The 144,179-nt window shown below is 43.3% G+C and overlaps 2 protein-coding genes across 2 annotated transcripts; one reads left to right on the forward strand and one right to left on the reverse strand.

Moving 5' to 3' along the window:
• Positions 1–15,820: 15,820 nt before the first annotated feature.
• LOC138825677 (metal transporter CNNM1) lies at positions 15,821–64,676 on the forward strand. Its single transcript, XM_070020358.1, has 12 exons — positions 15,821–17,405; positions 38,122–38,265; positions 39,803–39,943; positions 41,595–41,764; positions 43,794–43,893; positions 44,298–44,345; positions 47,653–47,715; positions 55,349–55,512; positions 59,292–59,475; positions 59,625–59,774; positions 61,124–61,225; positions 62,177–64,676. The coding sequence occupies exons 1-12, from the start codon at positions 15,821–15,823 to the stop codon at positions 62,254–62,256; spliced, it is 2,931 nt and encodes a 976-aa protein (XP_069876459.1). The 3' UTR covers positions 62,257–64,676.
• Positions 64,677–67,387: 2,711 nt separating this feature from the next.
• On the reverse strand, positions 67,388–91,715 carry LOC138826205 (aspartate aminotransferase, cytoplasmic). The gene is made up of 9 exons (XM_070021378.1): positions 91,507–91,715; positions 82,324–82,505; positions 76,393–76,516; positions 75,957–76,069; positions 75,579–75,683; positions 73,424–73,574; positions 73,175–73,340; positions 72,131–72,273; positions 67,388–68,210 (listed from the first exon to the last, which is right to left on the reverse strand). Exons 1-9 carry the CDS (start codon positions 91,622–91,624, stop codon positions 68,071–68,073), a joined length of 1,242 nt encoding a protein of 413 aa, XP_069877479.1. The 5' UTR covers positions 91,625–91,715; the 3' UTR covers positions 67,388–68,070.
• Between the last annotated feature and the right edge of the window lie 52,464 nt (positions 91,716–144,179).

Below are 144,179 nucleotides of genomic sequence, written 5' to 3' on the forward strand. Positions count from 1 at the left end.
AAAGGCTAAAAGTAATTGTTGAACAACCAAAACCAACTAGAACTATATGAACCCTGAAGTCTCCCCTTGCTTATGAGCATTCTGCTCCTAGAAGGAATACTGACAGGGAGAGAATTAGAGTTTGCAAGATTGGTACTCAATTAATACACATCAGCACACTAGGTCATCGATCAAAATCAATAGTGTCCCCATCTGAGTTCACAAGTTTGAAAGTCATTTGTTTCTCATTTCTACCTTCTCCAGTTAATAGTTGGAGAACCACTGAGCATTTGTGACAGAAAGGACCACAGAATCATCTGGTGTTCTACTCCTTTGTTCCTCCAGAAGCCTCAAAAGAAGATAGAAATTCTCCCCGCACCAAATCACACACATGATAAGTGTCAGGATGGAGACCAGCCTTCAGATCTTCAGATCATCTGTAGACCTGTGTACTTTTTCCATCCTTGGCTCATATTCTCTCTCTTGTTCCCATCCTATTTAGTTATTTAGTTATAAGAGATAATGGCCTTTGGAGGGTTCCAATCTGTCAAGTAAATCACACTGTAGAGAGCCCCACTCAGCAAGCCCCATGCAGGTGTCCAAGCAGACAGAGAAAAGCTAGACTCTTCCACTGGGCTATTGGCAAGCTCCATTTCTCCAATGAAAATGTAACTGAGATTTGTAAGAATGAACAAAAACCCTAGCAGCCAGAAGGTGCTCATTTAATGGCATTTGAAGAAATAAATAAAAGATTGTCAGGGCCTACCTGCCATGTTGGTTTGAAGATGTCCCAAAAAAGTTTGGCAAAGGGGTGCAGGGGAGGAAAAGACAAGCCAAATGAGAGAGAAAGAGAAAGGACAGGGGCAAATAGCCAGACATATCACATTAGAAATGCCTAAAAACCAGCTGGGAACTGGCTAATAACAGAGGAAGTAAACAGTTGAGAAGTTGGCTGCGAATTTCCATGAGAAAGCACTTTTCTTTTATTCATTCATTTCATAAATATGTTCTGACTGCCTACTATGTGTTCATCATTAAATGCAGTCCAAGTCATCAGAAGCTTGTAATCTAGGGAAGGGAAACACATTGGACTAAACAAGCCTTCAGGAAGGGCTTACTACACAGCCATGGTACTGTATGATTAAAACATTCCCTGCACCCAGGAAACTGATGCCCTAGAGTAGTGTAGACCAACGGCAACTAGTCAGAGGAGCCGTGTATAGTGTGAAATTCTCCATTGTTAACAAGGTTAAAGAGGGAAATTAATTTTAGTAGTGTGGTGGGGGTGAATTCAGATACTTACATACTCTTTCTTGTTTTTTTCTTTTGCTCAAGGCTGGTGCTCTACCACTTGGACCTTCTAGCCTTTTCTGGTTAATTGAAGATAAAACTCTCTCAGATTTGTCTGTCCAGGATGACTTCAAACCAAGAACCTTAGATATCAGCCTCCAGAGTGGCTAGACTTACAGGTGTGAGTCACCAGTACCAGCTTGTAGTAATATGTTTTCCTGAACCCAATATATTCACATATTCTACCACCTGAGCCATGCTTCCAACCTTTGTATGTACATTTCAAGTTACTCTCAGTACATGTTAAGTGTTCAAAGGCCATGTGACTAGTGCCTACTTTATTGAAGCATACAGATCTACCATGTTCTAACCTTTTTTCAATAAGCCCAAATACTTACTACACAGCCCTTCCCTGCTCCTGTTACCTTTTGACCCTGGTTCAATAGGAATTCCCTGCTTGTTTTAGTTTCTCCTTTCTACGGCCCCTGAGGTAACTTCTCCAACATCCATGTGATTCCCTTTTCCTGTAGTCTGATATGCAGGTTTTGGATCCCATTGCTATCTCAATAAAATACCTATTTGAGAATCAACATTTAATCTAAGTAGGAGCATAGGAAGCAAATAATGTTCCTCTCTAGAAGGTGTTCACAAAGCAGTGATAGCTGTTAGGACTATGAAATTCTGAATAGGGTAGAACAGTCTGGTAAACCTTTATTGAGACAACAGGACTTCAACTGGGTCTCGTGTATGCACATGTGTGCGTGCCAGTAGTGGAGCTAAACTTGGGGAGAGCCTTAGCTTTTATACTCCAGGATGGTGCTCTACCACCTGAGTCACAGCCCCACTTCCAGCCTTATGGTGGTTAATTGGAGATAGGAGTTTCATTTACTGGGTGGGCTGGCTTCAGATCACCATCCTCAGATCTCAGCCTCCTGAGTAGCTAGGATTACAAACTAGAGATCCTCGCTCCCAGCTGCAGCTGCATCTTGAAGGATAAATAATTCACATCAAAAAGAAAAACTTAAAATACTTTGCCTCCCTCATATTTGAAAACTTAAGTCACAGCTTAAAACATATTTCAAAGTTTTTCTGAGGTTGTGTCTGGAAATATGACTCAGTTGATTCAATCCCCAGCACTGAAAAAAAAAAGAGAAGAAAAGAAAAATTGCTAAAAGCTTTTTGAGATTACATACCTAGTCCTAGAATAAATCTTTGGGAAAGGGATGGGAACACTTGGTGTATTTTATAAAAATGGAAAATCGTCAACTACGGGTCACACTCAAGCAAAAAACAACTTTGTTTTTTTTTATAGCTGCCAGTTTTAAAAAAGAAAACATGCACACTAAAAATGTGTGATATTTTTAAATCTTAAAACAATTTTAAATGGCATATAGCCACAAAAGAGTTACTGAAAAAGCAAAACAGCATACTCTAATCAATAATGTGACAGGTATGTCTACAAACTCCCACAGAAAACCTGTTTTCTGCTGTTTTTTTTTCTGAAAAGATATGATTTCTTCCTCCAACATATGTCACCTGCCCTCTACAAAGTATGACAAGGTGCTCACCATAGTCAAACGAATGCTGGTGTCATGCCTCTGAATATAAGCCAAGTAAATAATATAAGCTTCCAAACATAAGATAAATAGCCTTCTTTATAAAGTCAAAAATAAGGTAACCATTATGATCTTTCAAATCCTCAATTCCAGATGACAGCTAATTATGTAACATGGAAAGGGGCGGGGAATGGGTATACAGCCGGACCTGCAGGTACTGCTATAGATGTCTTACTCTCTCAATCCAATCCTGATAAATCTTCCAAGGCCACCAACCACAGTGTTTGTGCAAACACCTGGAAAATGCTGTTCTGGTTTAGGGCTAACAGACAAGACTAACACCTTGATTTCCAAACCAGGGTCAGGTTTGTCACTGGCACTGGATAAATGATAGGGGAACAAAGTGCCTGCAAAAGCCAGACTGAATGAAGGACACAATTCCAGAGAACCCTTCAGAGGTGTTCTGGGAGCATTTACCATTTCTGAACATGAGCAGATGGCTGAAGTCACATGCACAACAAGCTACTGAAGAAAGCAAACTAGACAATTACCTGGTTGGAGTGACAAAATCAGAGACCAGAGTAGCCTAAAACACAAGTTTCCTCCTCCATGAATTTTCTGAAGTCTGAATGTAAGCTGAAATTCTGTTAAAGCAGAGTAGAAATTTCTAGAATCTAAAGTTATATAAGAGACAAACTCTGACAGAGCCTTGAACACAGTGAGAGTAAAAACCCTGCAGATCAGTATTGGTATTTACTCCAGAATTTTCCTTTGTGACTTTTGCTGACATGGGCACCGGGCACGGTTAGAGGCTGAGACTCCAGAAGGCCACTCCCAGGGAAGAGAGATACCAGGAGAATTTGGGCAGCTGTACAGCAGAGAGTTGGGAGACCACTTTTGCTCCCTCTTAGGTCCCTCTTGCTCACCAGTGGAGCTTTCCACCGTTATAGATATGACTTCACTGTTGTGAATTGAAAGAAGAAAGCAGATCTTGTGCTATATCCTAATAATCTCAAGTTGTCATCCCTTTCTTCCAAAAAAATAATAATAATAAATACCTTGGAGTTTTGACCAAGTACTTGAAAATTCATTTTGCTTGTTTACAGATAAGATGCAAACCAATATGGTTCACCTTATCGGCTTCTTCAAATAAATCTCTCTGACTTAACAGAGGGTTGTCAATGGTTTCTTTAGATCCTTAGATCTTCCATGTATCCTTATATCCACAGGTATAAGGCTATCCTTATATCCATTGATTCATAGACACAGAGTCACTTGGATAATCAATTAAGAAAGACTTATTTAGGGGGCGTAGGTTATAGATGAGTGGTAGAGCACAGGCTTAAAAGCTTTGGGTTCAATCCCCAGAACAACAACAAATATTTTCATCTCTTTTGCCTAATTAAACAAATATTTCTCAAACCTTCCTCCAAAATACAGAGTTAAAGTCATGTTTCAACCCCTGATAATTAAGTTCATACCAAGGCACATACTCTTACCAATTTTTACATCATCCCGTTGTCTACCTACTAACAGACCAGAAAATAAATGTTTTATTTTCTTTGCTTGCATGAACTCTCTCTCCCAAGTCTGTATCCCAAGAAATGCCAATCTTGTTTCTGCATATGTGCTACTTCCTGCTTTTGTTTCTATCCCTCTACCAACACTGTCTCCTGTTCCTCATTATCCCCAGAAGAAAGAACCTGAGATCATACATTCTCAAATATGGAAGCAAACTCTTAATGCTAGAATTCCTCATTGAGGACAATATATCACATAGCTACTCCAGGAAGTGCTCCATTGCTGTTCTTGAGACCCTGGTCAATTCAAAGTATCTGTTGAGATTAAATTCTGGCTACTTTCTAATTGTATATCATTAAGCTAATTATACTAAGCCTCTTTATACTCCAACCTTCCCACACAGTTTCCTATACAGTGGAACTTGTAGCAGTTTTATCACATAGGATAATAATTTCCTGCATGTAAAATACCAGAGAGGGTCAAAATATAATAAGAACTCACTGTGTGTTAGCTATTACTATATGCTAAACCCTTGAAGCCCAGGAATTCCTGGTATCAGAAAGATCATTGTCAAAAGCTGGATGCATCTGTAATCCCAGTAATCAGGAGGCTGAGGCAGGAGGATCTTAAAATTTAAAGCCAGACTAAGCTACATAGCATGACCTTTTTGGTAAGGAAAGGAGGAAGGAAGGAAGGAAGGAAGGAAGAAAGGAAGGAAGGAAGGAAGGAAGGAAGGAAGGAAGGAAGGAAGGAAGGAAGGAAGGAAGGAAGGGAGGGAGGGAGGGAGGGAGGGAGGGAGGGAGGAAGGAAGAGATGGAGGGAGGGAGGGAGGGAGGGAGGGAGGGAGGGAGGGAGGGAGGGAGGGAGGGAGAGAAAGGGAATAGGGAAGAAAAAGGATTTTGCATTGTCACATTCTATAGCCTAATGGAAGAAAGGACAATAAAGGAAGACAATTACAGATTGTGATAATGCTACAGATAGGATGATAGCAAGAGGATGGAAACCTTTAGACAAATTGATCAGAAACAGGAGAATGACAAGAATCAGCAGAGCAAGGAGCTGGGGGGTGGGGGGATAAAGTGTATATGCAAAGACCAATGAGGCTAGAATTAAACAACAAACAGAAAAGTACTATTGAGGCCAATGTGGCCAAATCTGGCTTTTGCCAGATTTATTTTTGGCTTAAGCAGGACCCAACAGATTCCCGGATATGAGGCTGCATTTATTCTACATGGCATGAGAAACCAATGACGTTTTGTTGTTTTTTTGTTGTTTGTTGTTTGTCAGTCATGGGGCTTGAACTCTGGGCCTGGGCACTGTCCCTGAGCTCTTCAGCTCAAGGCGAGCACTCTACCACTTGAGCTACAGCACCACTTCCGACCGCTGAAGGTTTTAAACAGGTAAGGATCTTTAGTCAATGCCTTGCCAGAGTTACCTGCTCAACTAACGAAAATTTAACATTGCCTAGATACTTAAAAGTTCATGAAAAATCACCTCCAAAGACTCCCAAAGACTCCCCCCTGCTCCCCGCCACGTTAACAGTCAGTGATTCTATCCTAAACTGACATGAAGAAACTTCATTTTCAGAAACACAATCTAAGAACAGAGCTCCATTATTCCTTTATCCCTCTGCGCCACTGGTTTTGAATGGTGAGTCATGTCAAATAAATGCTCTTAATTGTTCGTGCTTCATGCCTCCAAATTCCCTATTGCTAATCAACAGTCTTCCCTTAATGAAGTGTCCACAACTAAAACCAGCATCCCAGGTGCTATCTGTCACTAAGGCCAAACAGCAAGGGCCATTATCTCCCAGGGTCATATTTTTCTTGCAGTATTATTCAGCAGACATGTGTTCTAATTTGCCATTTAGGATCACCCTTGGGCTCTTACCGACAGGACTATTTTCCAGGTGTTGCCTTCCCCATGAAAAAAATTCTTTCCAATTACTTTTCCCCAGGTAACTGTACTTGAAATGTTTCCAAGTTTGCCATATTGCTAAATGTTTTCTATCATTTCTTTGGTTTTCCTGGTGTTATAATATGTCTTCTTTTAGAGTCATCTGAAAATCTCATTAACATGTTTGTGGACAGGATATAACTAGAATTTGTTGGGGATACATTTTCTGTTTGTTTATTAGTTAGGGGCTGATTTGAGAAATGGAGAAAGAATCTCTTTATCAAATTAAAATTCAACACACACACACACACACACACACACACACACACACACACACACAACTGTTCTCAATTTCCTGAGCCACTCTAAAAACAAAACAAAAAAAAAATCCATGTCATAAATAGAACCTCTAGATCAAAAGTCCCTACCATGAGGGATGCAAATATACCTCTGTGTTCCCTGGAAACTCATGTCAGTGTATTCACAATACGTTCATATTATGATGTCCTTGAGTAGATTTCCTTTGTAGGCAAAAGGCCCACAGATTCCATTAGAATCTTTAGGGAGTGTACAGGCAACCACCTCCCCTGGAAAATAATTTTTTTTGCCTGTCCTGAGCCTTGAACTCAGGGCCTGGGCACCATCCCTGAGCTTCTTTTGCTTAAAGCTAGCACTCTACCACTTGAGCCACAGAGCCATTTCCAGCTTTTTTCTGTTTATGTGGTATTGAGAAATCAAACTCAGGGCTTCGTGCATGCAAGGCAAGCACTCTACCACTAGGCCTTATTCCCAGACCAACGGGGGGGGGGGGGGGGGGAATCAGTTTTATATCATATTTCTCCAGGAATGATCCAATAATCAGCTCTTTTGGAATCACATAAGATGCTTATTAAAAGGCAAATTCTTGGGGGCTATTACAGACACACAGAATACACAAATGGAGACAGGAATATACATTTTAAAATTAAATGACGTTTGCTTTTGATAGGAAATGCACTCAGATTGTGCAAAATTTAAATAGTCGAAAAGGTGAAGGGTCTCTCCTATCTCTGGTCCCCAGCCACCAGTTTTTCCTTCTGAGAAGAAACAAACCACTGATGCCCATTTTCTGTGTTTTTTTCTACAATGTGTAAAGAAAGAAATTGAGAATGGTTGTTCTACAGAGAAAGAAACTGAGCTATTTACCTGTATTAAAGGCTGCCTCAAGTAACTTTTTTCGCCTGTTCATCTGAGAAAGCGATGCGTCTAAAAAATTTCAACATCCAGGCAAATCTCCTTGGAACAACATTCAAGTTTCTGTTTTTTCTCAGGGAAGGAAAACCTCTTGCGTATTTATTTTTCTGTTTGGTTAGAGGTCATCAGCTCTGCTTCGTGCTCTCAGGGGCTCAGTCTGGACTCACACAGAGTTATCTGACTCAGGTGTGGAATAAACTGATTAGATGGCATCTGTAGTGGGAACTGACCTGACTACAAGATGCGAGGGATTCATCACTCCCCCCCTAAAATCACTTGACCTTTATGGTGAAAAACAAAGTCTCCTCTCCCTTGGGCAGCATTTCTTATGAACTGATAGAAATAGCTAGGTCTCTGAAACATAGTGCACACAACCAGCTTTTGTAGACATTATCAGGAGCAGAATGTTTTTGCCCGCTCTACTGGCAAATACAGAAGATCGCATTAAACCATGGGATCCCAGCTTTATCTCTCATCTTCTGATTTGAATCTAGAGATTCGAATGGAGTAAAGCAGGGATTTTTGTCTTTAAATACAAAACACTGTCAGATGCAGAAGGTCCCACAAAGAGACCAAATGCTGACCCCCAAACCTTAGCTTTCCATTTCATGTCTGAAAGGCTAACAAATCTGAAGAGAGATGATGCAAATTTCCTAGGAATCAGAAACATTCATCAGCTTAGCCAGATGTGGGGAGTGAATGATCACAAGTAGAGGCTGGGAGACAGGAAAGCTCTTGCCTTGAGACTCCTGATGATGGTGAATCTGGTGGCTCTGCGGGAAAGTTGTTCACTCAGACTCAGTCCCACGGTGAGTGGTTCCTAGAGGAATTCTTCCACAAAACCAGTAGGCTCACCATCAAGAATTTCACTATGATGAGGATGGAAGTGTGGCTCAAGTGAGGTGGTAGAGCACCATCCTATGAATGAACGCATCAGGTACTGAGTTCAAGTGCTGGTCTCAGAAGAAAAAAGGAATTTGCTATGGCTCTGCCTGAAGGAATGAGACACTGATGGTACTCTAATGTTCATTTCTGAGGGAATGGATAAAAATAATGGTTTACCATTCAACAGCTAGAAATATCACACTCAGTACATTGAGCAACAGAGATCTTACAAACATGGTGTTCAGTAAATGCATAAGAAACAGGACAGGCATCCAATGTTCATATGTGAAAATGGAACTAGGTAAAGTGAGGGAATGGGGGAGATTGGTGTGATCAAGATGCATTGTACTCACAAACTCACACGTTGAATTAAAACCCCTTTGCACATTTACTAAAGAATAGTTTGCAAATGCCAAAAAAAAAAAAAAAGAAGAAGTAGGGCAGGCTCTGCGGCATGTCGTATGCAAATATAAAACATATGCAACCAGAAAGTAGATTAGTTGTTGCTAGAAACTAGGGAAGATGATGGGAAATGACTATTCATGAGTACACGATTTCCTTTAGAGGTGTTGAAAATGTTCTAGAATTGGATAGTGAAGATGATTGCACGATTTTGTGAATAAATGACAACATTGAGAACTGTATACTTTCAAAGAGTTGATCTTATTGTTCATAAATTACATCTTACTAAACACATACACATTGCCTGACCTGATGACTTATGCCAGTAATCCTAAGTATCTGAAGAAGGGGGGTGAGGGTCAAAAAAGAGATCAGGAGGATCACAGTTCAAGACCAGCTTGAGAAAAAGCTCTCCAAATCCCATCTCAACCAATAAAAAGCTGAGTAGTATGTGCACCTGCCATCCCAACTATGTCAGATGCAGAATAGAAGATTCTTGAAAGCAAGGTTCTATTTGAAAAAAATTACTAAAGCAATGGTCAGCATGCTGAGTTCAAACCCTAAAATAAAAAATAAAATAAAACACAGAGACACCTCAATGGTATGTACTTTACAAGGATACATCCACACATATGGAAGAACATATCTTAATATTGAAGTCCCTGCCTAGAGGAGGAAAGGACGAACTGAGGATTATGGTTATTCTGGCCTCTCACAACCAAGTGACATCATACTTATTTTCAGTTCTCAATGGACAAAGGTGATAAACTCAGTCTTCTGTGTCAATGAACCCAAGGGGACTGAGGAAAAGATAAGGGCATTTTTATTCTTTTTTGTCTTTGGTTTCTTGGGGGTTTTGTATGTTTTTATAATTCAGGGCCTTCAATACAGTAGGTAAACACTCTACCACTGAGCTAAATCCCAAGACCTACAAATTGTTTTGAGGCAGAAATACTTATGCTACACACAATGAATAAAAAGAAGTAGGACTGAGGGTGTAGCTTAATGGTACAATATTTGCCCTCCCATGAGGTCTTTGACTAAATCCAGCATAGAGAGAGGCAGGGAGGGAGGGGTAGGAAAGCAGGGAAATAATACTATTGTAGGAACATTTTAAGTTCAATTATGCAAAACAATACATGTAAATGAACAAAAGCACAACAGATAGCTGCATCGTAGTGTAGGATAAAATAGATAGTGACAGCACCCTAGCTATTGGGTATATAAATCTTGGCCACCAAAGGTCTTTAATCTCTCTGTAGCTGAACTTCCTTGTGTAAATTGGAAATTATAATACACAACTCTAAAGTGTTTCCCTGAGAATTAAATGAGTTAACTTATGCCTCATCCATAGTAAGTCTTCTGTAGAAGTTACCTGGTATTATTATTCTGCTAACTTGAATTATTCCTTTGTTTTATTTCTTGGTCACAGTGTTTCAGAATTGAATCTGGAGCCTCATACTTTCACTTTAATACTTGAGCCAAACCCCTAGCCCATATTTTAATTTATAAAACATTATAGGCTCAGATATGCACCTATTGGGCTCACTACTAATATCACCCAATCACAGCCTTGGTTTTATTTACACTTGTGAGGATAACAAGGGACAATGTACTTGGCACAGAGTATGCACTCGGTGCATGAAAAACAGACAGGAATCCACTGTCATTGTTTTAAAAGTAGTACAAAAAAGGAATACAAGGCCCAAAAGATGATATATTAAATGTTTTTCCTAAAGAATAAACCCTTCTATTTTCAGTACATCTCAATGCGGTGAGGGGGAGATAGTCTTCCATCTCCTTTCTAAATAGATACCAAGATAGATAGATAGATAGATAGATAGATAGATAGATAGATAGATAGATAGATAGATAGATAGATAGATAGATAGATAGATGGATAGATAGATAGATAGATAGATAGATATCCTCATGCACTTGGAACATCTCCTTCATAGGAGGAATTAATTAGGTAGGTAATCAATTTCTGATTCACATCTGTCCTCCTCAATAGAAGGCAAGCTACAGGATGGCAAAAGACAGTGACAGGTGTGCTATCTAACACAAGGCCTGGCATTTGTCCATTAATGAATATTAGATGGATAAACAAGTAACAGCAAAAAAGAAAGCACTTTAACATCCAAATTATGAAGAGATATAGTTACTATATTAGAGGAAAATATTCTTTCCTCTGTCTCCCTCTGAGAAGTGAGGAATGGCCATCTTCTACAGTAGGACAATAGTGAGGCTTCAGATTGTGGAGAGCTATTTTTGGCAGCTCTTTCTTGGGAGAATCACACCAGCTGAACCTGTCCACAGGAATCCTTGCAGTTCCAGAACAGCTCTGGAAACCCAGTAGTTTTCCAGCACTTCCTGTTCTGTTAAAGGAAAAGTACTTGGTTTATCTCAGTTATCTTCAGCAGGGTACATTGGTCCTTACTCTCTGATTCGTAAAGGGATACAGTCACAAACAAGGAACTGGGTTTAGAAAAGTGAGCTGGTTTTCCTAAGCCTAACATTGGTTAATAAGAGTTGAGAAATTGAAAATAGAATCACTCTCCCTCTCCCTCTCTTTTTCTCTCTCTTTCTGGCCCTCATTTCTTTCCCTCTCTTGTTCTTCCAGTTTTCATTATCAAATTATATTTGGGGGCAAGATTCAGTGGCAGAGCTTGTGTTTTTCATGCTCAGAGCACTGAGTTCAATCTCTAGCCCTGGAGAGAAGGGGGAGGGAGAAGGGAGAGAGAGAGAAATAGAACTTTGCCTACCACATTAGGAGAAAAGTTCCTGACATGTTCCAGAATCAACTAGCATTACATATGTGTGTGTGTGTATTTATGTTCTATTTTAAATATATAAATATGTGGATTACATGTGTATGTATTTATTTTTTTCTATGTAAAACAATTGAAAGGAAAGGCAGGTACTATTGGCTCATGTTTGTAATCTAGCTACTCAGGAGGCTGAGACCTGAGGATTCTTGTTGGAAGCCAGCTCAGGTAGAAAAGTCCATGAGACTCTTATCTTCAATTAACAACCTAAAAATGGAACTGTGGTTCAAAGTGGTAGAGTGCTAGCCTTGAGCACAAAAATTCAGCCCTGAATTCAAGCCCCGTGACCAACAATAAATAAACACACAAATAACTAAGTGTGCCAAAATGTGCATTTATCTCTGATTAGTAGTGTCATAGTTTATTTATGCTTCTATTAAAAACTTATTTTTATTAATGAGCATGTAATGCTTTATAATCAGAAATTTAAGCTTAGACTGGATGGATAACTCAAGTGGTAGGGTCAGCCTTGAGCAAAAAAAAAAAAAAGGCCAAGCAAAAGCACCAGGCTCTGAGTTCAAGCCCTAGTAATAAATAAATAAATAAATAAATAAATAAATAAATAAATAAGAGAAAATAAATGTAGACTTCTAAATTCCTGACCTACCGTTTTTGAAAGGATTTATTTTGGTACTGCTCAGCTCTGTGGGATGAAAGAAGGAGATGAAAAATTGTATATATTACTTCTAAAACTATGATAATGCATGAGTAATATCCCTAGCATAACATGTTAACAGGTATTACATTATCACCTGTAATGGTCACAATAGCTGAAAACCTTGAGGTTCTGATTGGGTGACTGTAAGAGTCACCTGATTAATGGGTAATGGAGGCCAGTTAGAAGGGAGAATACTTAATCACGTGCTTGACCCTGCTGCTCTTTTCCTTTTCCTTCCCATAAATGCATCCACATCCTTTCTTCAAGTTAAACCTTCCTCTGCTGTAAACTGCTCAGGCAAGAGTCAGTTGGTGGTGGACAGAACCCTCTTTATTTTGAGGCCCTGGCAGCCTTGTTTCACATTACCTGCAGAACATGAAGGACAACCTACACAGGAATGTCACCAATAACTTGGTAAAGCCCATGTCATCCCAAGCCAGAAAGAAGTTGCTTCCACTCTACGTTACAAGAGATAATGGGAAAAGCTCACTTGCAGCTGGGATCAGAGATAGTGACTTTATTATTGCTAGACCTTTTGGGCCAACATCTTTGAGGTCTCACAAATGACACAGAAAGGAATCTCGTGGTTTGGTTTTGTTTTTTACATTACTCTGAGATGCCAAAGGTACTAGATGAAATTTATTGATATATTAGGATTTTTTAAGCAACACGTTAAAAAAAAACAGCCATTTTGACAAAAAAAATAGTATGGAGATTCCTTGAAGAACTAAGCATAGACTCATGATTGGATCCATCAATCCTCACCCCAGGGGAAATTCCCAGAGGACTTGAAACCAGAATTCCGAAGAGATGTCTGCACACCCATGTTTGCTGCAGCTCACCATGGTCAAGACAGGGAAACAACCAACGTCCATCAACAGACAAGGAGTTTCTTAAATGTGGTATATATACACAATGGAATACTATTCAGCCTTAAAACAACAGGAAATTCTGTCATCTGTGATAATGGTGATAAATGTAGAAGGCATTGTGTGGAATCTAAGAAAGCTGAACTCATGGAAGTTGAGTGTAGCATGTTGTTTATCAGAGTCTGGGACCAGGACAGATGGGGAAAGGTGAGAGGGTGGTCAGTGGCTACGAAGTTACAGCTGGATAAGAAGAATTGCTGCCTATGTCCCAATGTCCCAAATTCATCACAGCCAATAATAATGTGTATTTCAAAATATCTAAAACCGAGGATTTTAAATGTTTACCACCACAAAGGTATTTGGAGGTATATGTTAATTACACTGATCTGATCTTTCCATAATGTAGTATACAGCTATGAAAACATCATATTGTATCCTATAAACAATTGTTAATGTGTAAATTATGGGGTGTACCTCAATGGTCATGTGTGTGCTTACTATGTGAGAACCAGTTGAATCCCAAGCACCATTTTTTTAAATTAAAACTTTTAAAAAACTCTGTGATTTCAGTCTATACAAGTAATAAATTATTATACAGACCTGGGTAAAGTCACTCAAGGAAAATAAAAACATGTTCACACAAAAACCTACACCCAGTTGTATATAGCTCTTTATTCATAATTGTAAAAAAGCAGAAAATAACTTAACCTCCTTTAACTACATAAATTGTGACATATTCACACAATAATGGAATACTAGTCAGCCATACAACGGAATGAACTACTAAAGATGACAAAATGGGCAAATCCTAAATGTGTTTTGCTAGTTTAGTAAGGGACTGCCAGATCCAAAAACATGACACAGCTGTCACACTATTTATATAGCATTCTGTGAAGTGATGCAAGAGAGATGGAAAGTGGAGCTTCTTTTTTCCTTTTGGTGCTGGAGACTGACCCAAGAGCCCCTCTGTATGCTCAAAAGCTACACCCCAGGAATCCCTGGTGGAACTTTTTGTATTTTTTTGTTAGTGGTAGGGCTTGAACTCTGGGCCTGGGCACAGTCCCTGAGCTCTTCAGCTCAAGGTGAGCGCTCTACCACTTGAGCCACAGCACCACTTCCAGTTTTCTGGTGGTTAATTGGAGATAAAGAGTCTCACGGACATTCCTGCCTGGGCTGGCTTTGAACCTCGATCCTCAGATCTCAGCCTCCTGAGTAGCTAGGATTACAGGTGTGAGCCCCCTGCACCTGCTGAAACTGTTTGTTTTTTTATAGTTACACAATTACATATCCACCAAAACTCATAGAACAATATAACCAAAAAGTGAATCTTATTAGATAAAACTTTATTTTTTTCTCCCTCCCCCCTTCCTCGATAAAAATTTTAAATAAATGCATAAAATAATCAAGTAATCCTAACCCATGGTGAGAACAAACAATGAAACAAGAAATTCAGTTAAAAAGTCTCTCCAATCTTGGCTAGCTGAGGGGGCAATGGCTCAAAATTGCCATCCTAGGGATGTGGAGGCAGAGATGTATGAGTCGGCTGAGGCTTTAGAAAAGCTCATCAGATCCCATCTCAAAGGCTGAGCAGGGTTACTGTGCTGTTATCCCAGCTAGAGGGCAGCCTAAGCATAAAGCAAGACCTTACCTCGAAAATAACTAATGCAAAAAGGGGCTGGAAGTGTGGACCCAGCAGTAGGTAAAGGACCTGAGTTCAATCCCCAGTACTGGAAACAAAAAAACTCTCCCAGATCTTTGTGATAATAGACTTGTATTTTTATTGTGGTGAGGTTACCAGTGATGAAATGATACAGAACTATACCAATATCAGTCTCCAGCTTTGATATTGTACTATACTTAAGCTGTAACCAAAACGAGTAGAGGCAGAAAGATCTCTGTGCATTGTTTCTGCAGCTTCCTCCTAATCCATAGTTTTGAATGGCTCTCTCCACCATATTTCCAGTATCTCACCTGCCTCCCTAGAAGTATATACACTGCTACGTTTCTTGCATATATGTGCACGTGTCCATGATCAGTTGATTCATAAATGCTTCTAAATGATAACGTTGTTCTGCACCTTGTTATTTTTCAACTGTTACTTGAGAGACCCTTCCATTTCACAAACACAGGACACCGATCTCCTTTTTTTTCCTGCTGCATAGTATTCTATTGCATAATGATACCATAATTTTCTTCAAATTACTTACGGACATTTGGATCTCCACCACGAACTGAACTTCAGAATTTTTGGACTTTTTTCTTTAAAAAAAAAAATGCAAAGTCAGTAGGATTTGAGACCAAACGCTAATTTCCAGAGATTCAAGACTAAGCTCTAGAATATCTTTTAACTAGATGGGAGAATGCGAAGGCCAGAGGCAAAAGAGACGCTGGGAAATTTCCTGGGCCAATGGGGGACGGCGGGGATTTCCGTGCTGGAATCGGAGGCCCCTGCGTAAAGCTCAGCGTCCCCCAGGCTGCAGCTCCCATCCACTGAAGTGTGTCCAGGCGAGTGCGCGGCCGCTCCCAGCGCCCCGCAGGGTCCCCCCTCTCCCAGGCGGGATCTGAACCCCCCACGCGCGCAGGGGAGGGAGGGGGCACGCGTGGTGACCTGCCTGGGGCCGGATCCCGAGCTGCGGCTCCTCCTCCTCCCTCCGGCTCTCGCTCGGCTTCTGCAGTATCACGTGCAGCCGCGCCGGGTGCAGGATGGCGGCGGCGGCGGCGGCGGCGGCGGCGGCGGCGGCGGCGGCCGCGGTGGGCGTCAGGCCCCGCGCTTCCTGCAGCCGGGGCGCGGTGCTCCTGCTCTTCTTCTCTCTGTCTCCTCGGCCCCCGGCCGCCGCCGCTTGGCTGTTGGGTCTGCGGCCTGAAGACACGGCGGGAGGCCGCGTGTCCCTGGAGGGGGGCACCCTGCGCGCGGCCGAAGGCACCAGCTTCCTCCTGCGCGTCTATTTCCAGCCGGGCCCCGGCGCGTCCGCCGCGCCCGCGCCCACCGTGGCCCCGGCGGAGAACAGCACGGGAGACTGGGCCCCCCGGCTCGTGTTCATCGAGGAGCCCCCCGGAGGGAGCGGCGGGACGCCTAGCGCGCTCCCCACGCGCTCCCCGGGCCCGCAGCGCTGCCGCGAGCAGAGCGACTGGGCGTCCGACGTGGAGGTCCTGGGGCCCCTGCGTCCCGGGGGCGTGGCGGGCTCGGCCCTGGTCCAGGTGCGGGTGCGAGAGCTGCGCAAGGGCGAGGCGGAGCGCGGCGGCGCGGGCCGCGGCGGGAAGCTCTTCTCGCTGTGCGCCTGGGACGGGCGCGCTTGGCACCACCACGGCGCCGCCGGCGGCTTCCTGCTGCGCGTCCGCCCGCGGCTCTCCGGCCCCGGTGGGGACCTGCTGCCGCCCGCGTGGCTGCGGGCGCTCGGAGCGCTCCTGCTGCTGGCCCTGTCCGCCCTGTTCAGCGGCCTGCGCCTGAGCCTGCTCTCGCTGGACCCGGTGGAGTTACGGGTGCTGCGGAACAGTGGCTCGGCCGCCGAGCAGGAGCAGGCGCGCCGCGTGCAGGCCGTGCGCGGCAGGGGGACCCATCTGCTCTGCACTCTGCTCCTGGGCCAAGCCGGAGCCAACGCGGTCCTGGCCGGCTGGCTCTACGCCTCGCTGCCGCCGGGCGTTGGGGACACCGGGGAAGACGACGGCGATGCCGGGGTTCACTTCCCGTGGCTGCCCGCGCTCGTGTGCACCGGCGCCGTGTTCCTGGGAGCCGAGATCTGTCCGTACTCGGTGTGTTCCCGCCACGGGCTGGCCATCGCCTCGCACAGCGTGTGCCTGACCCGGCTGCTGATGGCGGCCGCCTTCCCCGTGTGCTACCCGCTGGGCCGCCTGCTGGACTGGGCGCTACGCCAGGAGATCAGCACCTTCTACACGCGGGAGAAACTGCTGGAGACGCTGCGGGCCGCGGACCCTTACAGCGACCTGGTAAAGGAGGAACTCAACATCATCCAGGGCGCCCTGGAGCTGCGCACCAAGGTGGTGGAGGAGGTGCTGACCCCGCTGGGAGACTGCTTCATGCTGCGCTCCGACGCCGTGCTGGACTTCGCCACCGTCTCCGAGATCCTGCGCAGCGGCTACACGCGCATCCCCGTGTACGAGGGCGACCAGAGGCACAACATCGTGGACATTCTGTTTGTCAAAGACTTGGCCTTCGTGGACCCCGATGACTGCACTCCGCTTCTCACCGTCACCCGCTTCTACAACCGGCCTTTGCACTGCGTCTTCAATGATACCCGGCTGGACACGGTGCTGGAGGAGTTTAAAAAGGGTGCGTAGTGGTCTTGGGCCTTCCTTTCTCCCCCCTTCCTTCCCCCCATGTCCCTCACAATTCCTACCCCCTTCAGACGTGTTGCGCTTTCTTGGTGGTGGTATGAGGTTTCAGATGCACGGAGCCATGTCTCCGATCTAGGCTTGCCCCTCTCCCCCCACCCCCGCCTAAAAAAGCTAGAGGAAAGTCCTATCTGTTGGTTCCCAATGTTTCTCTCACTTCTTACATCTGGCTGAGCCCCAAGCTTCTTCCACTAACAAGATGCACCATGCTCTCTTTTAATTTCCCTCTCACCAGTAACTTTCTGGGGCCTACCAAGTGCCAGGTATTGTGTAGACAGGGCTAGAGTTAGCCCTGAAAGGTCACTGTTCTAGCTCCCAAGCATTTCACACATTACAGGCCGCTTCTGCCTACAGCTTCCCACAACAACCAGTTTTTGCTTGAAACTCCTCCCAGTCCTGGAAGCTCACCATCTCCAGAGTGAACTAACGCTGTTGCTGGACAGCTCCCACAGCTGACAAGCTCTTCCTTACCCAGACAGAATGATAGCTTCAGAGGCTCTCATTTCTGCTCCTTGAGTCAGGGAGAATAAACCTCAGACTTATTGGACATTCTTCCCTAGGCTTAACTTTCATAGATAACAACAACAAAATACCCGTGTTGAAGGATTAAAAATTGGGTGAAGGCAGTGGAGTTCTTGTACTTCCTGGAACTCTGGCCCCATGAATTAGTGTATATGTGGAACTGAAGAACTATTTCTGCAGAGCAGAGACCCTTGAAAGCTTGGATATCCAGAACAAGTGGAGTTTCCTTCTGTGAAGTTACCATGCCCTATCCCCCAACCTCAACCTTGATTTCATATCAGGCTATATGACATGGTGACTTTATGACTGGGGTTTGTCTTTGGAAACTGCCTTCTGGGGCTGAGTACAAACACACTCAAGAAAAATCAGCTTGGGTACTTTAGAGTCAGCCTTCTTGGCCTTAAGTTTGACTCTTCCTTTAATTCACCAGGTCTGGCTCAGAACAGTAGCTGGTTGTTTTTGAAAATCATACTTACTTCTAAGCGCCACCATTGAGAGCATTCAAAAGACAGTCCCTGAAAGCAACTCCAGACATAGTTTGAGTACAGAAATGTGGTTAGAGTGTAGAACGTTCCAGAATGGAACGTTCTATATGTATAGAGGCACCCCTCTATACATATGAGTTGACATATTTATGGGGGAGAAAAAAATCCAGTCCTCGGACTTTAGAACCAGGCTTTAAATGTGATTCTGTGGTACAGAACTATTAGTTGACTGAATCTTTTATACAGTTTTTGCTAAAAACTCAATTTTACTGCCTTATCAGCATAGATACTCTTTAGGATATGAAATACAGGGAGAAATAGTGTGTGTGTGTGTGTGTGTGTGTGTGTGTGTGTGTGTGTGTGTGTGTGTGTGTGTGTGTGTGTGTGTGTGTGTGTGTGTGTGTGTGTGTGTGTGTGTGTGTGTTGGCTTTGAGGATTGAACTCAGGGCCTTGGCACTTGAACCACAGTACCACTAGGGGCTTTTTTGGTGGTTAATTGGAGATAGGAGTGTTATAGACCTACCAACTTGTGCAGCTTTTGGACCATGATCCTCAGATCTCAGCCTCTTGAGTAGCTAAGATTACAGGATTTTCCTCTTGAAGCAATATTTCAAAGACTTCTTCTTTTCTTTCTTTTTTTGTTTTTGGTCGATCATGAGGCTTGAACTCTGGGCCTGGGCACTGTCCCTCAGCTCTTCAGCTCAAGGCTAGCTCTCTACCACTTGAGCTACAGCACCACTTCCGGATTTCTGGTGGTTTATTGAAGATAAGTTTCACGGACTTTCCTGCCCGGGCTGGGTTTGAACCATGATCCTCTGATCTCAGCCTCCTGAGTAGCTAGGATTATAGGTGTGAGCCACCAGCACCTGGCATTCAAAGACTTCTTATTTATCAAAGCATAGCTCAGAAAGGGAAAAAAGTTTGAAAATTACCTTGTTTCAGATTCGGGGAGAGAAAAGCCTTAAAAATTGTGTTGCTATTAGGAGAAGGGGAGAGAAATGTTAATATGGCAACTCTTTTAACCCGATCTGGGGCTCTGCCTTTCCCTCTTCTGAATCCTTGCATTACTAATTCCCATTGCTCTCAGGGGTTCATCCCTGTAGCTTGGCTTGTAGACAGGCACATTCTTACCATGGCTTGGCATGGTTTTTTCCTGTGCACTGCATCTTTATTGTCTTTAGGGGTCCAAACTTCCTCTTCTTACTAGGACACTAGTCAGATCGAAATAGGGACGAATCTAAAGGCCTAGTTTTAATGTATTCATCTCTCACCTGTGATAGTTAACATAGAGAGTTGTTAAGAAAGTATCTTATTGTCATATGTGGTCAGAATACATTTTAGTGAAACACCTGTGAACATATTCACTTAGTATTTATGAGCATCTCTATGGTTTTAGGCAACCATGGAGACAGGACCGTCCTCAGGAAGTTAACTATTCCAGGTAGGATAGAGGTATATAAGAGTAATCTTTAGAAGCAGGAATTGATGCCGGGCAGCTTGTACAGTGCCCTGCACAGAGTATAGGTTGTTCCACAAAAGTGATGTTGATCTGCAGTGAGTCCCTGTGTAGAATTTCTAAGTCCGGTCTGAAACAAGCTTGTTTGAATTCTTTCCATAGTCTGTCATTAGGTAGATCACTAAAGGGAAGTAGGTCCATTCTGTGGACTCCAAGCCAAGGAAGGAATTTCCACAGCCACTCATGGACCCCACTTCCTCCAACTGTGCTCCATGAACCAGAAGCACAAGTCTTACCTGAGAGCTTGCTGCAGATGCAGTTTCCTGTCCCACCCTAAGTCCACTGAACAAAAACCTTTCTGTCTGGTGGGATTTTGCCTCTTTTTGTTTTTGAGACTATGTCCCATGTTGTAGTCCATGCTGGCCTGGAACTCTCAATCTTCCTGCCTCAGCCTCTAGGGTAGTGGGATTCATAGTCACTCACCACTTTGCTGATGGAAATTTGCATTTCAACAAGCCTTTATTAACAGAACTTTGGAAATCTACCTGGGATAGAAAGTAAGGAAGAGGGGCTGGGAAGTTGGCTCAGTGGTAGAGCGCTTGCCTTGCATGCCTGAGGCCCTGGGTTCGATTCCTCAGCACCACATAAGCAAAAAGAAAAAAGCCGGAAGTGGCACTGTGGCTCAAGTGGTAGGGCACTAGTCTTGAGCTGAAGAGCTGAGGGACAGTGCTCAGGCCCAGAGTTCAGGCCCCACAACCGGACCAAAAAAAAAAAAAAAAGAAAGTAAGGAAGAGGGCTGGGAATGTGCCTTGGTGGTAGAGTGCTAACCTAGCATGGATAAAGCCCTGGGTTCAATTCCTTAGTACCACATACACAGAAAAAGCTGGAAGTGGTGCCATGGCTCAAGTGGTAAAGTGCTATCTTTGAGCAAAAGAATCTCAGGGACAGTGCCTAGGCCCTGAGTTCAAGCCCCAGGACTGGCAAAAAAAGAAAAAAGAAAAGAAAAGAAGGAAGAATTAATAAGGAAATTATATCAGACTCCAAAGCCATATGATACAGAGGTTAGTTTCTACAAATTTGTTTCTGTAACTCTTGAAAAATAAAGCAATCTTTATCTTTTTAAGATAACTTTGGAAGTGAGTCTTTAATAGCTTTTCCATTATCCTCACATCCTTACATCTCAAATAACCAAATGATTGTATTAATAAGAGCAAAAGTTACCATTAATTGAACGACAGGCCTGCTGGCAGCACACCAAACCATTGCATACTGAGATCCACCCTCCTGCATAGGTATTATTAGCTATTTGACAGATGAAGAAACTAAAACTCAGACCCATAACACAGCCTGCTCAACTCTCCTCAGCTAATAACTGACTCAGATATAAATGAATCCCCAAACCCTGTAACCCTCACCCCTGCTACCTCATCCTGTTTCCTCCAACCTGGAATTCCTGCCACCTACAGATGTCAAGGCTGGATTTGCACCTCTAACTTGCTGCCCATGGCTCACTTCCAGTTTTTGCAGGTTACAAACATACCTATAATAATTGCAAATGTGAACATTGTACTTTGCAAAATGTTTCATTTATCACTTTTTTTTTTTGGCCTGACCCATAAAACAACTTTGCAGTTACAGGAGATGAGCTTAAGGCCCAGAAAGGTGGTTTGCCTGCGGAAGATCATCATTCACACAGATGATCTGGGTTCAAATCCAGTTCACGGGACTCCAGAGCTCTTTATCTACAAGGGATTTTTGTATTGATATATGTTGATTTTATGTAGTAAGGGGTCTCATTATAACAGACTTTGATTGTATTCACTCCTCAGTTACATGTTTCCATTTCCCTTCTACCTCCCTAGCAGACCCCCTGGATTTTTATAACATTGTGATTTTTCTCCCCTTCTCCCTCCAACTTCCACAACTGAGAGAAAACATGTGATACTGTCTTCAGGGGACTGATATTTCACTTAACATGATGATCTGCAGTTCCATTCGTTTTCCAGCTCCACATGGGAATTTATCTCTATAGTCCTTATAAACGACAAGTCTTCAGGAGTGTGGAAAAGGAAACCCAGCTTTCCAGTTTGTATTCTAGCTTCACAAATGGGAGCAGTGTTCCTCCCACTGGATTTTGAGTTCCTTAATGGCAGACAATTCATCTTACTTACTTTGTATTCTCAGGATAAGCACCAGGACTGCCATGACTAGGGGATGTAATTAAAAGTAGACATTCATTGAGTAAGTGGTTTTTAACTAGTTAACTTCCACATTTCTGTTTGAATGAGGTGAACTCTAAATATAGAATAATTTGTGTTTCATTGGCCAAAACAAATACTTGTCCTTTTTCCTAGGTGTCTACCACCAACCAGTGACACCAATATTCCTCATCACCCATCCTTATCCTACAATCGTTCTCTTTTAGTCTACTCAAGCTACCATAACAAAACAGAGTAGACAAAGTAGCTTCGGCAACAGAAATTTATTTGCTCACAGCTCTAGATCAAGGTTTTGGCCAACACAGTTTCTAGTGCCAGTTCTCTTCCTGGCTCGCAGATTGCTGCATATTTCTCAGGCATATTCAGAGAAAGCAAGAGAGCGCAGGTTTCTCCTCTTCTTAGAAGGACAACAATCCTCTTGAATGAGGCCTGCCGTTATTGCCTCATGAAACCCTAACTACTTCCTGAAAGACTCCTTGGGGAAATAGAGCTTCAACATAGGAATGCAAAACTTCACTCTGTAATAGTGGTAGGCCCTGAGTTCAATTCCTAGTACCAGGAAATAAAAGTGGGAAGGTGAGCTGGGTGCCAGTGGCTCAATCCTGTAATCCTGGCTACTCAGGAGGCTGAGATCTGAGGATAAAGGTTCAGAGCCAACCTGGGCAGGAATCTCTGTGAGACTCTTATCTCCAAGTACCAGAAAACCAGAAGTGGCACTGTGGCTCAAGTGGTAGAGCGTTATTCCTGAGCTAAAGAGCTGAGGGACAGTACTCAGGCCTAGAGTTCAAGCCCCACGACCAATAACAACAACAACAAAAAATAAAAACAAAAAAAGTGGGAAGGTGATTAAGAGCTCAGGCCCAGGTTCTATATTACCTAGGTTGATACTGGTCTCCAGTTAATTACTTAACTGGGTATATTTAATCTCATTAGCTGCAAAATAAAGTTATTATTTACTCATAAGATTGTTTCAAAATATTAAGACTATTACCTGACAATGCTTATTTAGTGCCTATCATATTGTAAGTGCTGTTAGCCATGATTATTCAATGTAAGCATAAATCTATTCCTCATTTGTGAAAGTGTTTCCTCTCTACTGCCACAAAAATAATCTCCAGTAATGTTATCCCACCTTAAAACCCTTCTGCAGCTCCCACTTATAAAGTCGAGGCTGGGAATGGAGCTGGAGGCATCCTCATGACCTCCAGCCCCAGTACTCCCCAGTCCCTACCACAGCTCTGGACACCTGCAGCCCTGAGCTCCACAGCTGCCCTGTGCTGCCTCCTGTCGCTGTCCCTTTACTCATGCTGTACCCTCGTCAGGAATATGTGTGGTCTCATTCATCCAGCTTCGGCTCCTCCTTCATCATTCAGCTGAAGGCTAGTATTGAACTAACAGGCTACACTATCAGGCTCTGCTTAGAAGTCCCATCGCACACCTTTTAATGAGTATTTACAGGGTCAGACTATGTTATCTTTGCAGATTTAGCACCTACAATAATAGAAGCACTTAAAATTTTTCTTTATTTCCTTTTGGCTTTTTGAAACAGAGTCTTCCTATGTAGCTCCTGCTGGCCTTGAACTTACAATCTTCTAGCCTCACCTTCCTGAGTGCTGGGATTATTTGTACATGTACCATGCCATCTTGGTAAATTTTCAATCAATGTTTTTTGTAAAACTGAATGGATGACTGGAGGAGCTAAACTCTAATATCATGGTTGGAATCTGCAGAGGTCTAGTAAGTGAATTATTAATTATTCCAGGCCAGTCATTTTCAGTGGTGCATCAAGTATTATCAAACTTTAAATGACTTAAGAAAAGTGTGGTACATATTATTTCTGCTTTTTTTTTTCTTTTTGGTCAGTTGTGGGGCTTGAACTCAGAGCCTGGGCACTGTCCCTGAACATTTTCACTCAAGACTAGTACTGTACAGTACTTTGAGCCACAGCACCACTTCTGGCTTTCTGCTGGTTAATTGGAGATAAAAGTCTCACGGACTTTCCTACCCAGGCTGGCTTCGAACTACGATCCTCAGATCTAAGCCTCCTGAGTAGCTAGGATTACAGGCGTGAGCCACGGTGGCGGGAGAGGGCAGGGTCAGCTTGTTTTTCTGCTTCTTCAGGTTTATCTATTTGTTACAATTCTTTTTCATGTTCATCCACTTTAAGCATGAAAAGGGGTAGATAAAGTACATGAGATACAAAATCTGCTCCAAAAAAAGCCTAGAGCCTAGCACAGGAATAATATTCCTCTTTGCAAAGGCAGGCTAGATTTACCTTCCTCCCATGACTCCCAGTGCCACTGCAATTTATAAATCTCTTGTCTCAAAATGCAAATTGATGGCCCTGTCCATAAACCATTAAAGCAAAAACGCTGTTATAGAATTATAAAGATGCAATTGCAACTTGGAGGACAGATAACTATGATTGGGTAATATATTTTGCTTTTATAATTTTTATGTGTGTGTACCATTCTGGTGCTTGAGCTCAGGTCCACTGTGCTGTCCCTACGCTTGTTTTTGCTCAAGGCTAGAGCTCTACCACCTGAGCCACAGCTCCACGTCTGACTTTTTGGAGGTTTATTGGAGATAATGTCTCACAAACTTTCCTGCCTGGGCTGGCTTTGAACCACAATCCTCAAATCTCAGCCTCTTAGATAGCTAAGATTACAGGTGTGAACCACTGGCACCTGGTTTATAAAATTTTTTTGAGGAAGTTTATAAATTCCCATCCTTACATATAAATATTTTAATGTATAACAATAGAAAATATGGAAGATAGTTATCTCACTATCATGAAATAATAACTTTTAATATATATAGGTGGCCCATGTCACCTAGCTATTCAGGAAGATGAAATCTGAGAATCACTAACCTAGGCAGAAAAGACTTGTGAGACTCTTACTTCCAAGTAACCAGCAGAAAGCCAGAAGTGGAGCTGTGATTCAAGTGGTACAATGCCATCCTTGAACAGGAAAAGCCAAGGGAGAACACAAGAGTCCTGAGTTCAAGCCCTAGTACCAGCACAAAAGAAAAATAGATAGACAGACAGACAGACAGACAGATAGAGAAAAAGCTTTCTGTAGACAAGGGAAAAGAAGAAAGACCTCTTCTGAATTCAGAGGCTCTCAGCAGTACAATGCTGATAGGTAAGAGCTAAACAACAGAGCTCTGTGGAGTTAGAAACACCATCTTCCAAAATAATAATAATAATAATAACAACAACAAAAATAAAACCAGCACAGGAGCTGTTTATTCTTCCTGGAAACTAGCCTGCCTATCAAGTGGCTTGTTGTAGTTGACTTACTCAGTCTTTGTTCATTTATTTTTTGAGCTTCACCTTGGGCTGGGCACTGCCCAAGGGCCTTGGAATCCTGTGGAGAGAATAAACACTGACCAGCTGCTAAAAGGTATTCCACGTGGGGCTTCCTGCAAGAAGTCTTTTTCTTAAAGTACCTTCAACCAACTGGTCAAGTATCAGTACTCTATTCTTGGTTTCTGGAGGGGGTAGGGAGAGAGTTATTCTCCATTTCACTGGGAAAAATAGATGTAATAATATGCTTTAAATGTAGTAAGCATTGCCAAATAACCAAAGAATTTGAATGAGAAAATAAAACAAGGGATACATAAAGATAATTATGCAAGATGGAACAATTCGGGGGTTTTTTCTTGAAATTTCTTCACTATTGATATTATAATGCTCTGCAATATCCCTTTTTTTTCATCCTGGCAAAAAGAAATGCCAGGTCATCACAGAATTTGAGCTGGAAGGGGCATTTAAAAATCTGAGGGAGAATCTAATTCATAGTTCTTTTTTTTTAGATTTAGCTTTCCTTTCCAGGCCAGTCTTTGTTGTCAGATTATCTTTAAATCCCACAGGCTGCAGTTAAATTTGATTTCTTCTTTCTGTCTTATTTCCTGAATTCTCTTTTATCTGAAGATTACTATAGCTTACCTCAATTCTGTGTTTTAGGCTCCAGAACACTTCTATGAAATATTTCTGTTTCTCAGATGAGGGTCTATAGGATTTCCTATTCCTTTCCTAAGCTGATCTACCTCTAGGCCTATGTTTGGGGACCCCTGAACCTTCTATAAAACCTCTCAATCTTGTCTAGTCCTTTCTAAATTGAGATTCTTTTTTGTTCTTTCCTCTCTCCATACCTCCCTTCCTTCTATGTATCAATGGGGCATTAATCTGTATCAAGCTTATGCTGAGGCACTGGGGACACGGAGATCAGATGGACATTATACCTGGCCTCCTGGAGCTTGCAGTCAAATAGAGACACCAACAAATAAGTGCATATGATGTTAAGTGACTTGTTAAGGGAGTTGTGAGAGCAGACGGTGACAGTCCCCTCGGTCCTGTGGGTAAGGGTAGAAGGTGCCCCCTGCAGGTGGAATTTGAGCTGAATTCTGAAGGGCTTAAGGAGTGCATCTGAGCCAAAGCTGTCCAGGAGAAGGGAGCATACATGCAAAGGATATGTGGACAGAGGGCAACGTGGGTACCATGCAAGATTCCTGGGCTGTTATATCCATCTTCCAGCCAGCCTTCCCTCTGTCCCCTGTGACTATGGACGTGTAGGCAGCTTAGTTCAGAAACATTCAGGGAGCACTGGGGCTCTGGCAGGCCCACACTGATGTAAAGGTGGGGATGTGAAGGGAGGAAGTACCCTGGAGGGAAAGCCAATCCATAGCAGCCCGGGGTACTGGCAAAGGGCATGCAGAAAACATCTGTGGGCCAAAAGGGCAAGGAGAACTACTTCCCCGGGTGATCTGGGAAAACTTCTCTGAGGAAGTACAACCTCAGCTCAGCCTTGGAAGAAGGAGTAGCCCCATGCCCAGCGGTGACGGATGGAAAGCGCACTGCCACCAAGGCAGGAAGCTGAGTAGACAAAGGCAGAGAGGAGCGGACACTCTTCAGCAAAATGAGGAACTAGGAAGAAGAAAGGATTTGTCAGACATAATTGTCATTCCTTTCAAATGCCCAAATAGCGTGTTTCCGCCATTTTTTGATGGTGATATTCCTAAAATGTTTTATAACGCATCCTGCCTTCCTTAACAAAGGATCCTAAATATAACATCATCTTTTCTGGATGACGCAGGATCACGGACACAAGAATGTAGTTATTTTATGCTTCAGTATAAATCAGTTCTCTCCTCCCTTTGCATTTTTGTCTGTCCTCTGGCTCTGCACTGTTGGTCCTCTTCAGGTCTGTCCCAGTGTAGTTTACGAAACCATTCCATCTCTTACCTGTCTTACAGCTTCTGTTTAACTAGAAACCAAGTATGACTATGCATGTTGAGAACTGTGAGCCTAGTCTATAGCACACTTCTACCAACATTGGTTGAATAAGTAATTAATCAGGCTTTGAGTAGGAGCATAAGGAATGGGGTCAATGGTAGAACCTAGGACAGTTCCTTCTGGAACCAAAGTCAAAGCTGCATAGTCAGACCTCCAGATAATGGCTTGTTAACATAGCTATTTTTGCAGTGTTGCTTAGCAAGTCAAACTGCCAACTGGCTTAGATGCTAGTGACTAATGACTTTTTTTTTCCTGCCCTAGAGATGTTGGTTACCATGGCATTCTGGATGACAGGGTTGGCTTTTTTTATAATTGCCTTTTAGTGGCTTGAGAAATTTTTGGTGATAAAGATGTTGGTTTTCTTTTTATTTCTGATCAAATAGAGCCTGATAATGGCGACAAAGTATAGGGGTTTTTTTTCTTCTATTTTTAACCAGAAAAAGAGAGAGCTTTGTTTTTGATAGAGGATTGGAAGGGTGATATTTTTATGTTTCTCTTCCTGATTTGGTAGATAATGGTTGATTGTATAGATTCAAAAACCACCTGGCAAGTGGCTGAGTATCTTTCATCTCATTCTAATGGAGTTCTTCAATATTGAAGAACTTGTCTTAATATTGGACAAAAACAGGAGCTCACAGCTTTTGTAAACATAAGAGGTTGTAATTGTTGGCAACATCAAAATTTCAGTGTGTCATATATCATCACAAAAAAAAAAATAGCTAGGTGCTGGTGGCTCATACCTGTAATCCTAGCTACTCAGGAGGCTAAGATCTGGGGATCATGGTTCAAAGCCAACCTGGGCAGGAAAGTCCATAAGACTCGTATCTCCATTTAACTACTGGAAAACCAGAAGTGGAACTATGGTTCAAAGTAGAATGCTAGCCTTGAGCAAAAGAGCCCAGGCCCCAAGTTCAAGCCCCACTACTGACAAAAAAAAAAAAAAAAAAAAAGCACTCTGTAGGCCCACCACTAGTACCTGACTCCTTACTCTTGTAATCCCAGCTATTTAGGTCACAGTTTGAAGCCAGCCTGGGCATGAAAGTCTGTAACACTCTTATAGTCATGATGAGTAATACCAAGTAATGACCAAAAAGCCAAAAGTGGAGCTGTGGCTCAAGTGGTGGAGCTCCATCCTTGAGTAGAAAAAACTAAAACACAGGGCCCAGGCCCTAACTTCAGTTCTAATGCTAGCTCCAAAAAAAAAAGCACCTTGTAAAGTCAAAGTTTTTTGTTATTTTGAGACAAATATCTTGTTATGTAGCACAAGCTAGCCATAAATTCCCAATTGTCCCACCTCAGCCTCCCACATGCAGGGATTATAGCTGTGTGCTACGACATCTCAAAAGTCAAACTATTGTTGCCTAGGACTGTTTCCCATAGTCTTAGAATCAGAACATTATATTTCTTTTATCCTATTACAAGTTAGAATTAGATTTCCTATCTTACCTTGCTATCCTTCCTCAGATCTCTTCAGGCAAAAAAAAAAATAATGTCCATATAAGCAAATATCTAAAATATCATACAATATCATAAAACAAAACTTCTCCAAGCAATCCACTAGAATAAATGATCAGTTCACTCTAAACATGGGAAGGTTTGGTATAAAAGGTGGAACTTTTATGAGGAGGGGGGATTGTGACTCCCAGCTCAAAGTCCTTCACCCCACTAAAACTCACAATCTATAGGGTGATTTGACTCTGGGTAAGTAGAAGATGGATGGTGCCATTTACTGTGGTGAAGAGAAAGAAAAATAGGGGTAGTGGGTCTCGAAGACCAGGAAGTCTTAGCTGGGTTTGTGCTTTAGATAAAGCAAGCGGACAGCTCAGCAAAATGTCTAAAACAGGATGTGAGTTTCAAATAGGCAGTGATGTTGAGACAGAAAGCATGTTCTCAGGAAAGAAGCAATAATTATTTTTCATGATGAGCTGTTCTGGGAGCTTTCATGAGAGTTGGAGAAAAGAGCCAATGGGGCAGCAGTTCCTTCTGTAACAGTCTATTAGAATCACCTGAAGGTTTACATGTCCCATCCCAATGCCCTGACCACACCCAGCTCCATGAAACCAGCATTTCTGTACCTGGGACATAGTTCTAAATAATAAAAGTGGGACATAGTTTTAAAATCCTTGGGTGAGCCAGGCACCGGTGGCTCATGCCTGTAATCCTAGCTACTTAGGAGGCTGAGATCTGAGGATCGTGGTTCAAAGCCAGCCAGGGCAGGAAAGTCCGTGAGACTTATCTCCAATGCCACTAGAAAATCGGAAGTGGCGCTGTGGCTCAAGCGGTAGAGCACTCGCCTTGAACTGAAGAGTGCAAGGACAGAGCCCAAGCTCAGAGTTCAAGCCCCACGACGGACAAAATAAAAAAATCCTTGGGTGAATCCACATGCAGCTAGTATTAAGAATTACTAAGCTAGCCTTTAAGATATGCTTTAAGATATGGTTATCTATAGGTGAGTGTAAAGTATAAAAGAATCTACAGTGGAAACAGAAAATAGCAGTCCCAAGGATGGGAGGAAAACCAAGAAGTTTTGGCCAGTTTGTCTCATCCTCGGATATGCATAAGAATCACCTGTCAATGCTGAGCTCAGATTCCAACTCAGCTGAGATGAGGCTTAACTGCTTTCACAAGTTCCCAAATAGCACCCATTGTCTGACCCAAGAACCACACTTAGAATAGCAAGTGTCAAGGGCTGTGCCTCTCAAAGTTGACTGTGCAGAAGAATCCCCTGGAGAACTCACTATTGTAGGTTGCCTGGTCTCCATCCCATCCCAAGATCCTAATTACAAAGGTCAGAAGTAGGGTCTCAGAGCATGTGCCCTGATAACGCTCATGCTGCTGCTCCAAGGAACACACAGAGTGGTAGCAAGTCACAAAATCAAAGGTAAGAAAGAAGTAAGAAGAGACCGTCTTTACTGTCCACCAAATGAATATGAAGATGCTACAGGAGCACCAGAAAGACCAGAGCAAAAGCCACTGCATTTAACAAGGTGAAGGTCATACCTGAGATAGAAACCATAAAATGATTTCCGCTTTCCTTAGGTCTCCATTTCCAAGCAATAGTCCTTCCACTTAGCTTCTATATTTTTAACCTTACAATTACCTTACTAAAGTGTCATAGCTATTTTTAGAAGAGAGAAGAATCAATGATTTGCTTTCTTTTTCTCCCCCAAAGCATAGGAAATACACTAACAAGGTTTTTGAGAGTGCACTCTCTGTAGGATAAGCCTAAACCATATAGAGCAGGTGAAGCTATTATTAAAGACCTTCTTGAGTGATGCTAATGTATAGCCAGCATTGAACTAGGTACAATGCATTACAACAACAACCGTGAAGGCTCTTACTGTTGGAACTGTACCATTGAGGAAAGATGGATCGCCATCAGTATCAATCCTAGAGAGACTCAAACTCCCGAAGCATCACTGAGAAGTCCTGCTCCAGATTCAACGAAACTACCCTAATAGTGTCTTCCAAACAAGGTTCAAACCACAGAGGCATAGTCTCTACTTTGTGTCTCATTGGGGTGTGGGTATTATTGAAGCTAGAGATGGGAGCTCTGAGAATGGGAGGATACTTAAGGGAAGCAAACATCAAGGAAAGTTAAGGAGCCCCAGCTTCAAGAAGTTAAGAAAAGCCAAGTGCAGCCACCAAGCCACCAGGACAGGACAGGGCTGCTACAGAGGCTAGACACAGGAATATGTCAGAGATTCAAACCATGGACCAGTTTAGTCCAGAATAAAACATGCTTTCTACAGCTCAGAGGCAAATGTAGCCTTCACTTTCAGGAAGTATATGGCCATGAAGCTGGCTGTTTCTTTACCTTTTATATCAACCCTGAGTTTTTTCCATCTGTTGGTGCTCAATGCCACAGAAGTAGGTCAAGAGATACTTGAGAATGCCTCATGAAGTAGGAATGCTTGAGACTTTTCCTATCTAAAGACTTATCTCTTGGGGCTGGGAATGTGGCTTAGTTGGTAGAGTGCTTGACTAGCATGCATGAAGCCCTGGGTTCGATTCCTCAGTACCACATACACAGAAAAAAGCTAGAAGTGGCATTGTGGCTCAAGTGGTAGAGTGCTAGCTTTGAGCAAAAAGAAGCTCGGGGATGGTGCCCAGGCCCTGAGTTCAAGCCCCAGGACTGGCAAAAAAAAAAAAAAAAAGAATTATCTCTTGCTTCTGCTATGTCTTCATGCTATGCAGTTTGTTCTTAGTCTTGCCAGCCCTAAAATTTGTCCCTTTGACTGTTTTTAGAAACTGGGAGGCTGATTCTGCCAGGACCCCATTGCTTTGGATGTGACTAAGGGTGCACATTGCAAGTCACTTAGCTTAGTCAACCCCTCCACATCTGCAGCACAGCATGGTTTTGCTGGTCTGCACGTGTCATCTTGGTTGCATTGATGATCCAAAAAGAATACTACCCCCACTCGCAAGGAATATGGCCGCCACATGAGTGAGGATTATTCAATGAATGTCAAAAAGAAGTTGGCTTGTTTAGGACTATGCTTAAGACACGTGTGCCTCTGTAGCAAGCTGGGGCCCAACTGAATCACTTGGGATTCAAACAGTAAAGGAGTTGGGAAGTTCTTCAAATATCTCACCAAAGGCCAGGCCCTTCTGTACTCTATATTAGGCCTCTTGACGCACTGGGAAATTATCTGTAAATAAGATAATCATCATTATTAGCCTACGTTATTTTTATAGGCATTTCACTTTTCTAGAAAGTTGGAAGAAAACTGAAATTAATAGACTTTGTGAAGGCATTTGAAAATGTCAGCTAGTCTGTGGAGGGATGATGCAACAGAAGAGGCCACAGTTCTCATTTACTAAGAGGTAGAAGAAGGAAATAACCAAACTCTAAAGTCACTCCTTCCAGGAGGCCATTAGGAAGCAAACACAGCACTTGGCCATGGGAAGAGATATAGTAAAGGTCATGAGCCGACACTTTCCCAGAAACATTTATAGTGACTTGGGAAGTTAGAGCTCCCACTGCTCCACGTTCGCCCTTGTTGTGAGTTTTAACTATTCCTAAGCCATCCCTCCAATTGGATGAAACCACTTTGCCCAGCTCTCAGTGGTGTTTGCTCCCAAATTCTTCCCTTCCCGTCTGTGACCCAGACCTCCTCACCCCTTCTGCCATTTACCATTTCCACCACAAATGGTTCCCTGTCTCTTGGTCCCCCAATGGCCTCACTTGTGTCTACTTTTGGACTCCCCATCCTAGAGCACAAAATGACAATATATGATCTCATCTAACAGTTATTAGCACCATCACCCATGTCCATTTTGATTTCAACCTATTATACAGATAAGGTACCCTTTACATCTGTGGCTTGTAGCTTGTGGCTTGTGACATTGAACCTTACCAATTTCCTATACAGGCATTCATTATTTTTTTTTTCTTGGTTGGCTTTTTTTTCCCCTTGAACTCTGGGTCTGGGCGCTGTCCCTGAGCTCCTTTGTTTTAGCTCAAGGCTAATTCTCTACCACTTTGAACAACAGAGCCACTTCTGGTTTTCTGGTGGTTAATTGGAGATAAAGAATCTCACAGTCTTTCCTGCCTGGGCTTGATTTAGAACTGCAGTCCTCAGGTCTCAGCCTCCTGAGTAGCTAAAGATTAGACATGAGCCACCAGCATTCAGCTCAGGTGGCTTTCTTTAAAAAAATAAATTAATTACTTTGCCAGGCATTGGTGGGATACCTGTACTCCTAGCTGCTTGGGAGGCTGAGATTTGAGGATCGTAATTCAAAGCCAGCCCAAGCAGAGAAGTCCATGAGACTCTGATCTCCGATTAAGTAGAGGTATGGCTCCAGTGGTAAAGCACCCGCCTTGGATGAAAAAGCCAAGTGAAAATGCAACACACCTAAGTCCAAATCCAATACCAGTACTAACTTCATAAAAGTATAATTCACAAATCAAAAATGCTTAAAATGCATTTACTATATTCATAGAGGTATGCAACTATCACTCCCATTCTCTTCTTTCTCAGTTCTCTGCAAGCACCAGTCTTCTTTATTCCTCTGTAGATTTGTCTGTTCTGGAAATCTCACATAAATGGAATCATACAACATGTGGCCTTTTGTGTCTGGCTTATTTCACTTCATAATAATGGTTTCAACATTTATCTAATTTTATGACCATATAATATTCCATTGTACAAATACACCACATTTTATTTGTTTGGAAATGTGGGTTATTTCTACATTTTTGCTATCATGAATAATGCTGGCCATGTGTTTTAATTTCTCTAGGAGTGGAATTGTTGGATCATATGATCATTTTATGTTTAACATTTTAAAAGATATCCAGAAATTACCAACAGTGACTGAGGATCCTAATTTTTTCCACACAATCCCCAACTTTTATTGTTTTCATTTTTATTATAGCCACCCCCAATGAATATGAAGTGGTTTCTCAGTCACATTTTATATGAATTTCTCTCATGATGAGGATGCTTGAGATTAAAAGGTGTTTCATGTATTTGTTGACTAATTATGTGTTTCTCTTGGAGAAATATCTCCTTAAATCCTTTGTCTACCTTTGAGTGTTTTTTTTCATGGGTTGTAATATTTCTTTATATATTCTGGATATAAGTCCTTTATCTGGTGATTTTCAACAATTTTCTTTCTTTCTGTGAGTTGTCTTCACTTTGTTGATAACATCCTTTGATGTATAGATATTTCTAATTTTCATGACATTCAATTTATCTGGTTTTTTTCCCTTTGATTGGTTGTATCTGTGCTGTCCTAGCTAAAAAACCATTGCCTATTCTAAGGTCAAAATTTTTATTTCTGTGTTTTCTTCTGCAAGTTTTTTTTTTTAATCACTCTATGCTTGCATTTAGATTTGTAGGTCCATTTTTAGATCCTTTTTTATATGATGTAATCCAACTTCATCCTTCTGCATCTAGCTGTCTCACTAGCACCCAGGAGTTATTAAGTTCATAAAGTTAAGAATTTTATATGTACATTGAATGAATTGTATACTACGTGTGTGTGTGTATGTGTGTGTGTGTGTGTGTGTGTGTGTATGTGTGTGTGTGTGTGTGTGTACACATGTGCGCGCACGCGCTAATACTGGGGATTGAATTCAAGGCCTAGGAGCTGTCCCTTAGCTTTTTCACTAAAGATGTGCACTCTACCACTTTAGCTACAGCTCTCCTTTCAGATTTTTCCTGGTCAGAGATAAGAAGAGTCTCTTGAATTTGTCTGCCCAGACTGGCTTTGAACCACAGTCCTCAGATCTCAGCCTCCTAAGTAGCTAGGGTATTATAGGTGTGAGCCACCAGTGCCTCAGTTTTACCATTCTGTGATTGAGATTGGAAGCTATCACAGTTAGACAAATCTGAAGATTCTTGTCTCCAATTAACCAGCAAAAAGCCACAAGTGTAGGTGTGGGTCAAGTAGCCTGCTAACTTCAATTGTAAAAGTCAAGTAAGAGTGCAAAGCTCTGAGTTCAAGCCCTAGTACTGGCGCGCGCGCGCACACACACACACACACACACACAAGTGCACTGATTATGAAATATTTCTAGATAAATTACATAGAACATTGTCTTATATTGAATATTATATAAACACCTTAAAGCTGTTGCTTTATATAGCCTCAGACTGACTATATAAAGTATTAAATAGTTGTGCTTTTTCATGTGGAAGTTACAGTACTCTGCATAACAGCAAAACCTGTTACTTTAGTCTTATCATATGTACTAATCATTAATGGAGGGAGAATGTGACTATGGTATGTGTTTTCTGGACTCCATATTACAAAAAGAAACATCCAACTATTGAATACAAAACATTGAAGAACTCCTTTTCCCAAGTTCTTATTGAAGAACTCCCTTTCCCAAGTTCTTCTGTTGTATTAGTCATTTGTTTTATCATCTGCTAGCACATGTTACCAGAAAACTGAGAACAGGTGGCATAAGCTTAAGAAAAATGTGTTGGAAATTTAAAACAAACCAAAAAAACCCATTAAATTGTACACATTGCAACAATTAACATAATCTAATTTAAGCTAGGACTTCAGTCCAATTGGGGAGGATGTGATCATTTTTTTAAGGATAATTTTAGAACCACTGGTGCAGGGCTTAAATTTTAATTTCAAACAATAGTATTCAATCAAAATACAAGGTTTGGGGGAGGAAGGAATTGAAGTCAGGACCTCATGCTTGCTATGATGTCATTTGAGTCGTGCCCCTAGTCCTTTTAGATTTTAATAAGGTTTTTTTTTCAGATTTTTATGTTTTTGCCTGGGTGTGCCTCAGACCACAATCCTCCTACCTTTATCTTCTATGTAGCTGGACTTACAGGTGTGTGCCTCCATACACCTATAATTTTAAAAAAACACTTCTAATACCCCTTTTAATATCAATCATACCAACTATGAGTTTTTATTTTCTGCTAAGTTTAGTTTATCAGGTCCTTATTAGCTGTCTGCTATATGAAGGAGCCCATTTTAGTATGTAATCCTTGGGATCTCATGATCTAAGGAAGAAACCAACCTGTCCAGTATAGAGTACCTACAAGGAGTAGGTGGTAAATTGTGATAAATGCTCTTAGGGAGTTATCAAAAGCTGAGGACCACCAGGTAAAGGGGGTGGGAGTTGATTCCAGTTCTGAATGGGGCCAATCTAGGAGAGTTTTTTGGAGGAACTGATACCTGAACTGAAACTGAAGGTTGGCCACAGTGCAAGCTAAGACTCAGAATGGCATTTGGGGAAAACTGAGGCAGTGGCAGGAACGTAGAATACAGACCTCTGAGGGGATGTAGCAGGGCATGCAGTTATACAGACAAGGAAGAGAGATGTTGTGCAACCTTGAGTCTAACAAATGACTGAGTTGGGACTCAGTTCTGCAGGCATTAGGGAGCTGGGGTAGAGGGTTTGGGGACAGGGCCTTGACATGACCGGATGAGTATAGAAACAGGACAAAGACACAGCTGAAAGTGTGAAGAAATGCTATGTGATTTTTTTAAGTCATCTTTCCAAGTTCAGTTCAAACTCCCAAAGGGTAGCTACATGGTGAAATTTTAATAGTTAATTATGCATCTGGCAGATTGACTGTCCCTTGTGTGGGCTACTTTTAACAATGGCCAAGAAAAGCTGATGAAGCATGGACTTCCTTTGTTTTCTTCTTTTGGCAAGAAAAGCATCTGAGTCAGTACTCCAGATTTCTCCTGAAATGTCTCATAACCAAGAAAAAGATTTGCATTTCAGAGATAGGGCTGGGAAATTTTCTATACTGCAGAGAAAACACACTGACATGAAGCAAGGCAATTATATTAGACTTCAGGTCATAGGTTAGGACTAACAACAGTCACCAGGTTTCACCCACCATCCAGCTATGTCTGTTGTAGGCTGTGCAACTTTGGGTGTGTATCTTCACCAAGCCATTCCTCTGTTCTTTCATCTGTAAATAGAGGTAAAAATAGTACTTGCCTCTGGAGTTGCTGCATAAGAAGTAAATAAATCAACACATGTAAAGTGCTCCAGATAGTGCCTGGTACATAGAGCTCAGTCAATGTGAACAGTTATTATTAGGTTGTTAGGCAGTACAATGTCCTCTCTTCCCAGTGCTACAAGAAAGACCACTCAAGAAAAGTCTTCATTTGGACCTAGTGTTGGAACACTAGGAGGCAGCACAGGAAAGGGTCTTCTGGCTGCTCACAAAGTAAGCCACACCAGAAAGTAGGTATCATAAGCTGTCTGCATCAAGTAAGTCCAGCCCCTCATGCAAATGAAGGATTGTGTTGGCACCAATCACAGCAGAGTCCTTAAAACCACTCATGGCAGTCCCTTATGCAAATGAAGGCTTGTGTTTGACCAGTTTCAGGCCTACTACTAGGCCACCAAGGGAAGGAAGTGCTCCCCTACTGGCTTGGGCAGAAGGGGCTGCGGTCTTTTAGAGTTCATCCAGGCTCATGGTGGCAAAAGCCCTGTGTTTGTCAGGGCAGTGCCTTCTGGAGCCAGAGTCATGCTTTGGGTTCAGAGTGTTTTTAGATGCTGGCAGTCCAGCTGAGGACTGTCCATCTGCCTCACTGGGACTGTCAGTCCTTCACTCAAAGTGGGCAGGGCCTGGGAAAGAGCCAAGCAGTTGGCATTTAGAGAATGAACTCTCCACAGCCCCCAACATGTCAGCATGAAGGAAAAATAAACTTCCAACAGGTGCTTCCAATAAAAGCTTATCATTAACCTGAGCAATGCCCCCGTGGCCCAGGTATAGGTAGATTTCCTGCCACCTGTTTCAAATGGACTGAAATCTCACACTGTACTCTGTAAATAGCACACTTTAGGTGTCCATTAATGTTATGAAATACAAGCATCACATCATGATGCTGCAGTCAACAATAGACTGCCTATATCATGATTATACCATATGATTATTCTGCCTAGGGTTGTGGCAGCCATCTTAGTTTACATAGTTACAGTCTAGGGTGTTCAAATAGCCATGTGAACAACAGTGTATCTGAGAACCTGCTGTATCATTAAGCAATACACAATCATATAAAGTGTAAGGTTTGCATTTATTCAGGCTTGCATGTGAATTTCAGAGTTTTAGGTGGTCCTAGAATGAGTTTAGTCGTTGTACCAGCCAAACAGAAGCTTTTATCATCTTGTCACAAGGGAAAACCTTTTAATGATCCCAGATGGATCACAATGGTTTCATTTGCTTTTCCAGGAAAATCTCACCTGGCCATTGTGCAGCGTGTGAATAATGAAGGAGAAGGGGACCCCTTCTATGAGGTGATGGGCATTGTCACACTGGAAGACATCATAGAGGAGATCATCAAGTCGGAGATCCTGGATGAAACTGACCTCTACAGTAAGTGCGAAGCCTTGGCTGTTCCACAGTCATCTGACTTCCCCCTTAGAGTCTCAACGTGACTTTGTTTGGTACACAGTGTGAAAGGCTGCCAGAGAAAGCCCCACATGCTGATGTGTACCAGCCACCTCTGCCCTGTGATGCCACAGCATGATATCCTACATCAAATCACCCTGAGTCACTGGGAACATACTAGCCAAGTGTTCTCAGAAGGAATCTTCCAGAAACAGAGCCAAGACCAGGAAAAGGAGATCTACTGGCTTTTGGATGGAAAGGGGACTAAATAAAACACTGGGTTCCCCAAGTTGGGGGGCGGGCAGGGAGCAGAGGCTTTTCTACCCTTGTTTCTGCCCCATGTTTCTCCTGTGTATCTCTGCTGGATGCAGACTTCAGCTCCCCTTAAAACTACTCACACTGAAGGGTCCTTGAACAAGGGAGATGGCCGGACATTGCCCTCACCCCACCCAAGCCAAAACCATCAATGTGCCATCTTGCATATAGCTCTTTTCCCTCCCACCTTTCAGCAAACCCTCCGAGTTTCTCAAATTTTCAAATTTCAAGTTTCAACCCAAACCCCTGGACCAAGCCCTTGCCTGGCTCCTATTACTGTTTCCTGCTCTCTTTCCCCTCATCTCCATTGCCTCTCAGGAGCAACCTGAACTTCTCTCTGCAGACAGTGGTGCTTGGGCCACTGAGCCTTTTCAAAGCATTGTTTTCCAAATTCACAAATGCATGTTCTCTGCCTGGAAGGAGATTCCCAGAAGTATTTCATCTGAATTTCATCTTCTGGGACAGCCATTCCTTTCAGTTAAAAGTCCTTAGTTTACTAGTTTACTAGAAGCAACCTTTCAGAAATTGGTTCCTGGTAGCCAAAAGCTTTGATACCCTAAGACAGAAAAAACAAAAACAAACAGAAAAAACTCCGCCATCCCTTTGCACCAAGAAGGAACCAAACTTAAAGGTAGGCGAGGCCTTGACAAAAACTAGCAGGCCTTTGAACAACCTTAATGTTCCAAACATCCACTGTTAAAATCAAAGGAATGCCAGGCAATTGTGGCTCATGCATGTAATCCTAGCTACTCAGAAGGCTGAAAAAATCTCAGTTCATAGGAAAGGAAAGTCTGTGAGACTCTTATCTCCAATTAAGCACCATCAAGCCAGAAGTGGCTCAAGTGGTAGAGCACTAGCTTTGAGCAAAAATGCTCAGGGACAGCACTCATGCTTTGAGCTCCAGGACTGGCGCGCACGTGCGCACACATACACAGACACAGACACACAGACACACAGACACACACACACACATCAGTGGAATGATAAAGATGTTAAGTGACAGTCTTATGGGGGAAAGGAAGGGGACATGTAGGCAAACATGTCATACAAGTCAAAAGATTACTCACTGGTGAGAATAGAAGACATGGTTCCTAGCCCTCTCTTTGTTACACATGTACTGAAGTGAGCCATTTTCCATGGGAAAACATCCAAGCCCAGCAAAAATGATTCTGAGATGGCTTGCAATCTGTCTCCTGTGACACTGCAGCTGACAATCGGAAGAAACAGAGGGTCCCACACCGGGAGAGGAAGCGGCATGACTTCTCCCTGTTCAAGCTTTCCGACTCGGAGATGAGAGTAAAGATCTCCCCGCAGCTTCTGTTGGCCACACACCGCTTCATGGCCACAGGTAAGGCCTCCCTCACCCCCCTCCAGTCTCCACTGGCACCAGGCCCCATTCATATTATATCTTCCAACCCCATTCTAACATCTGGCTGGCACTGAGAATCACTGTTCCAAGCAGAACCTTCTGTTGGGTAACAGGATGAGAGCACACCACATACTACCATAATGAGCCTCAGGTTTATTGTCTTCACTAGAAGTGAGTACAACTCCACTCTTTCTACTGCTTGAGGAAAGAGCTAAAGAAACCACTGCTGTAATTTACCCCTACCTGCTTCCCTGCTGGAGTCCAAGATCATCCTCTCTCCTACAGTTCAAGTTCAGGTCCCAAAGCATCGTCCTATGCACTGACAAGACCCTGAGGTAGAGGCCTGTAAACCACATGTTCTTTAAATAAAAAAGTGGACTATGAAAGTGGGGCACCAGTGGCTCATGCCTATAATCATAGATACTCAGGAGGCTGAGATCTGAGGATCATGATTGAAAGCTTTGCCCTGGCAGGAGAGTTCATGAGATTCCTGTCTCTAATAAATTACCAAAAAAAAGACAGAGATGAAGCTTTGGCTTAAGTGGTAGAGCCTTAGCCTTAAGCAAAAAAGTTCAGGGACAGCACCCAGACCCTGAGTTCAAGCCCTGGAACTGGCAAAAAAAAAAAAAAAGGTAGATTATGAGTCTTAAGGACTTAGAAAAGAAGATGAGAGACCTTACATTCTTTAAGAAAAAAGTAGAGTTTGTATTTCAACTCTCTGACCCACTTGTCCATGCCCAATTAATGTGTTGACCCAGAGTGATCTTATTTATCACGTTCAATAGTTAATAAAATGCAACATATTTATTGAGTGTGTAATGGGTACTAATTAGTTCTTTTCCAGGAGCTAATAAAAATGTAAGCCATTTGAAGGTAGGACCTCCTTAGAGTTGTCAACATGTGATTTAATTATGAATGTAGATTTCTTTTTTATTTTCAATTGATGTTTTCGTTTTGTGGGGCTAGGATCTCATTTAGTAGCCCAGGCTAGTCTGCCTCAGCCTCCCATATACTGGAATTAAAGCCACCATGCCAGACTCAGGTTTCTGCGAACCAATGGCTAATTTCCAGCGCAAAGCACCTGTATCTGTTTAATATAATTATGTAAGCATTATTATATGAATACCTATTAATTCATAAATGTTGATACAGTGAGACTTCACATTATTGAAACTTACCATTTCGCTAATTAACTGCCTCCACTAACCTTGGATTTTAGACATATCCCGTGCAAATAAGCTGGATCCAATTCTCTGTATTTCAGTCTGTTGTACTGTTAAAATCTTTGCTGTCTACATGACTTAGTTATCTATGCCCAACTTTAAATATAATCAGAGAGAAAATTAGTACAAAAAGGGAGAGTTCCAAAATGGTGGCCAGTTCTCCTGAGATGTGAATGAACATGGACACATCCTCAGAGGGCAGGGAAAGGCCCTGAGATGCCTATTTGGGTTTAAAATTTCCTCATCCCAGGGGGAGGCAGAAGCCCCTCCCAGCCTGGTGCCAAGGAGCATGCAAAGGTACATTCTAGATGTCCTCAGCTGCTCCCCCTCTCCCCCTTCCCAGCTGCTGCTGTGGGATGAACAGGTCTGAGAGGTGCTGATTCCTGCTGCCTCCCTCTGTCCTCTAGAAGTGGAGCCCTTTAAGTCACTGTACCTTTCGGAGAAGATCCTGCTTCGGCTTCTGAAACATCCCAATGTGATCCAGGAGCTGAAGTTTGATGAGAGGAACAAAAAGGCCCCGGAACACTACCTCTACCAGCGCAACCGCCCTGTGGACTACTTTGTGCTGCTTCTGCAGGTGAGTGGTGGAGTCAGAGAACCTGGGCACCAAGAGGGCATCTCCCACATAAACCGGAAGTGGTTGCTTCCCTCGGTGCCTGGTGCCAAGATTCTGGCTTCCTTGGCAGTTGGGGGAGAGGGGAACAAGGCCAGTTGTGTGGCTCACAGGAAGAGCCTGGGCATGGAAGGCTGGTGTCCTGAGAGCCTCTTTGATGGCTGAGAGTCTGACCATTCAGCCATTTGGGTTAGGGTGAGAGACTAACTCCCTAGTAAAGCAATTCTTTTTCTGAACTCCCAAAAGCACTGTCCTGTGGATACCTGATAGCTCAGCTGTTTATTCCCTGAAGTAGGCCTGTCCACCACCACCTAAACTTTAGATCCTTCTTGCTCAAGGCCTCCTCTGTGAAGCTGAACTCTCACCTTCTCAGTCATCTTCACTGGTCCTTGGAGACAGGTGAAATATATTCATTATCTGTTTCACTATATCTCCCTGCTTCCACAGACTAGGAAGAGAGACAGTGGTTGCAAGAAAGAGTTCCCTGTAAGGACTTCCTCAAGTCCTCAAGACCTTAAGTGTCAGATGCACACTGGCATACCATCATGAATAAGATCCATCCCTGACTCCTTGTCTCTTCCCAGCAGAATCTTCCTGCCCCTAAATGCACTGATGTTTCTGAGAACTTGATGAGGCTCATATTAACTTAGAAATGGCCTCTTTGTTCCATTCCACCCCAGCCTCTCCTGTCCAACACCACATACCTCCTTCCAAATAGCCTCAGTGAAATGCTCAGCCTCTCCAAAATCAAAGTCACCTTCCTCACTGCTAGAAATTGAGATGGGTTCTGTGCTACCCTCGATATAATGTAATGAACCCATGCAGTCCTTCATCTTATGCTTAATAAAATTTGGGGGGGAAACACCTTAGTTTTCAAATAAAATCTGAAAGGAATAAAGTATAGTTGAAATGCATAGTCTCAGAAATTGTAAAGATTTGTCTTTAAAAATCCCAATGTTGCCGGGCGCTGGTGGCTCACGCCTGTAATCCTAGCTACTCAGGAGGCTGAGATCTGAGGATCACGGTTCAAAGCCAGCCCGGGCAAGAGAGACTGTGAGACTCCTATCTCCAATAAACCACCAGAAAACCGGAAGTGGCGCTGTAGCTCAAGTGGTAGAGCGCTTGCCTTGAGCTGAAGAGCTGAGGGACAGCGCCCAAGCCCAGAGTTCAAGCCCCACGACCGACCAAAAAAAAAAAAAAAATCCCAATGTTGCTATTTCCCAACTCAGTTTGACCAAATGATTCTTCTGAGCCTCAAAGTTGATACATCTGTAAACTGGTGGTAAACATTACAGATCCCATGGGCTCCTAGGGCTGACCGAATGCAAGTCAACACAGTGCATCTGATAGTGTCAGAACCATCTACTCACACTGGACATTACATGCAGCTAATGTGCTCACATTAGCTGTCACTATAGGAATCCAGCAAGCTCCATCAGAGATTGGATTCTATCTCAACAACATTTGGAAATGGACTGATCTCCGACTGTGATGGTGGAGTAGTGTATGAGGCTCTGTATGTTCTAGAAGAATCATTACTGTGTTCAAGGAACACTTGGTTGTTTATAACTAAATGGTGCTTTAGGAAAATGAAAAAATGAATTTGCTACAGGGCTGGGGATTTAGTTGAAATGATAGAGCACTCTACTAATATCTGTTAGGCTCTGAATTCAATCTCAGTACAAAACAAAAACAAAAAACTCTTACTTCTTAGCCAAGTGTAGTAGTGCATGCATTATGACCCCAGCACTCAGGAAGCCGAGGTAAGAGGATGAAAAGTTCTAGCCCAGCTTGGGCTACATAACAAGATCCTGTCTCAAAAAATAAAGTTGAAAATACTCCTTGTGAATACATATCTAAAACAGGACTCACATTGTTTGCTCTGTGATCAAAATGTGAATCTATGTGTTACACAAGTAAAAGTGCTTAGGTACTAGTTAATAATAGACCTGGAAGTGCTCACGTAGCCTTGGTATGCTGCTTCTGTCTGCAGGGTAAAGTGGAGGTAGAGGTCGGTAAGGAAGGCCTTCGCTTCGAGAATGGAGCCTTTACCTACTATGGAGTACCAGCCATCATGACCACTGCTTGCTCAGGTATTCCTGTTCCCAAGCCATCGCTTATCGGGAAAGCAGAGGATCTCAGGAAAAGCATCTGGGCTCAAATCGTAACTCTTCTTTTAACCTCTGTTACGGACCCTGGACAAGCCATTAAACTTCCTTGGCTTTAGTTTCTGCCTCTGTTAAATGGCTATAACTATCACTTTAGATGAGGAAAAGTGTAAGTTGGGAAAAGCAAATCACATTGTCTATTGTTAGGGGTAATGAATGTATTTTCCAGTCTGAAGGGACAAGTTACTTAGCTTTCCCCTTTGACTTCCTGCATTTTATAGGGATCACTGGTACTAGTGGGAGGGGGGGCGGGGAGGGAGTGTAGAGTGGAAGTAGAGAGATTTTTGAATTGTCTCTGAAACCAACCCACTGCATCCCTCTGTCTTTAGATAATGATGTACGGAAGGTCGGAAGTCTGGCTGGATCCTCCGTCTTTCGTATGTATCTTTCAAACCCCTTCCTTGTCCTCCCCACCATGGTCCTGCCTCAGCCCTGTCTGGGGGTCTGAACCCACACACTTTGAACCTGGGCTGGGCTAACTCAAATGCTGGCAGCCTCTCTGTAATGCCCTGCCAGGAACACTGCCTCCTCCCAGGTACCCACAGACCTTGGGGGCTTAGGTTCTGTGCGTCTGGAATGTTTGCTGTGTCTGCTTTGCTTCTGCACAGGTGATGAATGTGGAGGGAGGGAGGGCATCGAGGTATGAGTGCAGGCGCCATTAATTGCCACCTTCCAGGGAATGCAGGCAAGTGATGTGTGTGCTCTTTCCTTCTCAGCAGTAGTAACTCATCATTGGCCTTTACCTAAAAACGCTGCTGTGCCATTATTGTACCTGTGGTGGTGTCCTCAGGTAGCCGTGATGATGAGGAGGTTGGGGATGGAAGTGGGAGGTTGCTACAGTCTGTAGCACGGCCCTTGCTTGCTACCTCTCAGCTGGGGATGGGATGTGTGTCAGCTGCCCATGCATGCTGCTGGTGCGGACTGGCACAGGGCTAATGGCTGGCTTGATCTGGCCCTCTGTGCTATTCCTTCTTGCTGTTCTCTGTGTAGAGTTATTGTGCTTGTTTTTTAGAGGGCATGACATTCATGGTGATCTAAGTGTGATACACAGAGAATTATTTCTCTACATCTTCTTTTTGATTCACTGGTCTGAATTTTGCATTGCTTGCAGCAGTTAGTGTTGACAAGTAACCACTTTAATACCACGCAGGCTAGGTATTTCCTCTCCTCATAAAGTGCTCTTACACAGGGCTTTAGATTGGGATTTGTCAGTGGATTCCAGAACAGGATGTCAGAGTTCCTAGGATATAACAACCTAGATGCCATTTTAGAATGATAACAAGTACATTATTTGCACCAAGCCATCCAGGAAGCCGAGGACTTACCTAGGGACATCCCTGTGTGCACACAGCGTAGGGAATATATATTTTAGATGGAATGCAATTGCTATTTGGAAATAGTGAAACAGTTACTGCATGAATTCCCTTCCTAACCCAGTAGGTGACTGAGATGAAGGCTAAGTACCTGCCACATCCACAGGATTATAGAACTTAAGTTGAAGGAGATCTTGTAAAATTAAACAAACAAACAAACAACCATGGTATCCAGGGACACATATATAAGCCAACAACGCTTAGCAAGGTTGCTGCACAAAGCACAGATTTTCTATATGAGAACACTGGATGAGTGAGGGCCAGGCTCCAGGGCAGAGTAAACCTTATTCCCAAAAAGAGATTTCGGTACCACCCATCATGTTAGGATCTGCTCTTGGATGTGCTGGCCCCAACTTAGCTCTTGGAGAAGGAAAAAAGAGGTGGAACTCTGAGAAATAAAGGGCTTTTCAGGCTCCCTAGCCCACCCATGTTAGAGGTCCTTCTTTCTTTAAAATAATAATAATAATAATAACGAGGAAGAGGAGGAACAGGAGGAGGAGGAAAATGTTTTCTAGATTCCTCTTTTCCTTTCTTGCTACTTCTAGTTCTTTCTGACAAACTCCTTCACTTAAAGCTGAAGCCAGTAGTTCACACCTATAAGCCTAGTTCCTTGGGAGGAGGCCAGCATAGGCAAAAATGATTGTAAATCCCTTCCTAACTGAAAGCTGGATAAAGTAGTACAAGCCTATTATCCTAGCTTCATGGGATCCATAAATAGGTAGTCCATGACAGACAAAACTCTATCTCAAAAATAACCAGGGCAAAAAAGGGCTAGAGGCTCAGCTCAGTGGTACAGCTCTAGCCCAGCAAGTGAAGCCATAACTTCAAAGTCTGTTTTGACCACACACACACACACACACACACACACACACACACACACACACACACACACACACACGCCTTCAGTTTTATCAAAAAGACAGGAGTGAACTTTCAGTACTCATCTCTCCTTTAAAACTGGTTAACTAAAGGTAAACATTCAACTGTCTTTCCTTCTCCACAGTTCTGAGCATTAACAAATGTCCAGGAGGAGCAGGTGCCTAAGAGTTGTGCAGTGAGGAGAGAACAAATCTCCCCTATTTGATGATATACACATTTAGTTGAAGAACAACTAGATTCTTCTCAACACTGTGGGGTGTCTAATAAGATAAGCCTACTCAAATATTCATTAACTTCTCATGTCAGAATCAATGCTTACAAAGCTCCCCTCTTGCACTTCCTAGCATAGATAGGTAATTTCAGAGACAAGTCTTGTAGTACAGAAGAGAAACGAACAGGAGCTCCTAATTTAGCATGCCTTTACCTCCGTTCAGTTCCTTGGGAGAGCTGGGAATAACCAGATAGGGTGGATACAGATTCCCATGAGAAACACCACTGGGTCAAGATCAGGACAGGAAGAGGCCTGTGTAGTTGCTAGACACTCCTACACACACACACACACACACACACACACATTCCCAAGTGATCACACACACACACACACACACATACACACCATTCCCAAGTGATAACCAGCACCATATTCAACTCTGTGGGGAAAGGAAAAGAGAGCAAAGGGAATAAGGAGAGATGCCTCAAAGTATTTCTACTTCCTACGAAGTGACTGTGATTTAACTCATCCAATTAATTCACATTAAAGCTATGGGCTTGCTGCTGTAGCTTTGTTCGCATCCTCTGGCAACGCACTTTCTCACCAGCACTGGGGACCACAGGAAGAGCACTTAGGAGTCCTGAGCAGGATCCAGCTTCCTTGAGGATAGGCCTGGCAGGAGCATGCACTTGGCTTTTGAGCCTCTGAGGACCTGCCATTAAGTAGGAGTCACAGGCAGCTGGGAGAGCCCGGTGTGAACACGGTGCCGTGCTAGAACAGGTGGAGCATGTCAGAGAAGGCTGCTTCCCTGCTCTCCACTGGGGTGCTGCCTCTGCTACTCATTGATTATTCTAGAATACCTTCAGCTAGAATACCTTCAGCAAGATCCATTTGCTTGTTTTATTTTGTCTTTCCGGAGAGTGACATTATAAGCAGATATGACTCTCACATTTTCAAAGGCAAGGTTCTTTTTTTTTTTTTTTTTTGCAGAAAAATGTGAAGCTGTGAAGATCCAGGAACAGACTGTCTCACTACTTCGCTTCTCTCTCTCTCTCTCTCTCTCTGTCTCTGTCTCTGTCTCTCTCTCTCTCTCTCTCTGTCTCTCTCTCTCTCTCTCTGTCTCTCTCTCTCTCTCTCTGTCTCTCTCTCTCTCTCTCTCTCCCCCCCTTTGGTGTGTATCTTCCTTCACTACTCATATACCTTTGGTCCTTGACTCTCTAGTGCCCATCTCTGTGTCTCGTACCTTCGCCTTCAGCAGAGGGGACTCTCTGGCAGGCTCCCCAGGTAAACATGCATGGCCGTCTCAGGTCTCTATAGATCCACTGGGGTTTTCTAGAAGTCTCTGGCCTTTCACGGTCCTGTATAAGAACTAGTCTCTCCCAACAGCCACTTACATCATCACTTAGACAGAGTGCATTGCACAAATGACACTCATTTGCATACACTGCAGTTGCCAGCTGGTTGCAATTGGCATTGCTGGCTGCTTCAGCCCCATTATGACTTTGTTGTTGGGATGGATCTGGGTTGTGAATGGACACATGGTGGTGGCGGGGGGCGGGGGGTCAGAGATTGTATGTCTTTTCTCACTATTTGATTGAAGAGTAGAGGAATAAGGACTAGGAAGAATAATGGAACACTGTATTTTATTCCTACCTTTCTCTTCTCCCTTTCCCTCTCTGATCTCTGCCTTTAACTAAGTACTGTCTTTTCTCGGTAATATACTATGTGATGGTCATATTCCCTTGTCACTAGTCATACAAAGGACACTAGGTAAAAATATCAGAGCAACTTTTCATTAGGTTTAACCTCTCATGTTAATTAAAGAAAAATTGCTAATTTTCTTTTTAATCAAGTAACATCACAGAGCTACACAGCAACTGCACCCATGCATTGCAACTGAGTAATTAAATAGCCGTTTATATTATTTTCATCTCTAGAGGTAGGTCTCTTAGGCCTGTCGAGCAAGTAATGACCAACGCAGGAATGTGTTTGTGCAATTGCCCTACAGTTAGAACATACTTCAATTTTCTATAACACCTGCACAGTGTCCCTTATTCCTGAGAGTCCCACTATACCCTCAGACACCAAGAATCAAATTTGGTCTCACTGTCTGGAGAGCAGACCCTCAGTATTAGAAAGGCTCTGTCTAGAGACCCGGAAGCACTCAGATCTGCAGCTTCACAAGTATTTATGTTGACTTGTCTCCTCCCAATCACATTTTTTTTCACTAAAAAAACAGTCTCACTCCCATGTTTATTTGCATAAGACAAATTAGCCACCTTCTCAAATTTCACCAGTTTTCTCTCTCAACTTGATGGTCATTTCCCACCAACAAACAAAGCTTCCCTTGCCTTGTAAGAGCTCCTGCTGGCTACAGAACTGGCAAGGCATGTAGAGTGCCAGGTGGGTGCCCTCACCAGCTCAATGGTCTGTTCCTGCGTGCCAGCAAAAATGTAGAAATAACATCATGGACCTTTCAGTAAATCCTGAAGAAGTCTTGGAGAAGGCCCAAAGTGTGCTGTGAATGTTCCATAGAAAGGAAACATACCTTTTTTAATTTTTTTTCAACCAAAAGGATCAAAGTTGAATGAACCAGATAACCCAGTTAATTGTCACTTTCCCACTTAAAGAAGGTTAATTTTAGTTCACCAGTAATTATGGGAAACTTCATGGCAGCTCAGTGTCAGACAGAGATTGAAGTGACTCATTCTTGCTGTGTAATCCCTCAACCCAAGAGAGGCTGAGATTTCTATTCCATCTCTGGCTGATACCAGAGCCCCTGAGAGCTCTTTCAGCCTTCCCCCCATTTTCCATGACTGTGGGTGTTCAGCCCAATAGCAAGCCCAACAATAAAGAAGCAAGAACAAAGCCAGCCTTTTCCTGCCCTGCAGGGTATAGCAGAGATGGATACAGCAGGGGAAATGGGAGGTAGAGAGCCTTTCTTCTCCTTTGCCTCTTTCCTCCTCTTCTATTTGGCTGGCCTCTATTTACAGACAAACACCCACTAGGATGCTGATCCTAGGGGGTAGGTGACATCCATAGGACCTACATTATGGTACTGTTCCTGCCTCTCTGTCCCATTTTACCATAGAAAAAGTATTAGACGACTGGAATTCTGTAGCAGAAAACTATAGGCACCTCTGGACCCCTGTTTAATTTCTGATCCATAAACTTATGAACATATAAAATCTTGACCTCATCTTAACAAAGGGGAAAAAGAAAAGCCATAGAAATTAATAAGAGTTTTAAGTTTAAAAAAAATTCAATGTTAATTTTATTTGATCCTTACAGCCACTTTCGGAAATGGGCAGAAATCCTGTTGGTAAATAACAAGTAAGGGGTCAGTGTTGGGTATGTAATAAGTAGGTAGAAGAATGAGGACTGGAATCCAAGTCTGTTAGGTCCTGACTTCCTTCTATTGCCGGGGACCTCGCTGTTCCTCTACGTGTATGCATTTTGCACCCCCTAGAGGGGGTGCTAAAGTTGCTAATATGTTGCTAATGAATACTAATGAATATGTTGCTCATACTGGATTAAGACTGCAAAAACCAGAGGTCCATGCATCAAATATTGCAAAAATATTGAGCATCTGATTACAAATCATTACCTATAGGCATTTCTTTCCATTGGAGCATTTGCGTGAAGTCAGAGTTGCTAAGTGGCTTGTGGATTACCTCCAAAGGGTGGTAAAATTAGCCAGCTTTGGAGCTGCTTTAATTTACAAATGAAACTTTTGTTAGCTCACACCTGTATAATCTTGGCTACTCCAAAGGCTGAGATCTGAGAGTTGCAGTTCAAAGCCAGACCAAGCAAGAAAGTCCAGGAGATTCTTTTTTTTTTTTTTGGGGTCCAGTCGTGGGGCCAGAACTCTGGGCCTGGGTGCTGTCCCTCAGCTCTTCAGCTCAAGGCTAGCACTCTACCACTTGAGCCACAGTGCCACTTCCGGCTTTTTTCTCATGTAGTGCTGAGGAATCGAACCCAGGGCCTCGAGCATGCAAGGCAAGTGCTCTACCACTGAGCCACCTTCCCAGCCCCGAGACCAGGAGATTCTTATCTCCAAAAAACCAATCAACAAAAGCTGGAAGTGTATCTGTGGCTCAAGTAATAGAGTACCAGCCTTGAGCAAAAAAGCTAAAGGAAAGTGTCCAGGCCTTGAGTTCCTAGTATCAGTACAGAAAAAAAGGGAGGGACGGAGGGAGGGAGGAAGGAAGGGAGAAAACTTAGCCCCACTGATTAGCCCCCCTGCCATTAGCATTCTCTCTTCTGCATGCATTCCTGTTTTCTTCTCCAAATACCAGAGATAATGTTGGGTTCCCCAGGATGATCCGTCCATATCCACAAGAACACGGAGGCAGGAGAACCCAAGGGCTCTTTCAGTGCTCAATTGTCCAACCAAAATGTGCATTGAGATTTTTTAAAAAAGAAAAGAAAGATGGTATTTTCTCAAAGAACATACTAGGAGTCCCTAAAAATAACCTTTCTACTTCTAATGTCTATGAAATGTGGAAAATAGAAATATTCCTTTGGGTTGTCTCTTGTGTGATAAAAATTTGGGACCCATTAAAACTTGGAGCGAGTTCATCTGGGATCCTAATGGATGGCTAGCTTGCAGAGTTCACATTGAATTTTGACACAGGGCTGCCCTTTGGTATTTGGTTATCTGAGGATGAATACTATCAAAGACGGATGAATTTTAATAATTCTACTTTGTACTCCTACAGGCCTGTGTAATTGAACTCTCCATCTAATTTGGAAAAATGTAGCCATGTCCCTCATCTTAACTGATGCTCAAAAAGATGTAGACAGACAAGCCATTGGGCCTTCCTTTTCCACACATCCCCAGCTCCCAAAGAGTAGTATGGCATTATTCATCTTGGATATCTTGGGTAATGGTTCCTGGATGGGGTGTAAAGGCTCCCTAGATAAAAGTGTCACAAGTAAAGCAAGAGTCCATATCTGTATGAAAATGTGGGGGATGCTGCCTATTAGTACAGAGAAAAGAATTCCTTTCAGTCACCATTGCAGTGTGAAGTCCTTTCCCACACACTCTTTCTCCTCCAAATTTCACCCCAGTGTCTTCTTCATCTAAGCTTAATAACCAAGCTGCCAGGACACATCTCTCAGAGACTGACCACACCATGGCCATAGGAATGCTTTTCCATATTACTTGGCTCCAGAGAAGGAAATCCTCCTTCCTAACACTCAGTCACAACCAGAGCCAACTTAAAGGTAGAAGGCAAGAGCAGGAGTGGGCCAAGGATGTGTGGACCCTTGGCTTACCTCCCGTTAACAGTCCTGTGGCCAGTCTTTAATCTGTCTTTTCCTTGCATTGTACTTAGGACATTCCTTGGTGCTTCACTCCCCCGCAAGTGGTGCCTCTGTACGCTTAGGAAATGGCAGAGGGATTTATACAACTTGAACTACTTTGCCTGCTGTTAGGACACTCGTCTGTTACTGATTTCTTCTTCTTCTTTATTTTTTTATTAAGAGCATTTCCATTTCCAGTCCCCTTGCTCGGAAACTCTGAATGCATGTGCACAATTACCAAAATGCCAATTCATCAGCATTCCCACCTATTGAGAAATGTCAGGCTCTGGGGCACGAGATTCATCTTAACCAACACTCAGATGAGCCCGTCACAAAATAAGGTTTCCTTTTTCTTTGAAAAATTGCTTTTCTAGTCCTGACCTTCATAAGACAAATGGATCTTTTGGTGCTGAAAATCCTTTGGGATTTTGAAAAAAACCTCAACAGTGTATCAAAACAAAAAAAAAAAACAAAAAACCTGTTTCTCCTCCCAACCCAACTGTAATGTAGCTTGTGGTTGACCTGTGAATCTCTGAGTAACAGCAGGGTGACTGTTTCTGGTGCCTGTGGAGACTGAGAGCTGTATGAGCAACTGGGGTGTAGTTATTGCCTCTGTTTCCAACAAGTCATGGAGGTGATTTGCTATGTGCATGGGAGGAATTTAGTAGATGTGATCTAGCTCTGTTTCCTTGTCCTCTTCCCACATATCTCTTGGATTGGGACCTCAGAGATGAATGTGGAATCGTGGGTGTGGAGTAGATGAAGCCTGTGTCCAGCCAGGCAGACTGGAGGACGGTCAAGATATGGCAGTGCTTTCTCCAGGCAACTGAAGCCACAGGCCTTGCTCACATCCTGTCCCTGGGTAATGTGCAAACCGAATGGAGGCCAGCACCCACTGGGACAAGGTGTGATTTTCCAGGCCTGTTTGTATACCAGAGGAGCTGCTTTCCTGCAAGACTGCCTGCTTATTTCCCCAACAATTAGCCTGGAAGAGAGAGTGCTGACCTTCCCAGCTGCCTACCACCTTGCCTAGCCACAAATGAGTCTAGCCAAGCCAGAACTCATCAATTATTCAAGGGAGCAAGACCAGCATTGAAATGTAACGTTTTCTTTTTAATACTGTTATCTTGGGTTTACTCCAGTACTATAGAAAACTAATTTGCGTTTTTAAGTTTTTGATTCTGGCAGCTGGATGAAAATAGACTGCAGTGGTCCTCTTTATGCACATTTTCCCCTTCCAGGGTCGAGTTACCCATTATCAACTGAGGTCTATAAATTAGTGATGAAGAATACCAGAACTAAGCAATTCACAAGTTTTAAATAACTTTTTTATAATGGAGGCCATCAGTACTTTTATTTTTATTTTTTATTCTTTGGGTCCAGTCGTGGGGCCTGAACTCTGGGCCTGGGCGCTGTCCCTGAGCTCTTCAGCTCAAGGTTAGCACTCTACCACTTGAGCCACAGCTCCACTTCCGGCTTTTTTCTTTTTGCTTATGTGGTGCTGAGGAATCGAACCCAGGGCCTCAGGCATGCAAGGCAAGTGCTCTACCACTGAGCTACCTTCCCAGCCCCTTAAATAATTTGTATTATAATATATTGCTGTAGTTATTCTATGGAATTGGTTAGTAAATAGGAATAAATGCTAATCACTTAGTGTATGCAATTTAGAAGTTAAATTATCATAGGGGAAAAATGTAACATGAATAGGGTTTGGTACTGTTGGTAATTTCAGGCCTCTAGTCTAAGTCTGGAAATGTGTATACAGAGAGAGAGACAGAGAGACAGAGGGAGGAGAGGGAGAGGTAGGAGAATTGCTGCATAAGATTATTGTGGGGAGACCAGATGTGGCCCAGGTAATGTGATGGTTACTGATCTTTGTTAGAAGGACATAAGATAGAGGAGCTCATTGTGCTGAAGGCGGAGACAAAGGACTGATGTGGTGTGGAGAGTGTGGCAGGAGTCTCTCGGTGGAGGTCTCTCTGATTTCTGAAGTAATGTAGCAACATGTAAATAATGACACTTACTGAGAACAGGAAGATGGAGTTAGAATCCTTAATTCTATAATCATACCAAAGCCCTGATTATTACTGTTCTAATGAGAAAATATCACAGTCTTTCTGCTCACTGGTGTGGAAGACAGTAAGATCTTGGCATGGAAACAACAGATCAGCAACTGGCATGACTCACTCCAAAGAGGGGCTGATATAATATTTTGATTGACAGTACCACTATCTCAAGAGACAGAATTAAATCATCCTATCCTCAGAGAGCAAGGACCAGAATCTATGAAGAGTTTTATTCTTCATTTGAGCCCCCTCAACTAAATCTGTGTTCTGAGAAGCTGGCATCCTTCTGGCCCCCTTTTCTGGAAGAACTGCTTAGTGGTGACAGTTGGGAAATAAAAGCACTGGGGACGGGACGGGGCGGGGGGGGGGATGGGACTTTGCGTTTGCATTGTCATTAGTGTGGTTTCATGTTGAAATAACAGTAGGATCACCTTTAGTGCCCTCTCTTCTATTGATCCTGGGGAAGATAGTTCACAGAGTCCATTTTGAAATCAAATAACAGGCCTTCCAGAATTTTCTCTCCCCTCGCTCCCAAATTAAAATGTAAAAAGAATGAGACTGGATATTTGGGTCTTGGACAGAAAACGTGTCCATTGCTCCGGTCCTTCCATAGGCCTATGTAAGAGCAAACTCCATCTTTCCCCACATTTGAAAGACCCAATGGGGCCCTGAGTCCTTCCCCTAGCGGTGAGACAGGCAGTTTACAGGACCAGAGGGCTGTGTATACCCAGAGCCCTTGTTCTTCCTTCTGGACCACATTTCAGATCCCCCAAATCTTGGGATTTCCCACCCAAACAGCTCTGAAGATAATGGTGCAGAGTCCTGGTCCTAGGTCCAGGTCCATAGCCTATTGTCTGGCACAAAACTCCAAGTAATTGAACCTGAACTTCCACGTTGCTACAACCAGTCACGTTGTTAACAATTTATTCCTGTGATTTATAATGTGATTATGACTGGTGGGTCTCAGACCCTTTCTGTGTGACTGGGACAAGTGGGTGGTCTTGAGGGCAAACCTGAGGCCTTGGCCTCTCTAAAATAAGGTTTGATGTGAGATTGTGTTCAATAGCCCACTGCAGTGGAGTCTCACTGTCTGGGTGGTTTGCCATGCAAAGGGCACTGGCCTTATGTATTCGGGAGCCCCCTGCCTGTAACGGGAAGATGAGGACCAAGAAATGCATCCCACTACCTCTGCCCACTGTCTGGGGGGGGTCTGGGAACAAGCACCCCACCTCCTCCCTTGGAGAAGTCACAGGGTTTAGTATTTGCTCCTTGCAGGACTTAACACCAGCACTCAGCTTATTCCTAGCCTCTGGTGGGAAAGGGCAGGCTCCCCTCCATCCCCCAGTGCTGGTGTTGCTGCTGTTGCTGCTCCTGGAGCACCTCAGTCAAAGTATCTCTCTCTCTCTCTCTCTCTCTCTCTCTCTCTCTCTCTCTCTCTCTCTCTCTCTCTCTCTCTCTCTCTCTCATCCTTCCATCCCTTCTCTTTCCTCCCCACCCATCACTCCTTGTCTTTCGATCCTCTCCCCCTTCCTCACCATCTGCAGTAAACCGGTCCCCTTCTCGCTGCAGCGGGTTGAACCGCTCTGAGTCTCCAAACCGAGAGCGCAGTGACTTTGGTGGGAGCAACACCCAGCTGTACAGTAGCAGCAACAACCTCTACACACCCGACTACTCAGTCCACATCCTCAGCGATGTGCAGTTCGTGAAGGTAACTCTCCAGGAGGGCGACCTCCTCCCCACCCCACCCCCATCTCCCAGATAAGGAGTCTACACTCCCTGCACACCACAAGCATCCCATTCAGGTGCTCCAATGCCAGGCAGCAATTGCTGCCGGCTTTATAAAGGCCTGGTTTCAGAAAGCTTGTCAGCGGCATAGAGTCTAAGTTGTAGGGGTGCATTTTGTGAGGTGTTATAAACCATAGGAAAATTGAGAGTATCCAAGCAGAATGACAAAAGACATCCTAACTTAAAGGTTATCTTCCAGGTACCTGGTCTGCTAAGTCGTAATGGCAATCTGCTAAGTCGTGTTAAGTTTCAACATAAACAGGACAACCTTTGCTGGGTGCCGGTGGCTTGTGCCTGTAATCCTAGCTACGAGGGAGACTGAGATCTGAGAATCGAGGTTCAAAGCCAGCTTTAGGGTGAAAAGGCAGTGCTGGGTATTAATCTAAGTTTGGTCCTCTTCCCTGGAGCTACATCCCCAAGCCTCCGTTTTGTTTTGAGATAAAGGTCTCTGTAGGTAGCCCAAGCTGACCTTGAAACTCAAAACTAGGCAGAGTAGTTTAGCACAAGACCTGTTGGACCTTGGTTGTCCTAATACAGTAACCCAGTGGCCACATATGGATTCCAAAGACTTCATACAAAAATTAATGTCATATTCCAACTTCATATTGTTTTCATGTTAGAGTTTTCATAAGTATGTTGAATGTATTTATTGTATAAAAGAAAAAATATCATTAAAATTATTTTACCTGTTTCTTTTTTCTAGCTATTATGAAAATTTTTTTTTGATTGCCAGTATAACTCATATTTCTTGGTGCTATTTCACTGTAGTATCAGATAAAAAGAAGTTGTGAGGGGGCGGGGGATGTAACTTGTTGGTACAGTCCTTGCCCAGCATTCACAAGGTCCTTGAATCAACCTCCAGCACCACCACCACTCCCTAAAAATGTCACAGTTGCTAGACAAGAGAAGGGAACTAAAGACAAGTGGTGTGGTGCTTGAATCTAGAAAAACAACTGGAGAATCAGGACAGAGATTGCTTTTCTGAACACATTTTCCAGAATGGTGCCCTGTCAACAGTAGTGTTTAAAGCAGTGTGTGAAAACAAAGCTGTAAGACATAGAGACGATAACAAAACTAGGGAGTGCCTTTGCTTTTCTAAAACCATCTTCCAGTTCAGACCCTCTCCCAACCTCTGTCCTACCTGTCCTTGGCCAGCCACCTGCCGCTCAACCTCCCCAGCCCACCTGTGCTCTTTTCCCTGATGTTATATCCTGACTGCAGCTGTCTGGTTTAACAACTATGCTAACTCCCCCAATGCCAGGGAACTCGGTACCTCCTTAGAAATCCTGTCCTATTGGTTCAGTAGTGTTACCACAATTCTTCATTCCCAGCTCATTCTTCCCTCCATAACAAGGCATAAATGGAGGGTTTGAGTTCCTCTGGTCCCAGGCACCTAGAGGAGACATAGCACTTTTTCTGAGTGGCATAGGTTACTGCAGGTCCAGCCTGGATAGAACCTTTCCAATCACTTCGTTCATTAACGTGGAACTTTTGCTGTGGCTGCCACAACCAAGAGCCATCTATCTTGGGGGACACAGCCAATCTAGCAACTAATGGGAGCTTTAAGCCAGCAGATCCGTTTCAAAGTCAGACCGACACATACCCCTTTCCTTCTCTCTTCCTCACTCTGGCTGCTTTTCTCTCCCTCTAGGCCCACTGTCCCTGTTGGACTCTATTTCTTTCCCCTGTGTTCTCTTTTCCTGTTTTCTTGGTTAAAGATTGACCTTTCCAAGATCTAGTCTTGCCTTCACAGCACCACCTGTCACATTGTCTCTGGGGATGGAGGGACACTGCTCCTTCCCACCCCCAACCCACAGAAAGCCAGGAACAACTTACACACCTCATGAGTGCAAAGTTTGGCCTCTGTCTTGAAAATGGATGTCTGCTGTAAAGTAAGATTCTAAGTCTACTGTGTGGACACACAATTAGTAATCATTCCTAATAGAGGGTAACATGTGCATTCACTTTATCTCATTATCACTGGGCCCCTCTGACAAGATTAAAGAGGTTAGTGATTTGGCCCAGGTCACCAGCCAGAAAGGGGAAAACCCAGTACTGACTAGGACCTGGGTGCTGTTCAAGCAGGCAATGTGTTTCCTGTTGTATTTTCTAGGTAGAGTGTCCCATTGCCTTCTTTGACTAAGCTAGAAGAGAAATCTAAACTAATGCTTTAACGAACACAACTACAATAAAACCAGCTGCTTTGTTGAGCTTACCAGGTGTTGTGTAGGAAATTTTTCTGTCCCTTAGTATTAGGGCCACACTTTTCCTATCTTTGGGGGAAATGCTCGATACTGACTTCTCACTCAGTAACAGACAAGAGCTGGGAAATTCAGGTGCTCTCAACACAAACATTCAACCTATTGAAGACTGGACAAAAGATGGTTGAGACGCATGGTTCTATGTGTTGAAGCACAGAACATATGGTTTTGACCTAGAAAATATCAAAGCCAGTTGCCCACATGCTGCTGTTTTATTAAATTTTTTAAATCTTTTATAAGGAAAGAACAAGAATCTGAGTGGGACCTGTGTCTGATTTTAACTAGGTCTCAGGTCAGTGGTTCTCAAAGTGCAACATCCAGACCAGCAGCATTAGCATCACCTGGACCTTGCTAGAAATGCAAGTTAGATAGTGAATTAGAAACTTTAAACCAGGCTCAAGTGATTTTTGTCTGTAATCCTAACTACTTGGGAAGCAGAGATTGGGAAGATCTCAGTTTAAGGCCAGCCCAAGAAAAAAAAAAAGTTCATGAGACCCTCTCAACCAATAAAAAGCTGGACATGGTAGTTCCATACCGGTCATACCAACTATTAAGGAAACATCAGTAGGAAGATTTCTGTCCAGTTCATGCACAAAATGCTATTGGAAAAATAACTAAAGCCAAAAAGGGCTGGGGACAAGGTTCAGGTGATAGAGTGCAAGGCTCTGAGTTCAAACTCCAGTGCCATAAAAAAAAAGAAGAAAAAGTATAACTTTGAGAGCTGAACCCAGACATCTTACTTCAAATAAGCCCTTAAGTAAGCCCTTTGGGTAATTCTAGTGCTGGGGTTTGAGAATTGCTGAGCTAGGACAGTTTATAACCCCTGTCCTGTGATTTAGCTATGGTATTAGTGTGCTCCCCACAGATTTCCATGCTACAGCCAACATCTTCAATATAATGATATTGAGGAGTGGTTAGGTTCTGAGATCACCACCCTTGATAGAAAGCAAAGCTGCCTGCCCCAAGTTCTCAGCCCCTTCTACACCCAGCCATTTCCCTTTCTGCTTCTCTACCATGTTGTGATATAGCCTGGGGAGAGGGGAAGGCAGAGGCTGTCCACTTGGTACTGGTGCCATGGTTGTTGGGCTTTTCAACCACCAGATGTGAACCAAATAAACCTTTCTTTTTCAGGTCCCCAGTCTTAGGTACATTTGTCATAGCGACACAAAATGGATTCAGATAGGCTCCTCCTGTGTACTGTGATGTCAAACAGCAATAAAAAGGAATAGAAGAAACTGGTGGCTGATGAATAAGGCCCCCTCCTGGCCCCTTAGTTCCTGGGCTGGTCCAGCTTAGATAGGTTAAGGTTTACAGATCTCAGGCCTCTGTGCCCAGGGGGTCCCACAGCAACATGGTAGGGCCGCTTGTGAACTTAGAAAAAGTGTCTCCATCTTGAGAGGATTCCACACAGCTCTCTTGAGCTTTTCCCACTTCTTTCTAGATCACCCGACAGCAATACCAGAACGCACTCACCGCCTGTCACATGGACAGCTCACCCCAGTCTCCAGACATGGAGGCCTTCACTGATGGAGACTCTACCAAAGCCCCCACAACCCGGGGCACACCCCAGACCCCCAAGGATGACCCTGCCCTCACGCTCCTGAGCAACAGGACCAGCCTGCCGGGTGAGTCAGTTGGGCAGATGGGTGGGGCTGTGGTGAGGTGAGAACAGCTCAGCCTTCTCCCAGCCCTGTCTGGGGCTACCATCTTGTGCTTCATGGAACCCCAGGTCTTTTCCAAGGCAGAAGGGTGACGCATTCACTGTCCTCCCCAGGCAGCCGCTCCGATGGGCTGAGAAGCCCAGGCGAGGTGGTGTACCTGAGAATGGAGGAGCTGGCCTTCACCCAGGAAGAGATGACAGACTTCCAGGAGCACAAGGCTCAGCCACTCTCGCTGTCCCCTGCAGCTGTTCCCACAACAGCAGGTTAGGGAGGGGCCCAGAGGTGCGAGGCACCACCCTCAGGTGATGGGATGGCCCAAACAAGCTGGGTGTGGGGAGGCCTGGGTTCTGAGTCTTACTTGCTTACACAACTAGGCAAGGACCTCCAGCCTTTACTGAGCACCTACCATGCATCAGGCCCAGTCTACTTCATTCCCCCAGACGTCTGTGTAATGCAGGATTGGCTACGTTTCTGCCTGGAGTTGACTCTGGCCCCTTCATTTAGCAGCGCTGCCATTTTAAGCAAGTTATTTAACCTAAAACTCCATTTTCTTATCTTAATAGACAAGTTTCCTTACATTTGCTGGTAAAAAATGATGTGTCTCATAAAGTTGGCTTTTAAGTATGAACAAGGTAATTTATATAAAGGGCACAGCACAGAGTTGGACACTGTGCTGTGCAGACATTAAACCTACCCTGCAGATAAGGAAGGTTTAATGGTGTCAGCCATTACCCTTCTGGCTGGGCTCTTCCATTCCTGTGGGTGCTGGCGAAACAAGGCAGTCTGAGTACTTCTGCATTGACAATGGGGCTGCTCCAAGTTCCCGGTGTCCCCTCAGTGCTGAGGCCTTCCAGAGCCTTGCCTCATTGAGGTGTGCTTCCCTGGTAAAGAACTAGAAAGACTTGTAGGTTTGTAAAGTCAAGGAGAGATGTTTGGATGTGTTAGCTAGCCCAGAAAATCTGGGACATACATAGTCACCAGTCTAGGGCTTACACTTAGAACTGATATGCTCTTTTTCTCCCTCAAAAAGCCCATGTAGTAACTAAAGTATGTGGCTAGGAAAATGCAGTAAAGGACGAAGGTAGCTTACAGAGCGTCTAGTCCACCCGCCTCACATAACACCCCTAGCCAAACACTGTTATGAACACTCAGTCTCCCCATGTAAAATTCTTAAGGCATTGGTATATTGAGGCTTGGTATATTCCTCCTCGAATCTGAGGGAGAAGACAGGTGCATGTGCCCAATTGTTATGAGCCCTGTGGTTTTCCATGCAGAGCAAGGAGACATCCCCACCAGTTCCAGGCAGAGATATGAATGGAGAACATAGTTCTTTCATCCTAAAAAAAAATCTAAAAGGAAATTGTTTCCACCTTTGCATGGATTGTTGGATTCCTACTCCTGTTCTTTGGAACACACACAAAAAAATGTTTCTTACTAACTCATAGACATGACCCCTTCCTGGGGATTTCTCCTTTATCTTTCCTGTCCTGACTCAGTTCTCTACTTGACTTTCACTAGCTGAGAGACCTCATGCAGAATCCGGCTCCCTGCCTGGATCCCTGGGTGTGTGGGTTGAAAAGCCTGTGTTTGCTCTCCTTCCCCTTTCTCTCAGCATCAGACCCTGAGTGTTGTCCTATCAGCCTGGATCCAGAGACCAGCCCTTGTAGTAGTGACTTTGAGGAAACCATGGGCAAGAAGCTGCTGAGAACCTTGAGTGAGTAGCTCCTCCCCCAGTCCTGAGTCCCTCCCCCAGTTACTGGGATCTTTCTCCAGGGCAAGAGCTGCTGGCTCATTTGGGGAAACCCTAATGAGGTTCAGTTGCACAGTAGGGATTCAGCCGGTACTGCATCCTTGGATTTGTGTCACTCAGTGGGTGATCCTCTAGGAAAGGAGTCTGCAAATTTGTCCTGGCCCTGGGGTCAGATTTTGACCTCCCTCCTCCACCTATTACTGTAAGTAAAGGTTTAACAGGCTGTAGATCCATTTGTGATTTGTGACCTCAAAGATATTGATGAGCAGTTTGACAGAGAGACCTTGTAGCCTACAAAACCTTTTATAATCTTTACTATTTGACCTTTTGAAAAAAATATTCAAGGGACTCCATAAAAGGGAAAACAAAATCCTCCTTAGGTGTAGTATGGCAGAAAGCAAAGGTGAAAATATTCCTTCCTGGAAACAGGAGAGAGGGAAACAGATGGCTCCATTTCCTTAGAAAAATGATGTAACTACTGTCATCTGTCCCAGTGGAGAAGGGAGGTTATTTCAGAATCCCCAGGAATGACACCCAGCTCTGCCCACCTACCCAGGCATGCTAATGACCACAAGTCTGGTCATTACTTGGGGTATCAGGCAGCCGGTGGGCCTGGGGCCCTCCGGAGACAGCCTATTCCTAAGGCATTCCACAGGTTTTACTCAGTTCCCTCAAAGAAGTTTCTATGTAGGCATTAGCCTGAGTTTGTGGCTTCTCAAGGTGTCATCTTCTGTGGAAGATTCTACCTCATGCTTCAGGATGTAAATCTACTACCTGAACAGCAGACTGTCGCTGAGCCCAGCAGCTCAGGTCTTTGCCTCCATTTCTGCTGCTGTTTTGAAGAGAAATCAGCTTGCTGAGAGGGCGTCCATGTCCTCTCAGTCCTACGGGCTGATACAAACTCATGTTTTGCAGGTGGTCGAAAACGGAAAAGGTCAGCAGATGGAGAGAGAACTTCCGAGGAAAACTCCAATTTAAGGCCTCTGATCACATGACCAGGCGAACTGGCTGGGTGTGTGAGAGTCCAGGGCTTTGGGGGAGGTCCCACCCTCTCATCATCTGCTTTCCTCCCCAAGGCCTCCCACAGGTGACAGAGCACTCTGCCTTCCTTCCCACCTCTTCACCCCTAGCTGTCAGTTTGGCAGATTGTTTTCCCCCTCGTCGCCTCCAGTTCAACTCAGAGTCTTGCCGTGGCCATCTCCTGGTCATGTCCACAGCACAATCTGGGGCTGGAAAAGAGAGAAGCCCAAGCTGGCATTGCCACTCTGGGACACATGAGACTCATTTTTGTTCTTTAGGGGCCCCAGCGCCCTAGAGACTCATGTCCTGGAACTCACCATTCTGCCCTCGAGAACAATGTGATAACCTTTCCGTCATAGTTCATGCTTAGCCTGGCTCCGAAGGTAGCATGGTAGACAGGCACAGGAGAGGCTGGTATAGTAGATATGAAGATGGGTTCCGAGAGACGGACCAAGAACTCGTCCAGAACTTTACAGTGTCGGGTGCAGTTGAGCTGGCCCGTGATTGGCATCACAGCACAGAAGCCATTGGTGACTGGTTCCCTGTTACTAAGGGCTTTGGCAGCCTGGGGAAGTGAGATTCAGCACTGGAAAGAATGTGGGATGGAGCCTCAAGTCACTGGTGTTCTTTTTCCCCAGGGATGTATTGGTTTTGGCTCCCTGCTAGCAGTCATGAAGTAATCGATAAATCTGTTCTGCAAGAAGAGGAGTAGGAGTCAGAGAACCTAGTCAGGAGCCAGAAGTGGAACTTCAAGTTTTAAGTGAAAAGCAAAGCAAAGCAAAAGAGAAAAGACAAAAAAAATTATAAGGAAAAGTCTTAAGCTGTTAAAGTGGATTTAGCCATGACAAACCAAAGAGTGCCCAGCTCAGTCAGGAAAGACATGTATTCTCAAGGAACGTCATTGTGTGTTCTACAGGAACATTGAAGAATCACTCTTTTCATTGACCACGCCCCTTCCCCACCCCCACCACTTACTATCACCACCGCCCCCCAGGTGGTCAGCTAAGTACTTTATTCTAAGAATCTACTAGCCCTCTCCTGGAGGTTAGGACAGGTGCAATCCCAGGCACAGCCACAAGATGGCAAAATGACTGCACATGCTGACTTCCAAGAATGAAACGTTCAGATTGCAGCCAGTCTAAAGGAAAATGTAGAATTAAGTTGGTCTTTGGGTTTTGTTTTTTTTTTCTTACCCCTTAGATATTCCTCCCCCTATCCCATACCCAGTGATCCAGTGGTGCCTGCTGAATCTCCAAACTTCCAAATTTCTCCCTATGGCAAATATCATGTAGGCTTCCCTCCATTTCTTCCAAAACTATCACTGTCCTCCTACACCCACTCAGCCACAAGGTAGGTAGGTGATTGATCTTTCCTCTGGGTTATTTGCACTACAAAGAAAAATGCTTGCCCACTGGAACTTTTAACTCAGGGGTTATGAACCTGGGGTCCAATACCCCAGGAGGTCATAGTCAGACTTCAGCGGGTCTATGAGTCTGTGAAACCCTTAAAAGTGTCACAATTTAGTATATGTGTTCTTGTATATTTTCCAGAGTTAAACTTTCCTACGATTCTCAAAGTCCTCAGACCCACAAAGGGTTTAAAAAAAAAAAAAAGAAGCAAAACACTATTTAAAATAGTGGAACTTTTAGCCCAGTGTTTCTGCAATGCAGAGTGAATTCTGAGCATTATGAAGTAAGTTAGTCTTAAGTGGCCAAATGCCCCTCTTGAATGGGGAAGGCTGGCACCAAGAAGTGAGTCCTCAAATTCTTGGCACACCTAGAGTATTCTACAACCTATACCCCATACAATGTTGGCCTCATCCCCACCAACCCAGAGCAGGTGCTGTGGTCAGGAGAACCTGGCACACGGTGGGAGGAAGGACTGGAGCTAGAGAGACCTCTGCCAGCAATGTGTCACTGGCTCCCACAACCCCCTGGCCTGGCCAATCTGAGGCTCAGCTGTCATGCATGTGTTCTCCTAGCTACCTCCTCAGCCACTATCCTCCCCCTCCACACACACACAGACAAACACCTGCTCTTGCCTGGTAGAAATAGTTACCACCTCAGTGCTAGGTGCCTCAGACTCAGACCAGTAGGTGGTGAGTTTTGAGCAAGAACTGCCATCCTGCAGGCTTCTTGCCCAGCTAGTCACTGGCCCAAGACAGCTTGCCTGGCTAGGCTCCTTGTCATTTCCCCCTTAGGCTGCCAGGTTCAGGCCACTGCTGTCCCATTCCATCCATCCCCCTGCAAAACCCCAATGAGCCTGTCACCACCCCTTCCTTCCCCTGTCCCTGACTCTGATTTTCTTCAGGTTAAAAAAAAAAGTTTAAAACTAATTTTAAAATAAAACATTTATGAAAGGCTCAATAAATTATAAATACTTTTGAAATAAAATGAAAAATTCCTTTCCTGGAATGTGGCTGTTTTCCTTGGAAATGTTGGGGTTCCAAAGTGTTAGCATTTGAGAAGCAAGTTGGACTACACACCTTTGTAAATACTTTACCTGGAGTGCACCTGCCTAGAGGGCCCGCCTCTCCAGGTGTCAGACTGAAGTCAGGTGACAGGTGACTTTGGGGCCCAGAAGGTTCTGCTTTTGTAAGAGTGAATGCCAGCAGAGGAAGGAAGAACCCAAGGGCAAATAAGAGACAAGGAGAGGGTACTGAGGATAGTGAGAAACTTGGCATTCGCGGAGGCCATGTGACAGGTGCAGCACTATGTTGGGAGCCTTCCAAGTTCAAGATCTTGAGGACCAGACCCAGACAAACCCAGAGTCTATGTGCTGGTCACATGGCTGGAGACCTTTTGGAAGGAAATCCGGGTAGCAGGACTCTAGCAGTTTAAACCAGAGTCTTGGGGAAAACCGGGAGGAAAGGGGGCCAGGCCTAAGGATGAGCTGTGAAGCAATGCAGGAGGTGGCGAGGTGTGTGGGGCACTGAATGTCTTTGTGGAAGGAAAGTTGGAATCTGATACTATTCACTTTTAAAACCAGCAAACAGGATGATGAGTGGCCAGAACAACTTCACATTCTTCCCAGGAGGCTCAGTGGAAGTATTTCTTTTCATTACAGGTAATTGCAGCAACTATTATGCTAAAACTCTTATTAGGTCATTTCTTTCTCAAAACCACCATGAAGGTGTTACGTGAGAGGTTGGCCAACTTGCTCAAAGTTTCCCAACCAGGAACTTCCAGAACCTGGAGCTTTGAGTGTCCTGCCTCAGAAATCCACGTGCAATGGCACATGACAAGCCCTAAAAGTCCAGCCCTCCTCAGACTTCCAGAGCCACAGACAGAAGGAGAGACACACTGACCAAAATTAGGTAAGGACACAAGAAAGCAAAAAACCTAGTCCATTGCTTTAATGCTAAAATCATTTATTTCAACCCAATGCAGTAGCTCAAGTCTAATCCTAGCTACCTGGGAAGTAAAGATCAGGGAATCACAGTTCAAGGCCAGTCCAGACAGGAAAGTTCTCAAGTCTTCATCTCAACCAATAGCTGGACATAGTGTTAGACTCCTGTCATCCCAATCACAGAGCAGCACAAGGAGAAGGACCGCAGTCTAGGCTAACCTAGGCGTAAAATGAGCCTCTTATCTTGAAATTAGCCAATGTAGAAAGGTGCTGATGTCCTAGATCAAGTGGTACAGTACCTGCCTAAAAAGCACCAAGGCCCAGAGTTCAATCCCCAGTACTGGAAAACAAAAAACCAAACCCATTCTTTCCTAATGTTTAATGGGTTTTTTCTCCTAGAGAAAAATAAAATTCTAACAAGAGAATTTAAAAACTAAGATTTTGTCAGATAAGATTATACCTTGCCAGGCTACAGGTGATTTACTTACTCTATCAAGATTGGTTTTGCCCCTAAGAACCAAGCTTTGCCCCAGCAGAGGTACCCTTGTCCCTGTGGAGAGCAATGGTTTAAAGATATATTTGGGGAATGACAAAAGCGGGACTCACATGGCTTCTCTGTTGACTGCCATCTTTACTGACAAGCAATTTTAAGTCGGAAGGAGAGTAACAATATGGAGGAAATGAGATGGCAGGACTCCACCCCCACCCACCAGCCTAGTCACACACCTGCACAGGGAAGGCCTGAGAGGATAAAGGATATGTGGTAACTGAAGACAGTGGAGCAGGGTTCACATGAGCAAGCATAAACAAAGATTGCCACACATACTTTCATATAGTACACAGGTCATCTGCATTTAGTCCCTGTATTTCCTGTCTGGTTAGAAGTGAAATGGGAAGAGTAAGGGGAACCAGACACATGTAGATCGCATTGTAGCTCAAGGTAAATCATTTTTTAATGAAGGAACCCTACCAATAGAATGGGATACCTCACCAAGGATAGAAAGCATCTGTCATAACCACCCCAGTTGAGAAGGAGTTGGAGACAATCTGGAGAAACTATCTCAGTAGGGGAGCGGCTGGCCTTGGTGATGTCTAAGATTCATTCATCTTATAAGACTAGAGGATTTAATAACTCAGAGTCCTTCAGAAGGGAAGATGCTGTTTTAAAATATTGTGCAACTCCCAAGTAATCACCCTTTTATTTTAAGCAACCCCACCAAAACCTACCACTTGGAGAATCTCTGGGGGTGTTTGGAAATTGTGATCTATGTTTAAATGGCTATGATTGCTCCAACAGACTGGGAGGCCCTCCAACTCATATCTTCATGAGTTCATGAAGTCATTTTTTTAAGAAATGTAAGACAAGCCCAGTGGCTCATACCTGTAATCCTAGCTACTCAGGAGGCTGAGATCTGAGGATCACAGTTCAAAGCCAGCCCAGGCAGGAAAGTCCATGAGACTCTTATCTCCAAGTATCCACTTAAATGGAAGTAGAGCTGTGGCTCAAGAGGTAGAGTGCTTGTCTTGAGCTGAAGAGCTCAGGGACAGCACCCAGGCCCAGAGTTCAAGACCCATAACAAAAAAAAAAAAGACTAATAAGCACATAAAACCTATTCAGATGTAACATACAGTAATTTCACTAGAGAGCTGTGTTTGGATAATACATTTTAGTCTTTCTTTTAACTATTATTAAATTCCTCTGAAATCTTTCTGTTAAACTTAAGTTCACAGCCCCATTTTAATGGATCACAAAATCAGTTCCAAGCTTCACAATCAGCATTTTTATTTTCTACGTGAAATGATACATAGTATATTAGACTAGAAAAATAGCAGAACTCATTACACATTACAAGGGTAGATACTGTTTGGAGACTTTTGTTTCAGTTAAATATTGTGTGTGTGTAGGTATCATGATACAACTATTTCCTATTGCAGTCACCTGGAAGAACCAAAGTTTCAGAGGACACAACCATGCAGACAGAGCAGGAAGACAAGACACTGGGTGTGGAGGATGAGTTTAATGCCACAGCTAACACCCACAGCCACACTCAGCTCCTTGGTCTTTGGGATTAGACATTGTAGAGCCAAACAATACACAAAAAACATGAGCAACAAGGGCAGCACTCTTGTGCCTAGTTGGGGGTGGGGGGGATATACAAGGTATCTATATCTCATGATCAAAATATTTTCTTACTCTTAAATAAGAACTCTTAATTTATTCTGGCCTCCAAAATGCTCAACTCCTAGGCCCCCAATTCATTTCAAGGGATGTCACTTCACCAGGGGCCAGCTTCAAGAGAGGAGGTCTCAGCAAAGCAGTATCTAGTCCTTCGGCTGTCTCTAATGCATAGTTTATACAAGTAGGTTCGTGTAGGCAGGGAACACTCGTGCACACACATGACAGAGAACTGCTTTGGTGGTGTGGACAGGGCAGTGCATCTTCACTGGATTCTGGTGATGGCTTCGTTGATGGAGGTAGCCACATAATCAAGGTTTTTGGTAGTTAAGCCACACATATTGATGCGACCACTTGGCAGCAGATAGATATGCTTTTCATTGATCAGATACTCCACCTGTTTAGCTGTTGAAAACCCAAAGAAGACAGAATTAGAGCAGCAGGAATCCTTTCTGTAGTGGTTCAGTGCCTAAAGGACAATTATTAAATTCTCTTTCTTTCCCCTTCCCCCAGAGAAATGAAGCAAAGGGAACTGATTTGTCCAATCGGCAGATAGAAAACCATGGTCACCTATAGATTCTGGAAAGATCTTCTACTAATTCATTTTCTAATTCACATGAAGTTCATTTTAATCTGAGACTATCCCAACCAAATAAGATGCCCCATCGACTAAAAATAGCCATTAGACTCCAGAACATTCCACTGATAGGGAACACTACCCTGCTTCCTTGTCCCTGTGGACCTCGTGGCAATCTCCCTTAAACATTTGGACAAGGCCTTGTGCACGAGATATTGAATACACATAACCATCCAATCCTCGTTTGCCTTTCAGCAACCCCCCCAGTGCAGGAGGGGTCCCACATCTGCAGAAATGAACTATAGATGAAGCTAGGTAGAGCCTGCCTACAACCTCCTGTGCCTATAGCATATCCATAAGGTGGCAAACTTGGCTTAGGGTCCCGCACTGCCTGCCATGTGCCCTGCTAAACACAGTTTTCAAAGCCCCAACTTGCCCAGGCTTAGCTGTGTGAGTGACCGTCACCCCAGGAGATAGAGCCAAACTCCTGGTCAACATAAGCACAATATACCACTGTCTCTAAAGGCCCACTAGGCCTCACAGGCAGCCAGACCTCTAGCCCTGGCTTGGGTTATGTCTGTTTAATAAAAAGGAGAATTCTCTACTTTGGAGGAGACACTAGTAAAGGTCATGGACTCTTCCCCAGGAAAGACCAATATCCACATAAGCAATGTTTGTACTGTAGCTGCAGCTTCACAGGTCTCGAAGTTAAAAACCCCCTTTCTCATGAGTAAACAGTAATAAAAGAATTACAAGAATTAGAGAAATTAGTGGTAAGAATATGGGGGTTCACTACACAACTCTTTGGTATTAGACAAGTTATATACAGCTTTTCTATCTGTATGTTTTCCTAACAAAATCATAGTTTTAAAATTCTATTTTTTAGACAGGCGCTAATGGCTCATACCTATAATCCTAGCCACTCGGGAGGCTGAGATCTGAGGATCATGGTTCAATGCCTAGCCTGGGCAGGAAAGTACATACTATTCTTATCTCCAATTAACCACCAGAAAACTAGAAATGGAGGCTGTGGCTCAAAGTGGGACAGCACTAGTCTTGAGCAAAAAGAGCTCAGGGAATCATCTAAGACCTGAGTTCAAGCCCCATGACTAACAAAAACAAAAAAACTACTATTTTTTTAAAAGATAAAGAACATCACATGATGTTTAATATTTTAAGTACAGATCTATTTTCATCATTTTTCAGTTCATAATAAAAGTGATTTCCTACTGTGGATCTTAGGAAGATAAAGCTAGTTAGTGGGGAAACACTCCCACCTCATGAGCTATTCAGAGTGTGATTACTGAAGATCAATTTCCACCATATGAATTATTTTCCTAATTGTATAAGGATGACTTTGCTTATTCAAGTGAACTAATTCTCCATCCCATAGTAATGAGGACACTATAGTTAACTAAGCAACTCTTCCCTTTTTTCTTTTTGTTTTTGTTTTTGGTACTGGGGTTGACCTCCAAGCCTTCCACTCAAGCCACGCTTCCAGACTTCCTTTACTTTCTTTTCTTGAGTGGCCTCACAAAATACACCCAAGGTATTTTGAGGAGTCTACAATATCTTACCATCTCTTTACTTCCTTGAGTTTCCTGAGCCTATTTCAAACTAGCTGTTTGACAGCCCCAGGCATAATACATCCCTCCTTGAGCCTCCAAAGTTCTACTTCCAACCCAAACTACTGTTCATCAGCTCTAGAGCCAGTACTGAGGCAGGCAGATGAGTTCCAATCTGCACCATGCTAACAGTGGTATGACCAGTTATCCTCAGGAATGATTAAATAAAAGACCATTTATCATTAGAAGGGATTTTTCTCATCACTGACAACTAACCAAAACCCTACTTCTGCCCACTAGATTTTCAAACAGCTTCCCCCCCCCCTTTTTGTCAGTCATGGGGCTTGAACTCAGGGCCTGGGAGTGTCCCTGAGCTTTTACACTCAAGGCTAGCACTCTACCACTTTGAGCCCCAGCACCACTTCGAATTTTCTGGTAGTTAATTGGAGAGAAGAGTCTCACCAACTTTCCTGACTAGGGCTAGCTTTGAATGGTGATCCTCAGATCTTAGCCTCCTGAGTAGCTAGGATTATAAGCATGAGCCACCAGCACTCAGTTCAAACAGCTTTTAATTCTAACTACCTATCTGAATTCTTATTTACAAAATGGAGAGCCAATCAGTTACTGTGGCTCAAGTCTATAATAAGTCTATATAAGTCTAGCTATGTGGGAGGTAAAGATTAGAGGATTGAGGTTCAAGGATCTAGGTCAGCTCATATTAAAAGTTAGAGAGATTTTTTTTTTTTTTTTGGTCGGTCATGGGTCTTGAACTCTAGGCCTATTTCGCTGTCCCTGAGTTCTTCAGCTCAAGGTGCTATGGCACCATTTCCAGTTTTCTGGTGGTTAATTGGAGATAAGAGTCTCAAGGAGCTGGGTGCTGGTGGCTCACGCTTGTAATCCTAGTTACTCAGGAAGCTGAGATCTGAGGATCACTGTTCAAAGCCAGCCAGGGCAGTAAAGTCCGTGAGACTCTTATCTTCAATAAACCACTAGAAAACCAGAAGTGGCTTTGTGTCTGAAGTGGTAGAGCACTCGCCTTGTGCTGAAGGGCGCAGGGACAGCACCCAAGCCCAGAGTTCAAGCCCCACGACCAACCAAAAAAAAAGAGTCTCAAGGACTTTCTTGCCTGGGCTGGCTTTGAACCATGATCCTCATATCTCAGCCTCCTGAGCAGCTAGGATTACAGCCTGAGCTACCAGTGCCCGGCCAAGTTGAAGAGATTCTATTCTGACCAATGGCAATCACTGATGCTCCTTTACAGAAAGCACACTGCTGGGTGCAAGGGCAGGTACCAGTCATCCAGAGACTCGGGCAAGCACAAGTAGAAGGATCACAGCCCAGCCAGTCCCAGCATAAAACAAGACTCTGCTTCAAAACTCATCAATGCAAAATGGGGCTAGAAGCATGACTCAAGTGGCAGAGTGCCTGACCAAGAACAAGGCCCTGAGTTCAATCTCCAGTACTTCCAACAAAGACATAAACAAATAAATCAAATGGAGAGATAACTTTATAACATCTTTCTATAGGCAATAGTTGGAGACTAGGAAAAACCTGTTAAGAAATCAGTACCCACTGGGTGCCAGAGACTCACACCTATAATCCTAGCTACTCAGGAGGTTGAGATCTGAGGATCACAGTTCAAAACCAAACCTTAGCAAGAAAGTTCTAAGACTCATCTCCAATTAACCAACAAAATCCCAGAAGTGTGGCTATAGCTTTGAGCACAAAAGCTCAAAGACAGCACCCAGGTCCTGAATTCAAGCCCCCAGGACAAGAAAACACACACACACACACACACACACACACACACACACACACACAAAACCCTCAGTACCTGAGTAATAATCATAATCATATATAATTTATATCCTTAATACTAAGGTAATGCCAAAAGGCATATGACAATTTACAAGTAGCTTGGAACAAGTTACAGATCCTTTTACTGCTCAGCTGGCTCTGAGCAACTTCAAATCCACAAAAATCAGTTGGGCTGTAGGACAGACCACAATGCTCTTGAGACCCAAGGGGTTCACAAGACAATGGTACAGAAAAACCTAATTTGTCTGGGCCCAAAAAGTAACACTAAACTAATTGGGCAGCAGCTGTAGAGGTGAGCTCCTGACCAGTGCTGGAGAGGCATTGTATCTTATGCCCACAGGCTTGAGGAAGTGGGGGCCACTTACGGTTCAACCCAGTGAAGCTGAACATGCCAATCTGCTCAGTGATGTGAGACCAGGTTCCAGGGGTCTTGAGGGCTTCTAATCGTGCCCTGAGTTCAGACCGCATAGTCAGAATTCGGTCAGCCATTGTCTTCACATTACCTGTCCTGAAGCATAGACAGTGTTATCAATTCTAGTCTGGACAGGAGAGATGGTTCATGAAAACATGTAGGTTGAAAAACCCTAATTTAAACTGCAAGCTGAACATGGGATCACAACCTGGCTAATACAGTACATGGATATGTGGATAAGTGAATGAGCAGAGCACGGACAGACTTAGTGGGGAGAAAGGGAAGGCTGTGCATACTGCCAGAGTCTAATGCTTGTCTTATATATGCTGGCTGGAATACCACTAAGGGTTCCACTCACGGTTCACTGAGGGGCTGATATACATGGGTAACATGTATATCAGTAGAAATTAGAGATTTAGCTACCACATGAAAATGACTGTTCCCAAATCAGCTAAAATATAATTGTCTCCTCCCTCCCAATCTACAGTTTCACTTCCTATGGCTTCAACCACAGTTGGAAAAAATTAAATGGAAAATCCCAGAAGTAAACAATTCATATGTCTTAAGTAACTGCCATTACAGTACACTGATAGATTATTCCATTATTAATATTTTGATTTATTATTGATATTAGTATTGTTAATCTCTTACTATACCTAATTTATAAATTAACCTTTATTGTAAGTGTTATAAAAAGGAAGACACAGTAATGGTTAGGGTTTGGTGCAATCTGTGGTTTTAGGAACCCCCTGACAATGTGGGGTGGGAGGGTGGGTATACCCCTTGTACATGTATATGTAAACTAGAAATAAGAAGAGCCCATATTTTGTCACACTGATTGGAAGTTAGATAGTCTACTCTATCAGTCTACTTGATCCTGTGTTTTCCAACTTTAGGGGAAGAGTGCACTTCCACTCCACCACCCGCACCGGGGGTCCCCCCACCCCTCTCCTCATCCATTACCCATCACCCATCAATCAGGCTTTGAGCTCCTTACCACTCCTCAAAGAGCTCAGGGTTAGAGAGGGTGGTGGCAACGATTCGTGCTCCCTGGGCAGGGGGATTGGACCAAGTAACTCGCACAATCTTCTCCATTTGGGAAAGGACCCGCAGGATGCCCTCAGATTCTTTTCCAACCACAGTCAGATTCCCTACGCGCTCATCTAAAGAGATGATAAGAAACTGGTCTTAGCTGCTGATGGCAGAGTTGGGGAGAGCCAGGGCTGCAACACCTAAGGGCACTCACTGTAGAGCCCGAAGTTCTTGGAGAAGGACTGGGCACAGAAGAGCTCAAAGCCTTCGGACACAAAATAGCGGATGGCCCAGGCATCTTTCTCTAGGTCTCCAGATGCAAAGCCCTGATAGGCTGAGTCAAAGAAGGGGAACAGAAAGCGGCGCTGTAAGGAAGGAAAGAGTGTCAGGGCAGGAAATCCTTCTAGAAGCAATCTCACCAACAGGCACTTCCTTCCTCAGTTGGCACTTGGGAGGAATCTCATCCCTGTACCTTTCTCCTATTTCTTATCTAGGTACACTCAAACCACCTACCAATTATATATCTGATTCTCTGTTCAGCTAAATACCAACCAACAAGCAGAACCATTTCAGTATCTTACTTTAACTGTATTTTGCCCTAAAGTGTTAAGAGGTAACTTTATCACTGGAGCTTACTTTTGAGGCCTGGAGGGACTGTGTTAGCAGTCTTTCCCTGGTGTGATAATGAGGCTTAGCATTCCACCTCAGAGCTACCCTACTGGGCATTCAGGATGAACCCGGCAGAGAGCGCTATTCTCATCATGCTCACATCCTCAGAGTTCCCCAGTGCAAGCCTGTTCTGGATGGTAGGTGTGCTCTTTCTGAGTAGACAGCACTTCCTCCCTCGGTTCTCTCTAGGCCCAGAGATCCAGGTAGTACTTTGACTCCTGCCTTATCCCTCACATCCCATCACAGTCCAGGTCCCATCTCCTGAGAGCTCCAGGATACACCCCTGTCTCACCTTCCCCACTACCACCTACCTCATTCAAGTCACCACCAGCTCCTTGGATACCAGCTGCTCTCCCAGCTTGTCTACTCTCACCTCCCTCTGTCTATTCTCTGCTGCAGTCAAGCTGACCTTCCAACAATGCATAGCTACTCATATCACTCACTGACATCAGACATTGCTGATAGCTACCATGCGAATGAAGTCCAATGCTTCAACACAGCTCACTCCACTCACACTCCCCCAACTCCAGAACTCTAGGCCATGACAAGAAAGAGCTTCATTAAATGGACCGTGATCGCTGCTGAAAGCTTCTGATCATGCTGGCCCTGCCAGCCTCCACCTTCCTAGGTCTTCTGAACTCCTCCCCTTCCTGCAAGACTCACCATGGAAATTTCTTCTTCTGCTACCACCTGTAACTCACACACCCTGCACCAAGTCTGGGCTCTGGAGCCCCATAACCCACTAACACATCATTTCACAGAATCATCCCACCACCAGTATCATAACTGTCCCGGTCCTTAGCTGTACACACACCTACTCACATGCACACACGGGAACACACTAAGCTGAACAGCTGACCCATCAAACATGGCAATGTCTTTGCTTGGGCACTGGTGCAGGGACCATATCCTACTTAATTCACTATGGCATGCCCACCATATCCAATACATAACTATTCTTTAATAGGTATTACATGAACATGTTAATGGCAAATATATTCAGTGGAAATTTCAATTTGGAAGGTTTCCTGAAGAAATAAAAAGTTGTATTACATAGTTATTTATAAGATCAAGAAATACAAAATAAATTGAAATGTCCATCAACTGACTTACCCAATCCATAAGATGACATATCCATGAAAAGAATATGAAAAGCAATACTGTAAAGCGTCAGACAGCAAATATATAAAGACATTCAAACAAAAAACTAAGATGTTCAAAACAATATGAACAAAATCATCTCATCTTTGCAAAATACATAAATATGTATTTAAAAACTTGCACATACAAACATATGTACACACTCATCGGCTGAACACTATCCACCAAAGCACTAACAATGTCTTTGTTTGGATGATAGGATTTACATCCATGTTTATTTTCTTCTTCAGGCTTTTCTCCATTTTCCAAATCCTTCAATAAGCAGGTTTTGCTTTTGAATGCAGCCACCAGTGACTCATGCCTATAACCTAGCTGCTACTCAAGGAGGCTGAGATCTAAGGATCAAGGTTCAAAAACAGCCCGAGCAGGAAAGCCAGAAATGGAATTATGGCTCAAATGGCAGATCACTAGCCTTGAGCACAAAAGCTCAGAGACAGCACCCAGGCCCTGACTTCAAGCCCCAGGACTGGCACCAAAAACAAATAAATGAAAAAACAACTTCATACTATGTGCGAGAGATGCTCTAGAAGTGGAGTTACCTTCATGACGGAGGCAATCTGCTTCCACTGCTCCTTAGTCGGGTCAGTCCCAGTTGGGTTGTGTGCACAGGCATGGAGGACAAAGATGGAGAACTCGGGAGCACTCTAAAAAGAAGGAAGCTACGTCAACTCTGCCCCCGTGGGTGACAGCAAGAGACACAGTAGCAGCACATAGATCAGCAATGAAGGGCAAAGGAAAACCATGTTCTTAAACCTTTTCACATCTCTTTCATACAGTCGCTCTCTCACAAGCTATTTCAGAATCTATTATGTGGTTTGGGGAAGATGTCTCACACGCTCACTTCCCAGAGATCCAAAGACATTCCCTGCTGTTCCCAACAGCACAATTTTCTTTACAACTTCTTCTAACTCACCTACCTCCAGATCATTAAGAAAACCCTGAAGGTCAAGTCCTCGCTTCTCTGCATCCCAGTAGTGGTAGGTCCGAATGTCTCGAAAACCAGCAGCAGCAAATACAGCGTTATGGTTCTCTGAAAGCAAAAGGGGCAAAATGCTAATAAGTGTTTTTAGACACTTGTAGGAATAATTAAAAGGAACACAGCCAGCTTTCAGGACCCTGAGGCTCCACGTCCACAGGGTGTTATGGAGGCTATAGGTAAGATATGAATGAACAATGGTACCAAGAACAAGTTCAACCAATTACATTCATGCCAAACATATCCTACCACCACTTCTCAAGGCCCTCCCAAAGCCGGTCCTCCCAGGTCTGGATTACGTTTTTTTAGGTAAGCAGTGAGTGCCATGAGGATATCCTGCCTGCCTTCTCACTTCTCTGCATAACTAAAAGACTCACCCCAGGTTGGAGAGGATACGTAGACTGGTGTGTCTTTGTTATCCACTCCATTGTACCATCGTGCTAAGAATTCCGCTCCAATTCGAAGTGCACCTGTTCCCCCCAAACACTGCACACCTCCTACCTGAAAGAGAAGAAGGAGAGTCTCAGGCTGAAAATGGTGAGATCAGATAAAATTAACAAACATCACACATCCTCCTTCTAACCTAGGCCATGTCAATGCATGTTGTGGAAGGCAAACCCTTCCACTCATCCCAAGATCAGGACTTCCCTCATCAGAGGCCTGGAATACAAGTGTTTCTAGCATGCTTGGACATCAGTCCACGGTAATCAGCTAATGAATCTTCAGAAATGTGATACATATATATGTATATATATATATATATATATATATATATATATATATCATATATAAGATGATATATATAAAGATACTACTTTCCTTAGCTGCTTCTCATCTTGGGTCACTTTAATAATAATAAATAAAAGATCTATGTTTGGTTTGGAGGTATGGCTCAAATGGAAGAGGCCCTGCCTAGCAAGCACAGGCCTGATTTCAATCCCTAGTTCAGTCCCAGCCAGTCAACTGGACCTTGGATGGCTGAAAAAGGGAGATCCAGTCAGCATTGGTATAAAGCTGGTCAGGGCATCTCTTTAAGTACTACATGTTAATGTGGAATTGTTAACATGGACTCTAAAACCTTAGCTGCGATCAGAATTCATCAATGTCACGACTTCATGGAGGAGCAGGAGAGGTGACCAGGAACTGCTCAGGGTCAAGGCCACACTGCATTCACCTGGGTATCATAGCAACGCTCACAGTATCTGTCATTCAGTCCCACACAAACGTGCTAAACTGGCTGAAGAAAGAACATGGTGTGACAAAGACCTGAAGCCCATGGTAAAAGCTCCAGTCTTCTGGAGTAATGACCAAAGCAAGAGACTGGGATGCCATTACTGATGAGGAGCTATGACCAAGATACCCAACAATGGCTCAGTAATTTCAGAACCTGAAACATTACCATCTGGGAGTTGAAGAGTGAATATTTTGTCTAGATCCTAAAGTCTGAGGATGGAAAATAAGAAGCAGTAATGAGCCTAGAAAATAGGTTTCCTCCAGATGGCTTAATGGATCTGGTACTGTTAAATCTTACCAAGACAATCTAAGGAAAAACAATTTCTGTTTGTTTTCTGGTTTGTTGATTCTTTTATGCATGCCTCATTTACAAGTTTTGGCTCAATTACCATTTCTATTTCTATCCTGACCACTATACTTAACATTTAACACAAAGGTAGATGCCAGTGGCCCATGCCTGTAATCCTAGCTACTCAGGAGCTGAGCTCTGAAGATCACTGCTTGAAGCCAGCCCAGATGGGAAAGTCCATGAGACTCATCTCCAATTAACTTCCAAAAAGCCAGAGCGAGGTGTGGCTCAAGTGAGCACCAGCCTTGAGCAAAAGAGGGAAGGGACAGAGCCTAAGTTCTGAGTTCAAGTTCAAATATGGGCCCAAAATAAAAATGTTAAATGAAAAAAAAATTTAGCAAAAGTAAAATTACTCCCTCTCTCAGTACTTCTAACATGCCTCCTTCCTGTCTTATCTGCAAATTATTATTAAATATATATCATTTTTCCATTGATTATGTTTGACCTGTCTCCATAAGATATAGAGTAGGGGCTTCTACAAGTGCTGAGCTCTAGCATCTAGCTGGTTATCTGACTCTCCAGGCAAAATCTGCTAAGTAAATGAATGATGAACTCAAACATCCAGGAATCTGGGAAGTTCCAAGTTAGGAGCTAAATGCTAAACAACTACAAGGTAAATAAGCCATGATCCCTGCCCTGGGGAGGCTGAAGGGAATGACAGACTTGTGGGAGAGAAAGTCTTATAAAATTAGACATCAGAGTAAGCACAGTAAGTGCTGTTCCCAAGCTGTGATCAAAGTCCTGTGATAACTCAGAGGCCCAGGGCCAGCACTGCCAGCACTAAGGAATCTAAACCACAGTGACCTTTGATCAGGTGTAGAAGGACCCATGGACTGGGGAGTTACAGAGGAAGGGAGGACATTCCAAGCAAAGGGAGGAGCTGGGCAAAGGCTGTGACCCGGCCTATGTTAGGATCTAGTGAGCCTAGAAAACAAGGCACATAGAATGGCAGGACCCCTGAGTGGGGATCAGCAGCTCCACACTAAGCACAAAGGCTGAGTTTGTCCTGTAGGCCATGGGAGAGCTACTTGTAGAGGTAAGGTGGGGACGACATAATTAGCTTTTTTCCCCAAGGGAAGATCTTTCTAGCTGTGGTGGGCAGAGTGTACTTGGAGAAGGAGACTCGAGGTAAGAAGGTCAAAGAGGATGTTATAAGAATTTACATAAGATAATAGGGGCTGAACCAAGCCGGTAGCCTGAGGCTGGTGAGGACATTTGTGGAAACAGGACTCAGAGCTCAGGAGGAGCTGGTACCTAGGATGATGCAAATACCAGGAGTATCCCCAACCAGCCCAAAAAAGATCTTCAAATAATTTGCTGCACAAAGGACATATATTTTCTCTCATATGTGGAAGCTAGATCTAATTTATAAATATATATGTAAACATATCCAGGGTCATATGCATATACACACAAACACATAAGGTAAAGTACTGTCCCTATGGTATAACTCCTCTGGACAGCTAACTTACAATCTAACAAAATTAATACCAGGAAGCTAGAACTTAGGGTGTCAGATTAGGTCAGAGGAGAGGGACAGGTTAGTGAACGGAGGAAGGGTGGGAGAATACAGTCTTCATATTGAATGTACATAACTGAAAATGAACTGAGGAAAATTGAGGGAATGGCTGAGGCTGGGAGAGATGGGGACAATGATGACAGGGGTGACATGGATTGAGAGGCATTGTACTTATAAACTGACATGCTGAATTGAAATCCCTTTGCATAACCACCCAAAGATAGTAAGTTTCTTCTGTGACCGAAAAACGCATCACAGACAGAACACTGAAACCTGCTGAAATTGTTTTGGGAAAGGGAAAAGTAAGAAAGCATGGGCAATTGAGGGGATGAGACTGAAATGTACAAGTATGAAAATGTAACAAGGAAATCCTCCCCTTTCTAAGGAATGAAAGGTAGTTTAAGAGAGATGGTTGTGTTACCAGGTCAAGGCCAAAAGAAACAGCCTTACAGTGTGAAGAGGTCAAAACAGGGATCCCTGGGTTAGAGGCATAGCGTCTGTCAACATTGTAACTGTGTAAGAAATAGTCTTGAGGAAGCAACAGTCCAACATAGAATCTGTCTTCACTTGTCAACAGAATGGGAAGATAGGCAGTTGCCAAAGTTCTCCCTTTGCCTTTTCCTTTTTGTTTTTCCTTTATGTGTGTGTGTGTGACAGTACTAGGGTTTGAACTCAGGGCTTTTTTTTTTTTCCCTCCTATTTGGCTTTTTTACTCAAGGCTAGCTCTCTACCACTTGGGCCATCTGTCCACTTCTGGCTTTTTTTTTTTTTTTTTTGATGGTTAATTAGAAATAAAGAGTCTCATGGACTTTTCTGCCCAGGCTGGCTTCAAACCTCCATCCTCAGACCACAGCCTCCTGAGTAGCTAAGATTATAGGCATGAGCTACCAGCATCCAACAAAGTTCTCCACTTTAAAAATTCATTAGGATTGTCTTCCTCTCTTTCTCCTTCTCCCCCCCTTCTCCTCTCCACCTCTCTTTCTCTCCTTCACTCCTTCCCTTTCTCTCTTTCCTCCTTCCCTCCCTTTCAGCCCCTGCCTCCCACTTCTCTCAGCACTGATTTTTTGCAGCAACTTTCCCATCTGATCCCTACTCTCTAACAATTCTTTCACATGCCTTCTGTTCCTAGAGGCAAGCCACAGTCTTGTATTAGCAAACCAACTCACACACTGATTAATTAATTATATAACTTGACTTGAGTGCCAAGACCTGCTTCTGATCACAGGATCCCAACCTTTACCTTACCCTGCCCACTCTGCTTATCAGGGCATCTGGGTAACATAATACACAAGAGGAAAACCTGTTGTAAGCAGAATGTGAAGGGCACCTCAGATGACGCGAGGTCCTCAACTCAGGAGCTACAGGCTCACTGCAAAGAGGGCAGCTGGTTTCAATTATACAACACCTTACTGGACTACTGCTCTTCCCTTTCCTACCCATCCAGCCAGGTTTATCTTCCTGAAACAACACTTCAGTTGGGTAATTCCCTGGCTCAAACTCTCAGTGAGCTTCTCTTGCCTGAGCTCCCAAAAGCAGCCTATCCAATAGATGCCCAACTCCATTCTAGGTCTCCTTATAACCTAGACTTGCTTAATGTCTGCCTCTGTCCCTAGACTCCCCTGACTCAAGAGAAACACCCCTCTGCTTTCATCACATTCGTGGTTCACAAAACTGGCTCTAGTTTGGAATCACCTGGGGAACATTTTTAAAAAATATGCCCATCAGGCTGGGAAAGTGGCTTAATGGTAGAGTGCTTGCCTAACATGCATGAAGCCCTGGGTTCAATTCCTCAGTGCCACATACACAGAAAAAGCCAGAAGTGGAACTGTGGCTCAAGTGGTAGAGTGCTAGCCTTGAGCAAAAGAAGCTCAGGGACAGTGCCCAGGCCCTGAGTTCAAGCCCCAGGACTGGCAAAAAAAAAAAAAAAAAAAATCTCATAGGGTGGAGGGGAAAACAGAAGTGGCAAGGGAATAGGGACAGTTCTATTTCCAAGATTCTAATTACACTGGGTTTGCATGGGACACCATGTGGTCCACTTAACCAACTCCCCAGGTGGCCCTCATGTACAACCGGAATTGAGAGCCAGTGTCCTATGTCCATTGCATTCTTTAGGGCTCAGCTCAAGTTTCACCTGTGGCCTTGGTGGGTTTCCCCAGCCTCTGAATTCCCACCACACCAAGGATTTATCTGTCCATACCACTTCCTGCCACATACAGTCTCCTTGATGTCTACTTTCTCTCTTTTTTTTTTTTTGGTCGGTCATGGGGCTTGAACTCTGAGCCTGGGCGCTATCCCTCAGCTTTTCAGCTCAAGGCTAGTGCTCTACCACTTGAGCCATAGCGCCACTTCCGGTTTTCTGGTGGTTTATTGGAGATAAGAGTCTCACAGTCTTTCCTGCCTGGGCTGGCTCTGAACCTCAATCCTCAAATCTCAGCCTCCTGAGTAGCTAGGATTACAGGCGTGAGCCACCGGCTGTCTGGCCACTGTCTACTTTCAAACATGTTCTCCCATGTGTCTCTAGTTACCACACAAGCATGTCAATGAGAGGTGCTAAGATCAAGGCCGTAAGTATTACAGAATATTAGACGTGGCTGGGATTTCAGAGAGCATCCAGACTAGGGGCTCTTTTAACTCTGGGAACCACAAACACCTTTTGAAAATCTAGTAAGACCTATGAAAACTTTTCCCCAGAAACAGGTACACATAAAATTCTGCATGTAATTTCAGGAAAGATTCCTTAAATGGTCACCTATGCAAGCACTTCTTATAGAACCAGGAGTACAAATGAGTCTTTTTCTAACATATAGATAAAGGGAGTGGGGGAGCTGGACAAATGACCTGCCTATGGTCAAAAGACCAGAGACAGGTGTAGGCCCTACTCACTTATGATTGCATTCACTTCTCTTCGCTTGACATTTTAAACTCTGCAGTTGAAATCTGATGATCTCAGATTTGGACAGAACTCACCCAGTGAAAAAGTTATGCTTTGAATATGGCAGTGGTCTTTCTACTACATATCAAAACAATTTCAACCTTTTTTTTTTTTTTTTTACTTTCTTGATTCCTTAATGCTGTTGTTTCTGTTTATTCGATTGTTGTTTGTTTTGGTTTGTCTGTTGAAGCTTGCTTCAAATTTGTGATCCTGCTACCTCAACCTTCCAATACTTTTACAGTTTCTGAAAAGAAAACATCTCATCCCAAACTCACCCGCTTCTCCTTAAGAGCTGGGCTGTCATCTCCAAGGGCAAGACGAGAGGCACAGGTCCGGAACTCTGCCAAGCCCAGGATGGGCAGATACTCGTGGTTGAGGGTATTGTCATTAGCAATCTTCTGTTCCACCTTCCTCACTACCGGCAAAACCCAGGGCTGGCAATCATCTGTACGATACGCTGAGCACAGAAAAGAGAGACAGAAGAGTCTCAGGCTTCTTCCAAGTCAAAAGTCTAGAACTGGGAACAGGGAGAATCCCAGCATGTTCCGGTCAAAACAGAACAGTGATGGAAATCAAAGGAGAGCTGAGTACCTTTCGGTAGAGGTCTGGGTACTGGTCAGGGCTAGGTGCTAAGCAAACTGGACGGACACGGTTTCTCTCCTTACGGGACTTACTGCTCTTAACCGTGTGACCTCCAAATAGCAATGCAAAAGTACAACTGGGATATCCCAGAGCCTGATCAAGTGGGAGAGTGGAAGGGAAAGCACTCTGTGAATGAATGCTGGTCATCTTCCCCCTTTTGTCTCCAAGAGAATTCCAGAAAGGTCTAGGTTCTACTTCACAAGAACACTGTACCTTCAAATATAAACATGGAGAAAGGGGAGTGGGAGAAGATCCACCTCTACCTCCTGTCCTACAAAAAGCAGAACAGGACAGTGTGCTGATGTCCTGGGGCTGGAGTCCAGTCCCTGGTTGCTGTCACATATGGCCCACTTCAAACACATCTTTGTCCTTCCTTTGGATTTTGACATAGGCCAGTGTTTACCTGTGAAATGGTTCACTCACTTCCTCCACCTCACCCTTTCATGGATCAAAATTTCAATTTCATAATACTTAATCTTGCTTTATAGAAAAAAATAGTTTAAGCATTTCTTCCACATTAAATGTATTTTTAGACTACTCTACCTTAACCTGGCACAGATTTTTTTGCCCCCTATAGTACTTATTGGTAATATTCGAAAAACAGCTGCTCTGGCCTTGCACCCAGGTCAATAATCTCTCTAGTAGGATTCCTGACTGGTCATGTTGCCCGGAGGCTCAAATGTGTAAGCCGCCAACAATCCTATACCTATGCAGTTGACTCTGAAACAGACACAAGATCTTATAGTCACTTTCAACTTTACTCATCTCTACCCAACCTATATTCCTAATTTACAAAGAAAATCATGTTTTAGGGTAGTATTTATTGTTGCATAAGCAATACATATTAATCATAGAAAGTTTAGAAAGGAAGTGGTGCTGTAGCTCAAGTGGTAGAGCGCTCGCCTTGAGCTGAAGAGCTGAGGGACAGCGCCCAGGCCCAGAGTTCAAGCCCCAGGACCGACCAAAAAAAATAATAATAATAATAACATCTCAGTACCACTTTGGGCTGGGAAGGCGGCTCAGTGGTAGAGCGCTTGCCTTGCATGCATGAGGCCCTGGGTTCAATTCCCCAGCACCACATAAGCAAAAAGAAAAAAGCCGGAAGTGGCGCTGTGGCTTAAGTGGTAGAGTGCTAGCCTTGAGCTGAAGAGCTGAGGGACAGGACTCAGGCCCAGAGTTCAGGCCCCACGACTGGACCCAAAAAAAAAAAAAAAAAAAAAGAAAGTTTAGAAAAGCCCCAAAAGGAAATAACAAACATTATAATTAACATACAATCAGCACTCTGATACAAGAGATATAAAAATGTAAATGTATAACCTGCCAAGCTTTATATAGACATATTTATTTATAAAATATGGATCATGCTGTACATAGGGTTTTCAACATCCTTTTTCCACTTACAGATTTATTATGAATACTATATTCCTGACATCCTTTTCTTACTACTTTTCAAGTCCTTCACTTCACAAATAACAACTGTTGCTAGTTTCTAATATATCTTACCAGAGTTTCTGTGTGCATACATAAGCAAATACAGCTTCTGATATTTGATAGTGCATAACACATTGTGCTGTTTTGTTCCGTGTGTGTGTGTGTGTGTGTGTGTGTGTGTGTGTGTGTGTGTACTGCTTGAATGTAGGGCGTGTGTGTGTGTGTGTGTGTGTGTGTGTGTGTGTGTGTGTACTGCTTGAATGTAGGGCTTGGGCACAGTCCCTTAGCTTTTTCATTCAAAGCTGGTACTCTACCACTTGAGCTACTTCCAGCTTTTTAGTGGTTAACTGGAGGTAAGAATCTCATAGACTTTCCCTGCCTAGGCTGGCTTCGAACCAGTTAGAGCATGGGCCACTTGCTCCTTTCTTGTTCCTTGCTTTTTTCCATTTGAAGATCTTTTCATATCGTGCATAGATAGTCTCTGTTCTTTTTCACAGTTGCTTAAAGTATGAAGCATATTTTATTTTGTCAATCACTTACTGGACATCTGTGTGGCTTATCATCATTGGCTATTAAAGCAATACCTCACTTGGTATATCTCCCATGGATGCAAATACAGCAAAGACACAGGCTAAGAACTGGCTAAGATGTCAACTGTAGTTTGGATAGATCATAATTTACCATAGGGATTATATTTCTGATTAGCACCATAAAGGGTGCCTACTTCTCCTCTCCCTGCCCACTGAAGGTGTGTTTACTAGTATGAAGGTCAAAATGGTATCTCAAGCTAGTTTTGATTTGTTTCTCTTTGTATTAATGAAATTAGCATTTTCATATAGATAGATAGATAGATAGATAGATAGATAGATAGATAGATAGATAGATAGATCCATTTCCAACTGCACTTGACTAGCCATATAATATCTTTTTGTATGTATAGTTTATTAATAATGTTGCTTTGAATTACTTGCAATTGTAAATACTGTGACAACTGCTTTTACATCTCTACATGAGTTATTCACATAGAAAATACACCTAAATGTGAAATTACTACGCCAAAAGGTATACAGCAAATTGAAGACTTTAGGACTATTTTAAATTTCCTATCTGTCTTCTATTCTATCAGCCAACTTTACACTCCAAGAATGTGACCTCTGCAAATCTGAGAAATGTATCAGGCTAATAATAAAAACATAGGCAAAGCTCCAGACTGACACATCCACTAACCCACCCAGACTCTGAGCTGGTGAATCTACCTCAAGAATCTTTCATTCCCAATCCCATTTTACTGGCGTCCCCACCCCCACCCTGTCCCACCAAATTAACTCCAACTCAAAGGTGGTAGGATTTGATCTTTCTTTACCACATACCAAAATAACAATTTCAACACAAAAGCTATCCCTCAGGGACATCACCCTAACTGATCAAAATGCTAACTAACATTGCTAAATGTATTCTTGGGAACTCTTGTAGGGAGGAAAGATTGTTTTTTACAGAAAACATCTCTAAATCCTCAATACTACCAAATCTTTGCCCTTTAAAAGTCAATTTAGGGGTTGGGAGGGTGGCTCAGTGGTAGTGTTTGCTTTGCATGCATGAGACCCTGGGTTTGATTCCTCAGCACCACACGAGCAGAAAAAGTAGGAAGTGGCGCTGTGGCTCAAGTGGTAGAGCGCTAGCCTTGAGCTGAAGAGCTGAGGGACCAAGCCCAGAGTTCAAGCCCCAGAACCGGGGGGAAAAAAAAGTCAATTTAATTTTGGAAAATGGTACTTGTATCATCTTCAGTGGTGACAGTGGGTAAAAAAAATTGGATGATATTCATGGAGAATAATTACAAAGGAATGGTCACCTGTGTGGCTCCATTGCTTGGGGCCAGAAGTAAGAATACAGTAATCAAAGCATCATAGAGGAAGCTGCTCACCTCATGGTGACCAAGAAGCAGAGAGAGGAGCAGGGGAAAATGTCTTTCCAGCGTACACCCCCAATGACCAATCTGTCCAACTAGGCTCCACACCTCTTTCCACCACCTCTCAATAATGCTGTCATATAACTCCATGAATGGATTGCTTGGCTCACAGCCTTCAGGATCCAATTACTTCCCAAGGCCCATTAGCTGGTAACTGGGCCCCAACCAGGACTATGAGGGAACACCTTGGATTCAAACCAAAACAGGAGACAAGGGAAGAATGTATTCAAAACAAAAGAACACCTGCACAAGTTCCCCAGGCTGGAAGGACAAGGGTTTTGAGGATCCATTTCTTTTTGTTTGTTTGTTTTTGCTGGTTGGGGCTTGAACTCAAGACCTGGGCACTGTCTCTGAGCTTTTTCTGCTCAAGACTTGTGCTTTACTACCACTTTGAGCCACAGCTCTACTTCTGGTCTTCTGATGGTAAATTGGAGATCAGAGTCTCATGGGCTTTCTTGTCCAGGCTGGCTTTGAACCATGATTCTCAGCTCTCAGCCTCTGAGTAGCCAGTATTACAGGCCTGAGGATCTATTTCTCATAGGGGCTCAGTCTCGGAGTGTCTCTCTCTCTCTCTCTCTCTCTCTCTCTCTCTCTCTCTCTCTCTCTCTCTCTCTCTCTCTCTCTCTCTCTCTCTCTCTCTCTCTCTCCTCTCTCTTTTGCCAGTCCTGGGGCTTGAACTCAGGGCCTGGGCACTGTACCTGAGCTTCTTTTGCTCCAAGCTAGTACTCTACCACTTGAGCCCCAGTGCCACTTCTGGCTTTTTCTGTGTATGTAGTACTGAGGAATCGAACTCAGGGTTTCATGCATGCTTAGCAAGCACTCTACCACTAAGCCACATACCCAGCCCTTGGAGTCTCTTCTAATAATCTCCCATAGTAATAGGGAACCACAAAAAGCACTAAAGCAAGAAATGGTTAGAGAGGGAAAGCCTAAAGCAAGCCCTAAAGGGCTATAACAAGGGCCTTCTTAGCAGCATGCTCCCCAGTTCCATGGGCCACCGCCCTTTCTAGAGGAGTCCTTTTTAAAGGAATCACATAGGTTACAGGTAGGTCCTACAATCTTGTTTTATAGAAGGAAAGAAAAAACACACAGAGACTCAATGATCCACCAACCTCTCATCTTCCTCCTAAAATTTACACTTTTCTCACCCAACCCCACTGAGGGTATGCCTCTAAGATCCTTCAGCTAAGTCGGGGAAAGTCAGGGTCTCAAAAACACCTACTATAGTATACCTTCCCAATGACTTCATTTGAAGATGCTAACAAATTACATTGAAAGCAACAATGAATACAAGTACAGTTATCTAGACCAAAAGGCTAGATGAACATGGGGGGAAAAATGGACTGGAGTATTGAAGAAATTTCTAGGGGCTGGGAAGGTGGCTCAGTAGTAGGGCGCTTGCCTTGCATGCATGAGGCCCTGGCTTCGATTCCTCAGCACCACATAAGCAGGAAAAAAAAAAGCCAGAAGTGGCGCTGTGGCTCAAGTGGTAGAGCACTACGCCTTGAGCTGAAGAGCTAAGGGACAGCGCCCAGGCCCAGAGTTCAGGCCCACAACCGGAACCCCCCCCCCAAAAAAAAAAAAAAGAAAAGAAATTTCTGTGGCAGCCTGCATCAGATTGGACTCATTCCTCTTAAATCTTCTTTCAGTCTGATGCTTTGAAAAGCACAAAAACCATCTGCTAGGAAAGGGTCATGCTTGTACAGAGTGACAGCTTGCTCTATCTAACTATAGCCAAACTAGTAAACTCACCACAGGAACAAAGTCTCTAGGGAAACTATCTACAAAAAGGAACTGGCTAATGAGATTACAGATGTAGTTCATTCTAAAATGTCCAACATCACTATAAACTGAGCTGGAAAAATCTCCATTAAGTGTGAGCTTAACTTGGAATTAGAGAGGAGGAGGAAAGCCTTCTACCCAAAGTTAGTAATCAATGACATTTCCTTCACAAACATTATACTTTGGATTGTGTATAACTAAGATTGCCAGTTCTAGACTAGCAGAACAAAGTTGATTCTCTCTCAAAACAGAAAGAAAAATAAAAAAGAGCTGTGGTGTGGCTCAAATGGTAGAGCACTTGACTAGCATCCTGTTCACAGCCCTGGCTTCAAAAAAAGGCTATTCTTAGGCGAGGCTCATAAAGGCTCAATAGCTATGTGCTTATCATCATATAAAATGTTTATCAAAATGAATGCCAAGAAATGGAAAGAGGTTTTTTGATTTACCTTTTGTGGGCTTTTTTTCTGTTTTGTTTTCCCCCTTTTTGACTCCTGTACTTTTTGTCCTATATGTAAGTTTATCTGTTTAGGGGATGGTAAGGGGAAGCACAGAAATGGTGGGACAAAGGGTGAACACTGTTCAAAAAGAAATGTACTCATTATCTGCTCTATGTAACTATAACCCCTCTTACATGACCTTCGCAACCAAAATAAATAGCTTTTTTAAAAAACATTTCCAGTAGCACAACAACTAATACATATAACACCTTTGATTTACATATCACGTATAACTTTATTTCTTATTCAACTAATAGGGCCAATGAAATGATTATCCTACACTAGTCATGGAAGGTGCTAGCAAATCTCAGAGACTACTTTTGATAGCATAGAATCTTGCAAGATTCTGAAGCTCATCCTTCAGTCCTAGCTCATTTTACAGACTTAAGTCTCAAAGATGTTAAATAACTACAGTGCTGGGTCTATACTAAGGTCTCCTCTCTGCCCCACTGCAATGCACTGGCTGCCCCAGACCCTCGAAAAGTAATTAAAATAGAGGAGTGGCCTAAGAGACCTATCTAGGATCTCAGCTCTCCCACATACTGGTCTTATGTTCTGGGGCAAACTGTATCTTCTGTCTAGGCTTCAGCTTCCTTATTTCTACATGGAAACAGTTAAGAACCTTCCAGAGAGGGCTGGGAAGATGGCTCAGTGGTAGAGCACTTGCTTGCATGCCTGAGGCCCTGGGTTCGATTCCTCAGCACCACATAAGCAAAATGAAAAAAGCCGGAAGTGGAGCTGTGACTCAAGTGGTAGAGCGCTAGCCTTGAGCTGAAGAGCTGAGGGACAGTGCCCAGGCCCAGAGTTCAGGCCCCACAACCGGACCCCCCCCCCCAAAAAAAAGAACCTTCCAGAGTTGCTGTGAGAAAAATCACAAGATTACATGCACTATTCATTTTCTTGTGTTCTTGGGTTCTAGGAAAGCATGATAAAGGCACCTCACAGTTGAGATGCCATCTGAACTTTAAACAGTATGATTCTGGATCAGTCACTTCTGGTCTGGCAGGGAACTTTTCCTCTGCATGAACAGTCTACTTCTGAGCCAGTGTCATTTCTCAGTTCTTGAGCTGAAAATTTTTATTCACCATCTCTCAGAATCAACCACTCAAAGAAATGTCAACATAGCCACAGAAAGTTAACACTACTTATGTGCCAGACTACTGTAAATGCCTCTGAATCCTCATCAAAACCATAGCAGATGACTGGAAGGTGGGGGAGCCAATAAAATCAGAGGGTTTTTTGTTTTGTTTTGTTTTTTGTTTTTTGCTGGTCATGGGGCTTGAACTCTGGGCCTGGGCGCTGTCCCTCAGCACTTTAGCTCAAGGTGAGCACTCCATTCTACAGCTTGAGTCACAGCACCACTTCCCATTTTCTGGTGGTTTGTTGGAGGTAAGTGTCACGGACTTTCCTTCCAAGACTGGCTTTGAACCGCAATCCTCAGATTCGGTAGCTAGCTTCATAGCTAGCATTAGGCATGAGCCACCAGTACCTGGCTAAAATCAGAGGTCTTTTGTTTGTTTGTTTTTTGGTTTTGGGGTTTTTTTTTGGCCGGGGGGGGGGGGGGGAGGGGTCTGGTTATGGGGCCTGAACTCTGGGCCTGGGTGCTGTCCCTCAGCTCTTCAGCTCAAGGCTAGCGCTCTACCACTTGAGCCACAGCAGCACTTTCAGCTTTTTTTCTTTTTGCTTGTATGGTGCTGAGGAATCGAACCCAGGGCCTCAGGCTTGCAAGGCAAGCCTTCCCAGCCCAAAATCAGAGGTCTTATAAAGATATATATTCAGACTGATATTAGTTCTTCAGTATAAACTGGCCATAATTAAATTCTTGAAGATTATGGATTGAACTTAAATTCAGACCCTAAATGGTGTCCATCCCAATTCAAGACAATCTTTCAATATTTCTCCCACTCTGCTGCCTGCCAAAACATCATATTCCTTCCAGGGGCAACACAATACAGCAATGACTTGTTTTTTTGTTTTTAAAACACTTCATTATTAAGGATTTCAAACAATCATTATTAAGGATTTCAAACAATCACAATGTCCAAGCATTACCAAGCTCTTATAAACTACCACTTTTTAATCATTTTTCTGTTCTTTCCCTTACCCTAGATGTCAAATGGTAAAGATTTTTATCTCTCTGTGTGTGTGTGTGTGTGTGTGTGTGTGTGTGTGTGAGTGTGTGTGTGTCAAGCACTATAGACAGAGACAAACATTTTCTACAGGAATGCTGATTCTGAATCCTCTGCATGTCATCTGTGCTACAAAATAATTCCATTTCTTCTTTCTAAAATTTCTAGTCTTTTTATTCTAATCCTGTTCCCTTAGCACAGGACATCATCTATCTATTCATTTTCATCTCCCAAGGTGGCCTGTGTATGTGACAAGAAAGTATCTGTGGGACTTCAAACCTCCTCGTGGTTGCTGTAATAGAAATAACAAATCCACCAGAGGAAGTTAGAATGAAAAGGAATTTCGGAGACTTCTTAATTCAAATGTTCCTCTTGGCAGAGAAGTAAACTGGGCAGCCCATGCTCTGAGCTTGTCCCAAGGCTCAAGAATACAAATAAGAAATGAAGACAAAAGATGTGTGGGCAGTGACCTCCATTCTACGATACCTGCCCGTTCATGCCAGAAGCATCTTCCCAGATTGGGGGGGGGGGGGGGGCACGGAAGCATTTCTAATCGCTGTACCTGCTGATATTTAAATCCTTGAGAACAAAACCAAGCTTCAGTCTTCCCCACAGCGTTGATAGCTAGTGGTCATTCAAATACCGACCGACCCACACCAGAGCGCCCTCCCGAGGGCTAACTGGTCTCCTTTCCCGCTTCCCACCTACCCCGACTCCAAGCCTCCCAGGTTTCCAGTTTCCCTCCATCTAATCCCAGGCCTCCGCATGGCTCAGGAGGATGTGGCATAAAGGAGGGCTGCGAGTCCTGTGTCCCGTCTGCTACCCCTTTCCTCGTGACCTTGGACGCATCTTCCTCCTCATGGGGTCTATATGCCAGGCTGTGAATGAGGGGGTCCTGTCCCCCCGCCCCCCGGGCCCCCGGGCCAGGCAGCCCAGAGCCCACCCACCCCCACCCCAAGCCAGGACTAGGTCTGCCCCGCGCGCTCGTATTCCAGCGCTGGGCATCCTTACCTCCCACTCCCAAGTTGACCTTGCGGGGGTCTGGATCCTCCCGGAAGTCGGCAGTGAGTTTAAAAACCAAGACTGGCTGGGCCTGAGGAACCTCAGCAAAGACTGATGGAGGAGCCATTACGACAGAGCAGAAACCTGCCGAAACCTGAGGCTGCCCGGTGCAGTGGGATCTGGGCTCGCCGATCGGGAGGAGACGCTCACCTTCACCTAGCGGGCGGAGGCAGGCCCGCGGCCTCCAATGGTCGGCCCGCGTCCAGAGCTTGGCAACGCGGCCCGCCAATCACCAGCTTCTGACAAGAAGGGACCGAAACGATGAGGTCCTATGAGCCAATCAAAGAACAGAATCTTATCCGAGCTGGTAATGATGGAACCAATAGGATTTGCGCCGGCCGTGCTGTGGGCGGGGACTAAGATTGATGGGCAGAGCGTGCCCCAATCACCGAGACTTTTATTCCTTGGGGGCTGAGAGGGAGATCCAAGCGGCCGCCCTCTCTAGAGGGCAGCCTCCTTGACCTCTGTGAAAGGTCGTGGGGCTCCAGGGACGTGGATCTTGTGAATTGGGGAGCTGAGCATTGCCGTGCCAGCCACGCCGGTGTTCCCGCTGCCAAGGCCCGGCACGCGCGCACGCTGCGAACCGGAGGCGGGCCGCCGAACTCCCGGCGTTCGTGCGCGGGCTGTGCGGGCCCCTCGGGCCCCTTAGGCCGAGCGTTTCCCCGGGAGATGTGGGGGCCATGCCTGCCTTGGTCCCAGGCCGGGGAGATCCTACGTAAATGTGAGAGCTGCACCGCGAACTCCAGCCTGCTTCTGCTCCGAAGACCTTGCACCCCAGGCTCCTGCAGGGAGGAGACCGCACCTCCTGGACCTGCAGATCCGGGGCCCGGCCTACGGCTGCCGCAGCTTCCTCCCACGCCTGTACCCGTCGAGACCGTAGGCTTGTCTGTCATACCTTGGCTGCAATCCAAACTGCCTCTTCTTTTTGTCAGGCCGTTCCTTCCCCAGATATTCCTTCCTCCCCAGACCTCGCCTCCACCTGTTGATTTAATAATAATAATAACAATAATAATAATTGTAGTCTTTCAGTAGCTGTACAAAGGGTTTACAATCCAACCTCAGTGCAACGCATCTTGATCAGTGTCACCCCTTCCAACGTTCTCCCTCATTCCAACCCCTCAATATTCCTTAGTTTCATTTTCCACACACATATATATGTATATGGAATATTATGACTACATGCTCCACCCCCCTCCTCTCTTCATTTGTCTACCCTCCCTCCCCCTGACTTCCCTCCATCTGTTGACCTTGAAGATCTAAAGCAAGCAAACGACAATCCTCTTTAAGGCTTTCCCTTAACCCTCACTCTAGTTGAAATCACTCTCCTGTTGCTTCTGTACCTGTTGGTCCTATTACAGTTTTAGAAAGTATCTGTGTGGAGGAGCCTGGCTTCAGAGCCACACTACCTAGGTTTAGATTCTGGCTGCCACTCACTAAGAAGGGCAGGTCTGTTCCTGCTCTACAGTGAAGAAATAGTATTTTCCTCAGGGTTGTTGTGGGGTTATGTAACTGTGTAGTTACCTATATTAAATGTTCCCTATAGGTTAGCTATTGTCTCCCCTCCTCCATGCCACCACACCCCTGGTAGATGCCACGCTTGTGTGTGTGTCTGTGTCTGTGTCTGTGTGTGCTCACACATGTATACCACCCGTACTGGGCTTGAAATCAGGGTCTCTCACTCCCAGTTGGCTTCTTCACTCACAGCTGGTACTCTATCATTTCAGCCATAACTCCACTCCTGGCTATTTGCTGGTTAAGTCAAGAGTCCCTTGGACTTTTCTGCCTCTCCTGGCATTGAATCTCAATCCTCTGATCTCAGTCTCCTGAGAAGCTGGGATTACAGGTGTGAGCCACCAGGGCCTGGCTTCTTGACTGCAGAGATCCACCCCTTTATATTCCTTCCTCAGTAAGTACTCAAGATATGCAGAAAAGAGGCAACTTCTTCAGCTGTCTCCTAAGAAAACAGTATCATGGCCTCCTTGGGTTCTACAACAAAGCTTAAAAGTCATTTTCAGTCCAAAGTAATAAAAACCCAAGGAATTTGGTGTAACACCTGTGGACCTTCTGTATCATCTACTTCTGTTCAGACATACTGCTTAAAAAATGTTTCACTGACAACATTCTTCTCCAAAAATTGCAAGTTAACACTGAAGGTCAAATCACAAGGAACTCTCAGTGCTTTGCAAAGCAGTGGCAGGGGCCACTGTTGAGATGGGTGTTCCACAGCCCAGCCTTCCCAATATTTGATTCACAGTGTTGGCCAACAAAATCATGGTCACTTCCTGCGTCATTCCCAGGGAGAAAAACAAGCCTAGGTTACCTAAACACTATCAACTTGTCTAAGAACAAATAAATATTTATGGACAACCTAAGCAGTTCCATAATCAAGCCAAAGGCTGATAGGGACAAAGAAAATGTCATAAGCAGTTTTCCTTCATAGTGCCATAATACCTGCTTTGAATATAGCAAAAGCAGTTACTGAGGATAGGGACGGAAACCTATCGTTTCCATTTTTTCTTTTATTTCATTTTTTCTTTCTTTCTTTTTTTGGGGGGAGGATGTGAGGTTCTTGAAGATTACGTTAGTTCAGTACATTCTGCTTGAGCCTGTAGACTGCCCCCCTCCTCAGCAAAATACCAATCTTGAAATAAACAAAATGCCTTCCAGGTCATTGCTAATTTTAACACTTTGAATTGACTCAATGCTGGCTCCTTGCTGAGGAGATAATTCCAGCAAACGATTCTTAGGAGCAGAACACTGAAGACGAGGAGGCTGCCAGGTAAAGAGTCAGGAAAGGGCAGGCAGGGTCAGAAGAGAAACAGGCTGGAATTCTCTCACTCCTGACTGCATTATGACCATGCATGCATCTTCCTCCTGAATCTTTCCCCTCTTTTTTATTCAGAAGAACTTGAAAACAGGAACAGGAAGTTCCTACAGCAACAGCTCTATCTGGAATGACTTTAAAATACGCTTTCTTGAAATGCTGGAACATCCAGGGCTAGGCAGTAATGCCCAGTGCCAAAGTGAGGATTGCTGGGACTTCTAAGCTTATTTTACTAAGTCTTGCCCTCTGAGTACCCAAGTCTAAACTTAGGAACAACTCAGGAAAGGGAAGAGTATCCCCCAATGCACTCAAACACAAAATGCTTTAGGGTGGTTCTGTTTGAGAAAATGCTGTCACTAAGGGTAGGGTATTCATTATAAGCTGTGTTGTGTGTTGCACATATGTTTAAAAGCAAACCAACAAAGCTGTTGCCAGGCGCCAGCAGCTCATGCCTTTAATCCTAGCCACTCAGAGGCTGAGATCTGAGGATCATGCTTCAAAGCCAGCCCAGGCAGGAAAGTCCACAAGACTCTTAGCTCCAGTAAACCACCGGAAAGCCCTGAAGTGGAACTATGGCTCAAGTGGTAAGAGTGCCAGCCTTGAGCCAAAAAGCTAAGGGCATAGCCTATGCCTGAACTGTAGTCCCAGTACCAGCACACACAAAGAAAATTAAAGATGGGGTTGAAAGTTGAATAATAAAATAAGCACAGATTCCCCAAAGGAGGCAGTAAAGAGTGGGGGAAGTAGGAGAGGCTGATGCTGTTCTTCCTCTCTAATGGTGATTCTCTTACATTCACCAACTTTTCACCCTAAATCCTAAATTAACTTGTGTCCTGAGTCCACTTTGGTGGAATCCCATCTTCCTACTTGTCTTCCCTCTGTGTTTACCTCCTTTATGTGTGACTCCTCTCTCTCAGCCCTTTCCCCTCCACAAACACACACACACACACACACACACACACACACACACACACACACACACACACACACACACACACACACACACACACACACACACACGGATTGGACCAAAGGGATCTTGCCACTTCCTGTCTCATAAAAGGGCATGCAGGGTGAGGCCTGGAGCAAACTGCATCTGAAGTTAGATCTTGGCCCTTGGGCACCCACGTGTGTGGACCTTATTAAAGCTGATGAGACTTTTGTATAACAAAATGTCAGCACGACTGAGAACTGTGGAAGGTTTGGTCCTGCTGTAAGCTAAGTCTCTTTGAAGTCTGGCCACTTGGCTTCTTGCAAGCTTGTACTCTGAAGTGTTTTTAAAATGGAAAAGAAAGCAGAAAACATGATTTTTAAAAATACCTAGAGCTCTCTATGATCTGCAGATTTTCAAAGCAATTTAAAAGGAAGCAAGATAAAATATGTACTTGTTGAAATGTAAATGTTAAGAGCCCTTTCTGTTTCTGTATTGTCTTTTTTTAAGGTATCTTAGGGAGACAATTCTACTATTCTCTCAACATCTAGGAGCATGTATTATCCCCACTCCAAAAGACTCAGAGGTGGATTTAGCTTCAAAGGAAACAGATGAAGACACTCTAAATGACCAAAAACAATGGGAAAGGTAGAGACCTTAAAATCAGAAGACATGTTCCTCTCCTAGCCCTGTTTCTCCCTAAATGCACCACAAATACAGTGTCTTGATTCTAAAGCAATGTCTTGAGCTTTATCTGACCACATTATGATGTGTTTTTTAGGGGGTCATCTGTCCTAAAATTCTGTGATTTGGTATAAAATGCTTGTAAATGAAAAGATAACTAAGGAAGTAGGCTTAATGTGGTTTCCAGGAACAGTGTCATTTGAACAGTTCCAAAAAGAATAGTTTAAAACAGTGTAACATTGTCCTTATCTATTGCCCAAAGCTAGCACGGTTATAGTTGGGCCATTTCAATATCCAGCACTAGAGGGCAGCACTCCACTTCTTTTTGGAAACAATCGTGAAGGAAAGTAAAAGCAAAGCTTCTGACAAGCACTTTACAATATACATTCTTTTTTCCTTTCTTTTTCTTTCTCTTCTTCTTCTTCCTCTTCTTCCTCTTCCTCCTCCTCCTCCTCCTCCTCCTCCTCCTCCTCCTCCTCCTCCTCCTCCTCCTCCTCCTCCTCTTCTTCCTTCCTCCTCCTCCTCCTCCTCCTCTTCCTCTGCCTCCTCCTCCTCCTCCTCCTCCTCCTCCTCCTCCTCCTCCTCCTCCTCCTCCTCCTCCTCCTCCTCCTCTTCCTCTGCCTCCTCCTCCTCCTCCTCCCCACCACCCCAGAATTTCAAGTTGTATGTGGAAAAGGTAAACAGTAGCTTGTCCCTGAGTAATCAAAGAGCATTATCTGATGAACAGACCTAATGCCCCTGCACTTTCTGGGTAGAAGTCAATCTATAAAATAAAAATGTAGTTTTTTAAATGTGTATGAGTCATGTGGTCTTAGCCCTGATGACTGCTTCAAAATCCTTATTCACTGCCTTTCTCCTGCTGCATTAGTGTTCCTTCCTGTTCTACCTGGGTCACATGGGGACAGTCTCAAACATAGCATGTGTATGACTTTAAAGAATGATGGTAGACATGATGGGTAGGGAATGTTTTCCATGGTGCTGCAGTTGGCTGAATGGCTATATGTCAATAGCAGTATCATTTGAGTTTCTTTACCAGTAATTAGCAAGAAAAAAAAGTCCAATTTTGTACCAAAAGTTACCTGGTACTCTTTGACAAAAGGACAAGAGAGGAAGAAATAATTCTTATGTTAGCAAATAGCATAACCACAATATTCCTAACACATTTGGCCTATACTCTAACCCTGAAAAAAAAATTGGCAGCAAATCTTCAATACCAATTTAAACAAATATCAGGGAAAAAATGCTGAAGATATGTGGTCTAATTGCTGGCTCTAGCGTGTGAATCTGGGCAAATTATAACCTCTGAGCCTCAGTTCCTTCTGTTGTTAAATGGAGATTCCCTCCTCAATTTATTCAAAGAGTACATTGAGAAAACATATATTAAAATGCTCTGAGGGTTGCAGTGGCTCACACCTGTAATACTACTGAGCTATTTAGGAGGCTGAGATCTGAGGATTGGGGGTTGAAACCAGCCCAGGCAGGAATGTCCATGAGACTTCAGTTAAGCCATAAAAAGCCCGAAGTGGAGCTGTGGCTCAAATGAGAGTGCCAGCCTGGAGTAAAAAAGCTAAGGGATAGCACCCAGGCCCTGAGTTAAAGCCCTACTGCCAGCATACACACACACACACACACACACACACACACACACACACACACACACACACGTACTCTGAAAACTAAGTTCCAGGCCCTGAGTTAAAGCCCTACTGCCAGCAGACACACACACACACACACACACACACACACACACACACACACGTACTCTGAAAACTAAGTTCCAGGCCCTGAGTTAAAGCCCTACTGCCAGCATACACACACACACACACACACACACACACACACACGTACTCTGAAAACTAAGTTCCGGGCCCTGAGTTAAAGCCCTACTGCCAGCATACACACACACACACACACACACACACACACACGTACTCTGAAAACTAAGTTCCAGGCCTTGAGTTAAAGCCCTACTGCCAGCATACACACACACACACACACACACACACACACACACGTACTCTGAAAACTAAGTTCCAGGCCCTGAGTTAAAGCCCTACTGCCAGCATACACACACACACACACACACACACACACACACACACACACACGTACTCTGAAAACTAAGTTCCAGGCCCTGAGTTAAAGCCCTACTGCCAGCATACACACACACACACACACACACACACACACACACACACACACACACACACGTACTCTGAAAACTAAGTTCCAGGCCCTGAGTTAAAGCCCTACTGCCAGCATACACACACACACACACACATACACACACACACACACACGTGCTCTGAAAACTAAGTTCCTAACAAATATTTCTATCCCTGAATCCCAAAGAAATTCCCACCTCCTCTAATATCCTATAAGACTTTCTATCTCTTCTCATTTGACATCATTATGTTGCCTGAGGTTGTTAGTCAATTGTGGTGTATACTAAACTTTTTCCTCAACTTGATTGCTGGTTTCTTAAGACCCAAAACCATCAGACATAGTTCTTTGAATCTTTCACAGCAACAAGGCATTTGTTACATAATAAAAACTCAAACATTTATTGATTGATTAAAAATAAACTGTACAAAATTAGCTTTTTAGAATTGTGCTAAAAAGCATATAACAATGTTTGCCATCTTAACAATTTGTAAGAATAGTAGTGTCAATGATATGCTCATTGTTGTTCACACAGAATTATTTTTTTGTGTGCCGGTACTGGGAAAAGTCTGGTGCTGTACCACTTGAGCCACACCTCTACTACTGGCTTTTTTGTGGTTAATTGGAGATAAAAGTCTCATGGACTTTGCTGCCTGGGCTGGTTTCTACTCATGATCCTCAGATCTCCACCTCCTGAGTAGCTAGAAGATTACAGGCATAGTCATTGGCACTCAGCCAACCTCTTAATAACTGTCTTCCACATCTCTAGTACCTAGTTTCCAAAGAGCTTCCTTACTGATTGAACAAGACAAGAAAGGACTATAGGACTTTTACTGTGTGCTGAGGGATGTTTTAGAACGTCTAATCTGCAAATTAGCCATTTCCTATAAATCTGGAAAGAGATGCCAAAGAGGTGCCTTAGTAAAGTGTTTTCATGAATCATTTGCCTAGTATATAATTAAAGAGAAGGGAACTATCAGGTTAAACATAGTAAATTCACCTGCCAATTATTTGATCTTGAAGTTATATGACTTTTATTAATGACTGAAAGCTATGCTTTAAAAAAAAGTTATTGCTGGGGCTGGGAAGGTGGCTCAGTGATAGAGTGCTTGCCTCACATGCATGAGGCCCTGGGTTTGATTCCTCAGCACTTCATAAACAAGAAAAGCTGGAAGTGGTGCTATGGCTCAAGTGGTAGAGCGCTCACCTTGAGCTGAAGAATTGAGGGACAGCGCCCAGGCCCAGAGTTCAAGTCCTACAACTGACAAAAATAAATAAAAATAAGTTTTTTTAAAAAGTCATTGCTATCACAGCAGAATTTGTATTTAGCTGGTATGTGTAAGGGCTGGATGACAAAAAAAAACTGTTCCAGAAAAGAACCGTGCACTGGCTGTAGATGGATGTGTGTCTAGAACTCTCTCAGCATGACATGACTATTAGACTCTCAACATGTGTTTTTGGAAACATGGCCCCTTTTCAAGCACAGATCTTTATCTAATATTGTACCTGTCAGTGATTATGTCAAATTCATTTGGCATTTAAAAAGTGATTTTCCCCTTGGCACCAAGCACAAAAATAAACTCAAGATGAATATAAAATTTACATTTCAGATGGCAAACAAAATACAGAACAGAATGGGAGATTTTGGAAACAAATTACAAATGCCTAATTCTGACTCAGCTGCAGGAACTGTAAAGAAAATAGTTGAATTTGCATGATGGTAGACATTATAAATAAAAAGTATGATGACTTAGAAAAAATATTATTTGCAACATCTATCAATCACACTTACTGTCTACTCAGGGTTCATTGTATTGAGAGAATTTAGGATGTAAAAAAATCAATCATCCTAGCTACTCAGGAGGCTGAGATCTGAGGATCGCAGTTCAAAGCCAGCCCGGGCAGGAAAGACCGTGAGACTCCTATCTCCAATAAACCACCAGAAAACCAGAAGTGGTGCTGTAGCTCAAGTGGTAGAGCGCTCGCCTTGAGCTGAAGAGCTGAGGGACAGCGCCCAGGCCCAGAGTTCAAGCCCCACGACCGACAAAAAAAAAAAAAAAAAAAAATCAATCATAAAAATGGCAAATAAACATATCAAAAATCATCCTCATTATATTGAAACTATACCAATTTGTCCATTTTTACCCACCACATTGATAGGAGTTTAAAAAGTTGATATAATAGTGTTTGGAGGACAAAGCATTGATATCCCCTTTTGGGGAGAGAGTCAATTTATAAAGCCTTTACATATAGTGTATTTTGTCAATATTGATCAATTTTTTTTAAATGCTCATACACTTAACCAAGGATTTGGTACTCTAAGGACCTAATCCTAAAGAAAATTTGTTCAAGTTTTCAAAAATGGGTAGGAACAGAGGCTTCTAATTATGAATAGTACACAATAGTATAAAGATTAAATTAATAGTAATATTAAATTATTAGAATAGTAATAATATTAAACTTGCATTAACCTATAGCATATTAGAATCAGAAAAATAGAAAAAGTAACAGATTGGAAAAAGACCTGGTAAGAATGCAAAATTAAGATCACTTCTAATAAAAGTGACAAGGGAAAAAGAAAGGAAAGGAAACTAGTTCTGCAGAGTAATATACGTATAGTCATTTGAAATTTCAGAAATCATGAGTCACTTTTGAGGGGGTTAAAACCAGAGCCTCACGAACAAGGACTCTACCCCTTGAAGCAAATCCCATCCTGTGGTTTGTATTCTGTTTTTGAGATCAGATCTGGCTACATTTGCCCTGGCTGGCCTCACCTTACCAGTCCTCTTTCTTCTACCTCCCAAGTAGTTGGGATTTCAGGCATGTCCTATCATGCCCAGCTAAAGTAACCTATTTCTTATTTTTGCTGTATTGGGGTTTGAACTCAGGACCTGGAATTTGAATTTAGGATTTGGTCTTTATCACTTGAGCCACACCCCAACCAAGAAACTTTTAAAATAAAGAATAGTGTCTGCTGCAGTTTAGAAGTTATATGGAAATCTGGAAAGTCCTAAACCCACATGTTAATAACAGTGATTTTTTTTTGGGGGGGGGTCAGTCGTGGGGCCTGAACTCTGGGCCTGGGCGCTGTCCCTCAGCTCCTCAGCTCAAGGCTAACGCTTTACCATTTGAGCTACAGTGTCACTTCTGGCTTTTTCTGCTTACATGGTGCTGAGGAATCAAACCCAGGGCTTCATGCATGCAAGGTAAGCACTCTACCACTGAGCCACCTTCCCAGCCCAATAACAGTGAATTTTAAAAGTATAGATCACAAGAGACTCTTGGGTCTGGTGTAGCTCCTGACATCTAGTAGCCACTCAAGAAATATTGGCTGAAGGAACAAGGATGATGCCTCATCAGAGCTGTTTTGAGAGTTGATGCAAAACTGCCTCAAGCCTAGTTCCTGCCGTATGTATAACAAGGGTAGCTAATAGTTTACTAATTTCCAGGACCCTATTGGGGCTTAATAACTACTTCATACATTACACTCTTTGTTTATTTCAAAACATTTACATTGTGCTTACTGTTTTCCAGATACTGTACTAAATACTTTATAAACACTATCTTTGAATTGTGTAACAACTGAAATAGGTGGCTTTTTATCCCATTTGACAGATAAGACAATTGAAAAAAAAAAAGACAATTAACAATGTGCTCAAGAAGACCCAGCTAGAAAATGACAGGGATATAAAGACAGACACCATGTGCCACGTGCTAAAATGTTATGAGTAAAAGAAGAGATAAGATAGTACTGGTTTTTTGAAATTGCAGTGTGTCTTTGTCCCAGTAAGCTTAACATATTTTATATTCAAGCCATGCCTGAAAATCATTTCCACAATCTCCCTTTGAGACAGAGTATATTTGAGTTTCTTTAGTATATTCTTAAGCGACTGTGTTTTAAAAGAATGTGTAGGTTCTGTTCATATGATGAGGTCACTTTTCTCTTTCTGACATCATATTAACTTCTGCAACAACAGTCCCAAATTCCAAACAGAACTTGCTGTAAAATTGAAGGGGCATAAAGGCTTACCGAGAATGATGAGTGGCAAAGTTATTTAAAGGTGTGAGGGGAAGCTGTGGGTGTGTGGTGTGCACACTTATTAGCCAGGCACTCATCCTTTGAACCATACCCCAACCCCATACTCTATTCTTATTCAGCAAGTCTGGGTGTATTTTGGACATATGTAATATTTAGGTTCCTCAGGTGAATCGAACATACTGCCAGGATTGAGAACCACTGGCAGAGATGAATTAGGAAATGAGCAGAGTTCAACACCTTGTAAAATAAAGGTATCAACAACAACGAACCAAGAGATACTTTGAGTGCCACCATTGGCCCTGCATTCTATTTCTAGTTGTTTATCCTGCCAAAATATTCAATCCAGAAATATATGGGCATGAAGGCTCATCGTAACAACATTTGTAATGGCAAACACTGAAAACAACTGTCAACTCAACCCATTAGTGAGTGATGACACAAGCAAACCCCATCCATATAATTCCACATGGTGCTACTGTTAGAATGATTGAGGCAGAACTCTATGTACTGCCAGGGAAATTGCTCTGAGATATATCCTAGTAGGCAAAACAAAATGCAGTTACATAACAATATGTGATCTATGCTCTGATTTATGGAAAAGACGTGTGTATACACGCATGCATGGATATGTAAATGTTTAGAAAGATCACTGAACGATCGGGAGCAACTGTTGACAGTGGTTATCTCTGGGAATAGGAATGGGAAGAAAGGGGACATTTTGCTGTGTACATTTCTAAATATCTTACAAGAAGTATTCATGTGCTAGTCATATAACTATTTAGAACACACTCCAGGACTTTTGGCTGTCATGCCATGGGAAATAGACTATTTAAACCAATTGTTATTTTAATATTATGATAATCTTGAATGCATAACAGTGCAGTGAATAGTATAGAAGGCTGATTTTTTTTTAAAGATAATGCCTATACTATCTCAAAGCAAAAGCTGCCAGAGTTCCCAGGGCTTTTGTTATTAAACCTGTAACTTCTCAAACTAAGATGGAGAAATTGTGTTGCTCTGGCTTGTGGGCTTGGCATTGCCTCTGACAACCTCTCTGTTTCCCCCAGAAAACTCACCCATGCAAGCAGACACTACTTCTAGAAGAATCTCAGCATTAGTACTTTGGAAATTCTCCAGGGATAGAAAGCCTTCTACCATTCAGCCTGACGGAGTCAGCTCTCCCACTCAGGCAGGTGAGGATTAAGCTGCAGCGTGAAGGCTCTTAATCTTGTCTGGGGCAAAATTCGAGTCCTCTGCTACCTGGCTTTTCCTCTGTGGGCCTGTGATGAAACCCTGGAAATGTAGGATGAGAGAAATGGCTCTCATGAGCTGCGCCTGCACACCTCAGGCCACTGGTTATTCACTGAGAGAAATTCGAGGGTTTTACCTGAATAACATTCGAACAAAGTTGGAGGTGAGGCAGGAGGGCAAAGAGGGAGGCATCCAGCCCCTGGTGGGGCCCCCCCACCAACCACTCAGCTCATTAGAACCTGTCCTTCTCCCTCTCTAGCTCACCTTTCAAGTTAGAGCACCTGACAACAGTCTGACAGAAAATGAAGGCAGTGCCGCCCCCCAAGGCAGTGCAGTCCCAGCTCATCTGTCTTTGTTTGAAAGATGAGGAGAGTGAGATCTCTGAGCCACGGGTCCCAGGCCCGCCCTGTCACCAATCAAGGACCCAACAGGAAGAAGCCACACCATGGCTCGTCCATCACAATTGAGATTCCTCACAAGAGAAAATCATCCTAATCAGACAGCGCCCAAAAACCCAGGGCCCAGGCAGGCCTCAGAAAAGTGCCTACCACGCCAAATAACTCAGAGTGAGACTCTGAGTTTGGGGAAATCTTTTTTGGGGTTCTACCGTCAAGCTGGTCTTCAAAGGTTGGCGACCATTTAAAACCCGAGAAGTCACACTGTGATTCACTGAAGAGGGTCTGGGGCTCAGAATCTGCCAGGTGACCTGAAAGTATAGTCAAATACACACACCTGTCCACAGACAGGAACAGAAAGAAGCATACACCTGTATCTCAAAATCCTCTATGCTCAGCTTTTTCTTGTTCTCTGATTTTAATATACCTGCAGGGGGTGGGGGTGGGGTTGGAATGGGAAAGCCAGTTTAAGATACAGATTCTATCTGGGCATGGTGTTACATGCCTGTAATCCCAGCCATCCAGAGGCAGAGAGAGGATGATCATAGTTCCAGTCCAGCCCTGGTAAAATTAATAGGAGATCCTATGGAGGGAAGAGGGGGGTGACTTAAGAGAAATGGAATTAAGGGAATGGCCTAAGTGGTGGAGCACTTGCTGTTAAACAAGAGTTAACAGTTGAACTCAGAGCCCAAATCCTATTACATTACCTCACACTAGTAATAAAACAGGACTGCACTCAACAAATATCTGTGGTGCGACTTTATGTCTGCATTGGGATTGTACTCTAAATATGCAAGACAAGACAATAGTGTCCCTGCCTTCACGGGACTTGTAACACCAAGAGCAGTCCCAGGACATTGCTGGGCTGTGAGTTAATACACTCACCTAGACAAGGAGGACCCAGGGCAGTGTCTCTGCAAAGTGAAAGCTAAGCTGAGATTTGAGGATGCACGTGAGTTAGCATGAGAAAAGGAGGAGGAGGAGATGGGAGGAAGGTATAGTAGTTGCAAAAGCCCAGAGTGGAAAGAACGAAACAAGCCTTCGGTATGACTGGAGGGCAGAGGAAAGGGTGAGGACGAAGAGGTGAGATTGGCCAAGCACACTGGAAGCAGCTTTTGAAGGGCCCTAGGAAGCATACTAAAGAGCTTTAGTGTGAAGGCAGTGGGAAGCCTCTGAGGTATTAGGCAAAGCAAGTAGCTGAGAAAAGAGCTGGCTGGAGATCGTGGGCATGGCATGGTGAGGAGTCCGCTGGAGGACCTCATCCCCCAGACACAAGAGAAGAAAGCCTGAGTCAGCAGCCTAGAGAAGCAGGAACACCTGTCCCCTTCCCCCCCCCACTCCCCCCCCCCCCCGCAAAGAGACCAGAGGAGACAGCAGGGAAACAATGACATGTGACAAAAGCTCCCTAAGATCACATCGCTGGTAAGTGACAAACAGAATCCAAACTGTCTCTCGTATTCCAAAGTCAGACTCATGACCTTCGTATCTCTTAAACTATTTTCCCATAGTATCTAAATTTATAGCTTATAAAAATATACTTCTACGTATATTTCCAAAAGTACATTTATACAACAACCAAAAAAATCAGTCTAGGAATATCTTCAATGCATCCTCTGAGTTGCATTAAAGAAGCAAAGTCATAGACATGCATATGGGAGCCTTTTTATCTCTCTCCTTGGCTGCCCTGCTTCTGTTGAGCCTAAGAGAGCCCTCAAGAAAATATATAGTCCATTGTCAGATGCTTAAGTCCTCCTGTGCAGCTGAAGGGCACCTATGCAAATCCAAGAGCCACACTGTGTATTCATAATTTTGCAAGGGGAAAAAATAAACAAACATAGAAATTATCTTCTTCCCTACATATGTGCTATCTCCAAAAGACAGACTGATAAATACTTCCATGCTTCTATTAATATGCATTACTTTATTAAAATAATAAATGCAAGCGAGGTACCTGTGGCTCACAACTGTAATCATACCTACTCAGGAAGTAGAGATCTGAGGAGCACGGTTCCAAGCCAGACTGAACAGGAAAGTCTATGGAAATCTTATCTCCAACTAACCAGCAAAAACCCAGAAATGGAGGTATAGCTGAAGTGCTATTCTTTTTTGCGGGGGGGGGGGAGGAGAAGCAGGGGGGAGTCCGGTCTTGAAGTTTGAATACTGTCCCTCAGCTCTTCAGCACAAGGCAAGTGCTCTACCACTTGAGCCACAGTGCCACTTCCGCTTTTTCTGTTTATGTGGTGCTGAGGAATTGAACCCAGGGCCTTATGCATGCAAGGCAAGCACTCTACCACTGAGCCACCTTCCCAGCCCTGAAGTGCTAGTCTTGAGTGAAAAAGCCAAGTTAAGAACTCAAGGCCTGGGGCTGGGACCGGACCCCCCCAAAAAAAAAAAAAAAAGAACTCAAGGCCCTGAGTTCAAGCCTCAGCACTGGAAAAATAAATAAATAGATAAATGCTATTCTGTGGGGTTGGGGATTTAGATCAGTGGAAGAGCACTTGCCTGGCAAATGCAATGCCCTAAGTTTGATCCTCAGCTCTGAAAAAAAAATTATATACATATATGTACATAAGTTTATGTAGAATTGTATTATTAGCAAGAACTTACCAAACTACTCCCCTATATCTGTCTCCTCCATCCAGTTCATTACCTATAACTTCATTCCCAGACTATCCATTGTTAACAATTTGGAATGTATATTTATATGCATATATGCTGTACACACATATAAATATCCTATACAAATTTTAAATGAAAAGGATCACATTATCCATGTTGTTCTGAAATTTAGAACACTACCACTAGACTACATCTCTAGCCTAAGATTTGCCTCTTAAACTACTCAGGTGGTCCATCTTTTTCTGTTCATGTATGTAGCTTTACCTACTCTACTGGTGCTGCATACCAAACCACAGTATGGAGAAACCATTATTGTTGGGGGGGGGGCCTGCTTTTATTCTGCTAAGTGTGAGGGGCTCAGAAGAATGTGATTTTTTAGACTAAGCTGTTTGGACTAAGCATTTTCCTGCCTATGCCAGTATTTGTCCTTACCTTTCCTCCTACTCTCTGCCTGTGGTGTGTTTGCCGCCTGCTTCACTCTCTAGTCTTTCTACTTCTCAGTTTAAGGGGTATTTGTTGTTTTAAAGATCTCCTTACAGAGTCTGGGATTCTGGAGGATGTAGGTTCAACAAATAAACAAACTATTGTCCTAGCTTCACATTCTTATTCCAGAGGATTTGGGAGGAACTGGAAGAAGTTCTCTTGTTATCTAGGAATCAGCTTAAAAAACCTCAAGTCAGATTGGAATTGTGCTTTGTTTCCCTTTAAAGAGTGTCCTGGTTAGGGCATGCGGAACATATTTAAACTGAAAGCATATCCTATGGCCTCAAAGGGCTAACAGTCTCCAGGAGTCTGTTAGGGAGGTAAAATTAGCATTAGGGAAGCAATTAGAGAGTGGTTGAGTGCTCATTTATGTGCTACTAGCCTCTGGGCAGCAGTGAGCTAGGACCTAGCTCTCTGCCTCCAAGGGGAAAGTGGAACTTGAACAGGGGGTAAAGAAGCAGGAGGTCACAATGTTCTGAGAATAGGCAAAAGGTAGGAGTTTTTACAGGCACCTGGTACTAAATTATGAGCCTCATGCCTTCTTATTAAAAGTTTTTGGTTAGCGTCTGCCTGCCACCATGGAAAAATAAGCATGATAAGGGAAAAGATAGTATCTGGTTGACTATTGAATGCTTGTCTCACAGTGTATATTTGATAGCTGAATGAATGAATGAATGACCAACGTGTGTGAGTAGTGAGAAGACTGGCCTGTTTGGAAAGAGGTGTCTTTTTTGTTAGTGGGGGGAATCTTCCACACGCCAAAGATGGTATAGCTAAGGAGACCAAATGAGATTAAAAACATGGGAGGGGGGGAGCCAGCTGAGCAGGATGTAGGAGCTACCCCTTGTCAGGGTGGCTGTGTATAAACCCAACAGGAGACTTGCAGTAGATGGGGATGGCTCACACCTGTAATCCTAGCTCCCTGAGCCAAGGATCCAGGTCAACTTAGGCATAAAGTTCCTACAACCCCCTTCTAAAACAGAAAAATGGCTGGGTACAGAGGCACATACCTGTCATCCCAGATAAGATGGCAAGTGTAAATAGGAGAATGATAGTTCAAATTGTCCTGGGAAGAAAAGAGAGACCCTATCTAAAAAAATAAGCAGAGTTTAAAAGGGGGTTGGAGGCATGGCTCCGGTGGTAACAAACACAAAGTCCTGAGTTCAAACTCAAGAAAGAAAGAAAAGGGAAATTAACACCATGATACTTTTTTTTTTTTTTTTGAAATACTGGTGTCTTTCTCAGTAAGCGGATAGATTCGCTGCTGTCTCATGCTTGAAGCCATTGTGAGCCCTGAACTGTTTTGTTTTGCAGATTTCTTCATCCTACACTCCTGGAATTGATTAGCAGACCCTAATGCAGTACTTTACATTAATGCACACTGCATCCTCTCCTATTGATTTCAGCTTGTGGAGTTCATTTTAAAGCTCGCTCCTGTCATCCATCAGAGCAGTTACTCTGCTCCACCTGGTGCCATCCACGCAGATGATCTGCAAAGCCCCCAGGGATTCAGATGCCTGCAGGAAATGGTGTGCATTCTAAGGGACATGGAGTGTTTACCCGCTTATACCATCAGCCACATGTGAAAAAGACACCAGATCACTGATCTATGGGGCAAAACTTGAGGGTCTTGTTGGGGATGGAATAACTGGAGATTCCAGCTTGAGGCAGGCCAAAGTCAGAACTACCCATGTAAGTAACCAAAGGATGTATCTAGGAAGCTACATTTTAAAAGTAAAAGGGGGTAGGGGCTGGGAATGTGGCTTAGTGGTAGAGTGCTTGCCTAGCATGCATGAAGCCCTGGGTTCAATTCTTCAGTACCACATAAACAGAAAAAGCCAGAAGTGGTGCTATGGCTCAAGTGATTGAATGCTACCCTTGAGCAAAATAAACTCAGGTACAGTGCCCAGACCCTGAGTTCAAGCCCCAGCACTGGCCAAAAAAAAAAAAAAGAAAGTAAAAAGGGGTTAAAGAAAACAGCTCAACTTTTGAGGGAAAGGGTATGCTGCTCAGTTTATAAGTAAAGCAGGGAGTGGAAAAAGGATGTACAACTAACATCCACTGTTACAACTTGAGTCTCAAGCCTGGCACCCATGGCTCATGCCTGTAATCCTAGCTACTCAGGAGGCTGAGGTCTGAGGATCCCAGTTTGAAGCCAACCCAAGCAGAAAAGTCTCCCTGAGAATCTTCTCTCCAATGAATCACTCAAAAACGGGAAATGTGCTGTGGCTCAAGTGGTAGAGCACTAGCCCTGAGCACAAAGAGACTCCAGAGACAGCACTCAGGCTCTGAGTTCAAGCCTCACAACCGGGGGGGGGGGGGGGCGGGGGGGGAATAAGCTAGAAGTGGAGCTGTGGTTCATATGGAATAGCATCATCATCCTTTAGCAAAAAACATCAAAAGAGAGTATGAGGCCCTGAGTTCAAAGCCTCTCCCCCCTCCAAAACAACAACAAAAAACCCTGGTCTCCTCCATGCAGGCAGATAGTCAATTCTTATCCAACCATGGATTCCTTTTATATCTGAGAACAGGCCCAACGCAGGTTCTTTAAGCTCATCCTTTGGCCTGTCTTTTTACTCAACTACTGCATCCATCACCTGTGGATCATTCCTCTTACTCTGTCTCTGGCTCAAATCAATTACAATCTGCTTATATCTCCATCTGCTCCAAGCCTGCACACACTGGGCCTGCGCCCTCCCCGCGCCCTCCCCCACCATGCCTTCTCCCATTAACTTCATCTTGCTGCACAGTGCAGGGACACAGATGTTTGCGCCCTGTTGCTCCAGCATAAGCGTTATTTTCCCAGTGTCTCTGTGTGTAGGCTCCAGGCACCAGCTCTCTGGGGAAGGAGAGAGTAAATGTTTTCATTCCAAACCCTCGGGGTCAGGTCTTGTTTGTCTAAACTGTGTTTGTTGCCGTAATTATCAGATTAGCTGATCTCTGGCAGCAAGTTGGGGAACAGCATGGGGGGGGGGTGATATTAACCCTGTGTGGGATGGCCACCGGCTTTGTCATGAGAATACCTCTGGGAGGAGCTGTCATGTCTCTTCATTTGGCTACCATTCTTTCTGCCACCCTTTAGAGGCCTGCTTAATATAGTCTCCTAAGTAAATCCAGCTATCCAATGGAGGCCGATGCTGGGACTGATGGGCAATCAACAGAAAGAGGAGGTGGAAAGGTCATCTCTCTCAGGATCTACCGAGGGAAGAGAGAGAGAGAGCTCTAAGGCAGATCTAGGTAAGTAACTCTACAAGGATATTTATTGGTAGCTTTCAGGCCCACAAGGAAACTGGGAATATGCACAGCTCCACTTCAACCCTGGCGCCCACCCCTCTCCCCAGGCAGCTGCCCCCTGAGGCTACTCAGCCCCATTTAGTTTTTCTGGGGATTTTCTGTGGTTTCTGAGAATGTGAAGGTAATTTTTCACCAAGGCTGTTCTAAACAAAGCCTGCAGCAGCCTACCCTGTGTGGACGTTAACAAGCCTTGGTCATCAGGCTCAGATGGAGGGAGGGTTCTTTCTACGTCCAGATGTTTCGTTGTTCCTCTGCTCCTACTACAGCACCTCTGCATTCCTGTCTTGTCTCCAAAGACACAATCCATCCAGACTGCTTGGTCCTCCCAACCAAAACAGTACTGAGGCCTCGGCATTTTAATTTTACTTACAAATCAATCGATGTCACCTTTACGAATGAGTAGCGAGACAAGACCAATTCTTGAGTACCATATCTCTTTTTAGTATTTTTCCTCAGCAAATAGCAACTATAATAATGTCTTGGCAAAAAGTTTTAAAGGTTTAGCTGGGTGCCGATGGCTCACACCTGTAATCCCAGCTACTCAGGAGGCTGAGATCTGAGGATCAAAGTTCAAAGCCAGCCCGGGCAGGAAAGTCTGTGAGACTCTTATCTCTAATTAACCACCAGAAAACCGGAAGTGGTGCTGTGGCTTAAGTGGTATAGCACTTGCCTTGAGCTGAAGAGCTCAGGCCCAGAGTTCAAGCCCATGACTGACAAAAAAAAATTAGAAGTTCAAACCCAATAAACAAATTTTGAACAATAATTTAGGCAATAAAAATAATGTGTTAAAATGAGGTTGTGTTAGCAGTGTGTTCTAATACAATTTGACTCATTTGCTCATGCTTATGCTGTTCATAAATCCATCATTGCTAGAAGGCAAATAAGATTTTTCAGTCTATGGAGTTCATACATGGACTCACCAAACCCTTGTTGAAAAGCTGCTGCTGACCAAGGGGAGGGGGAAAGGGGAAGAGGGGAGGGAAGGGACAGAAAAGGGATGTTCACGTGTTCTGAGATCTTTTCTCTCTACTCATGTTGACAGACTGAATTCCAAATGTGGGTAAGGCACAAAGTTCCTTGAAAAGAGAAGTTCAGAACCATAACGTGACAAAGCATTTCCGTATGATGTTCCTGAACTTTCCTGGAAGGAGAATTCAGAAGAATTTTTATGGAAGCCAATGACCACAAAGCTAGTTCTTCTTGGAGCAAGAGATGTTCTCTTTAGCCAATAGCTAGCCAAGGAGCTATTCCTGTTCTTTCCAGCCGTCCCCCTTTTGCTTCTTACCTGCCTTACCACAAGTCACACAGGAACAAGAGCAGGAAGATCTCAAATAGATTAATGGAACCCTATTTACCCATTGTTCTAATAAGAAAGTTCAGAAGCTAGTGGCCCATGCCTGTAATCCTGTCTATTTGGGAGGGCAATTAGGAAGATCATGGTTCCAGGACTTTGTGGGGAGGGGGGTGCAGGGGAGAGAGATTCAATCAGTACTTGAGCCTGGTGGCACCTGCCATCCCAGGTACTCAGGAGATTGAGATCTGGATGATCATTGTCCTCGGCCAGCCCAAACAAGAAAAGCAAAACCCTGTCTCAACAATAATTAGAACAAAAAAAAAGGCAAAAGGCATGGCCCAAGCAGTAGTGCAGCCAACAAGTACAAATCCCTCAGTTCAAACCTAAGTACTTAAAAAAAAATGAACAGCAGAGAAGTTCTAATGACTATCCTGTTCCCAATCCAGAAACTCTGTCCCAGTTCACTCCAATGCATTAAAAAGACATTTAGAGTCTGGGAGGCAGGTGTGGTAGTTAGCTGTGACTCCAGATACTTGGGAGGCAGAGATCGAGGACTGAAGCCAGATCTCCCACAGCTCTGGGCAAAATGGAGAGACCCCATCAACAGCAAAGGAAAACAGGCTAGAGGTGTGGCTTAAGTAGATGATCTGAATTCAATCCCCAATACCACAAAGAAAAATTGAAGTGAAAAGGGAGATGCTATAAGTACCCCAAAGGTGATTCAAAAGGGGCCTTTATTCTATTTTTTTCAGATAAGAAAGTAGAAAATATAGAAATATGAGATATTTTGGTATTTGGGGGTAGACTATTACACATACTAAGAGCAAAGTGAATTTAGGGTTCCTAAAATATCTGGCTTAATCCTAGCTTGCTCTTGTTACAGTGTTTGAAGTATTCAGGGTGTTTGGGGTGGGGGGCAGGAGCTAGGACATTTGACTAATAGCTATGTGGCTCTCAGTCAGGCAAATATCTTCCCTGGACACCAGGCTGTTGGCCTCGGTGACATCTGGACTCTTCTTTTATGATATGCCATCATATTCTGGGACTCTATAATGATGAGATGAGAGAAAGCTGTTTAGAAATATGACATTTTCTTGATTTAACATCTGCAGATTGTTCCGAATAATGCCTACGACATAGAGAAATACAAGCTATTATTATCATCGTGATGAGGAGCTCGCTAGAACTGTACTCTACAGGAACACTTCTACCGCATCTGGAATTTTAAGAAAGAATGAATCTAGTATTCAGAGAATTTGAAGACCCTTCCTCCTAAAGGCCCCAGTAGAAAGAGAATGAGCTGTGGCTACTGATAAGAAGAATTATCACTCATGGAAGAAGTTAACTAGACAGACTGTCTCCATGATCAAACATATTCCTTTGAACATCCAACTTATTGTCTGGTCATGGAATAGATTGAACTGCTTCAGCAAATAGTGCGTTTCTCTTTCCTAGATTTGGGGCTTTGAGCATCAGATGGCTAGAGGGGCTTGGAGAGAAGGACACAGCCAGAACACACACACCTGTGAGAGAATTGTATTGACCTGCTGTAATATCAGCGGCATCCTTTTGATCGGTAACATCTTGTACCATAAATGGTGAAGCTATGTGTTCTACGTCTTCAGCTGAAAGGTATCATGCAATGCATTGCTGAGTGATAATTCCTCTTCAATTCTGAAACCTAAAAATTGAAAACATGAAGGCAGTAAGAGCCACACAAAGATGAGGAGGACCAAAATCCAGAACTCTAGTTTCTAGTCCAAGGCTGAATCTCTGACTTTTCCTCCCTATAAAGTGATGGAGTTACCTTGGTCTGAAGATGGAGGCCTGAATGTGACCAGAAACTCATATGCAGTGTAGGATGAGCAGTGAGCAAGACAGAAAAGTAAGTAACCAAGTAAGATCTGAGGATCACGGTTCAAGGCAGAAAATTTCTCGTGAGACTCTTGTCTCTAATAAACTACTCAAAAAAAGCCACAAGCAGTGCTGTGGCTCAAGTGGTAGAGAGCTAGCCTTGAGCAAAGAAGAAGGAGGAGGAGGAGGAGGAGGGGAGGGAGGATAGTGGAGGGGAGAGGGGGAGAGGGAGGGGGAGGGGGAGGGGAGAGGGAGGGGGAGGGGAAGGGGAGGGAGGAAAAGAAGAGGAGAAGAAACCGATTCAATGGGGCAGAAGATAGAAGTGATAGGAGAAAAAGGAAGTGTGTGTGTGTGTGTGTGTGTGTGTGTGTGTGTGTGTGTGTGTGTGTGTCCTGGAGCTTGAACTCAGGGCCTGGAAGCTGTCCCTGAACTTTATTTTTGCTCAAGGCTAATGCTTTACCACTTGAGCCACAGCTCTACTTCTGGTGGTTAATTGGAGATGAGTCTCACAGACTTTTCTGTTCTTCTGGCTTTGAACACTGATCTTCAGACCTCGGCTTCCTGAATAGCTAGGATTATAGGCTTAAGCCACCAGTGCCTGTCGAAGGATTGTTTAACGTGCTGAAAACAATAGAGATAGAGAGGGACTTGATATTAAACAAAAGGAAGGGATTACAAAAAAGAAAGGTTGGTAATATTCATCAAGTGCTGAGAAAGCTACAAGGAAAAGAGAAATCTGTGGGAAGGAAAGTCTATTGTAAGTTAACCAAAGTCATCTCATGAGATCACATTCATGAGAGTTGTTTGAATCTTTGCTAAAAAAGATTCTCAGCCAGAGACCTCAGTATCTTGGGAAGAGACTCCCTCTATTCCCCTGGGCTCTCTGCCATCCAAATGAAAGGAAAATAGACAACAACACTGGAATCAGAAGCAAAGCTTCTGTTGAAATATGATGGGACCTTTACAGATGGCCTCGTTGCCTTTGACCAGCTCCTTCCATTTGCTTTCATTCCTTTCCATGTGCGCCCCCCTCCCCCCCACCCCCACTTTGGATTAGGCCTTACTTTGTAGGGAAGGAAGCCCTGAAACTCTCAATATTCCTGCCTCTGCCTCCTGAGTACTGGCATTACAGGCTTGTATCACCATGCCCAGCTCTGTGTCCTTCTTGACATCACTGTCCTTGGTTATGTGAGATGATTGGTCAGGAAGACCCTTCCAAGACCCTGAGCAAATTGATAATACTCTACTTGTGCTTTCATGTTTCTTTTTTCTCACCCTTTCTAGGCTGTCCCATTACTGGGAGAGGTTCAGGGAATCGTGTTCCTATGTAGTCAGTGTAGGGACAAGTATCTCCTTGCTGGTGAATAAAGTCTAGAAATGTTCCTCGTAGTCCAGAGAGAGGCTGCATGACATCAAGTATTAGTCACTACCACTGGGAGCAGAAGCCATATTTCAAAAGAGCTGCGTGATTTTACTAAGAACAACAGTGATGATAGACTAAGTAATTTGATGAGTACTTAAAACCCCAGAACCTGTCCTTGAGTTCACATACCAGATGTGGCAATAATAATAATAGTCACTGACTGATACTGAGCACCTTCCAGGTGCTAGATAGAATGTGAGACTTGGATATTCATCAAGTTATTTAATCCTTTTCACATTGCAATTAGGCAGGTCCCGTTGCCATCCTCACTTAACAGATCAGGTAGTGGAAGTCAAGATTAACTGCTTTCTCAAGATCAGTCAGCCTGTGACAGACTGGGATTCAACCACACTCCGAGGCCCCTTTATACCTGCCTTTGCAAACTCCCTGCTCTGCCTCCAGCAGGATCATTAATGACTCAAGATCGACTGCAAGAGGACTGAGGTCTCCAGATTCGTCTCACTCCTGTTTTAATACTAGTTTCCAGGATCTTGCTGAGGAGCTGCTCCAGTGAGCCATTCCTCACCATGTCATCTGGGATCCAACCTGCATTAACCTGTCTGTTCTGTTACCTGTCCCAACCGGCAGATGCCATCCCCCTCCCCCCAGGAATTCTTGCCCTGGGATCCTCCCTCTCATCTCCCTCTCCACCAATCTATCTACAGCTCTGCTGCACCAGGCTTTCCTAGCAATGGTGGTGTCACCTGACCTTTGGGATTCCTACCTATGCTGCCTGTCCTGTTGAGTCAAATGAATAACTCCAAGGGCATAAACCATGCTTGAGACAGGAAGTCCCGCCTTCTGGAATCTTGTCCTCCAATCCCAGGCTTGGCATCTTCTCAACTACATTTCTTTTCTTGCCCTTAGCAACAATGCAATATAAACCTTCACTTTAACTCCTCACTAACTTAGAATTGAAAAGCATTAGCTTTGTGAGATAACGCAAAATATTCATGTAACCAGGATAGAAATCTTTTCTGGTAATAATTGATATGCTTATTTAAAATTGCATTGTATTATCATTTTTACTTAATCTAGCAATACTTTTTAGCCTAAAGATTGTATGTGTAGGGGCCAGGAAGGTGGCTCAATGGTAGAGCGCTTGCCTTGCATGCATGAGGCCCTGCGTTCGATTCCTCAGCACCACATAAGCAGAAAAAAGCCAGAAGTGGTGCTAGGGCTCAAGTGGTAGAGTGTTAGCCTTGAGCTGAAGAGCTGAGGGACAGTGCCCAGGCCCAGAGTTCAAGCCCATGACAGACCAAAAAAAAAAAAAAGATTGTACATATAAGAACATAATAAACTTTTGATTTGATACCTAGCAAGATTTCAATAAAAATCCAAACTCTGAAAAAAAAGAACATAATAAACTAATAGTAAGAATTACAATTCAGACTTCTTTTTAGAACTTACCCATTCCTCCAGTGGCCCCTTCCTGCCTTCCCGCTCCCTCCAGGCATTCAAAATGGTAGCATCTCTATGAATAGAGCCAAATACTTTGTGAATACTCAGTAAATATTAACTGACTGTTTAGATGAATTAATCTCATAGCCTCTAGTATAGTGCTTTTGCTGTCTCTCAAATAAAGATAATTTCCTTTCCCTTTACTGACACAGGCATTCATGCATTCACTTCAAACAGTTGTTTGCTTAAGGTTGATTGGGCCTCCACAAATGCATAGCCTAGTAACGGGTGCAAGACAGCAAGAGAACACGTGCTTCCTTCAGAGAGGGCTGTAGCAAGAGGGGAATGGAAAACACAGGGTTCTCGACCTTTGCAGACCTGGATTCAAAGGCTGCCTCACTCTTAAAATGGGAGTATTGCACCTAACTCGGAGAGACATCAATCACTGGACACATGAGGAGCTGGTAGAGTACTGTGCACACTGACTTCCCCAATCCTCCTTGCTCCCTTACATAGCATGGGGTACAACAGTTGGTTCTGCCTGAGGTCCTGTAGCTGGAATGTGAACACACTCACCACTCTTCTTTCCAATGGCTTGTCTGTGGGAGTAGCCTTGAGGGTCTGTCAGGTTTCTCCCACACTAACTGCTCCGTATGCATTTCCTCTGACCCCTCCACAGGAGACAGGGAAAGGTATGGGAATAGGTCATGTTATATCTCATCCTGGAGAATTAGTGCCCCCTGAAAGCAATGGCCAATCTGACCCCTCAGACCTACTAAGGCCCCAGAAAGGATGAAGGAATGGAGATATTCTGCTTCCTTCCATCCCAGGAAGGAACTTGGGACAGCAGATGCGGAGTAAAACCAGAGTGAAGCCAGATCCTTAACCACCCGAGAGGGGCTGCAGTTAATGGAGAAGAGAGTCCTCCTTCTGGCTTTTTGTTTTTTTGAGGTTGCAAGTTGGTTTGGTTTGGTTTAATTTCATCTCGCTGTTCTTATAAATATTCCTTTACTTGGGGCTGGGTATGTGGCTAGTGGTAGAGTTATTGCCTAGCATGCATGAAGCTCTGGGTTTGATTCCTCAGTACCACATACACAGAAAAAGCCAGAAGTGTAACTAGCTCAAGTGGTAGAATGTTAGCCTTGAGCAAATGAAGCTCAGGGATAGTGCCCAGGCCCTGAATTCCAGCCCTAGGACTGGCACAAAGAAAAAAAAATTCCTTTACTTTGGAAAAGTGTTGTTCTTATTTCTGCTGAACAAAGGGAAAAAAGGGGGGATTTGTCTCTACCCAGGTTGGTTCAAAACATGCATCAAAATGTCAAAGTTGGGCATGCTGATATTGGCTAGAGAACTGGGGGCCACAGAAGAACCAGAAAGACCAGGCAGGTGCAGAGGGGAGATGGTGGAGGCAGGTTCACAGGCTGGGATTCAGCCCTTACCACAACGGAGCCCCCAGCAGCTTCTTCCAGCAGACTTCATCCGTCTCCCATGAAAGCAGTCAGCACCCCAGTAGGTCAGCGGTGGGATACTCTCATGGCAAAGACTGAATGGAGAGACAGGGTCTTGTAGGAGATATTCCCAAGTTTGGAACCAAGGATGCCAGCAGAGATCTAAGCACATGACTAAACCTGGACCCATGTGTGATAGTGATGCTAAACAAACCACAGAGACCCAAGGCCTGTCCTCCAATGAAGTCAGGTTCCTAGAGCCAGCCAGTGTAAGCGACTTGAGCACCTGGGGAAGGATGCTACTCAGGCTGCAGCCCCATTTAATGAGTGAGTGTAGATTTTCCTGTACTCCACCCCTATTGTCTGGGGCAGGAAAAAAAATTCATGTAATTTGCTATCCAAAATAAAATGCTTGCTGGGCACTGGTGGCTCACACCTGTAATCCTAGCTACTCAGGAGGCTGAGATCTGAGGATCACAGTTCAAAGCCAGCCCAGACAGCAAAGTCCGTGAGACTCTTATCTCCAATAAATCACTAGGAAAAAAAAAAAACAGAAGTGCTGCTGTGGCTCAAGTGGTAGAGCGCTCACCCTGAGCTGAAAAGCGCAGGGACAGTGCACAAGCCCAGAGTTCAAGCCCCATGACTGACAAAAAAAAAATAAGTAAAAGAAAATGAATAAAATGCTTATAATGGGGGTAAAAGTAGCTTTTAACACACAATGGTAAAATTAGGTTTTAACAAATGATAACCTACGTATACAACTCGTGTTCTTTTATAACTATGGTAAAAATACACATAATATAAAATTTGTGATTTTTTTGTGCCAGCACTGGGGCTTGAACTCTGGGCCTGGGTGCTGTTCTTTAGCTTCTTTATTCAAGACTAGTATTCTACCACTTGAGCCATACCTCTACTCCTGCCTTTTTGCTGGTTAATTGGTGATAAGAGTCTCATGGCCTTGTCTGAGTGGGCTGGTTTTGAACCTCAGTACTCTGAGTAGCTAGGATTATAGGCATCAGTCACCAGTGCCCAGCTAAAACTTACCACCTTGCTTATACCATTTTAAGAGCACAGTTCAGTAGCACCGAATACATTCACATGGTCATAACCATCACCACTGTCCACCTCCAGACCTCTTCTCATTTGGCAAAATCAAAACTGTGCTCATTAAACACCAATTTCCCATTTTCCCTTTCCTTCAGCCCCTGCCATCCACCATGCCATTCTCTTTCTCTATGAATTTCACCACTCCAGGTACTCCATATAATTGGTCTTATTTGGTTTTTTTGTGGCAGGCTTATCTCACTCAGGATAGTGAGCTCCCAGCTTTTTCTTTTGTTCATTTTATACTCTAAAGTCATTTTCAAAGTCATAAGAAATGTTTAGAGTCATAATTCAGAGACTACCAGGATGGCACACCCCCACGTCCTAGGAAAGTGCTTTTCCCCAGATTTGGAAGAGGTGTGGTAGGTACCAGATGGATTGTATCCCCAACAAAAACCCAACAAAAAATTCCTTTGTGTTGCCACAACAAAAGAGTTCAGAGGAGTTCAGCTGACCTTGGGATGAAAGCGTATCCATGTATGTTTTCTATAGGCCCCATCCCAGGGCCACTCCTTCCCACAATGCTCCCTGTAGCTCCTAACACACAGGCAGGCAGCAGACTGCTCACAGTGCCTCCCTGGAGGCAAAAAGAATGGAGATTTACACAGACAATCTGTTGTCAGTGGGGGAATGGGAGACAAGTCAGATTCTCAAGGTGTTTCTTGGTTGCTCTCATTTCTCCATATACTGTCTTCATTTAGGGATCTCAGGCTTATCTACTCAGAGGAAGCCAAGCCTGCTTACCTTATCAACAACTCATGTAAGATTAGGACAGAGGCCGGGCGCTGGTGGCTCACGCCTGTAATCCTAGCTACTCAGGAGGCTGAGATCTGAGGATCGCGGTTCAAAGCCAGCCCGGGCAGGAGAGACCGTGAGACTCCTATCTCCAATAAACCACCAGAAAACCGGAAGTGGCGCTGTAGCTCAAGTGGTAGAGCGCTCACCTTGAGCTGAAGAGCTGAGGGACAGCGCCCAGGCCCAGAGTTCAAGCCCCACGACCGACAAAAAAAAAAAAAAAAAAGATTAGGACAGAGCATGAAAGGGAAGTTAATTTCATCTTCAGCATCTAATTTGCTGGTTGCAGTAAACACTGTTTTAAGAGCTTGAAAAAAAATGCTCAGGGCTGGGAAGGTGGCTCAGTGGTAGAGTGTTTGCTTTGCATGCCTGAGGCCCTGGGTTCGATTCCTCAGCACCACATAAGCAAAAAGAAAAAAACCGGAAGTGGTGCTGTGGCTCAAGTGGTAGAGCTCTAGCCTTGAGCTGAAGAGCTGAGGGACAGCACCCAGGCCCAGAGTTCAGGCCCCACGACCGGACCCCCCCCCCCAAAAAAAAAATGCTCAATGGAGGCTGGGAAGGTGGCTTAGTGGTAGAGTGCTTGCCTCGCATGCATGAGGCCTGGGGTCGATTCCTCAACACCATATAAATAGAAATGGTGCTGTGGCTCAAGTAGTAGAGTGCTAGCCTTGAGCACAGAGAGGCTCAGGGACAGCGCCCAGGCTGAGTTCAAGCCCAGGACCAGCAAAAAAAAAAAAAAAGTTCAATGGAAAGAGTATAGTGATCTACTAGTGATGTCTTCCTGAGGAACAAAAAGTAAGAACAGAAGCACTTGTGCTACCAATGGCTAGTCTGCTTTAGACGCCCAAGACAAATCAACTTTTTTTTTTTTTTTTAATGCAGCAAACTGAAAGCTGGAAGATTTCCAGAGAAATCTCAAAATATAGGTATTTCCATCTTTGGGGACTTGGAGCCCTGGAACATTTACAAAGTCAGGCCAGTTAATAATGACTTATATCTTATTTTTTGATATTATGAAGGCCCAATTCCTTATCGGTGATGGGGTCGATGAGGTTAACTAAATGTCAGGCCTCCTTCCTTTTCGATAGAATGTCAACTCCATTCACTGACCCTGGGTGTATCATGCTAGTCACTATGATTTACATTTGTTGAAATTCACAGAAATTTCTGGAATGTTATTGGTTGACCTGCCAGTCTAGCATACCAGCTGCATCCATGAGCAAGTGTGGGCATGAAAGCAGAGTGGTGACCTAATATTAAAGTGACTGGTTTCAGGCAGCAACACTAAAAAAAAAAACCAACAAAGAATCTTTTAGGTTGGAAATCACTGCTTTACTAAAATACTGTGTCAATCTTAATGGAACTAACTGCCTCAAATCCTAGCCCACATTTCTGAACATTCTAAAGGTTTCAGATCTGGATGAAGCGGCCAAGAGTTCATTTCAAAAATGCCTATTTCTATTTCAGCACGAGTGACTTGAGACTTTAAAAATATAACCAATCGTTTCTATTGAATAATCAAATGTTTTATGTGTTTTTGTTTGTTGCTGTGGAATTCTAAGGCTTTCTGCATTGTTGTGCAATTCTAAAGTGTACACTCTCTGCATCTAAGCTTTTAGGAATTTATTTTGCCTGTTTAGAGCATTCTGTTAGTCAGAATGCCAGCCCCGGGGTGAATGGCACAGCTGGCATTAAAAGCTGCAGAGACCCTGTCTGCTCGCAGACAACGGGACTTCCAGGCTGAGAGGAGTCTGTTTCATTTTCATGTGTCCCATGGTGCCTCAACATAAAGCTACACACAACAATGAAAGACATAGTCATTCAAAATTTGAGGATGCTTGCAGCCTTTGGGGCAAGATACGCATGGAGAAATCATAGGTCTATCTAAAAGGGGTGTCTTCTTATTTGTTCCCCCTTTCATTTCCTTTCCTTTCATTTTCCTCCCTCTCTTTGTACTTCTGTGTTTTTCTCCCGTGCATTTTTCTAATTTCCCTTCCATTCCTCTGTTTCTCTCTCCTCCCTTTATTTCTCTCTCTTCTTTCCTGTCCAATCTTGCATTTTCTTTTATTCTGCAATGCAGAAAAAAATGTCTCCCATGACACCCCAAAGGGTTCCATCAAGCTCCAAATCCATGAAGTATTCTATGGAAAATTTTAAAAAACATTGAGGAAGAGGAGTTAGACTTATGGTTAAATAAACTCAGGGAACATTGAAGAGCCCATCCCTCTCTGGAAGGCTGAGCATGCCCATCTGCATGCCACAGGTGTTGAGAGATTCTGCTGTGAAGAACATGGTCCAGTGTTCCCAAACCTCCTTCACCTCCATGTCTTCTCCCACACCTACATTGATGTCACTGAGGTCACATTTTGGGGAAGTCAGATCTTGAGGAAGTCTCATCTCATTTGGGAGGTTCTGCACATTTATTTCATCCACCGAAGCCTGATGTCAAGAGCCTTATAACCTCCTGAGGCTTTCTGAAGTCAGAGCACCACCATCTTCCTTTGGTACTGTTCCCTTCCCTGCCTGTCATTTGCACAATCTATATTGCTCATCTCTCTGGTTAAATATCTGAGGCTGGGAGCTCTTTTGTTTCTTCCCCCCAACACTTTACCAAAGATGTTTGTTTGTTTGTTTTTGCCAGTCCTGGGGCTTGAACTCAGGGCCTGAGCACTGTCCCTGAACCTCTTTTGCTTAAGGCTAGTGCTCTACCACTTGAGCCAAAGCGCCACTTTCCGCTTTTTCTGTATATGTGGTACTGAGGAATCAAACCCAGGGCTTCATGCATGCTAGGCAAGCACTCTACCACTAAGCCACATTCTCAGCCCCAAAGATGGTTTTGAAGAATAATATGCAGTGTGGTAGGGGTAGAACATGGGAATTTTTTTTAAATTCCTGTCAGTGCTGGTTTAAGTTGATTTAAACCATTCCAGAAGACAGTTTAACCAAAGCCTTAACAGTCTGCCTTGACACTTTTTCCAGAGAAAACTTAAGGAGGTAAGCATGATTTAGCTACCCAGATTTTTAAAAAACTTGACTCCTGATTATAATAGCAAAAACTTGAAAATAACCTTAATATCTAACCAAGGGAGATAGGTGGAGCACACTATGACACATTCATATGACATAGTATTATATGGCCCCTAAGACTGGACTTTTAGAAGAGCATTTACTGGCATAACATAGCTCTCCCAAATTAAGTCTTTATAAAAATACACATTTGTGCAATGTGAGTCCATTTTTATCAAATCACCTTACACCAAATATGAAATATCCCTGCAAAATGTGAAATCTGGAAAGACTATTCACCAAAATTTGGCAGTAACTATCTCTGGCTGGGTAATTCAACTTCTTGTTTATCTGTGCCTTCTGATTTTTACATAAAGAGCATGTGTTTTTTGTATATTGAAAGGAAGCAGTTAGAAAAATTAAAAAATGGCAGATGATCCTTTACAAGCTTTGTTACCATTTGAAGTCCCAGTTTACTCCAAATAGGGCCCTGTCGACACCAACTGGGACTTCTCTGTCTCTTCAGGGCTACAATCTCCACAAGGAAGGGCTGAGAACATTATTGAGTTGGGTGGGGGAGGAGATCAACCCACCGCACCATCTATTTATTTAATATTAAAAATAATATTTCACTGAGTGGCTGGCGTCAGCTCGAGCAGTTAGTCATTCAGGAATTCAAACAAAAGCAGCTTTGGCCCTGGGCCAGTGGGCTGGTGTGGGTGGTCCATGTCCGTCCTTAGCTCCGAGTAGCTCCTAGGCTGTTTGCAGACCTGCTTGGAGTTGGGAAGATGATGTATTCATTTATTTATTAGGAATGTTTTAACAGGAAATGCTAATAGTTTGCATTTAGGGAGAAGTGCCCTGGAGACAGCTGGAGAAACCCAGCAGACATTGCTGAAGAAAAGATTGCCGCTCTTGGCCATGGAGTCAAATTAGAGTCTGTTTCAAGAATACACTAGAACTCAGCACACTGAGTTAGCTCAGAAGATCTTGGTTGCTTTGCTTTAGAAGAGAGGGAAGAAACAAATTCCTCCTCTCAGCTGCCCTGGTTACCTTTACCATTGCCATTTGATTTTTAGGACTCGAAAGATGGATTGTGAATACAGGAGCTGGTTCAGTTGGGGGTGAACAGGCCCTGTCCTGTGCACATAAACCTTCAGGTAGATCATGGGAGCATGAGCAACATGCATAACCAGAACCCACTTCAAGTGTCATTGAGGGTTGGTGGGGTGATATGTGGGTGAACTGCTTATATGTGTATGTTCTTTATGACAGTGGATAGAAGACAAAGCTTTTCAGGGAATTCCATGTGTGTCTCTATACTCCAAGGTACATTAAGTTCCAAGGTGTATTTCTCTCTCTGTGTGTGTGTGTGTGTGTGTGTGTGTGTGTGTGTGTGTGTGTGTGTGTGTGTGTGTGTGTGTGTGTGTGTGTGTGTGTGTGTGTGTGTGTGTGTGTAGGTCCTGGGGCTTGAAATCTGGGCTTGAGCACTGTCCCTGAGTTTTGTTGTTCAAGGCTAGCGCTCCACCTCTTCAGCCACAGGTTTTCTTTCTGCTTTTTGTTGTTGTTGCTTAATTTGAGATAGGATATTCACGGACTTTCCTGCCTAGGCTGGCTTCAAACCTCAATCCTCAGATCTCAGCTTCCTGAGTAGCTAGGATTACAGGCGTGAGCCACCAGCGCCCAGCTTCAAGGGTGCTTTTCTATGTTAGATCCCATTCACGGGTAATTTTGTGGCATCCAAAAGAAACTGAAATGCAGAAGAGAGAATAAATCAGGCACAAATGCATACTCACCGGACAAACCCAAGCAGATCCGTGTGTTTAAAATCCTTTCTCAGCTTCTTTGGAAGAGTGTAGAACTTTCCTTGTGGGGGAAGGGCGTGGAGCAGTGGGGTCCAATATCTAACCCGTCTGGCACGACAAAAGCCCTGTTCCTGTGCTTCCAGATAACAATGGAGGTAAAGGCTAGCCCTGGAAACCGGTCAAGATTCCCAGAGATAAACCCTCAGGCAGCAAGAACACTGTCAATGAAAAGAAACTGACCTTTCGCCTCTTGAGTCACAGAATTCCCACAAATGCTATGTCTTCCTCAGCTCTGGCAGGACTCACCACCACAGCCCAGACTTCGACGCCACTTTGTAAACAGCATAGGGGGGTGGGGTGGGGTGCTGTGCTAGAAGGCAGACATGGCCACCTCCAGCTCAAAATACAGAATACCCCCCTCCTCCCTTTTGCTTCTAGAGGCCATCCTTTCTTCTTGCCTGGCCAAGATATGTCTGTCTGTGTATCTGTCTGTCTGCCGCTGCTACACTCCACCTCAGATAGTAGAGGACTTGGGTGGGTGCAAAGAAGACTGAAGAGAGAAGAGAGGAGAAAGGGCTATGGTTTGAACGTGGTTCTCTGAAACTTCCATTGGAGTTTAATCCCCACTGGGAAGTATTAAAGGTTGAAAATGTCCACTGATTTTGGTATTTACAAGTAGGCCTTTGGGGGCGGGGGTAATTAGGGTTAGAGAAGGCTATCAGGGTAGAGCCTCCATAATTGAATATTGAAGAGAGATCAGATGGTACAGTACACACATGCACATACTCCCTGCCCACTTGCCATGGGATGTCCTTCCTGGCCTTCGGATTCTGTCAGCAAGACCACCATCAGAGGTGACCCTTCCATCCTGAACCAGAATGGTAAGCCAAACTTGATCTCTTTTCTTCATTATAACTCATCCAGTCTATGGCATTATATCAAGACCAATAGAAAACAGACTAAGACAGAAGAGTGGGAAATTCACTCAATGTCTTGTCTAAGGTCCAAAATTAATGAACCACTCTGTCAAGTTATTCAGCAAAATGAGAGTAATGGAGTTTCTGGGCTTTAAATTCAATAAACTAGGACTTTATTCTCTGACAACTGCTTTGTCAGACAACCTAAAAAAGCATTAAACACCACATAAACCTCTGAAACAATGGTATTCAATCTGGGATGCTCATGGAGTCACTTATGGATGTCTAAACAATATCGGTGCATGAGTCTCACTCACCAGAGATTGGTGGAATGGGTCTGAAGGGGGCCTGTCCACCAAGATTGCTCTTTTATGGATCCAGGCTTAATGTAAAATATAAGGGTTTTCTAAAGTTCTGTCTATAATGCCCATGTTTTCTTATCTTATCACACATGCCTGCATCACTATCGCCTCATTGGAGATAATGACTCATGTGGCCATCTTCCATTTGTCCATCTATACCTAGAATGATGTTCTAGTTCCAATTCATGTTCGATCCCAAATTCAACACCTTGCCCCTAAACCTCTTCTATTTCTTGGCTTTTCTAGAATAAAGGATGTGCTTTCCATTATCTTATTTGCCAGTACTCAAAGCCTTTGTGTTCTTTTGGGATGATTATTAATATGACAATGTTCCCAACCTCCCTAGTCTCCATCCATAAAAAGAACATTGCCTTTGACCCACTGGCTGAGACTTCCCTCTTAGGAAAGTTTCTGTTTCAGGAGAGTCCCTAGGCTTCATAACTTAAAATCAGGAAACTGCATTAGAAAAGATGAGATTGAAGAGGAGGCAGAAGAAAAAGAAGACAGAAAACAAAAGGCCTTGGGAACCTAAGCTTCTGAGTTTCAGCATAGAAGTAGAAGTGAAAGATTAGGAGAGTGACAAGCTCCAGAGCTGATGAAAGCTAAGAGCTGCTGAGGAGAGGAAAGTGAGGCTAAAGAAGAATTGTTTTGGGCTGGGAAGGTGGCTTAGTGGTAGAGTGCTTGCCTCGCATGCATGAGGCCCTGGGTTCGATTCCTCAGCACCACATAAACAGAGGAAAAAAAGAATTGTTTCTAATGCTTATGAATCATATGTTCTTTAATTTTCTTGAAGAATGGAAAGTAAAATTTTTTTTAATTTAATTTTATTTTTTTTTATTGTAAAGATACTATACAGAGGGTTACAGTTACATGAGTGAGGTAATGAGTACACTTCCACTTCCTCTTGAACATTGTTACCCCCTCCATTGTTTTCCCCCTACCATCCCCTCCCTCCCTCCTTTCCCCAAGGTTCTTTTTTTTTTTTTTTGATTGTGATTAAGTGATTACTTAATTTCCGGAAATTCACAGTATTGTGGAATAATGATGCTCATTTAAAGTCACAAGTTCATTCTAACTTTCCTGGAGCAAATTGTCTATCACAGTCTGTAATATATAACGGTGCTCATATGTTATATACCATATATGTGATCAGCAGCATGGGGATATTTAGTAGTGGTTCAACCAGATGAGTGGGAGTTCTTTGTTTCTTAAGTCCTGTTAGTTTTGTCATATCACCTAACATTTTGGATTCATCATCCACTTATCAGGGAAACCATGTACTGTTTGTCTCTTCGTTCTTGGCTTACCTCGCTCAACATGATTCCTTCTAGCTCCATCCATTTCCCTGCAAATGCCATTATTTTGTCATTTCTAATGGCTGCATAATATTCCATTGTGTATAGATACCACAATTTTTGGATCCATTCATCTGTGGTGGGGCATCTAGGTTGTTTCCATATCCTAGCTATTGCGAACAGTGCTGCAATAAACATGGAGGTGCACGTGTCCTTGTATATTGGTTCCTGTTGTTCAGGGTAGATGCCTAGAAGTGGTATGACTGGGTCGTAAGGGAGGTCAATCTTTAGCGGAAAGTAAAATTTTGAATTAGATCAAAAATACGTTCACTTGTTAGACTATTTTTGTAGTTTATCATTGGAACTGAGCCATGTGTTTGGCCAGCTTATATGTGGGTTATTTAGATTCTGCACATTACCTCCTCTTTCCTCATTTGCTATATCAAAATATTGTCTAACTCTGAGCTGGATGTTGGTGACTCACACCTGTAATCCTAACTACTCTGGAGACTGAGATCAGAAGATCGCAGTTTGAAGCCAGCAAAGGTAGAGAAGTCCATGAGACTCTTTTCTCCAATTAACCACCAAAAAGTTGGAAGTGAAGCTGTGGCTCAAGTAGTAGAGCACCAGCCTTGAGTGAAGAAACTAAGGGACAGTGCTCATATCCTGAGTTCAAGCCCCAGTACTGGGACACATACAAAAAAGATTGCCTAATACTGTAAAGTTTTCCCTTCTAGTCTTAGCACTTTCTATTTCTCAGTAACATAATACACTCCAGTTAGATGACCTAGCTTTTTGTTTTGTTTTGTTTTGTTTTTGGTCAGTCATGGGGCTTGAACTCGGCCTACATGCTCTGGGCTCTTCAACTCAAGGCAAGCGCTCTACTACTTGAGCCACAACACCACTTCTGGTTTTGTCGTGGCTAATTGGAGATAAGAGTCTCATGGACTTTGTTGCCCAGACTGGCTTTGAACCTTGATCCTCAGATCTCAGCCTCCTGGGAAGCTAAGATTATAGGCATGAGCTACCGGTGTCAGGCACAACCTACTTTTTTATGCAATGCATACCTCAAACTTTTTTCTTTGGACTTGATTCATTCTATTTCTTATACCCATAATGCCCAAGGATTTTCATCATTTTGGGATTTCTTTTTCTATGCTTCAAAGATCAACTACGATTCTACCTTCTCAAAGAAGTCTTCTCTGTTGATAGTCTACCTATGCGTTCTCCATAACAGCAGCAAGATGAAGAAAATCTGCTAATACTTACATTGAGCTTACTACATCTGGGCACTATTCTAAGTGTTTTGTGAACATCCTCTTATTTAATTCTTGGCACAACCTTATGGGATAGCAACTATGGGAAATGGGGACAGGAAGGTGAAGTGACTTCTCCACCTGTTTCTCCAGCTAGCATTGTCACAGGTAGAATTTGAATCCAGGCTCCATAATCTGCATTGTTTCTGTAGGGCACTTATATTTTAATAACTTATATGTTATTAATATATATATATATATGAACCCCCCTTGCCATTCCTTTGTCTACAGGAAGTTCCTATTTGTTACTGCTTCACATTTTGCTCCTACCCTTACTGACCACCATCAAATAAATGCTGTGTTTTGCTATGGTCAGATTTACATAATCACTTAATGGTTTCACTGGTATCCAACCAGAAGACATGAGTCTGCACATGACGAGGATTTTCTCTTAGAGAGATCCACTTTAGGTTGAAGTCTTCAGGGACACTTAATCTAAGAGCAGGGAGCATATGTTTATAAATCTTACCTTTGAATTTCATCTTCCTCCTCATAATGCCTTTGACGTGTCAGCTGTAAAGCAAACCACAGGATGGCCATACTTGAGTGAGGCCAAGATTTAATGCTGCTGTTCTGGTTCAAGTGGCTGTACCTAGAATGACAGTTGTGTTTTAGCAGTCGCTGGGAAGTACACACACAGTGATTTAGTGCAGCTCAGTTTATAGTCAGATGTAGCCCTGTTCTAGCATCATAGAGTGAATGAGCTATGGGGTTGCTACTAAAGGAAAAGGCTTGGTCAGGGATCATTTTTAGGTGACTTAAACCCTGATTTTATTTTATAAGTACATTTTTCATTCTATGAAAGACACAAATAACTTTTAGGCTAGACATGTGCCTTAAAGTATAATCACAGGCTTCTACTATTGGCTAAGAGGAAATAATATCTGGTTTACTGATTTACTATCTCCCTTGAAATAATCAAAAAGTTGACAAAGTTTGTTCAACAGTGTGAAAGATGCTGGTTACCAGGACACAGATCTCTAAAGAGATGTAAAACAAAGAAAAAACTACCATTTTCCCAGTTTACTATCTTGAGCATGGAGAGGAAACCAGACAGTGAAGGTGAACTCCATGAATGAGAATACCGAGCTTAGAGTCAAAACCAAGGCTGCCGGAGTACAAGAAAGAGCCCTGCACACAGAGACATCCTGGATGTTTAACAGAGAGGTTCAACTGGTCAATGCATACATATAAAAGAGAGAGAGCAAGCCAGGCACTGGTGATTCACACGGGTGATCCTAGCTACTCAAAAGGCTGAGATCTGAGGATTGTGGTTTGACGTCAGCCCAGGCAGAAAAGTCTGTGACACTCTTATCTCCAGTAAACTACTCAGAAAAAGCCAGAAGTGGCACTGTGGCTCAAGTAATAGAGCGCTAGCACTAGCACTCAGGAAAAATACCTAGGCCCTGGTTCAAGCCCCAGGACAGAAGAAAGAAAGAAAGAAAGAAAGAAAGAAAGAAAGAAAGAAAGAAAGAAAGAAAGAAAGAAAGAAAGAAAGAAAGAAAGAAAGAAAGAAAGAAAGAAAGAAAGAAGAAAGAAAGAAAGAAGAAAGAAGAAAGAAAGAAAGAAAGAAAGAAAGAAAGAAGAAAGAAAGAAAGAAAGAAGAAAGAAAGAAAGAAAGAAGAAAGAAGAAAGAAAGAAAGAAAGAAGAAAGAAAGAAAGAAAGAAAGAAAGAGAGAGAGAAAGGAAAGAAAGAGAGAAAGGAGAAAGAGAGAGAGAGAGAGAAAAGAGAGGAAGGAAGGAAGGAAGGAAGGAAGGAAGGAAGGAAGGAAGGAAGGAAGGAAGGAAGGAAGGAAGGGAAAGAGAGAAAGGAAGGAAGAGAGAGAAAGGGAGGGAGTGGGGAAGGGAGGGAGGGAGGAAAAGAGGGAGGGCGGGGGAGGGAGGAAGGAAGAGAGAGAGAGAAACAGACAGAGAGAGAGAGAGAGAGAGAGAGAGAACTATCAGAGTGGCTTGACATTCACACAGGCTGGAATAGCATGTGTTTCCACCAGTCAGCCTTGGAAAGCTCAAGATTCATGAGGAACAAAGTCCATAGAAGGGGTTTGGCCTCTATCTGAAAGTAGACCAATGAAAACCTGCTGAAATTGTTTCAGGAAGCTAAGTGTACTACACAAAACAAAACAAAAAATTTCCTCTTCCTTTCCCTCTTTCTGTTTGGCAACATTGGGGTTTGAACTCGGGGCCCTGCCCTTGCTAGGCCCCACTCTGCCACTTGATCCATGCCTTCTACCCATCATAACCATTGCTACGTGTGCAATTCCTTAGTTTCAGATATAGTGGCTTCATCAGGCAGCCAATATCCCGGATGTTTTTCATCTTGCAAAACTGAGAGGCCAGATCCCTTAAATAAGAACACTCCATTTCCCCTCTCCCCTGGAAGACCACAGCCACCATTCTGTGTCCCCTCTCCTACAAAGTTCATGTAAGGGGAATCATGGAGTACTGACCTTTTTCTGGCTGGCTTATCTCATTTGGTATCATATCCTCAAGGCTCCTCAATATTACAACATGTCAGAATTTCCCTCCCTTTGTAGGCTGAGTGACATACCACATGTGGTCCACCCATTCATCACTTGCTGGTCAGCAAGTGATGGCTGCTGTGATTAGTGCTGCCATGAATAAGGATGTGAAAAACAAATCTTCTCCTTTTAATTATTTTATGTAGTAGTTCGAGTTAAAATTTTACCAGGAACCACCACACTGTTTTCTAACATAATTGCATGATGTTACATTTGCCACCAACGGTACACAAAGTATACACCTTCGCTGCCACCTGTGACTGTTTGTTTTTCTAGTATCTGTCTCTAGGAGTTGCATTGATTGCATTAACCTAAAGATGCTTAGTACCTTTTTATATGTTTGTTGGCTGTTTGCAAAGCAGCTTTGGAGAAGCACCCACTCAACACTGTTGCCTACTTTTTCTTTTTCATTTCTTTCTTTCTTTCTTTCTTTCTTTCTTTCTTTCTTTCTTTCTTTCTTTCTTTCTTTCTTTCTTTCTTTCTTTCTTTCTTTCTTTCTTTCTTTCTTTCTTTCTTTCTTTTTGGTACCAGGGATTGATGCCAGTGTTCTCAAGAGTAGAAAGCATGCATCCATTTTTTAACTTCAGTTATTTGTCAGGCACCAGTGGCTCATGCTTATCCTAGCTACTCAGGAGGCTGAGATCTGAAGATTAAAGTGGGTGTTTTTTGTTTTTTGGTTGTTTTTGTTGTGTGGGGGAAGGGAGGCTTGAACTCAGGGCCTGGGCACTGTTCCTGAGCTCTTTTGCTCAAGGCTAGTGCTCTACCACTTTGAGCCACAGTTCTACTTCCAGTTTTTGAGTGGAGATAAGAGTCTCACAAGGACTTTTCCTGCCCAGACTGGCTTTGAACTGAGATTCTTAGGTCGCAGCCTCCTGAGTAGCTAGGATTATAGACATATAGTGCCTGACTAAGATTAAGGTTTGAAGGTAGCCTGGGCAAACAAATCTGAAAGACTAATCAGCAAAAATCTGGAAGTGGTGATGTAGCTCAAGTGGTAGGTAGTATGCCACCTCTGAGCAAAAAGGCCAAGCAAGAGCACTAAGCCCTGAGTTCAAGTCCCAGGACTAGCACACACGCAAGAATTAAGTTGTTTATAGTTGTTGAATTGTAGGAAGAATATATATCATTTTTAAAACCACAAATTGTTGATCTGAAAAGATGTGAAATGCAATGACTGGATACTATTGGCAAATTATACCCAGAAAGAGAAGATTCATGATCTTGAAGATACAAACAGAACTTTCCAAAATGATACAGAAAAAAATAGAATAATTTAAAGACACAGAGCCTCCATTCTACCCAGGACATATTCAAAGAAGCCTCACTAATATGTTATTAAAATCCTCAGTGAGAAAAAAAAAAGGCTAAACATATATTCAAAATACAATGACAAAAACCCTAAACATTATGAAAACCTAGAGATGTAATAATCTCAGTGAACCCCAACCACAGTACACATGAAATACTACACCAAAGCACATCATAAACAAATTGGTTAAAAGCAGGGCTAGCAAGTGATACATGCCTGTCCCCAGCTACTTGAGAGGCAGAAGCGGCTCACATCCTTGGATAAAGTTAGCATGAAATCCTATCCCCAAAATCAAATACAAACAAAAGGTCTAGGATTGTGGTCCAGCAGCAGAGTGCTCACCTAGCTGAAGTCCTGGGCTCAATCTCTAGGAATGGGAAAAAATTAAAAAGTAGAAGAGAGACTTTTTTTTTATTATTATTATTTCAAATATAGTCAGAAAAGGTCAGGCACTGGTGACTCACACCTATAATCCTAGCTACTCAAGAGGCTAAGATCTAAGGATCGCAGTTCAAATCCAGCCTGGGTAGAAAAGTCCCTGTAAAACTCTTATCTCTAAATAACTACTCAAAAATCAGAAGTGGTGCTGTGGCTCTAGTGGTAGAGTACTAGCCTTGAGCACAAAGAGGCTCAGGGACAGTCTCCAGGCCTTGAGTTCAAGGCCCACAACCCACCAAAAAATCAAAAACAATAATAAAAACAAAAAACTTTGGCTGTTTTATTGAAGCTTGGCATCCTGCCTTACTATGCCATACTATGCCACAATAATACATGGATTTCAAATGTGCTTTTGGCATAAGTTCTAAAATAAAGTTGTTTTGTATATTTTTTCAAAAGCCATAAAAAGAAAGGGAGGGAGAGAGAGTACAAAGAATGAATCAGAGAAAAAAGGCAAGAAGGGAGGGAGACACCTGCATACAAAGGGGTGAAGATAGATGATAGCAGACTTACTTTTTGAAAAAGTTCAAATGAGGGCATAGCATCATTCAACTATTAGGAATAAAATGTACCAACCAAAAATTCCATACCCTTTGAAATACCTTTCTAAGCAAAGGTTGAACGAATTCATCACCAACAGATCCACAGTGAAAAAAGCATTTTTTGGAGGGTCCAGTCATGGGCTTGAACTCTGGGCCTGGGCGCTGTCCCTCAGCTCTTCAGCTCAAGGCTAGTGCTCTACCACTTGAGCCACAGTGCCACTTCTGGCTTTTTTCTTTTTGCTTATATGGTGCTGAGGAATTGACCCCAGAGCCTCATGCATGCAAAGCAAGCACTCTACCACTGAGCTACCTTCCCAGCCCTGAAAAAAATATTTTTAAAAGCCAAAGAAGGGGTTGGAAATGCGGCTCAGTGGTAGAGTGCTTGCCTAGCATGCACAAGACCCTGGTTTCACTTTCTTGGTACCACATTACAAAAAATAAATAAATAAATAAGCAAATAAAGAATTTTTTAAAAGCCAAAGGAAAAATATCAACAAATGAAAATGTGAATCTACAGAAGGGAAAAGAGAAGGCTGAAAATTTGGTGACTATATGGGCAGATATATGTTTTATTATTCAAAAATTCTCTCTGAATAATTACTAAATGAATGATAACAGTATACTATGGGGTTTATAAATATTAACAAGTAAAATATATGGCAACATTAGCTGAAAGATTAGGAAGAAGAAAGTTTACTATTACAATATTATACTGTACATAAAGTACACTAAATCAACCAGTAAAACAAAGCAAATAATTCTAGGTAACAAGCCAAGAAAAGCAATAAAATGGAATCATAAAAAAATTAAATCTAGGCCAGGTGCCAGTGGCTCATGCCTCTAATCCTAGCTACTCAGGAGGCTGAGATCTGAGGATCATGGTTCAAAGCCAGCCCAGACAGGAAAGTCTGTGAGTCTCTTATCTTCAATTAACCACCAGAAAGCCAGAAGTGGTGCTGTGGCTTAAGTGGTAAAGCAATCGCCTTGAGCTGAAGAGCACAGGGACAGCGCCCAGGCCCAGAGCTCAAGCTCCTCAACCATCAACAACAACAACAACAAAAAAAAAAAAAAAAAAAAAAGGAATTCTTTGTGGAGTCCAGATTCCAACTCAAGAAACTAGAAAAAAAGAAAATTTAAGCTAAAGAAAATTTCCATTTATGAAATAATAGAGAAGAAAAAATAGAAAATGATAAATCAATGAAACTAAAAACTGGTTCTTTGAAAACATCAATAAAATTAATAAAACTCTACCCAGAACATTCAGGAAAAGAAAAAGTGAAAATTGATAAGTAATGGAACAGGAATATTATAGGAAATTAGTACTAATAAAGTTAACAACTTCTATGACATGGACAACTTTCTAGAAGAACATAAACTTTTAAGACTCAGTCAAGAAGAGATAACCCACAGAGCCCTTTATCTACTATAGAAATTGAGTCTTCAGTTAGTAAATAATCCATGTAGAAAACTGTAGCTCAGAAGTAAATGCTATCCAACATTTAAGGATGAAATAATACCAAATCTATACAAATTCTTCCAAAAGAAGGAGAAAAATGAGAGTATTTCCCAACTCATATTTTGAGGCCAGAATTACTCTGATACCAAAACCAGATAATGACATTATAATATAACCTGCAGGAGGTGGGAGTGTAACTCAGTGGAAGAGCCCTTGCTCAAAATGCGTGAGGCCCTAGGTTCCATTCCCATCACAGATACAAACAAAAAGGAAAAAACATACACCAATATCCTTGTAAACATAGGTGCAAAACTTCTAAATAGAACTTTATCAAAATGAATCTAACAATATGTAAAAAGCACAATACATCATGAATATAAACTTCAGTTTGTCTAACATTCAAAAATCATTGTGATTCAGCACATTCATTTACAAAGCCAATATAAGCCGTTCAGTGTGTGCAAGGAAATCATTCTACAAAATCCAATGCTTTTTGATCATTGTTTTCAAGTCAGCAAACTAGGAAGAGCCGGAATGTGTTTTGTTCAAGTCTGAAAAATTGATAGCTAACTTCATGCTTGGGATGAAAGCTGAACACTTTTTCCCTACAACCAGGAACGTGACAAGAATAAGTACTGTCATCACTCAGATTGAACACTGCCTTGAGGATCTACCAAATCTGGTTCTTAAAAAATCAGAGAGGAAGTAAAGCTGCCTTCATGATTTTCTCTTTTGAAAAGCCTACTCAATCTACAATAGCAAACAAAAAATAACAAAAAAAAAAACCTTACTAGAACCAATACTTATGTTCAGCAAATTTTCCAAATGTAATATTCAATTTTAATCATGCAAAATTTAATCATAAGCTGGGCACTGGTGGCTCATGCCTGCAATTCTTGCTACTCTGGAGGCTGAGATCTGAGGATGGCAGTTCAAAGCCAGCCTGGGCAAGAAAGTCTGTGAAACTCTTACCTCCAATTAACCACTAGAAAATTGAAGTGGCTCTGTGGCTCAAAGTGGCAGAGTGCTAGCCTTGAGCAACAGAACTCAGAGACAGGGCCCAGGCCCTGAGTTCAAATCCCATGACTGAAAAAAAATGTTTTTAATGTTAATTGTATTTCTATATAATTCCAATAAATAATTGGGATTTAAAATGTAGAACAATACCATTTACAAGAGCATCAAAATAAATGAAGTGCCTGTACATAAATCAGACAAAATATGTGAAAGAACTGTACATTGCAAACTACAAAACAAAGATGAGAAAAATTAAAGAGGAAAATAAAAAGGTTCTTTGTCTTCCTGGTGCTCCAAGACTATTTTCTAGGCACACTTGATTTCCACTTTCCTCAGCCTCTATCAGAAAGGGCCTCCAGGTGGCGCTCTTTCATTCAGTTGTTTGGTGATTGTCAGCCTATGTGCCGAGGAGAAATAATGTTTCCTACCTTATTTCCTCCGCACAAACCTCAGAATCATCTTTAATCAGACAAAGAGGATCACAGGAAGTATGTTCAACACACCATCAGTTCAGATGGGCACTTTGAATCGTTCCCTCAACTCACACAGCCTGTGGTTTATTCACTTTCTCCATGCCTTTCTACCTCTCCTTAAAATTCATGTGCTATGCCTAAAAGACTGCCCCAATTCCACCATAGTTTGTGTATTTTTCACCTCTCAGTGAAGATTTCTTTCCACCTAGATACAATGCTCAAAAAAAAAAAAACCCAAACAGTTCCCTGATTGTTTGACTTCTGGACACTGAAGGAGGTACATTGCTTAGTGGGAAAAAAAGGTCAGGATCCAACAGGACCACTCCTACTCAGAAGGGCTATGTTTTCCTGCAGAAAGGAAATATGGAGGCTACTGCTGAAAATAAGTTGCTAAGTCCCCCTTGAAATAACCACACGAAACTCTGAACCATAGCCATTGTGAGAATTGCTTCAGCTGACCATTTCCCCTTCACCATTTAGGGTCTCTCTGTTTTTCCAATTATTTTTAATAGTCTGGAAAATAATGACCTAGTAGAAATGTGAACAGGAATTGTCATCAGCATTTCTGAGAGAGGGAGCCATAACTGGATCATGTGGGTATGCACACAGCACCTCACCTTTTCTATTTCTGGTAGATTTTTTTTGTGTGACCTATGGCTATAGCAAACTGATTACATATACCTGTGATGGTTTCCAGCCTAGTTGGGGAGTGGCAACTGCAGCCAGGCAAGACCAATTGCCGGGTTTACCCTAAACTCCACAGAGGTGGACCTACTTCCACTCACAAGGTCCAGGTGAAGGTGATTCAATTGCTGTGGGAGTGGAACATAGACTGCCCATAGGTATGGTGATACTGTGTCTAGATGAAAGTTCTCATGTGACCAACAAGACACAGGACCTTCTACGACAGACCATAACCATGGTTCTAATGCTCTCCCCCGAGCAGGTTTGTCTACTCTCTTGGGAACCAACAACCTTAGAGTAGGGATGGCAGATTACAGAGCGTTGTCCAGGTTTTGCTACTTCCCCGTTTTAAGTTGGAATCCACTTCCTCTTGCCTCAAATCTGGCTGGCCTTTATGACTTCATTTGACCAATTGTATGTGACAGAAGTGATGCTCTGGAACTTTCAAGGCTAGATGAAATTGTATCTGTGTTTATAGAAGCAAAAAATTTGACTTATACAGGACTAATGGATATGGAAATGAGATTTTGTTGTGGATTTTACATATAAGACAAGAAGTCTTCTACCTTCCACCCAAGCATTTTGGAGCAAGCTCTCTTAAGTAAACCAGCTACCAGATAAGATGCCTAAGATTATACCAGGATGACCTTGTAAGGAAGCTTGAGTCGCGCACTTCAAGAAGCCACATGGATAAAGAGATGCCCAGCTTCCTGTGACTAAAGAACCACCAGAGAACTACTATCTGATGATTAGCACAGTTTCTCATAAACCCCATGTGAGAATGATCCAAGGGGCTCAATGTCTAGAACCAAAAGAAATCTTTTTTTTTAAAGCTTATTTTTCTTAAATGCCACACTGAAAAAAAACCCTACAGTTAGATCAAATATTATCTTTGGTGAAGGAGAGGTAGGTAATGCATATACAGGAATTTTGCAAGTTCTAGTGGCGTCTACTTTTTTTTAAGTTGTTAAAGAATAAAGCCATCTGGTCTGGAGAAGATCCACTTTGAAAGCATTACAGGCAGCTGGAGATCCACCCTCAGCCATGTCCCAAATGCTGACAATGCCAGCGCTGGTTCAAGCCAACAGGTGTGTGTCACCATGGCCCCAGTGAATGCGCTGGGTTTGAGAGCTGGGGTGTGAGCTTTGACCGCCTCTCGGTGCTTGTGACTCAGCCTCAATCCTCATCTTTCACTCATCACACTCCGGTCTCCTGCGAGGGAAACACCCAATTCTTCCTTTTGTCTGGGGAGAAAAGCATCTACTTTACTTCTTTATTTTTCCAAAGACTGACATAACTATAGGAACCGACATGAAATGTCACTCAGCCAAAGGAGAGAGATTTCCTCCACTAGGGTTTTTTTTTTTTTGTTTTTTCTTAAACTCGCCCTTTTTGGGTTCAGTAAAAACCCTCATAACAAACAAGTGAAGTCATGCCCTCCTTCTCCTGTGCTTTGTAGAGACTGTGTTGTCCCTCACAGGCAGTATCCGTGGAGAAGAGACCCAGACCCATCCCCCCAGCCACAACCCTACCATAGCTGATGTCTGGAGACACAGAACTCCCCATAGGCTCATGGTTCATGACAAGTAGAGCAGCCAGGTGGAGTGGGGAGCAGGCGGCATATGGGGAGAAAGAACATCTGACAAGGTCACCAGAGCAAGCCACACACCGCTGGTGGAGCATCTGATGGATCCCAACACTGAGCTAAGCAGTCAAGTATGAGGGTAAAGAGAGAAAGAAAGATGGCTTTGGACTTCTGTGGCTTGGTCTGATTCCTCATGTTGCCATGTGCTGGTCCACCCCACCTTGGGCTGCCTTTTCATTCTCTTTACCAACCCTAGGAGCCCATGAAAGTGATCATGGGCTTAGTGCTCCTGTCCACCGTTGGGCCAATGAAGGCTATTATTGTCACATTGCATTGTGTACCAGGAGGTCACAGGAGGAGCAGAACTGGGCAGAGCTGTCAGGGCGGGCTTGATGGAGGATGCTGCTCTCCAGTGGACCATGAGGAAGGAAAGGATTGAGAAAGACCGAAAAAGCAGCCGTCCTCCCAAGGGGGACTGAGGGAGGGATTTGTATCCTGTGGGGGAGAGACAAAAGTAAGGAAACTTGACCTAACCTGTGAGAGAGGTTTCGATTGAGGAACCATATGGAAAATAAGCTTTGGGAGATAAGGGAGCCCCCAACTATGAAGGATCTAGGAAAAATGTGAATGCTGGGTAAAGGATGTGAATGAACTTCTGCTGCTGCTCCATACCACAGATTGTATATCCAGCACCATCGTTCTTAAATATGGATTACTCTGTTCTATCTTGTGAGGCTGCTCTAAATAAACTCCATTGGAACAATAACAATATTATCCATTATAGTTAATATAGATTTAACATGTAGGAAGAGGGTACTTTTATTCCTCCTGCTCAGAAACAAAATTATTTTTATCTAGTTAGATATTTTCTTTTTTCTGATATTGGGGTTTGCATTCAGAGGGCCTCATATTTGCATGATTGGTGCTCTACCCTTTGAGCCATACCTCCCACCCCCCCAGCATTATGTTGGTTTATTAGAGATGGAGTCTCAAGGGTTTTTCTGCCTGGCTGGCTTCACATTGCAGTCCTCCAGGTCTCAGCCTCCTGAGTCCTTAGGATTACAGGTGTGAGCCACTGGGGCTCAGTTCAGTTGGATGTTTTCTAAAAGATGAACAAAGCCTCCTCTTAATTAGAAGATTCTAGGAAAAGAACCTCTCTTCTTTCAAACACTGATATGCTCCAGCAGTAAATCAGCACACTGAGAAGAAAGAGCAAGCATGAATCGCCACATCTTCACCAAGAGTCAGTCTGGCTTTATTCCAAGGTGCATGTGTCATAGCCCCCAACCTGGGCATCGTGCAGACAAGGTACTGGGGTGCTACCAAGTAATAAATTAATTCTCTCAGAGTGGGGATCAAGAATCATGAAAGGTTTTCCTTTTTTTCTGTACAGTTGTTGCTAATCTTTCTTTGGCACCTTGCTAATTTGGGGGCCCCTTTAATTTAACCTTAGCTTCCTCTTCTTGAAAAGGAAATAGAGGAGTCTGGGTAAGTGGTAGAAAATGCAAAGCATGCCAAGTGTAAGAGCAAGTTCAGCCATACTATGGTTAGGTCTCTTTGAAAAGAATCACTTAAGACTTTAAAGCTCAGTGTATTTCTTAAGTCGTACAAGAAGAATCCAATCATTTTTCACAAAATTATGAGCATTTTTTCAAGCCAACTTATGGTTAGCTAAACAAACACAGAGCCAAAAGAAAGTGCATTTAAAATGAGAAAATTTTGGGTGGTGGCCACTACACTGAACTCTGAAATTCTTATCCTTCCTGTTCTGCTGTTACTGTAGCCGGATAAAGGTTTGTTGAATGAGCAAATGAATACACTGAGTAAAATCTAATAGTAATAATAACCACTGTGTGTTAAAAAATAAAAGATCATAAACTTCTAGAGCCAAACCAAAAAGGAAATGAAAATGGTCAGTAAAGAAGTCCTGTGTATGCAATGTAAGTACAATCATGTCATTACCAAAAACACAGATTCACTCTCCACCATGCAAAAATAACTATGCCAGCTTGTTAATGTAATAAATGAAGTGCAGCCTTAATTCCTATCCTGAAGGAGCTTGTAGATTAGTGGAGGAAACAACCCACGAGTTCATTCAATGGAAATATTTGAAAACAATAACACAGAGACTGATGTGAGAAAGATAGTGTGTCAAACTGTGCTGGCAACTTGGGGAATAGGTGGGGTTACTCGGGAAATGTGAAATTCCTTACTGAAAATGACTTACTGAGACTGTTTCTATTTGATCCTATGAGAATAAGATCAAGGCTAATAATGCAGCTAGAAATGAGAATAAAGTTGAAGTAAAAATGACACTTGATGGTGGAAGCTGAGAAGGAAGGAGAGGCGGAAGCTAAGCTTAAAAAATGTGTAGGGCTTGGCCACCTATCCATTCTGAGATACTTTTTGAAAATGAGTAATGATCAAGAGAGTCAAGAGACAACAAATGGATTGAAAGGGAAGTATTCGCAAACAATGAATCCAATGAGGAATTAATACCTCAAATGCATAAAGAACTCAAACTTTGTAGCAAGATTCAATTGAAAAGTAGACAAAGGACCTGCATAGACAGTTCTCAAAAGAAGACATAGAAATGGCCAACAAGAACACAAAAACAGTAATGTTCTCTGAGGAGGTAAGGTCTGAGGATCATGGTTCAAAGCTAGCCAGGGCAGGAAAGTCTGTGAGAGTATTATCTCCAATAAACTAAACAGAAAAAGACAGAAGTGGTGCTATGGCTCAAGTGGTAGAGCAAAGGAACTCAAGGACAGTGCCCAGGCCCTGAATTCATGCCCCACAACTGACAAAAAAAAAAAAATCAAGGCTATGGTAATCTCATGCTGGTTAGAATGACTATAATTGAAATGAAAAAAAGAAAAGAAAAATCTAGCCACATATGGAAACAAAATGAACTTTCATGTACTGTTGGTGGCAATGTAAACTAGTGTAGCTACTATGGAGAACAGTACAGAGGTTCCTCAGAGTACTAACAATTGATCTACACGCGGTCCAGCTATCTCACTCCTGCAGATGTAACCAAAAGAAATGAAGTTACCACACTGAAATAACCCATGCCCACATTGATTTCAGCACTATCAACAATAACTAAAAGATAGAAGCCAGCCTATGTACCCATCAACAGATATCAATGGATTAATAAAATACAGAGTGGAGTATTTTTCAGCTATAAAGAAGAATGAAATAGTGTCATTTGTAGGGAAAAGGCAATGTAACTGGAGGACATCATGTAGACACAGAAGGACAAATATGGGCTGGGAAGGTGGCTCAGTGGTAGAGTGCTTGACTTACATGCATGAGGCCCTGGGTTCGATTCCTCAGCACCACATAAACAGAAAAGGCTGGAAGTGGTGCTGTGGCTCAAGTGGTAGAGTGATAGCCTTGAGCTGAAGAGCTGAGGGACAGTGCGCAGTCCCAGAGTTCAGCCCCACAACTGACAAAAAAAGAAGGGAAGAGGAGGAGGAGGAGGAGGAGGAGGAGGAGGAGGAGGAGGAGGAGGAGGAGGAGGAGGAGGAGGAGGAGGAGGAGGGGGAGGAGGAAGAAACATCAGAACTGAAAGTAAAAAGAGTAGGGGAGATCACTCCGTTCTGGGATGGGAGTGAGGAAAACAAGGGCGTCAGAAGGGTGGGTGGGAATGAGGGGAACAAGGGTTTAAGGAGGGACGGTGGGTGAGCATCATCAGTGCACAATGTGTGCATGCAGGGAAATATCAGACTGAAGCCATTGCTTTCTATAATCAATGTGTTTTAATAATTACATAAAAAGTGCCCCCCCCACAAAAATGTAACTATGTGAGAAAATGACTATGTTAAATACCTTGATTCAGTATTCTAAAATGTAGACACAGATCAAAACCATCATGCCAACAGGCGTAGTGGTACATGCTTGTAACCTCAACACCTGAATGGTAAAAGCAGAGGGATAAGGAGTCTGAGGCCAACTGAGGCTACAGAGTAAGGCCCTATCCCACATGTCGTATTATATAGTTTATTATATATGTGTTAATACATATAATATAGTGTATATACTTATATATTATATTTATAGCATATATTATTATTTATATTATATTTATACTAAGTTATATTTACATTATATATTATTATATTACAGACATTTATATGTATTGTAACATATTTATATATTATATGTGTTATAAGATATGGTATATAATATATATTATGATAAGATATATGTGTTATAATATTGTATACTCTATGTGTTAGGTAATATATACTATATAACATATATTCCTTTTATTTCTTAGCTAAATTAAAAATAAACTACAGTAATGGTGAGTAGATTTTCTTATACCATGGTGAACAAGCTGCTTATCTTTTGGACTGCTAATTTCCTGTTTTTAAAAAGCCATTTTTCAGCCACGTTCCTATAACACTAGCTACCCAGAAGCTGACATCCAGAGGATTGCTATTTGAAGCCAATCCAGGCAGCAAAGTTCTCAAGACTCCATCTTCAAAATAAGCAGCAAAAAGCATTGCTGGAGTCATGGCTCAAGTGGTAGAGTGTCAATCTAGCAAGTTGAAGGCTCTGAACTCAAACCTCAGTTCTACTGATATATTTCATTATTTTCCCCTATATTTTCACATGTTTATGACCCTGAATATGATAATATACATAAATCTCCTCTGTAATGCTTGGTGCATTGTAGCTACTCAGTAGATTATGGCTGCCTCCTCATGTGTTTGTCTGGTTAAGCCTTTTATGGGAATCCTAAGGTTTTCTAGTCACCCTGTCTGGATAATCATCCGTGGCAGTTGGCCCCTGTTCCAGTTCTGTTGCTGACTCACCTACGACCTTGGGCACATCCCATGTCTTCTCTGAGCCTGGGCTTTTCACCAATAAAGTAGGGTTAATATCTGTCCAATGTGCTTCCAGGCTAGCTATAAGGATAATGCATGTGAAAGTACCATGACATGCATAAAGTGCCCAGCAAATCTAAGGTATTATTGGGATTAGGTCCCCTATGAATCATTCCCCAAAACGGAATGTCCATCACCAGGGTGAGGCTGGAGAAATGCGGGGTAACTTCAGTGAAGAAATGATAGCTTACATGGATTCCTTGAGATGATTCTACCAGCTGTGTGGTGATTCGGGGGTGGGGGAGAGGTTGATTTTGCATAGCAAGGATGTAACTCAGCCCCTTAAATATGGCATTACAGTTATAATTTGAGGTTAGAAAAAGGAGAAGGAAGTAAATGGTCCACAATATTTGTCAGGCAACCACAGAAACCATTGCACGCCCACATTCTACTGTAGAAATGAACATAATCTTTCATTTCCAGGAGTATGAAGGTGCTTCTCAGTTGATAGACTAGCTGTGAACACAAATACACACACACACACACACACACACACACACACACACACGTTGGTATTCAGAGACATGGAGAGCACTAGGTCTTATTTGCAGGTTGATAAACTGAGTCAAGATACGAGGATAACGTCCTATGAAATACCCACTAAAGAAATTTGACTGGGATGGACTTAAAATTCAGTTTCTGTCCTATAACCCTAAATCATGTTGAAAACAAATGGGAGTTCATTTTCACATGGAATAATTTAAATTTTGAAGTCAGCTCAAGTGATTAAAACCATGTGTAATAAAACTATGTTGGGGCTGGGAAGGTGGCTCAGTGGTAGAGCGCTTGCCTTGCATGCATGAGGCCCTGGGTTCAATTCCTCAGCACCACATAAGCACAAAAGAAAAAGCCGGAAGTGGCACTGCGGCTCAAGTGGTAGAGTACTAGCCTTGAGCTGAAGAGCTGAGGGACAGTGCCCAGGCCCAGAGTTCAGGACCCATGACCGGACCCCCCCAAAAAAAGCAAAAAAAAAAAAAAAAAAACTATGCTTTAAAAGT

Source organism: Dipodomys merriami, unplaced genomic scaffold (genome assembly GCF_024711535.1).
Source record: "Dipodomys merriami isolate MVZ:Mamm:240054 unplaced genomic scaffold, mDipMer1.0.p SCAF_14, whole genome shotgun sequence".
NCBI lineage: Eukaryota > Metazoa > Chordata > Mammalia > Rodentia > Heteromyidae > Dipodomys > Dipodomys merriami.

Excerpts from the sequence above, each read along its gene's own strand:
- LOC138825677 (XM_070020358.1), top strand. The coding sequence starts at position 15,821 with ATGGCGGCGGCGGCGGCGGCGGCGGCGGCGGCGGCGGCGGCGGCCGCG. Across the intron at positions 41,765-43,793 it reads ACTTTGTGCTGCTTCTGCAG|GGTAAAGTGGAGGTAGAGGT; the intron begins GTGAGTGGTGGA and ends TTCTGTCTGCAG. Across the intron at positions 47,716-55,348 it reads CTCTCTGGCAGGCTCCCCAG|TAAACCGGTCCCCTTCTCGC; the intron begins GTAAACATGCAT and ends CACCATCTGCAG.
- LOC138826205 (XM_070021378.1), bottom strand. The coding sequence starts at position 91,624 with ATGGCTCCTCCATCAGTCTTTGCTGAGGTTCCTCAGGCCCAGCCAGTC. Across the intron at positions 76,517-82,323 it reads CAGCTCTTAAGGAGAAGCGG|GTAGGAGGTGTGCAGTGTTT; the intron begins GTGAGTTTGGGA and ends CTTCTCTTTCAG. Across the intron at positions 73,341-73,423 it reads CAAGAACTTCGGGCTCTACA|ATGAGCGCGTAGGGAATCTG; the intron begins GTGAGTGCCCTT and ends TCATCTCTTTAG.